Source organism: Gorilla gorilla, chromosome 3 (assembly GCF_029281585.2).
Source record: "Gorilla gorilla gorilla isolate KB3781 chromosome 3, NHGRI_mGorGor1-v2.1_pri, whole genome shotgun sequence".
Lineage (NCBI taxonomy): Eukaryota > Metazoa > Chordata > Mammalia > Primates > Hominidae > Gorilla > Gorilla gorilla.
The window spans coordinates 63,312,508-63,456,686 of NC_073227.2; the positions used below are offsets into that span (position 1 = coordinate 63,312,508).

At 35.9% G+C, this 144,179-nt stretch overlaps 1 long non-coding RNA gene across 1 annotated transcript; it reads left to right on the forward strand.

Annotated features, from left to right (window-relative positions):
* The first annotated feature begins 3,715 nt into the window (after positions 1 to 3,715).
* On the forward strand, positions 3,716 to 104,892 carry LOC134758246 (uncharacterized). The gene is made up of 3 exons (XR_010133225.1): positions 3,716 to 3,852; positions 12,415 to 12,514; positions 104,777 to 104,892. It is a non-coding gene; the product is annotated as an uncharacterized lncRNA (long non-coding RNA).
* The last annotated feature ends 39,287 nt before the right edge of the window (positions 104,893 to 144,179 follow it).

Below are 144,179 nucleotides of genomic sequence, written 5' to 3' on the forward strand. Positions count from 1 at the left end.
CATGTGCCATGGTGTTTTGCCCCACCTATCAAGCCACCATCTAGGTTTTAAGCCCCACATGCATTAGATATTTGTCCTAATGCTCTCCCTCCCCTTGCACCCCACCCTCCAACAGGCCCTGGTGTGTGATGTGATGTTCACCTCCTTGTGTCCATATGTTCTCATTGTTCAAATCCCCCTTATGAGTGAGAACACACGGTGTTTGGTTTTTTGATCCTGTGCAGGTTTGCTGAGAATGATGGCTTTCAGCTTCCTCCATGTCCTTGCATAAGACATGAACTCATTCTTTTTTATGGCTGCATAGTATTCCATGGTGTATATGTGACACATATACACCAGTCTGTCATTGGTGGGCATTTGGATTGGTTCCAAGTCTTTGCGATTGTAAATAGTGCCACCATAAACATACATGTGCATGTGCTATTCTCATCAAGCTACCAGGGACTTTCTATGTTTGTCTTTATAGATTAAATGATTTCTTGCAGGGAGCATATAGTTTAGTCTTCCTATTTTATCAATTCAGACACTGTTTTTTGATTGGATCATTTTGCCCATTTCCATTCAATATTATTGATAGGTAAGGACTTACTCCTGCCGTCTTGTTAATTGTTTTCTCGTTTTGTTGGTCCTCTCTTCCTTTCTTTCTTCTGGTCTTTTTTTGTGTAGAAATAATTTTCCTTGGTAGTATGTTTTAATTTTTTGCTTTTTATTGCTTATCTATTATAGTTTTTTGTCAAAGGAAAAAATCAAAACAAAATACTCTACACATTAACTCAGTTCAAACCCTTAGATTTTTATTGCCTCTATTTATATATTTTCATATTGTCTACTAAAAATTTGTTATTTTTAAGATTTTGGATAAGTTTGTCTTTTAGCATTTCTACCAAAATTATGATTGGCTTAGAAATCACAGTTACAGTGTTAAGGTTTTCTGTATTTGTGTGTATTTTTACCTGTAAGTTTTATAAACTTCAGATGATTTCTTGTTGCTTGTTAAAATCCTTTTCTTTTAGACTGAAGAAGTCTCTTCAGTGCTTCTTGTAAGACACGTCTGATTTGTAAGACACGTCTGATAAAGGTATTTGACAACCCTGCACTGAGCCAGCTTTTTTTCTCAACAGTGTGTGCTCACATTGTATCTCTGCATCACATCTTGGTGAATCAAAATGTCTCGAACATTTTTTATTATTGTGATATTTATTATGGTGGTCTATAATCAGTGATCTTTGATGTTCTTGTAAGAACATCAGTGCTTCTTGTAAGACACGTCTGATGGTGACAAAATCTCTCGGGTTTGTTTGTCTTGTGTATTAGTTCATTTGTACCCTGCTGATGAAGACATACCTAAGACTGGGTAATTTATACAGAAAAAAGGGTTTAATAGACTTACTGTTCCATGTGGCTGGGGAAGCCTTACAATCATGGTGGAAGGCAAGGAGGAGCATCTCACCTCTTACATGGATGGCAGCAGTCAGAGAGCCTGTGCAGGAAAACTCCGCCTTATAAAGCCATCAGATCTCATGAGACTTATTCACCATCATGAGAACAGCATGGGAAAGACCTGCCCTCATGATTTAATTATCTCCCACCGGGTCCCTCCCACAACATGTGGGTATTCAAGATGAGATTTTTGTGGGAACACAGCCTAACCATAACATCTTGTAAAGTCTTTATTTCTTCTTTTACATTTAGTGGTAATTTTGCTGGCTATAATATTTGGAATCATATGTATTTTTTAAATATGTTGTTCACTTCCTTAAGGCCAGTCTGGTTTCCCTAAAGTCTGTTGCTAGAAATAATGGTTCCTTTATATGTTATTTGCTTCTTTTCTCTTACTGCTTTTAGGATCCTCCCCACTCCCTCCCTCCTCACAACTTTTTTTTTTTTTTTTTTTTTTTTCGCTCTGTCTCCCAGGCTGGAGTGCAGTGGCTCAATCTTGGCTCAATGCAACCTCTGCCTCCTAGGTTCAAGTAACTCTGAACTCTGACTCATCCTCCAGAGTAGCTGGGATTACAGGCACCAGGCACCATGGCTGGTTAATTTTTGTATTTTTAGTAGAAATGGGGTTTCACCATCTGGGCCAGGCTGGTCTTGAACCCATGACCTCGTGAACCACCCGCCTTGACCTCCCAAAGTGATGGGATTACAGGTGTGAGCCACCGTGCCTGGCCAGGATCCCCTTGTAATACTTGACCTTTGAGAGTTTGATTTTTATAAGCTTTGAGGTATTCTTATTTGGGTTGAATCTTCAAGGTGGTCTTTGACCTTTTTGTATTTGAATACTCATTTTGTTCTCCGGGTTTGTAAAGTTCTTTGTTATTATTTCTTTGAATAAATTTTATATCCCAGTTTCTCTCTCTCTACATTTTGCAGAAGGCAAATAACTCTTAGATTTGCCTTTTCAGGGTATTTTATAGATTTTTGTGGCATGCTTTCTTCCTCTTTATTTTTTTTCTCTGCTTGGCTGTGTATTTTCATATTGCCTGTCTTTGAACTCACTAATTGTTTCCTCTTCTTTACCAATTATTTTGTTGAGAAACTCTAATATATTTTTCAGTTTGTCAACTAAATTTTTCAGCATCAAAATTTTTGCTTGTTTTTTATTAGTGTCATCTCTTTATTAAAGGTATCTGATAGAATTCTGAATTCCTTCTCTGTGCTATCTTAAAGTCTGTTGCACTTCCTCAAGACAGCTATTTTGAATTCTCTGTTGTGAGCAGCCACAAATCTCTGTCACTCCAGGATGGTCAATGGTGAGGTCATATTTTCCAAGAAGTTCTTGATGCATGTAAATATTCATCGATGTCTGGGCATTGAAGACTTCAGTATTTATTCCATCTTCTCAGCCCAGGCTTATTTGTACATGTCATTCATGAGAAGACTTTCCAAGAATTCAAAGAGTTATTAGTGTTGTGACCTAAGCCTGTGGTCACTGAAGCCATTTCAGCACTAGCACGTGTTCTATCCCAGGAACTCTTGAAGACTCCCACATACGCAGCCTTGGTGGCCTTGGGGAAGATAAGGCAGAATTCTCTGGGTTTCCAGACAAAGACTTTCACTCTCTTCTCTTTCTCCTACTCAGAAGGAGTCTTTCTCCAAGTTGGGCTTCCTGGAGTTGGGAGAGGGGTGATTCAGGCACTGCCATGGCCACCACAACTGGCACTATGCTGGGTCTCACCTGAATCTGATGGCATTCCAGACCAAGAGGGTGTTCTAGAGACACTGTCCAGAAGGAAAAGCCTAAAATTGGCAGCTTCAGGAAGCTTCTTGGTGCTTATTTTACTGTGGCTGAGCTAGTACCCAATTTGCAAGATAAAGTTCTTACTCTTCCTTTTCTTTTTCCCAAGTTAAAGGAGTCTGTCCCTGAGCTGTATTGTCTACATTTGGAGAAGGGTTTATAGAGGCACTCCCATGGCCTCCATAGCTGCTGTCACACTAGGGTGAATGCCAAGTCCACTGCCTCTGGGACCAGCACAGCGCTAAGGCTTGTCCAAAACCTGTTTCTCACATTTATTTGTGACTCTAGGCCACTTTAATCAGCCAGTGGTGAAGCTGGCTTGGACTAATTTCCTTCCAGTGGGATATAGGATTCTATTCTGGCTCAAGGCTTGTCTAAATGCTCCCTTTATGGGAGCCAGTAGAATTCTTCACTGTGAGGTGTTCCATTGTGACAGGGCAGTACAGAGTTCCAGTGTAAAGGCCCAAACTCATTTTGTTCTTCTTCCCCCATGAACACAGTTTCTCTCTCTGTGCTGTGCTAACTGAAGTTGAAGGAAGGGAGGTCTAGGCAAAACAAGACTGTCTTTCCTACCCTCTTCGATATCTCTGTCCTCGTTACTACATTATAAACAGGTACTGTGATAGATGATCTTATTTTTGTGTTTATAAAGATATTTTTTGTAGATAGTTGTTAAGTTTGGTGTTCCTGTGGGAGAATGATAACTGGAGGGTTCTATTTGGCTTTCTTGGTCAGCTTTTTAACCCCATCCTATTGTCGTATTTTAGAAAATTGCCACAGCTATCCCAACGTTCAGAAACTATCACCATGATCAGTCAGTAGCCATCAACACTGAGGCAAAATGCTATATCAGCGAAAAGATCAGTCTTGCTGAAGACTCGGATGACTCTTGGACCTTTGTAGCAATAACGTATTTTTATTTAAGTTATATAATGGTTTATTTTAGGCACAGTACTGTTGCACACTTAATATATCACACTGAACTAACTTTTATATGAACTAGGAAACCAAAAAAAATGTTACTCACTTTATTGCAATATTACCTTTATCGAAGTGGTCAGAAACTGAACCTTAGGTATCTCTCAGTTATACCTGTAGAGTAAGAAAAACAGCATCCTGAAGTCTATTATAGCACAACAAAGTTGGACCATGCCCCCCAACTCTCCTAATTATATGCTTAAGTAAGAGAATAAGAGTGATACTCAGAAAGCTTCAGCCTTTCCAGGACTTTGTTTACCTCTTCACCTGTTATATTTTTTGTTTGAAGGGAAGGTGAGGGTTAAAGAAGGACACACACACAGAAAGAAGGTGGCTGGACAGCAAATGCAGGCTTTATGTCCAGAATAAAACCTACAGAAGTGGGGGACCAGCCTATTGCCAGTGCCCACTGCTGCTTACAAGCTGGGGGTACCTATAAGTATGGACAGGAGGGGTCTAAGCAGTATGGCTTGTTGCCTGGCAGGTTATTGATAAGATGTTCCCATAATGAAGGGGTTCTGGCCCTTGTTCCATTGGAATGTGGTATTCCTTGCACTTTCTCCCAGCAGAATATGATAGGGATGTTTTTTTAGTTAGGTCTTTGCCCAGCAGGATGTGACAGGGATGTTTCTTTAGTTGGGCCTTAGCCTTTCTTTGTCTGCCTTGTGGTCAGGTGGTTAGGCAGGATGTTTCTCATGGTGAACCTTCCTGAAATATTTCACTTTGACCCAGGTCTGCAAAGTAGTGGGGAGCTTACAAAATGGTGCATGTGGACTAACATTTTTGCCTCTATTTATTTGAAACATCCTGAGAGACTCAAGGAACAACATTTCATTTTCATATTGTGTAGCTGTGCCAGTTGATATTTCCCTTCTCATTATTTCATGTATATTAAATAGTAGATGTATTGTAAAACACTAGAGGCATAAACTATAACTGTATTTTTACTTAAAATTCATAAATCTGACAGGTACCTTTTTCATGGGTAAGTGTGTCAATGTCTGTATTTCTTATGCAGTAGAGACGTTTGCAAAGTTTGAGTCAGAATTAGTTATTCACTAATATTATGTGGCTACATTGTCAACTCAGAAGACAGACTTTAAAAATCCTTACCATTTTACTAGTTTTTATTTTGTATTTGTTTTTTTCTGCTAAAGACAATTGAGATAATTAGCTAAAATAGTTTAGACTATATACATGTATACACACATATATGTGTGCATATGTGCATATATATATATACCCATGTATTTACATGTAGACTATTAATATGTATAGGACAGTTATATATAATACATGAGTCTAAAATATATAGCAAAGTGATTAAATAATTATTTATTGATTTTGCATGGTAAATTGTCTTATTGTCAAAATATTTCCTAATGTTCCCTACCTCTCCCCATTCCTTATCAGACTTATCCCAGAAGGAAGGTTATACTTTTAGCTACACTATATAATTTGCCTTGGCCAATAAAGCATGCATGTAAATTTTCATGAATGAAGTTTAGGAGCCCTTGAGTAGTTTCTACATTTGTCTTCTTGCTCAGCTCTAAGATCTGCATGCCTCAGATATAGGCTGCTTCTAGGTCCTTGGTTTGAAAGTGTAGAAACCCCATGATGGACATTATTGTGGTTGTAAGGTACTAAGACCGAGGGTCATTTCTTATCATAGTGTAAATTGACCTGAGCTCACTGAGTGTGTAATTCTGTATAAGATCATACCTCACATCACACATTTTGAACAAATTGTATATTCTAATTTTTACAACAACCTGTTGATATATTATTATCTGCACTTGAGCATGAGAAAAATAAGACTCAGACAAGTTGAGACTACAAAGCTAACTCAGTGACTAAGCTGCCTCATTTTCAAAATATATACTTTTAATTACTACTCTAAATCTCATCCATTTATTATAAAAATAAATCACATGACTCATCAAAGGCATATATATGTCCAAAATAAAACAACTACAACTGCAGCATGGTTATCATAATTTCAGGTCTTGTTCTCCATTCAATGCATGAATATCTTACATAATAATCCGAGTAACAAAACTGTTCTTCCTCATACGGAATTTTGTTTCACCTCAGTGCTGACATTTCTATATAATAGATGTTAAAACACTAAAAGTTATTTTATTTTATTCATTCTTTGAATTATTTATGTAATTTGAAAATCAAAAGAGTATTAAATGAAAATTTCTCCTCACAAAAAAAGAAACTTGAATCTGAAAGAAACCAGTTTCATTAGCTATTTCTGTATTTTCCCAGACATAGTATATGCATATACAAGCAATACTCCATAACTTTTACTATTAAATATTAAATTCCACAGGTCATAACATAGGAGATAAAAACATATAAATCATAATATTAGGAGATTTCTCATTCTTTTAAAGCAGGATCGTGATTTGCTCTATGGATGCATGTACATGTGCATGTATAACTGTAGGAAAAACCTACCAGAAATACAGAGTTAAGCCAATTTATAATTTTGTACATATTGGCAAATCACACTCATGAGAGGTTTTACCAATTTACACTCCCACAAGTAATGCTAAAGAGATTTCCCACACATTTGTCTGTACAAATCCACTAGGAGAATATTTCAGTATGAGATGATTTGCATTTTTTTATATCTAAGGCTGAGAATTCATTTCATTTATTTAAGAATTGCTTGCATTGACTTTTCTGAGAACTCACTGCTCATATTATTTGCTCATTTTTGTTATGAGTTTTTGATATTTTACTTCATTATTTGAAAAAAGATACTAATAAATGCAAAAAGGTTTATCTTTGTCTATGTAATTTATAAATATTTTCCAATTGTTGGAATGTTCAGGTTTTGGTTGTTTTTAAATTTTATTTGTCGCCATGTAATTTTTTTTCACTTTTGTGATTTTTTTTGAAATCACTTTCTCTTATTGCTTCTAGGTTTAATGCTTAATTAGAGTATTACCAGTGATATTATAAAATAAATTCTCATATGATCAATTTTTTATTTCTTTGATAAACCTTATTTTAATCACTTGGAATTTCTTCTGATATATGCAGTGTAAACCCACATTTATTTCTGCAAGTATCTATTTAGTTTTTCAAGCAAATATACAAAAAATTGTATCCTGTTGTCACTGTTCTCATGCTTCCTATGGTAAATTATTATTTACGATTGTCACAATAACTCCATCCATCCTTCATGGGCTTCGTGCATTGAGACTTTGTCACTCCTTCTATCTGGTGGTGAAGTCTTCTTCTCCCTTTAAATTAGAATTGCTGCTTGGAATTGCTTTGGATAGATATGACAGAAGTACATTTCTGTAAACTTCGTTTATAGACTTTTGTGTGACCAAAGAGAGTTGCTGTGCTAGCATAACCACAGTTATTTTTTCCTGCCTTAGAGAAAAACTATGTTAGAGTAAACTAATAGTAAAAGGATGCACAAATGAGTCTCTTACATAAGCTATCAAAAATACTGAAAAGCAAGAAACTTTTTAATTGTTTTTAGTTTCAGCTTCTTTTTAAAGAAGTTCCACAGTTTAAAAACATTTTTTTCCTGAAGGAAATAAACTAGGATTATTTTCTTTATTTTATTTTATTATTATTATACTTTAAGTTTTAGGGTACATGTGCACAATGTTCAGGTTAGTTACGTATGTATACATGTGCCATGCTGGTGGGCTGCACCCATTAACTCGTCATTTAGCATTAGGTATATCTCCCAATGCTATCCCTCCCCCCTCCCCCCACCCCACAACAGACCCCAGAGTGTGATGTTCCCCTTCCTGTGTCCATGTGTTCTCATTGTTCAATTCCCACCTATAAGTGAGAATATGCGGTGTTGGGTTTTTTGTTCTTGCGATAGTTTACTGAGAATGGTGATTTCCAATTTCATCCATGTCCCTACAAAGGACATGAACTCATCATTTTTTATGGCTGCATAGTATTCCATGGTGTAAATGTGCCACATTTTCTTAATCCAGTCTATCATTGTTGGACATTTGGTTGGTTCCAAGTCTTTGCTATTGTGAATAATGCCACAATAAACATACGTGTGCATGTGTCTTTATAGCAGCATGATTTATAGTCCTTTGGGTATATACTCAGTAATGGGATGGATGGGTCAAATGGTATTTCTAGTTCTAGATCCCTGAGGAATCGCCACACTGACTTCTACAATGGTTGAACTAGTTTACAGTCCCACCAACAGTGTAAAAGTGTTCCTATTTCTCCACATCCTCTCCAGCACCTGTTGTTTCCTGACTTTTTAATGATTGCCATTCTAACTGGTGTGAGACGGTATCTCATTGTGGTTTTGATTTGCATTTCTCTGATGACCAGTGATGGTGAGCATTTTTTCATGTGTTTTTTGGCTGCATAAATGTCTTCTTTTGAGAAGTGTCTGTTCATGTCCTTTGCCCACTTTTTGATGAGGTTGTTTGTTTTTTTCTTGTAAATTTGTTTGAGTTCTTTGTAGATTCTGGATATTAGCCCTTTGTCAGATGAGTAGGTTGCAAAAATTTTCTCCCATTTTGTAGGTTGCCTGTTCACTCTGATGGTAGTTTCTTTTTCTGTGCAGAAGCTCTTTAGTTTAATTAGATCCCATTTGTCAATTTTGGCTTTTGTTGCCATTGCTTTTGGTGTTTTAGACATGAAGCCCTTGCCCGTGACTATGTCCTGAATGGTAATGCCTAGGGTTTCTTCTAGGGTTTTTATGGTTTTAGATCTAACGTTTAAGTCTTTAATCCATCTTGAATTAATTTTTGTATAAGGTGTAAGGAAGGGATCCAGTTTCAGCTTTCTACATAAGGCTAGCCAGTTTTCCCAGCATCATTTATTAAATAGGGAATCCTTTCCCCATTGCTTGTTTTCCTCAGATTTGTCAAAGATCAGAGAGTTGTAGATATGTGGCGTTATTTCTTAGGGCTCTGTTCTGTTCCATTGATTTATATCTCTGGTTTGGTACCAGTACCATGCTGTTTTGGTTACTGTAGCCTTGTAGAATAGTTTGAAGTCAGGTAGCGTGATGCCTCCAGCTTTGTTCTTTTGGCTTAGGATTGACTTGGAGATGCGGGCTCTTTTTTGGTTCCATATGAACTTTAAAGTAGTTTTTTCCAATTCTGTGAAGAAATTCATTGGTAGCTTGATGGGGATGGCATTGAATCTATAAATTACCTTGGGCAGTATGGCCATTTTCATGATATTGATTCTTCCTACCCATGAGCATGGAATGTTCTTCCATTTCTTTGTATCCTCTTTTATTTCATTGAGCAGTGGTTTGTAGTTCTCCTTGAAGAGGTCCTTCACATCCCTTGTAAGTTGGATTCCTAAGTAGTTTATTCTCTTTGAAGCAATTGTGAATGGGAGTTTACTCATGATTTGGTTCTCTGTTTGTCTGTTATTGGTGTATAAGAATGCCTGTGATTTTTGTACATTGATTTTGTATGCTGAGACTTTGCTGAAGTTGCTTATCAGCTTAAGGAGATTTTGGGCTGAGACAATGGGGTTTTCTAGATATACGATGATGTCATCTGCAAACAGGGACAATTTGACTTCCTCTTTTCCTAATTGAATACCCTTTATTTCCTTCTCTTGCCTAATTGCCCTGGCCAGAACTTCCAACACTACGTTGAATAGGAGTGGTGAGAGAGGGCATCCCTGTCTTGTGCCAGTTTTCAAAGGGAATGCTTCCAGTTCTTGCCCATTCAGTATGATATTGGCTGTGGGTTTGTCATAGATAGCTCTTATTATTTTGAGATACGTCCCATCAATACCTAATTTATTGAGAGTTTTTAGCATGAAGGGTTGTTGAATTTTGTCAAAGGCCTTTTCTGCATCTATTGAGATAATCATGTGCTTTTTGTCTTTGGTTCTGTTTATATGTTGGATTACATTTATTGATTTGCGTATATTGAACCAGCCTTGCATCCCAGGGATGAAGCCCACTTGATCATGGTGGATAAGCTTTTTGATGTGCTGCTGGATTCTTTTTGCCAGTATTTTACTGAGGATTTTTGCATCAATGTTCATCAAGGATATTGGTCTAAAATTCTCTTTTTTGGTTGTGTCTCTGCCTGGCTTTGATATCAGGATGATGCTGGCCTCATAAAATGAGTTAGGGAGGATTCCCTCTTTTTCTATTCACTGGAATAGTTTCAGAAGGAATGGTACCAGTTCCTCCTTGTACCTCTGGTAGAATTCGGCTATGAATCCATCTGGTCCTGGACTCTTTTTGGTTGGTAAGCTATTGATTATTGCCACAATTTCAGAGCCTGTTATTGGTCTCTTCAGAGATTCAAATTCTTCCTGGTTTAGTCTTGGGAGGGTGTATGTGTCGAGGAATGTATCCATTTCTTCTAGATTTTCTAGTTTATTTGTGTAGAGATGTTTGTAGTATTCTCTGATGGTAGTTTGTATTTCTGTGGGATCAGTGGTGATATCCCCTTTATCATGTTTTATTGTGTCTATTTGATTCTTCTCTCTTTTCTTCTTTATTAGTCTTTTTAGCAGCCTATCAATTTTGTTGATCCTTTCAAAACACCAGCTCCTGGATTCATTAATTTTTTGAAGGGTTTTTTGTGTCTCTATTTCCTTCAGTTGTGCTCTGATTTTAGTTATTTCTTGCCTTCTGCTAGCTTTTGAATGTGTTTGCTCTTGCTTTTCTAGTTCTTTTAATTGTGATGTGCTTTCTCTTGTGGGCATTTAGTGTTATAAATTTCCCTCTACACACTGCTTTGAAGGTGTCCCAGAGATTCTGGTACGTTGTGTCTTTGTTCTTGTTGGTTTCAAAGAACATCTTTATTTCTGCCTTCATTTCGTTACGTACCCAGTAGTCATTCAGGAGCAGGTTGTTCAGTTTCCACATAGTTGAGCAGTTTTGAGTGAGTTTCTTAATCCTGAGTTCTAGTTTGATTGCACTGTGGTCTGAGAGGCAGTTTGTTTTAATTTCTAATCTTTTACATTTGCTGAGGAGAGCTTTACTTCCAAGTATGTGGTCAATTTTGGAATAGGTGTGGTGTGGTGCTGAAAAAAATGTATATTCTGTTGATTTGGGGTGGAGAGTTTTGTAGATGTCTATTAGGTCTGCTTGGTGCAGAGCTGAGTTCAATTCCTGGGTATCCTTGTTAACTTTCTGTCTCTTTGATCTGTCTAATGTTGACAGTGAGGTGTTAAAGTCTCCCTTTATTATTGTGTGGGAGTCTAAATATCTTTGTAGGTCACTCAGGACTTGCATTATGAATCTGGGTGCTCCTGTATTGAGTGCATATATATTTAGGATAGTTAGCTCTTCTTGTTGAATTGATCCCTTTACCATTATGTAATGGCCTTCTTTGTCTCTTTTGATCTTCGTTGGTTTAAAGTCTGTTTTATCAGAGACTAGGACTGCAACCCCTGCCTTTTTTTGTTTTTCATTTGCTTGGTAGATCTTCCTCCATCTTTTTATTTTGAGCCTATGTGTGTCTCTGCACATGAGATGGGTTTCCTGAATATAGCACACTGATGGGTCTTGACCCTTTATCCAATTTGCCAGTCTGTGTCTTTTAATTGCAGCATTTAGTCCATTTACATTTAAGGTTAATATTGTTATGTGTGAATTTGATCCTGTCCTTATGATGTTAGCTGGTTATTTTCTCATTAGTTGATGCAGTTTCTTCCTAGCCTCAATGGTCTTTACAATTTGGCATGATTTTTGCAGCGGCTGGTACCGGTTATTTCTTTCCATGTTTAGTGCTTCCTTCAGGAGCTCTTTTAGGGCAGGCCTGGTGGTGACAAAATCTCTCAGCATTTGCTTGTCTGTAAAGTATTTTATTTCTCCTTCACTTATGAAGCTTAGTTTGGCTGGATATGAAATTCTGGTTTGAAAATTCTTTCCTTTAAGCATGTTGAATATTGGCCCCCACTCTCTTCTGGCTTGTAGAGTTTCTGCCGAGAGATCAGCTGTTAGTCTGATGGGCTTCCCTTTGTGGGTAACCCAACCTTTCTCTCTGGCTGCCCTTAACATTTTTTCCTTCATTTCAACTTGGTGAATCTGACAATTATGTGTCTTGGAGTTGCTCTTCTCAAGGAGTATCTTTGTGGCGTTCTCTGTATTTCCTGAATCTGAATGTTGGCCTGCCTTGCTAGATTGGGTAAGTTCTCCTGGATAATATCCTGCAGAGTGTTTTCCAACTTGGTTCCATTCTCTCCATCACTTTCAGGTACACCAGTCCCCAAGATGGCCGAATAGGAACAGCTCCGGTCTATAGCTCCCAGCATGAGCGACGCAGAAGACGGGTGATTTCTGCATTTCCATCTGAGGTACCAGCTTCATCTCACTAGGGAGTGCCAGACAGTGGCCGCAGGACAGTGGGTGCAGTGCACTGTGCGCAACCCGAAGCAGGGCAAGGCATTGCCTCACTCGGGAAGTGCAAGTGGTCAGGGAGTTCCCTTTCCTAGTCAAAGAAAGGAGTGACAGATGGCACCTGGAAAATCGGGTCACTCCCACCCTAATACTGTGCTTTTCAGACGGGCTTAAAAAACAGCGCACCAGGAGATTATATCCCGCACATGGCTTGGAGGGTCCTACGCCCACGGAGTCTTGCTGATTGCTAGCACAGCAGTCTGAGATCAAACTGCAAGGCAGCAGCGAGGCTGGGGGGGTGGGGGGCGCCCGCCATTGCCCAGGCTTGCTTAGGTAAACAAAGCAGCTGGGAAGCTCGAACTGGGTGGAGCCCACCACAGTTCAAGGAGGCCTGCCTGCATCTGTAGGCTCCACCTCTGGGGGCAGGGCACAGACAAACAAAAAGACAGCAGCAACCTCTGCAGACTTAAATGTCCTTGTCTGACAGTTTTGAAGAGAGCAGTGATTCTCCCAGCATGCAGCTGGAGATCTGAGAGTGGGCAGACTGTCTCCTCAACTGGGTCCCTGACCCCTGACCCCCGAGCAGCCTAACTGGGAGACACCCCCCAGTAGAGGCAGACAGACACCTCACACGGCCGGGTTCTCCCCTGAGACAAAACTTCCAGAGGAACGATCAGACAGCAGCATTCACGGTTCACAAAAATCCGCTGTTCTGCAGCCACCACTGCTCGTACCCAGGCAAACAGGGTCTGGAATGGACCTCTAGCAAACTCCAACAGACCTGCAACTGAGGGTCCTGTCTGTTAGAGGGAAAACTAACAAACAGAAAGGACATCCACACCAAAAACCCATCTGTACATCACCATCATCAAAGACCAAAAGTGGGTAAAACCACAAAGATGGGGAAAAAACAGAGCAGAAAAACTGGAAACTCTAAAAAGCAGAGCGCCTCTCCTCCTCCAAATGAACGCAGCTCCTCACCAGCAATGGAACAAAGCTGGACAGAGAATGACTTTGACGAGTTGAGAGAAGAAGGCTTCAGACGATCAAACTAGGATTATTTTCTTCCAATAAAAAAATAATGAAGAAAACCCAGGAAGTCAAAACCTGTGTGGAATAATTTTAAAAATGGAATTTTCAAAATTAATGCAACAAGAAAGGATAAATAAAATTTTGAAATGATATAAGAAAGATTTAATACTTTCCTCACCTTTCAAAAGCGTTGTGGCCAACATGCCTATAACTAAAGACAAGTTAAGAGAAAAGCATAGAAAATTTATTGCATCAAAGTTTTACATTACATGGGAGCCTTCAGAAATGAAGACACAAAGAACCAAGGAAAACTTTGTATTATTATGCTCCCAGAAGAATGAACAGTCATGGACCAAAAAATTGTATGATCTAATGGTAATAGATGGAGGGGGAATCTCAGCAAAGCCTATCCAGATTTGTCTTGGCCTTTCTGTGAAGCATTCCTGCCCTCTAGGTATAGGACATGACTCCTCTGTAATGAAGGTCTTATGACCTACTTTCAGGCAAGTAAGTCAGAGAATTTACTTATGGTCAGCTCTCACACAGAAATAGAAAAGTCAGAGTGGCTTTCTTGCTCCTGAGATCCTCCCAACATTTTTCAATTCAGTGTACTTTGGGGGTAGCATTTTCTGATCCCTGACAATGTTTATCTCTGACAATGATGGTTTATTTCATGTGTCAACTTAGCTAGACCATGGTATCAAGATATTTGGTCAAACATTGCTCTGAATTTTGTTGCAAAGGTATTTTTTAGACCAGATTAACATTTAAATCAGTACACTTTGAGTAAAGCAAATTACCCTTCGTAATTTAAATAGGTTTTATCCAATCAGCTGACTTCCCCAGAACAGGAGGGAATTCTGCCAGTAGAATGTGAACTTGAGCTGAAATATCAATTCTTCTTTGGGTCTACAGCTTGCTGGGCTACCCTGCAGATTTGCCAGCCTCAAAAATCATGTGAGCCAATTCCATAAAATAAATCTCTCTCTCTCTCTCTCTCTCTCTCACACACACACACACACACACACACACACACACACACACACCCTCTTGGTTCTGTTTCTCTGGAGAACCTCATTAATACAATATGGAAGCTAGGAAGAGAATCATTTATTCTTTCATAATAATTCAAATTATTCATTTTAAAAGTAAGATAGTTCAGAAGGCGCTTGCAAGTTTAACATGCAAGTGGCTTAGAGTCCTAGGTGGCATATACTGACAGAATGTCACTCTTCTCTCAACATCTAAGATGGCATTGGTAACTACTTTTGAATCATTAATTGAAGATAGACACATTAGTCCTGGTTATAGGTGGCTCTAATTTTTAAACCGATGTTATCTGTAAATGGATATCCATGAGGTTATTCATTAACTCAGTAAGTGGTTTTAATGGGTAGTGGCTAAGGAGTCTTCTCAGTGGATAGAATTTAATGTTTATAGCTGTTTGTTTTCAGTTTACTTTTCATTACTTTCCCTTCTAGAATACGATGGTGAATTTATCTCTCCTACTCAAGTCTGTATCTTTAAGGACTATATTAGTTTCTGGTATACATTATGTTCTCAGTAACTGTGTGTGAAACGAATAAATGAGTAAACCATATGAGATTTTTAAATAGAACATCTAGCAAGATTCATATGGAAACACTACTCTAAGCTTCTATAATTAAACCAAAACAAAAATAAATATAATTTAAGTGTTTTATTTGAAAAGAGGACTAGGCTTATCATAATACAACAATGTCTTTTAACATTTTCAGTACACACTACCATTGTGTTTGACTGCTGTAGCTAATCTTTGGTAATTCATATATGGTACACATCAAAGCCTATAATTATATATTTATTTCAGTGGTCATTTGATTATACTATCTAACTAGAAAATGAGTTTCAAAACTGATAAGACAATACTTTTTTTTCCCCCATAAATATATTTTTTTCCCCATAAATATACCCTTAGGGCTTAGCAGAGAGTCTGGCCCCAAACAGAAATCCAGCAGAAAACACTGAGTGACTGAATTAATTATGTCTGGACTCCCATGTTTATTGCAGCACTATTCACAATAGCCAAAATGTGCAATCAACCTAGAGCCTATCAACAGATGAATAGATTTTTACTAAATAACAACTTATATGAAATATAATTTTGGAAATATTTCATGCATATTTGATATATGTTTCTGATTGTAGTTTATTTCTAGATTTGTTATAGGCTTATTATTAAGAAATCATCACAAACAGGAAACCTATATTATTTACTATCTGAGAGGTTTTATTTCATTACACATTGAGAATGGAAAGATACTGATTGAGATATTATCCATGTCATAAATCAAATAAATATTTGACTCAAACAACTTAGTAAAATTGAACTTTAGAAAAAAATAAAATGATTTAAATTGAGAAAGACATAATTATCTCTTTTTGGAATAAGAAAGATCCAGAAATTATGGCCATTACAATGGAAAATGATAAATATGCTCATGTATATGAAAGTAAAATATCAAGTACAGTTTTTCTTTGCAGTCATCGCAAAAGTTTGAAGCTACTTTGATTTCTCCAGAATTTTAATGAGCAATATTTCAAGTGAAGTCACATTCAAGTAAATTCATAAAATAAAACAGAAAATATAATTGCAACTAAATTTTTTATTGAGGTGAAAAAAGCTAAGTAAAATTCTCAACTAGTTTCTAAATAAGTGATACACTCTCCAGTAAAATAATATTATAAATCTGTGAACACATTGAAAGCAATAGCATTTCTACTTATGAGGCAAAGATCAAATTCTCTAATTTCTGGTAAATTAGCTTATTTATTTTCATTCACAATTATACATATTTTCCTAAATAGCTTATAATGAAAATGTAAAACAAACCTAAAAATTTTTAGCATTTGGATATTTGTTTACCTCCTTAAGGCTTAAAATATAATTTAATTCTTATAGCTTTAAATAAGTGTATAAAGTACATCAATAAACAAGCATGTTTCAAAATAAAAAATTCTGATTTTTTCTAACCTTTTCAAAAACATTAAATGTAAGTTATTGCATTTCTTATTAAGTAGTAAATTGACTTTTTAACAATAATCTTATTTGAGTAACAGATAGGCCACCTCGATTAGTATCTAGCCTAAAAGATTAAGTCAAGTGGATTGCTTATCCAAGCATAAAGCCTGTAATTAGTTATAAGTTGTTTGGTTTTGTTGACTGATATACAACATTTCTATTTTACCAGTAATTTGCTGCCTCTCAAGGAGTATTTGCCCACTCTGTATTTCTAGTGAACCACTAAATAATGAAGCTGTTCAGGACCAACTTCTAGCCTCTTCTCTTCTTTCACTAAACTTACCCTCAAGTGATCTCATCTCTTGTTAGTATGAAGAATGATTTATCATCTATGGTATTTAAATATATATACCCAGGAAACATATACACTGAATTCAGAGTCATCTACTCAGTGATTTACTAGGTACTTCTACTAAGATGATACAGGAGTGTCTGAAACTTAACATGTACTGAACTTCTAATTGTCCCTCAAATCTTCTTTAACCCAAGTCTCATCGATTTTGGTGCATTTATAATCAATTTTCTCAGAACCAATATAGCAATGTAAATATTATTCTTTATTTCATAGTTGTTGTTGATTTATTTGTTTACTTACTTATTGTTTCTCCATATTCCATCTAGACCAGAATTTCTCATTCTTGGTACTATTGTCATTCTGGGGCATATACTTCTTTGTTGATGAGGACTGTCCTACGTATTGTAACACACCTCAGGCCTCCAACCCCTAAATAACAGTAGTATCTTTCCAAGTTGCAATAACTTGGGAAGATAAAAGAAAAATGTTTCTAGACATTGCTAAATGTTACTTGGGGGACAAAATTGCTTCTAGTTGAAAACTACTGCCTAGATTGTAAACTCCATGAATAATATAGAGATTTTCTTCTCCACTACATTTCCAAAACCTAGAAAAGCAATAAACATAAAAAAAAACTTAGAAATAGATTTGTTTACTTAATTTTCAAGTGTTATTGATATATTGTTGCCAAAACATTGTGCATAAAATATAAAACATATTTTGATGACCACCAAAAACAAAACAAACTTATTTTAATGCAGTACTAAGTGCTATTGATTCACTGTTTTCATGTCTGTTTGTAACAGTTGTTTGTATATCAAATACTTTTGGTATAAATATTGCCATGGTTGTAAGCTCTCTTCATTACTGACTTAGTATATTATTTAGTACACAGTATAATGTCCAGTGCACAGCTTACTATAGTATCTAGTACATAGCTTTCTTAACATTATAACTGTCGGTGTTCACCTGATGATTCAAGGGCAATCAGTGCACAGAATATTATTTGTGAAACACAATTCCAAGTTAACCTCTCTTCTGTTGCTTAACAAACACCTAAATAATAATATTCTTCCTGTTTCATTAGTTTTTTGAAACAGGGTCTCACTCTGCCACCCTGCCTGGAATGCAGTTGCATGCTCATAGCTTAATAAAGCCTCTGTCCCCTAGGCTGAAGCAAATCCTGCCACCTCAGCCTCTCCAGTGGCTGGGACTACAGGCATATGCCTCTACACCTGGCTAATATTTTGGATTTTTAGTAGTTTGAGGTCTCAGTATGTTGCCGAGGCTGGTCTCAAACTCCTGGCCTCAAGCAATCCTCCTACCTAGGCCTCCCCAGATGCTGGGATTATAGGTGTAAGCCACCACCCCCAGCCTTATTGTTAATTTTTGTTGTTGTTTCTGCTGACCACGTTTTGTAGATTGCAAAGTAGCATGCTCAGCCTGTCAGTATAAGGCATACATTTCTACAATATGACCAGATCTCAGTATTTACTTTGAAATATTGTCTGACATCAGTCTATAGTTTTAGTATGTATACTGTTTCATGCTATTTTTAACAATAATATCAACTATAATCATAAATGATTTCATCTATTGCATTTAGGAATTATGATTAAAGCTTATTCAGTCATCACTATGAGCCTATAAAGTAAGTTCTAGTGTTATGGACTGAATGTTTTCATCTTCCCCAAATTCAAATATTGAAATCTTAAACCCAATGTGATGGTATTAGGAGATGGGACATTTGGGGCAAAATTATGTCATGAAGGTGAAGTCTTCATGAGTAGGTGACGTGGTTAGGCTATATGTCCCCACCCAAATATCATGTTGAATTATAATCCCCATGTGTCAGGGGAGGGACCTGGTGGGAGGTGATTGAATCTTGGGGGCGGATCTTCCCCATGCTGTTCTTGTGATAGTGAGTTATCATGAGATCTAATGGTTTTAAAAGTGTGGCACTTCCCCTGCCTCTTTCTTTCTCCCTCTCTCCTGCCACCATGTAAGATGTGCCTTGCTTCCCCTTTGCCTTCTGCCATGATTGTAAATTTCCTGAGGCATCCTCAACCATGCAGAACTGTGAGTCAATTAAACCTCTTTTATTTATAAATTACCAGTCTCAGGTAGTTTTTTATAGTAGTGTGTAAACTGATGAATGTCATTTTCAAACTGCTATTCTATACCATAGGATAGGTGTCCTTATGAGAAGGAATAGTACAGCTGGCTTCCTTGCTCTCTGTTCCAATCATGTGAAAAAAGCACAATAGAGCTGTCTGCAAACCAGTGGGATACCAGATTAGACACCAGATCTGGCAGTACTGTGATCTAGAAGAGTAAGGAATAAATGTTGGTTGTTTAAGCCACCGGGACCATAGGATCTTATTACAGCAGCCTGAACTCACTAAGACAACTGGTATACCAAATTTAAAGATAAAGTAATCATAAGATTAAGTGATTGCTAAATTAGTAAATTATTGCTGAGCTTTTTAGTGAATGATAGAGCCCATATTCAATACAAATACTCCTTTATTTAAAATTCCATTATTTTACTCATTATCACTATACTGCTTCACATAAGTAGGCAAACTGACTTACGGTATTAGGGATACTAACTTGTCAAAATAGTTGGTCAAAAATTTAGAATGGGAGATGAGAATGCCCAACATCAAGGAGCCAATAAAAAGGACTAATTAAATATGATGATGATAAGAGACTGATGGGCAGGTAACAAGAGACTGCAATATTCTGTATATTCAAAAACAAAAATAGTTCCCCATTTCCCAAATTCATATTGGGATGGATGTGAAACCTACTGACCAGGAGACAACCCAATTAAAAATGGGCAAATAACACATGAAAGGATGCTCAATATCAATAGTCATTAATGAAATGCCAATCAAAACCACAATGAGATACTGCTTCACACTGACTAGGATAGTCACAGTATGAAAAAAAAAAACAGGTGTTTGAGAAAATGTGGAACAATTGTACCCTCTTACATTGGTGGTGAAAATGTAAAAATAGTACAGCCATTAGAAAAAACAGTTTAGAAGTTTCTCAACATTTAAATAGAATCACTACATGACTCAGCAATTCCACTCCTAGGTATATGCCCAAAATGCACATAACATGTATTCAAACAAATACCTGTGCATAAGTGTTTATAGCAGCACTATTCACAACATACCACAAGGTAGAAACATCCTAAATATTTATTAATCATTAATGGATAAACAAATGGTCATATGTACATACAACGGAATATTATTCAGCACAGAAGGAATGACATAATGATCCATGCTAAAATATGGAAGAACCTTGAAAACACTGTTCTAAATGAAAAAAGCCAGACATAAAGTCTCATATTGCAGGATTTCATTTATATGAAATATACAGAAGAAGTGAATTCACAGAAACAGAAGCAGATGGTTGGTTATGTAGAGATAGGAATAGATGGCAAAAATGGGCACAACTGCTTAATGGGCACAAGGTTTAACTTTTAGTGTGATGAAAATGTGTGACAGCTAGAGACAGGAGGTTGTTAAACAGTATTGTGAATGCATTAAATGCCACTCAATGTTTCACTTTAAAATTTATAACTTTGAGAATTTCAGCTCAATTAAAAAAATAGGGAGGAAATGTGACAACAATAAACCCCTGATATGTTACTAGGTACTGGGTGGAAATCTAATTATATCTGACCCAGAGCTACCTGAAAAGAGCAATATTTTATTTCATGCTGATTAATATTGACATGCATTTTGGCTATGTGTTTGCTTATTGCTTTTTTGTTCTCTGCGATGGTTAATTTTATGTCAACTTGACTGAATTAAGGGATATCCAGAGAGATGGCAAAATACTTGTTCTGTATGTCTGTGAGCTGATTACTGAAAGAGATTAGCATTTAAATTAGTAGAATGAGTAAAGATGATCCACCCTCACAAATATGGGGAGTAGATCATCCAATCTGCTGAGAGAGCAGAAAGAACAAAAAAGGCAAAGGAAGGGTAAATTCCCTCTCTCTTTGGCAGCTGGGTCATCCATCTTCTCCTGCCATTAAACATCAGAGATCCAGGTTCTCTGGCCTTTGGACTCTGAGATTTGCACTAGCAGCCCGTGACTTTCTCAGACAGAGTTACACCATCAGCTTCAACGGTTTCAGGGATAATAGAGGCACTAGTCACATGTTTGGGGTGGAGGAATGTTTTCATGAGGAAAGATAATCCAACTCCTAGTGAATCTAAAACTATGGACAGTTTCTTTTCTTCATCCCAGTAGACCAACCATCAAATAAAGGAGGGAGCATACTGGCAATGGTAATTGACCTTTATCTTCATGGGGTTGTTGCTCTACAATGGGGATATAGAGAAATACGTTAGCCACTCATGTGATCCTCCAGTATACCTCTTGCAACACTCATGCCCAGTTTTAAGTGTAAATACAACAACCATAGCTTGATAGGAGCATGACACTAAGGAACTTAAAGTCCTCAGAGATGAAGATCTGGGCAACCCACCTGACAAGCCACCTAAACTAATGGAAATAAAATTAAAAGTTGAGATTAAAAGTTATCTAGTATGAGTAGTGGAGAAGGGAAATGATGATTTTTTTTAAAGCATTGGAGAAAACTGGAGAGACAGAGCCTATAGTTTGTTCCATTAAGCCTCTTTAGTACATCATTAACCTAAAAGAAGGTTTGCCTCAGGTGTGTAACTTAGCCTGAGAAACAAATGTAACTATGTGGTACAGAAAGTGGATGTTGATGCCTCACCCAAATTTCTTTCACCTTTCCGCCAACCATCTTCCAGCTGCTGTGAGTGTTGGCTGATAAATAATCATAGCTGCTACCTTTTCTGGAGAATAGTAATTAGCCAAACTGGAAGCATTTTGCTTACAATGCTATACTCCACATACACACTGGGATATCCCTCAGCCTTGACTGACCGTGATACAAAAGGAGCCCTTCTGTTCTAAAAGTGAGCCTTACTCTTAGTGCTATTTGCACTCCAGGTTATTCCCATGGAACCAACCTCAATGTAGCCAAGGCCACATTCTTGCTTAGTTTCCTACACTACCTTCCTGTGCTTCCTTTATTCAACTTCTCCTGAGGGCACTCCCCCAAAAATCCTGATCTCAGGCTCTACTTCTGGGTAAAAAGACCTCACAAGGGGTTAAAAATGGGCTTATGAGTTTGGGAAAACTTTGGCATCCTTGTTTGCAGCACATTACATGCAAAATTTGTAGTTGGTTTAATATGGTGAATAGTGAGATATATTTTGAATTATGTTCATTAATGGACTATCTCTTCCTATGATCAGTGTTATACAATCTCTCTTTCTAAAGGAAAACTGTCAGTATGCTAAAAATAAAATAATAAATAAAATGGAGGTGAAATAAAAGTAAATAGCTTACTATGAATAGTCAGAGAATATTGTTAATTAAATATTGTCAAGGAACATCTTGGGATGATTCAGTTTGTAAATGAAATGGGTAAGCATAGAAATATATTTTGCTCATTATCTAGTGTAGGACCTACCAGAAATTGAAATATTTTTGTAAGTTTGGCTAAAATTAATTAAAAATATGCAGAAGGAAATAAAAGGAAAAATACACTTCCCTGGAATTTTACTTAGAGGAAATCTTAAATAAAAAAAGAAATCTCAGTACCTAAGTATTGGTAGAGAGTTGAGATATTCTAACTGCCAATGAGCATGCAACATAACCCCAAGTCAATTCATGTAATCTTTTTGACCTAAGTAATCATATCTATAAAATATCCGAGTAGTTTTCCTCTGTGATACTTTTGCACTAATTCTGTGAGAATAATTATCATTGCTTGCATGTTATTTTAAAAATTTACTTTAGTGTGCAGCAAAATAGAATGCTAACCAGACATAATTAAATATTTGTAGTTTCCTTATTCTCTAGAGTCAGAATCAGGAAATTAAATTTCATCACAAAGTAAATATGGTGTAAGATATTATGCTTGACACTATTTTTATAGGTCTTAACTTCCAGAAAGATGTACACAAATACCATTCAATTCTCTCAGCAATAGGGATATATATATATATATATATATAGAAGACATATACGTAATTACAAAATCTTAATACATTTATTAAGATATTCTTTTCTTTTGAATGTAATTTTGACTGTCAACATATAAACTGTGACAACCAGCACCAAAACAAATAATGAGAAGACAAGTTAAGCAAATTCAGTTTGGGAAACAAATTTAGTTATGTCAGTTACTCTCTACTTGTCACAACTGGCAATGCTTTACCAGAAAAGTTATCACTGTACTACACTAGTGTAATTAATAGTAATAAAAATTCAAAGAAGTCAAATAACATGAATGGATTTTCTACACAAAGAAAGAAAGCATGCTTTTAAAAATTCTAAAGATGAGTCAAGGCTTGTCAATGTTATAGCAATAATTATTTTACTGTGTTTTAAAATGTCTGTGTCAAAAGTTCAGACATGTACTCTTTAATTTTAGATAGAATTGGCTCTTAAGAGTAAGATCTGCTATTTAGGTGTAAAACAATAATATTGTGATATTAGAATAAGTAATTATCTGTTCAAAAGCTTCAGAAATGCCTTCCAGCTATTCTATCTGCCTGTGGCAACAATAGAAGACCACCAGGGAGATGTCTGAATTCTAAATCCTGTCCTTCTATTGTTTAAGAGTTATTTTGTCAAAGGTTATATCCTTATAGATTTTTAACCAATAAATTAGAGAGAATTTTTTTCTAAGATCTATGTAGATAACATTTTACCACCATCTTTTCCTCCAAGGTTTTAAAACAAAATTCCCCTTGCAACAGTAAGAAATGAATCACACAAACTGTTTAGGGAAAGAGTTTCCTGCTACCTCCTATTTTGAGAGATAAATAAGTCTATCTGGAGTCAAGGTGATAGAGAAGATTAGTGGAAATAATAATTGCATATACATTAACCTGAAGATTAATCTTGAGGTCTTTAGTTGATAAGTTATAAAGCTATCTTTTTCACCATGACACGATGACCACCCTCACATAAATTATGAAATAAAGTTTAGAAAGCAGTAATGGTGAAGACTCAAGCTACACACTAAAAAATCTAAGTGTATTTCAAGATACTTCAGTTTGAATATTAGATTGGGTATTATCTGGAGATCTATTTTCAGACAGAATTTGCAATCTTTTTATGGGATTATATATAATATGTGGAGTTCTTGTTTTAGTGGGTAGGTTATAAAGCCAAAACCTTAACCCCATTTCTTACTATGCAACTTTGGTTTTTTTCTCTTAACCACAGTGAACCTATTTCTTCTTTGGCAAATGTTATCTATTTCCCAGAGATGTCGTAAATGTAAAATAACATTTAATATAAAATATATTTGGTAAATATGACTCTGTGATGTAAAGTATAAAGCTGAAAGATTGGAACAGCTAATATTGTTAAGACGACAATACTACCCAAAATTTCTTAAAGATTCAATGCACTATCTACCAAAATTTCAACAGCATTTTTTTAAACAGGAAATTTTATCATGTAATATCTATGGAATCTCAGGGGACTTTGAGTAGTCAAAACAATCTTAAAAAGGAATTAAAACTTTTGAAAAAAGTTGGGGTGCTCACACTTCTTGATCTAAAAACTTACTACAGGGGATTTGGGACAAAATGTTTGACTAAACACATCCATTAAGAGCCTCACTCACTGAGTGAGACCAAAACTTAGAATAAATTAACATGCTTCAAACAGATCTTTTTGAGACAAAATACTGAAAGTCGATAGGCAACACAGACACCAAGGCTGAAGAGGGAGAAAGCTTGCAAGCCCTGCGTTGGATCGCCGACTGCCAAGATTCATTCCTGGCCCTGAATAGCTCCTAAGGAAGTGTTAAATGAAGTGATTGCTTCAACTATACTCAACTCACCTCACAGTCAAACTTCCAAGGGAATTAAAGAACATGAAAACCAAAAGCCCCACTCAAGCAACAGCAAATTCTAAATAATAAAGGAAAACCAGCCCTCTTAGATGAGTGCAATAACTACATCAATTTTAAAAATCAGAGTGTCTTCTTACTTTTAAATGGTTGTAGTAGCTCCCCAAAAGTGGTACTTAATCAAATTGAAGTGGCAGACATGACAGACAGAATTCAGAATCTGGATGGCAAGGGAGCTCAATGAGATCCAGGAAAAGCTGAAACCCAATCCAAGAAATCCAGGAGTTGAAAGACAATACAGTCATTTTAAGAAAGAACCAGGTTGGACATGGTGGCTCACACCTGTAATCCCAGCACTTTGGGAGGCTGAGGCAGGAAGATCGCTTAAGCCCAGGAGTTTGAGAGCAGCCTGGGAAACATAGTGAAACCCTGTCTCTACAAATATCAAAAAATAAAAAAATAAAATTAATAAAAAGAACCATATTCAAATTTCTAGAACTAAAAAATTCACTACAGAAAATTTGTAATACAATTGGAAGCATTAACAACAGAATATAACAAGCTGATGGAAGAATGTCAGAGCTCAAAGACTAGTCCTTTGAATCAATACAATAAGACAAACACAAAGGAAAAAGTATTTAAAAAAGCAAAACCTCCAAAAAATATAAGATTATGTAAAGAGAGCAAACCTGTGACTCACTGACATTCCTGAGGAAGAAGGGGAGTGAATAAGAAACTTGCATAATATAGTTGAGTATATAGCTCATGAAAAATTTCCCAGTCTCAAAAAAGAGGCCAACATGCAAATTCCAGAAATTCAGAGAACTCCTATGAGTTATACAAAATGATCATCACCAAGACACCTAGTCGTCAGATTCTCCAAAGTCAACGTGAAAGAAAACACTCATAAAGGGAGCTAGAGAGAAGCGCCAGGTGACTTACAAAGGGAGCCCCATGAAGCTAGTAGCTGGCATCTCAGTAGAAATGTTTAAAGCCAAGAGTCTGGGGCTTATTTTCAGCATGCTTAAAGAAAAGAAATTCCTACCAAGAATTTCATATTCCATCAAACTAAGCTTCATAAGCTTCATAACAGAATGAAATAACTAACATGGAAATAAAAGAAGGATACTTGCCACCACAAAAATATGCTTAAGGGTATAGCACAGAGACAATAAATAGCAATTACACAATAAAGTAAAAAAAAAACAGCTATTAACAAGATGACAGGATCAAAGTCTCATATTAATATTAATCTTGAATGGCCTGTTTGCCCCATTTAAAAGGCATAGAGTGGAAAGTGGGATCAAAAAAAAAAAAAACAAAAAAAAACAAGACCAAACTGCCTGCTGTCTTAAAGAGACCCATCTCACATGTAACAATACTCCCAGGCTCAAAGTAAAGGGATAAAGATCTACTGTGCAAACAGAAAAAAAAAATAGATTGCTATGCTTATATCAGACAAAACAGACTTAATACCAACAATAGTCAAAAAGGACAAAGAAGAGCATAACATAATAATAAACATTTTAATCAACAAGATTTAACTATCCTAAATACACACACACTCAAAACAGAAACAGCCAGATTCATAAAGCAAGTTCTTCTAGAGCTACAAAATGATGTAGGAAGCTATACAATAATAATAGGAGACTTCCACACCCCACCAACAGCGTTAAACAGATAATCAAGGCAGAAAGCTAACAAAGAAATCCTGGGCATAAACTCAACACTTGATCAAGTGGACCTAATAGGCATCTATAGAATATTCCACCCAACGACACCAAAATATACATTCTTCTCATCTGCACATAGAACATATTCCCAGTTCAACCATGCTCCAACATAAAGCAAGTCTCAATAAATTCAAAAAAGTGAAAATTATATGAAGCACACTATCAGACTACAGTGCAGTAAAAATATAAATCAATAACAATAAGATCTCTCAAAACCACACAGTTACATGGAAATAAAACAAATTGGTCTTAGATTACTTCTGCATAAAATGAAATTAAGGTAGAAATCAAAAATTTATTTTCAATAAATGGAAAGGAACACAACATATCAAAACCTTTGGGGTGCTGCTAAAGCAGCATTAAAAGGAAATTTCATAATACTAAATAACTACATCAAGGTGTTAGAAAGATCTCAACAATCTAATCTATTATTGCATCTAGAGGAACTAGAAAAACAAGATCTAACCAACCTACAATCTACCTGAAGAAAAGAAATAACCAAAATCAGAGGAGAACTTAATAAAATTGACATGCAAAAATCCATACAAAAGGCCAATGAAATCAAAAGTTGGTTTTTTTGAAAGGACAAACAAAATTGTAGACCACAAGCTAGATTAGCAAAGAAAAAAAGAGAGAATATCCAAATACGCACAATCAAAAATGACAAAGATTACATTGCAACTGATCCCACAAAAACCCAATATATCCTCAAAGAATATCATGTACACTTCTGTGCACACAAATTAGGGGAACTAGAGGAAATGAATAAATTCCTGGAGACACACCACCTCCCAAGTTTGAACCTAGGAAGAAACTGAAACCTGAACAGACCAATAATAAGTTCTGAAATGGAATAAGTAACTAAAAATCTACCAACCAAAAAGAGCATTGAACCAGATGGATTTACAGTGAAACTCTACCAGGCAAACAAAGAATAACTTGTACCAACTGCACTAAAAACATTTTTAAAAATAGAGGAGTAGTTCCTCCCTCACTCATTCTATGAAGCCAGCATCATCCTGATACCAAAAGCTTGTAGAGACACAATGAAAAAAGAAAACTTCAGGCCAATGCAAAGATCCCCCCCAAAATACTAGCAAACCAAATCCAGCAACACATCAAAGAAGTAATTCAAGTAGGCTGTATTCCTGCAATGCAAGGTTGATTCAAAATATGGAAATCAATAAATGGGCTTCACCACATATACAGAATTGAAAACAAAAAGCATATGATAAACTCAAAAGTCACAGAAAAGGCTTTTGATAAAACCCAGCATTGCTTCTGTGATGGCTGATATTAGTTGTCAATTTGACTAGATTGAGGAATGCCTAAATGATTGGTAAAATATTGTTTCTGAGTGTGTCTGTGATGGTGTTGCCATAGGAGATTTACATTTGAGTCTGTGGACTGAGAAAGAAAGACTCCCCTCAATGTGAGTGAGCACAATCCAATTGGCTGCCAGTGCATCAAGAACAAAGTAGGCAGAAAAGGGGAGTTTTCTGGCTCCTTCTTTCTTCGTGTCGGACATTTGCTTCTTCTCCTACCGTTGGACATCAGACTTCAAATTCCTCAGACTTTGAACTCTGGGACTTACACCAGTGGCCTCCTGGGGGCTCTTGGACTTTTGGCTACAGATTGAAGGCTGTGCTGTTGGTTTTGAGGCATTCAGACTTGAACTGGGTCACTACCCGCTTCTCTCTTTCCGCAGCTTGCAGGTAGTCTATCATGGGAATTTACCATGTAATTATGTGAGCCAAATCTCCTTAATAAACTCTCTCTTATATATAAATATATCCTATTGATTCTGTCCCTCTGGAGAATCCTGACTAAAACACCTCCATGATAAAAATCCTCAACAAATTATGTATCACAGGGATATACCTCAAAATCATAAGATCCATCTATGACAAATCTAAAGCCAATATCATACTGAATGGGCAAAAACCACACCTCTTGAGAACAAGAATAAGACCAAGTTGCCCATTCTTACCAGTACTATTCAACATAGGACTGCAAGTCCTAGCCAGAGTAATCAGGCAAGATAAAGAAATAAAAGACACCCATGTTACATGTAATAAGATACTATAGAACACTAAAACTTAATTCTCTTATCTAGCTATAGTTTTGTATTCATTAATAAACCTCTTACTAACTCCTCCTCCCCTCAACCTTCCCAGTCTATAGTAACCATATTCTCTCTACTTTTATTAAATCAACTTTTTAAACCTCTACATATGAGTGAAAGCATGCAATATTTGTCTTTCTGTACCTGGCTTATTTTACTTGATATATTGAAGGCTCATCTATATTGCCACTAATGACAAAATTTCATTCCTTTTTATGGCCCAACAGTATTCCATTGTGTATGTACATCACATTTCTATTATTATTTTATCTGCTGATGGTCACTTAGGTTGATTTCATAGCTTGGCTATTGTAAATAGTGCTGCAGTAAACATGGGGGTGCAGACAGCTCTTTGGTATACTAACTCCCTTTCATATATATATATATTTCTCCTTTAGTGAGATTGTATATCATAGGGTAGTTCTATTTTTAGTTTATTAAAAAACCTTCATACTGTTTTCCATAATGGCTGCACTAATTTACATTAGTAACAACAGTGTACAACAGAAAAAGTTCCTTTTTTTCCGCATCTTTGACAGCATTTTTTTTTATCCTTTTCATAAAAGCCTGTAACTGGGGTGAGATAATATCTCATTGTGGATTTAATTTGCATTTGCCTGATGATTAGTGATATTGAGCCTTTTGTCATATAACTGTTGGGCATTTGTATGTCTTCTTTGAGAGATCTCTAGCCATTTACCATTTTCTAACCGTATTTTTTTTTTTTTTTTTGCTGTTGAGTTGTTTGGATGTTTTGTGTATTGCAAATATTCACCCCTTGTCAGGTAAATAATTTTCGAATAGTTTCTTTCACTCTGGAGATGAGGGCAGGGCTCAATGGTGACTGGAAAGGGTAGATGGAGCAGCTATACAAAGGCACCATTCCCTGGGAGGAAATGTGTAATATTTGCTTGAGGTCCCAAGGGGCAACCACAGCAGTGACTGGGAGAAGTATATGGAATGACTCTGACAGGCAGTTTCCATGTGAAAGAGTGCACAGATCCAGCTCAGGTGCATAGTGGCAGGGTACAGTAGCAACTGGGAGGAGTAAATGGCACCGTTCCTTCAAGGCACTGTTTCTTCAGAAGGAAATGTGTAACTTCAGCTCTGGCCTAAAGGGGTAAGTTTCATCCACAAGTGAGTGGATTAGGTGGGGCATCTCCACCACCACTTGGCCACATGGGGAAGAGTGTAACAGCTGCCTGCAGCTTGGCTTGGGGATATCATGCTACCAGGCAGGGGTGGTTCAGCAACACTTTACCCTCAGGGAGGAAAGGGTGCCATGAACACTCAGTCCCAGAGCAAAACACACTCCATTAGTAGTTTCAGTTCCAAGATGACATAGCTCGGTAGCCACAGGGTCCAGAGGGGGTAGGACACAGTGTTGGCTTTTTCTGTGGGGAAACACAGCTGTGTGGACTCAAGGAATCTCCCACAGCTAAGCTTAGCGCCTGTGAGAATGGCGGGAGTTCCAAATAATAAAAATTATATGTGTCCAAGGTGTTGATGGAGGCTGCTGGATTCCTCTTGCTTACCTTTTCTCCACCAGAGGAAGCTTATTCTGCTTCCCAGCTTATCTTAGCTAGAGTATGGGGCTAGGGTATGGGATGGCAGATGCCAAGTAGAACCTTCTCTTTTCTATATGTCTGTATTAGTCTGTTTTCGCACTGCTGAGAAAGACATACCCAACAGTGGGTAATTTATAAAGAAAAAAGGTTTCATGAACTCACAGATCCATGTGGCTTTAGAGGTCTCACAATCATGGTGGAAGGTGAAAGGCACGTCTTACATGGTGGTAGGCAAGAGAACCAAGTGAGAGGGTTTTCCCCTTATAAAATCATCAGATCTTGTGAGATTTATTCACTATCCCAAAAACAGCATGGGGAAAACTGCCCCCATGATTCACTTATCTTCCACCAGTTTCTTCCCACATGTGTTAATTATAGGAGCTACAATTCAAGGTAAGATTTTGTTGGGGATACAGCCAAACCACATCAATGACTATCTAGAGTTTCTGTGCTCATCAGGGTTTCTGTTACTCCTTTGATAAACTTTGGTGCTTTCCTTTGGTCATTTTTGTCAAAATGTAGTTGTTTATTTGTTAATTTTGCTGTTTTTGTCAGGGGACAAGTGCTAGGAGCTTCTAGTCATCCATCTTGCTGACATCAGAATCCCCCTTTAGGTTTCTTATATAGTTTGTGTTGATTTATGGCTTTCCTCTACATGGGCCATGCTTTTCTGTTTTGAGATTTTTTGTTGTTGAAAACTGAATATTTGAGCTTCTGAGGTAACACTGGATATCAGATTCTCCCCTTTTCCAAGGATTTGCTGATTTTTGAATTGTTTTTGTTTCTTACTGTTTACACTATTATTGGCCATCTCTGTGAAAAGAATCACCCTGAGGTGTTAACTTAAGGCATTTTCAGTTCTTTCCTCAGTCTGCATCTTTCCCTGGGCATTCAAGATCACTTTCTAGTTTTCCCCATATATGCAGTTGTTTTTGAATGTTCTAGTCTTTAATTAGTGGCTACAAAAGAGAAAAAAAAATCAATTGAGGGGAAGGGCACTAGCCCAATAAATACCCTGGAAATAACTTCAACCAGAGGAGGAAGGGCTTGCAACAATAAGTGCAGGGGCATCAACAATGGCCACCTGCCTGTTTGTCTGCATCTCTGTGATCAGAAGCAGCAATCAGTGATTAGAACATAGATCTCCAATATTTGGAGGACAGGGCTTTTTTCAGGGACCTTTTTGCCCACTCTAGTGTCTGCAAGCTGTGTGCAGATGTCTCTGGGAACAAGCACACAGTTGCTTGCCACTAGGCTGGCGTTAGAGGATGGGTAGCTGCTACTGTACTAAGAGCTGAAACTTACTGAAATTAACTGGAATTTACTTTCCAAGCCTTCCCCTGGAATTTGCAAGCTTTCCATACACTACAGAATTCCAAAATGCTTTCATCAGATTTTGTTAGTGCAATTGTATTGGTGGGGAGACAGACACCTTTTTCTTCCTAGTCTGCCTTCTTCACAGAATTCTCTTTTCTACCAATATATTTTAAGACAAATAATTTTCTTTAAAATAGCTTTTCTATATGACTTAAAATCTGGGTGTACCATGGCATAAATATTGAGAGTTAAAGTCTAACACTTATATTGACCAGATCACTTACATCACTTACATTTAAGTCTCAAAACCATAAAAATTAACTGTATTAAAAAAACAGGCAAAAATAAAATGGAAAGCCGCTAGTTTTCACAAACACATAAGAGACATCCTTTTACTTTTTAGGTTGAGACTATTTGATAGGTAATGTTTTGAATGATGCACTGTTTATAATGTGATGTGTGAGAATGCTAGAATTGTAGAGAAAATATATGACTCATTTCATATAGTGCCTTAAGCTTTTATATAAATTGTTGTAGTAACATTAACTTCAACATAAATTAATGAAATCAGAGAAAATATTTTATAGCATTTATTAGTCATTTTCATATTCAGAAGATTTCATATATCCGTACTATTTCTTGTGACTAATCCTGTTTATCACTGATAGAAGGAAAATTGAGTGTCAACATTGCCTAAGATTGCCTATATAAAGCATTTCTTGTGAGGTGACCCTCCTTTTTCGCCATAAATTTGCTCCTTAAATATTTATATCTACAAAATACGCTGGCACTATTTTACCTAGTAAATACAGCTGTGAACAACACTGAGACAAAATTCCAGTCTCATGAATTTATATTCTAGTTGCGGTATGTGGGACTCAGTAAAAGTTAGTCATGAGGCAAATCTATTACAGGCACTTTCTCTGGAGAGAATAACTTAATGTTAGCTTAATATGTTGTAAACAAAGATGTTGATAAAACAAGTTAATCTAGTCATTCTATTTGATGAATAATATTATGAATTTTCTATTTCTCATGAATTATGCTGTGTGGAGAGCATAGAAACACATGAGAAAAAGGAAAAGTCATAATCTAAAATTCAGTGTGAAAAGCACCTTATTGAAAATAAACAAGTAAGCATGAAATACTGTAGAATCACACAGAAAAGACTTTCTTTTTAGCATTAAGTAAAGGGAAATTTTCTTGGAAAAAGTAATATATAAGGTTAACAGATAAAGGAGAGTTATCCATAATCAAGCCAAGGTAATCACAACTCTTCCAAAGTATGCTTATTTTAGTTTTATATACTAATATGAAAGATGTTTTTCTCTTGACTTCTACATGATAAACATGATTGTTGCATTCTCGTTTGCCATTCTAAAAATATCCCTTCTGAAATGAAAAGCTGATATTTAAATCTCCCAGCCAATTATTATTTTGTAAAGTGATTCAAATTTTTTGACTGAAATTGTTTATATAAAATATCAATAATTAATGTTGTTTCTATAAGAATCTGAGCCAAGAAAAATTTTCATTCTAGAATAGGATACTAAGTAAGCTAATAGTATATTTTGCAGAATAAATCATTATAAATTGGATATGCACTGATGCCAAAAGAAAATGAACTTAATAGGAAATATAATGTTAAGGTTATGTTGGTCTTTTAAAATTAACAAAATCCAGTCCATACCAAGATGGCCAAATAGCAAAAACTCTGGTCTGCAGCTCCAAGCGTGATCAATGCAGAAGATGGGTGATTTCTACATTTCCAACTGAGGGACATGGTCCATCTCATTGGGACTGGTTGGAAAGTGGGTGCAGCCCTTGGAGGGTGAGCCGAAGCAGCGTGGGGCATCACCTCACCCAGGAAGTGCAAGAAGTTGGGGAATTTCCCTTTCCTAGCCAAGGGAAGCTGTGACAGACTGTACCAGGAAAATTGGGACACTGCCACCTAAACACTGCGCTTTTCCAATGGTCTTAGCAAATGGCATACCAGGAGATTATATCCCACACCTAGCTCAGTGGGTCCCATGCCCACGGAGCCTTGCTCACTGCTACTCCGAGATCGAACTGCGAGTCAGCAAGCCTGGCTGGGGAAGGGGCATCCACTATTGCTGAGGCTTGAGTAGGTAAACGAAGTGGCCAGGAAAGCTCGAACTGGGTGAAGCCCACTGCAGTTCAATGAGGCCCAGCTGCCTCTGTAGACTCAAGTGGGTCCCTGACCCCCATGTAGCCTAACTTGGAGACACCTCCCAGTAGGGGCCGACTGACACCTCATACAACCAGGTGCCCCTCTGAGATGAAGCTTCCAGAGGAAGGATCAGACACAATATTTACTGTTCTGCAATATTTGCTGTCCTGCAGCCTCCACTGGTGATACCCAGGCAAACAATGTCTGGAGTGGACCTCTAGCAAACTTCAACAGACTTGCAGCTGAGGGTCCTGACTGTTAGAAGGAAACAAATGGAAAGGAATAGCATCAACATCAACAAAAAGGACATCCACACCAAAACCCCATCTGTAGCTCACCATCATCAAAGACCAAATGTAGATAAAACCACAAAGATGGGGAGAAACCAGAGCAGAAAACCTGAAAATTATAAAAACCACAGCGCCCCTTAAAAGGATTGCAGCTCCTCACCAGCAATGGGACAAAACAGGACAGAGAATGACTTTGATGAGTTGACAGAAGTAGGCTTCAGAAAGATGGTAATAACAAACTTCTCCAAGCTAAAGGAGGATGTTCGAACCCATAGCAAGGAAGCTAAAAACCTTGAAGAAAGATTAGACAAATGGTAACTAGAATAAACAATGTAGAGAAGACCTTAAATGACCTGATGGAACTGAAAACTATGGCACAAGAACTACGTGACGCAAGCACAAGCTTCAATAGCTGATTCAATCAAGTGGAAGAAAGGGTATCAGTGATTGAAGATCAAATTAATGAAATGAACTGAGAAGAGAAGTTTAGAGAAAGAATAGTAAAAAGAAATTAACAAAGCCTCCAAGAAATATGAGACTATGTGAAAAGAATAAATCTATATTTGATTGGTGTACCTGAAAGTGACAGGGATAATGGAACCAAGCTGGAAGCACCACATTACCTGACTTTATACTATGAAATTACAGTAACCAAAATAGCATGGTACTGGTACAAAAACAGGCATATAGACCAGTGGAACAGAATAGAGATCCCAGAAATATGGCCACACATCTATGACCATCTGATCTTTGACACAGATGACAAAAACAAGCAACAGGGAAAAGATTCCTTAACAATAAATGGTGCTGGCTTAACTGGCTAGCCAGATACAGAAGATTGAAGCTGGGCCCCTTCCTTACACCATATACAAAACTCAATTCAAGATGGATTAAAGACTTAAATATAAAACTAAAAACTATAAAAACCCTGAAAGACAACCTAGGCAACACCATTCTGGACATAGGAATGGGCAAAAATTTCATGACAAAGCCAGCAAAAGCAATTGCAACAAAAGCAAAAATTGACAAGTGGGATAAAATTAAACTTAAGAGCTTCTGCATAGCAAAAGAAACTATCAACAGAGTAAACAGACAACCTACAGAATAGGAGAAAATATTTGTAAACTAGGCATATGAAAAAGGTCCAATATATAGCATCTATGAGAAATGTAAACAACTGTACAAGAGAAAAACAACCCCATTAAGACGTGGGCAAAGGGTATGATCAGACACTTCTCAAAAGAATACATACATGCAGCTAACAAGCATATGAAAAAAGTTCAATATCACTTATCGTTAGATAAATGCAAATCAGAACCACAATGAGATATCATCTTACACTAGTCAGAATGGCTATTATTAAAGGTAGCCTGGTTGTAGAGAAAAGGGAACACTTATACATCTTTGGCAGTAGTGTAAACTAGTTCAATCATTGTGGGAAACAGTATGGAAATTCCTCAAGAACTAAAAGAAGAACTATCACTCAACCCAGCAATTCCATTACTAGGTATATAGTCAAGGAAATACAAGCCATTCTACCATAAAGACATATGCTTGTGAATGTTCATTGCAGCACTATGCACAATAGCAAAGATATGGAATCAACCTAAATGCCCATCAATGATAGACAGGATAAAGAAAATGTGGTACATAAACACCATGTAATACTACGCAGCCATGAAAAGAAATAAGATCATGTCCTTTGCAGAAACGTGGATGGAGCTGGAGGCTATTAGCCTCAGCAAACTAACACAGGAACAGAAAACCAAATACCACGTGTTCCCACTTATAAGTTAGAGCTAAATGATGGGAATTTATGAACATAAGAATACAACAGACACTGGTGTCTACTTGAAGGTGGAGGGTGGGAGGAGAGAGCGAAACAGAAAAGATAACTATTGAGTACTGGGATTAATACCTGGGTGATGAAATGATATGTACAACAAACCCTTGTGACACGTGTTTGCCTATGAAACAAACCTTCACATGTACCTAAAATGTAAGTAAAACAACAACCATGACAACAACAAAAATAATACTTTGCCTATTAGGCATCTTTTGTGGTTCCATACAAATTTTAGAGTTATTTTTAAAATTTCTATTAAAAATCCCATGGGAATTTTATTGGGCATGGCATTGAATCTGTAGATAACTTTGTACAGTATGGATAGTTTAAAACTAACGGTTTTTCTAATTTATGAACACAGAATATCTTTTTATTTATTTGTGTCTTCCTCAATTACTTTCATCAATGTTTCCTAGTTTTTAGTGTACATATTTTCATCCCGTTGTATAAATTTATTTTTAATTATTTTATTCCTTTTAGTACTATTATAAATGAATTTTTTGTTTTATTTAGGTATTTCATTTTAAGTGTATAGGAATGCAGCTGACACTTTTATGTTGATTTTGTGTCCTGTAATTTCACTGAATTTGTTTATCAGTTCTAACTATTTTGGGGTGGAGTCTTTAGGGTTTTCCATATATCAGATAATGTCATCTGCAAAACAAAAATAAAATACAATTTAACTTCTCATTTTTTGACTTGAGTGCCTTTTATTTTTTTATGGCTTAATTTCCCAAGCTAGAACTTCTAGTACTATGTTGAATAGAAATGGTGGTAGTAGGTACTCTTATTTCTAATCTTAGGGGAACACTTTCAGCTTTTCACCATTGACTGTGTTTGCTATGGCCTTTGTATGATCTTTTATATGATCTTTATTACCTTGAGATACATTTCTTCCATTCCTAATTTGTTGAGAGTTTTTATCATGAAATGACATTGAATTTCGTTAAATGCCTATTCTGAATCCATTAAGATCGTCCTGTAATTTTAATCCTTCATTCTGTGAATGTAGTATATCACATTTATTTATTTGTTTATGTTGAACCATCCTTGCATCACAGGAATAAATCCCACTTGATTATGATGAATGATTTTTAAAGTGCTGTGGGGGCTGAACATGATGGTTCATGATTGTAATCCCAGAACTTTGGTAGGCTAAGGCAGGTGAATTGCTTGAGTCCAGGAGTTTGAGACCAACCTTGGCAACATCGTGAAACCACATCTCTACCAAAAATATGAAAATTAGCCAGTCTCATAGCCCAGTCTTAAAATTAATTAGATTAAAATTTAAAAATTAAATTAGAAAATAAACAAAAATTAACATTTGTTGTGGTATTCAGTTTACTAGTATTTTGTTGAGAATTTTGCATCTATATTCATCAAGGATATTGGCCTGTACTTTTCTTTTTTTTTTTTTTTCAGTTTTAACCACTTTAATGAGGTATGTTTGATGTTCAAAAACCTGCACATATTTGATGTATACAACTTGAGAAGTTTGGAAGTAGGTATACACTCGTGAAACCATCATCACAATCAATGTCATAAACACATCTATCACTTTCAAAAGTCTTCTCCCACCCTTTTTATTTGTTATTACTATTTTTTTCTGATAAAAACAGGTCTTACATATTGGCCTATAGTTTTCTTTTCTTGTAGTATCCTTATCTGGCTTTTGGTCTGAAGGTAATGTTCACCTTATAAAGTGAGTTTAGAATTATTCCCTTCTTTTCAATTTTTTTGGAAGAGTTTGGAAAAGTTTATATGAATGATTTAAATGCTTTGCAGTTTATTTAAACTGTGAAGCCCTCTGTTTCTGGGATTTTCTTTTGGGAAGATTTTCAGTTATTGATTCAATCTTTTTACTAGTTATGAGCCTATTCATAGTTTGTATTTCTTTATAGTTCAGTTTTGGTAGGTTTTATGTTTCTAAGAATTTATCTATTTTTTGTAATTTATCCAATTTGTTGTTCATAGTGGTCTCTTATTGATTTCTTGTATTTCTATGGTATCATTGTAATGGTCTTTTTTCACTTATAATTCTATTCATTTGAGTCCTCGCTCTCTTTTTCGTGGTTTGTATGACTAAAGAATTTCAATTTTGTTCATTTTTTCGAAATACCACAGTTGGTATGACTGCTACCTGGGAAATAACCTGCATTTTCAAAATGACCCTCCTCAGTGTTGAGCTTCACTATAGTTTTACAACCCTGATTATAAAGCTCCCACAAATACACTTTTGTCTGTGGAACACTGCCAAGTTACTGTTGCTGTGATAGAACATAAGTGAGGTTCTCTTATCCTGCCATTCTGCTGTCACTCTCTCTTCCAGATAAAAGTTAGAATTTAGAATCAGTATGTCAAGTTAGAGAAGAATATTATTAAGATATTGAATGTTATTACATTTTGCAGGTGACTTTCTATTCCAGAACACTTGTGTAGATTTCCTGCTTTATAGAAAGAACAAGGATAAGTGAATTAGAGCCCTGAGTCAAATTTCGTCTTCAGCCTGTTTTTGTATAGACCTCCAAGTAAAAATATATATTTTTAATTTTAAAGGGGTGTATAAAAAAAGAATTATCCAACAGATTATACATTATCCAACAGATAATGTATATGGCCTACAAAGCACATATATTTGCTGAATGGCCCTTTATTAAAAAACAGATAACTGACTGCTGTCCTATGATTAAATTGAATAATTCTCTGCATATTAGTTTTGAAATTTTCTAGTAGAATTATTTCAGCTATTTTGTTTATTCTTGAAAAACAATTTTAATTATCTGTTCTATTTTGTATTAATATTTAATTCATAATTGATATTGATATATTGGTATTAATGTGTATTTAATTTTATAATTTGATATTTTATTTAAGAATTTAAGCAATACTTGGATAGTCTAAATTCAAAATTATACCATCTAAAAAATGGCCACTCAATTTCCCTTCTGTGCTATTAATTGTGTGAATTAGATATTTTTATATCCTATTACTCTGACATTTTCTGGCAACATAGTAACTCAGATAGATTTCTCTTTCTAAGAAACATATAGAAATTCTAGACCAAAAATAGATAAATAAAAAAGATACTTACCCCTGCATGAAGAAAGCGAATCAGAGGCAATGTAGTTTTTAATTTTTTTTTATTATTATTTTTTTTACATAGTCTCACTCTGTCTCCCAGGCTGGAGAGCAGTGGTGCAATCTTGGCTCAGCGCAACCTCTGCCTCCAGTGTTCAAGCAATTCTCATACCTCAGCCTCCCTAGTAGCTGGGACTGCAGGTGCACGCTGCCACGCCCAGCTAATTTTTTGAATTTTTAGTAGAGACAGACAGGGTTTCACCATATTCAGGCTGGTCTTGAACTCCTGACCCCAGGTGATCTGCCCACCTTAGCCTCCCAAGGTGCTGGGATTACAGATGTGAGCCACCGCAGCACCCAGCCCAGTGAGTAGCCTTAAGCTAACATTTTTGTTTGCTTGTTTTCAGTGTTTTGCAAAATATGCCTGACCTAGAGTATAAGACAGAGCACAAGGTTTACATGTGGATAAAAATCATGATATTAACTTAAGTGGGGCTGAAAATTGGAATGATATTTAACCTGAAATCCCAAAATTCTGTCCCATTTATTTTTTTAAAAAATGGAGGAGTGACCAGAAAAACCTTCTACACAAGTTCTGAGATAGTTTGGGAAACATTCATCTCTGTGAATGTCATCATGAATGTCGTGGTCTGGTTAAAGTTCCAAGTTCCAATTCCAAGTTATTATATCGTTAAGAAATATCATATGACAATGTGCCAAACTAAAGTGGGAAATATTATGAACTGGTTGTTTTAGGCTTTTTAGCAGGGAATAAGTGTATTGCCAAATTTAAATACTTAAGAAATAGACAAAGCTATATATCCATTTAATGTTGAGCTAAGTTTTGAGTAAATTAGTGATCATTTTCACTCTCAGCCAATAGTCGAGGACTGCATACTTTGTATATATAAGCACTATTCCAATTTTTCTATTTTATATCTTTTAAGATTTTCAATATTACACCTGCTAGACAAAATCAAAATTTCTGACTGAAAGGCTATTAAACTTTTTTTTACATTGTTTTTAAAAGGGATGGGGGTCTTGCTATGTTGCCCAGTCTAGACTAGAACTTCAGGGCTCAAGTGATTCTTTCACTTCAGCTTCTCAAGCGGCTTGGGACTACAGGTGTGAGCCACCATACATAATTGAATTAATTTTTTGATAAATATAATTAAATCCAGTTATTAATTGAACAAAGATACTGAGATACTGGTAAGTTCTAGGTTCTGTTCTAGTAATGAATTAAACAAATTATAAAGAACAGCAGCAAAATCTGAGTTCCATGGAATTTTTAAATTTTTACTTTAATAGAAATTCAGATTTGCTTCTTACCAACGTATGTTCAAAATTTCTATGTCAGAAAAAATAAAAACAGATATATTGACAAATGCATTGTTTACTAAGGCCAAGTGCACAAACTTGTTTTTATGCATATTTTTATCTCTTTATCCTGTCAACAATAAATAATGTGAAGAGAAATGGGAAAGAAAAAATACCCTTCTAGAAATAAGTAATTAGAAACTCAAATTATTTGATTTAATGTTGGTGAAAATCATAGTTGAATTCATAACCAGGAATTTCAATAGCAGGTAACCAGAGAACTTAAAAGAATGTGAGGTTATTGACACAAGTAATTGGACAAAGTCAAACTATTAAAACTATGTTTAAAAATACATAAATTTAGCCAGTATTTTCCATTTTGTTGCAATGGACTTTTAAATTTTTATTATAGTGTTAAGTTTGTAATAACATTTCAATATCATATATACAAAAATCATTTAAAAATAATACTGTTTCTCTCTAATGCATTAAATTATACCATTAGATAATTTTTACCTTATTGCAATAGCATTTAATAATCAAAGCTCTTTATTCTGTTAATAATCAGTGGTTCATTTAACTTTTATTAGAACCATAACATTTTAATTTTAACACTTTTAAATTTCACATATAATTGCATTTATAAAAATGTTATTTGGGGTTTTTTAGAGCATTGTGTAATCCAAGTAGTAAAGCTTACTTCTAATACAGATTTTTCAATAATTTTGTTTTTAGAGCAATTTTTGTGTTCACAGTAAAATTGAGCAGAAATTGGGGTGTCCACATACTTACTGTATCCTCCCTATAGACAGCCTTTTCCAACATCAACTGGTTGCACCAGAATCACACATTTGTTACAATGTACGTTCATATACTGACACATCATTATCACCCCAAGTCCATAGTTTACACTAGGGTTCTCTGGTGATGTTGTACATTCTATGAGTTGTGACAAATATTTAATGATGTATACCACTCATTATAATAACATATAGAAAAGGTTCGCAATGCTAAGAATCCAGTGTGTTCTGATTATTCACCCTTACTTCCCCACCAATCACTAGTACCAATTATTTTTACTGTGTCCATAGTTTTGTCTTTTCCAGAATGCCATAAAATTGAAAGCATACAGCATGTACACTTTCAAATGGGTTTCTTTCACTTCGTAATATGCATTTAAAATGTATCCATGTCTTTTTGTGACATAATGGCTTATTTCTTTTTAACACTAAATAATAATCCATTGTCTGGATGTATCACAGTTTATCCCTTCATCTACTGAAGATGTATCAGATTCTTTCAAGTTTTGGTCACTATGAATAAAGCTGCTTTAAACATCAGTGTCCACTTTTTTGTATGGCAGAAGTTTTAAGCTCCCTTGGGTAGATACCAAGGAGAATTATCGCTGTATCATACGGTAAGAGTATGTTTAGATTTGTCAGAAACAACCCAGCTGTCTTCCAAAGTGGCCATATTGTTTTGCATTTCCACCAAAAATTAATGAGAGATCCTGTTCCTCCTCATCATCACCAATGTTTAGTGTTTTCAGTGTTCTAAATCGCGGTCATTCTAACAGGTGTATAGAAAACAACATAGAGGTAACTCGATGTTTTTCTCATTTGTGCTTCCCTGATGGAATATATAATTTTTAGAATTTGTGTGTATGCTTACTGTCATCTATACATTTTTTTGACGAGCTGTTTTTTTCAGATCTCTTACTCATTTTTAATAGGGTTATTTGTCTTTATTGTTTAATTTTAAAAGTTCTTTGTACCTTTTTATGAGTCCGTTGTCAGACATGTCTTTACAATTACTTTTTGCAGGCCTGTGACATATTTTCTCATTCTTTTGATGAACAGAAATTTTTAAGCTTAATGAAGTACAGCTTATCAATTATTTCTTTCGTGGAGAATGCATTTGATGTATCTAAAAAGTTATCATCAATAACCCAAGATCATCTAGGTTTCATCATATGTTATCTTCTAGGAGTTTTATATCTTTGTGTTTTACATTTAGATTTGTGACCTATTTTGAGTTAATATTTGTGGATATATGTGGTCTGTGTCTAGATTTATTATATATATATATGTTTTGCATGCATATGTGAAGGTGTTTTAGCACCATTTGATGAAAAGACGATCTTTGCTCAATTGTATTGCCTTTGCTCTTTAATCAAAGGTCAGTTGGCAACATTTGTATAAGGTTATTTCTGAGTTTTCTATTCTGTTCCATTGATCTTTTTGTTTGTTTTTATCATCAGTACCACACTGTTTTAATTGCTACAGCTTTATGGTGAGTCTTGATACTGGTTAGTGTGAGTCCTCAAACTTCATTATTCTCTCTGAATGTTGTGTCTGCTATTTTGGGTCATTAGCTTCTCCATATAAACTTTAGTTAGTCTGTGAATATTCATAAAATAACTTGCTGATATTCTGACTGGGATTGCATATAATGTATACATCAAGTTGGGAAAAAATGACATCTTGTCAATATTTAGTCTTCCTATTCATAAATATTGAATATCTCTCAACTTATTTAGATCATTTATATTTATTGTTAGGTTTATACCTAAATATTTAGTGTTTTGGAGTGTTAATATAAATAGCATTGTGTTTTAAATTTTAAATTCCACTTGCTTATTGCTGGTATATAGGAAAGTCATTGACTTTCATTATTGATCTTATATCTACAACTGTGCTATACTCGTTTGTTAGTTCCAGTAGGTTTTTGTTATTGTTGATGATGTCTTTAGAATTTCTACATAGCCAGTCATGTCATCTGTGGGCAATAACAAATTTATTTATTCCTTTAGAATATATACATTTTTTATATTGTTTTCCCATCTTATTTCATTAACTAAGACTTTCAGGATAGCGTTGAAAAAAGAGTGGTAAGAGGTAATGGCATTGTCTGGTTCTTGATCTTTTTGGAAAAGCTCTTAGTTTCTCAGCATTAAATATGATGTTAGTTATAGATGTTTTGTAGATGTTATTTATCAAATTGAGACTTTTCCCCTTATTGTTTGTTGGGTTGTTTCCTTTTTCATCATAAATGGGTGATGTTGGCAAATGCTTTTTCTGCATCTCTTGATAGTACCTTTTTTGTTAGTCTATTTATGAGATGAATTACCTTTATTCATTCCCCTTTTTTTCAAATTTATTTCAGATTTAGGGGGTCCATGTGTAGGTTTGTTAACTGGGCATATTGTGTGAAAACGATGTTTGGGGTATAAATGATTCTCTTACCCAGGTATTGAGTATAGCATCCACCAGTTTTTCAGTCATTGTTCTCTTCCTCCTCCCATATAGCATTCCTGTGTTTCTATTATTCCCATCTTTATGAGAACCCAAAGATTAGCTCCCACGTACAAATGAGAACATAATGTATTTAATTTTCTGTTCCTGTGTTAATTAACTTAGGATAATGGCCTCCAACTGCATCCATATTGCTGCAAAGAACATGATTTTATTCTTTTTTATGGCTGCATGGTATCCTATGGTGTATATACACCATATATGTTTTATCCCATTTAATATCGGGGCACCTGGGTTAATTTCATGTCTTTGGTATTGTGAACAGTGCTGCAGTAAACATGAAAGAGCATGTGTTTTTTGGTACAAAGAACTATTTTCTTTTGGATCTATACCCAGTAATGAAATTGCTGGTAAAATGGTAGTTCTATTTTAAGTTCTTTGTGTGGGAAATGCTAGCCAGAACAATTTGACAAGATAAAGAAACAAAATACATCCAAAGAGGAAAAAAGAATTCAAACTATCTCTCTTGACATAAAATGTGATCCTATACCTAGAAAACCTAAAGACTTTGCCAAAAGACTTCTAGAACTCATAAAAAAGTAAAGTTTCAGAATACAAAATCAATGTACAAATATCAGTAGTGTTTCTTTACACCAAAAACGTTCAAGCTGACAACCAAATGAAGAATGCACTTTAATTTATAATAGCCACTCAAATAAAATATCTAGAAATACATCTAACCAAGGAGGTAAAAGATCTCTAAAGGAAAACTATTAAACACTGCTGAAAAAAATCAGAGGTGACACAAAGAAATGGAATAACATTTCATGTTCATGGACCGGATGAATCAATGTTGTTAAAATGGCCATAATCCTCAAAGCAATATACAGATTCAACACTATTCCTGTCAAACTACTAATGTCATTTTTCACAGAATTAGAAAAAAACTATTCAAAAATTCATATGTAGCCAAAAAGGAGCCCAAATAGCTAAAACAATCCTAAGCAAAAAGAACAAAGTTGGAGGCATTACATTACCAGACTTCAAAGTAAACAATAATGCTACAGTAACCAAAACATTATGGTCCTGGTTCAAAAACAGATAGACCAATGGAACAGAATACACAACCCAGAAATAACATCACAAACCTCCATCCATCTGACATTCAACAAAGTTGACAAAAATATGCAATAGGGAAAAGGACTCCCTACTCAATGAATGGTGCTGGAATAGCTGGCTTGCCCTATGCAGAAGAATGAAATTGGACCCCTACCTTTCACCATACACAAAAATTAACTCAAGTTGGATTAAAGATTTAAATGTAAGTCCTCGAAATACAATAATCCTAGGAGAAAAGCTAGGAAACACAATTCTGAGCACCAGCCTTGGGAAAGAATTTATGACTAAGATCCCAAAGGCAATTACAACAAAAACCAAAATTGACAAGTAGAACCTAATTAAACTAAAGACCTTCTGCACAGCAAAAGAAACTATGAGCAGAGTAAACAGACACCCTACAGAATGGGAGAAATATTCATAAAGTATACATCCAACAAAGGTCTAATATCCAGAATCAGTAAGGAACTTAAATAATTGAACAAGCAAAAAACAAATAACTCCGTTAAAAAATGGAAAAAAGTCATAAAGAGGCACTTCTGAAAAGGAGATATACAAGCAGCCAAAATATACCAATTGATTAGTATATGTTGAACCAGGCTTGTCTACTTAGAATTAATCCCACTTGATCGTGACATAGTAATTATCTTTATACATTGTTGGATTTGATTTTTGATTTGCTAATATTTTGTTGATGATTTTTGTATTAGTATTCATGAGCGATATTAGTCTGTAGTTTACTTTTTACAGAAGTCTTTAGGTTGATATTACAATAATGCTGGCATCATAGAATGAATAAAGAACTATTCTTTCTGCTTCTGTCTTCTGGAAAAGACAGTAGAAAATTGGTATTTTTTTTTAATGTTTTGTAGATTCATCGGTGAATTTATCTGGATTTGTTATATAATGTTAATCACTGTTTATGGTTATGACTTTACTACTTTTATTGTAAATAACTAAGCCCATATATGAGCTCATATGCATTTGCATTCTCAAGTTAGAAATATTAATTGAAAAACTTTCTCTAAAATAAAGGTTTCTCAAGTGAAAATTGTACAAACATTATCTGTAAGATAAACAATGAGACACAACACAAAATGCCGTTGTTATATGTGTTATAACATAAAAGAAAAGTACAAGAATATTAGCATATACCTTTGGATATATTCTAAATATGTTACCTTGTATGATGTCATCATAGTTACAATGGTAAATTATCATTTCTGTTGCAGAAGTTTTATTCAGCAACTCAAGTTAATTAGTAAATAAAAATGCTTAACATTAATATGCACATTTATGATCTTATAAAATGTTAGAATTAAAAATACTTTACTTTTTTCAATTAAGAATCTACTAGCTCCTAAAAATACAATGTTAAATAAGAAAAATATTCTTACCATTATATAATGTTCCTTCCAGTGAGGGAAACATAACATAAACAAGTACACATAAATATCTTGTAATTTCAGAGGTGTGATATAAACAATAAAAGACTAAGATAAGAGTGAGTTCTAAGGCAAGTTTGACAAGAAAGGCATCTCTAAGGAAGTGATGTTCCTCTGTATATTTACAGAACGAAAATGTGTAGATTATGTAAATGTAACTTAAAAGTTATAAATGAAATTTAACTTCTCTAGGCAAAACTTATTAATAGGACAGGGGTAATTTTTACACATCCATCCTCCAATTATAAGCTCAATCTTTCTTTACCCTCATAGGTAGCTCTTTACTTATTGCTTCTAGAATGCTAAAATTTATAGCAAAATTGGTTCTCTATTGAAAATGCTACATATGACAAAAATGTCATTAGCCATATATGACATTAAAATTCAAAATTTAAGTTCAATTATTGCACATTTTTTGCTTAAATACCATAAAAGTAATTCAATTTTGCAGCATTATATTCATCTTTTAAGTATTCAAAGTGAATCTAAGACAGGAATGTATGGAATGCAGCATTTTTCAGAAGTGGTTTGACTAAGGAATTTCATGCTGTGGGACAAAAAAAACGGATTTTCTATAGAAATGTCGAATAACAAAAACTTTCTAAGAGATATCTGTACATTCATGTTTATTACAGCATGATTCACAATAGCCAAAAGGTGGAAGCAACCCAAATGTCTATCAACACAAGAATGGATTTTTTAAAAGGTGGTATATACATACAACAAAATATTATTTAGTATTAAAAAGGAAGGAAATTCAGACATAGGCTATGTCATGGATTAACCTTGAAGATATTACACTGAGTGAAATAAGCCAACCATAGAAAAGCAAATACTGTATGGTTCAACTTACATAAGGTATAAGGTATTTACAGAATAAAAATGGGTAAATGAAGTACATATAGCTTTAAAGTTACAAATGAAATTTATAGAGTAGTTAATTCATAAAAACAGAAAGTAGAATAGTGGTTACCAGGGAATGGGCAGGAGGACTAGGGAGCTGTTGTTTAATGGTTATGGAATTTCACTTTTGCAAATGGAAAAGAGTTATTTGTATTGATTACCAAACGATGTGAACATACTTAACACTACTGAAGTATACGTTTAAAAATGGTTAAGATGATGCATTTTATATTGTGTATCTTACCGTAATTTTTAAAACTGTGTATTCACCCATCACTTATTTCTATGATAGAAAATTCATAACATATAAAAAATAATTATTATAAAAACATCACTAGTGTTTAAAATACATTGTAAAAGCTTTAGAAAGGCTCATGTAACTAACATTCTAAATAGAGCTCTATAATTAGGCCAGGCATGGTGGCTCATGCCTGTAATCCTAGCACTCTGGGAGGCCCAGGCAGGTGGATCACTTGAGGCTGGGAATTTGACAGCAGCCTAGCCAACATGGCGAGACCCTGTCTCTACTAAAAATACAAAAATTAGCCTGGTGTGGTGCTGCATGCCTGTAATCCCAGCTACTTGGGACGCTGAGGCCCAGGAATTGCTTGAACCCAGGAGGTGGAAGTTGTAGTAAGCCAAGATTGCACCACTGCACTCCAGCCTGGATGACAGAGTTAGATTCTGTTTCAAAAAAAAAATTTATATATACGTATATATATACACACACATATATACACACACATATATATGTATATGGCTCCAAAATTAAAGCCCTGTTTCTCCACCTAGCCATAAATTAACTTTATTATTTATTTATTTATTTATTTGAGACTGAGTCTTGCTTTGTCACCCAGGCTGCAGTCCTGTGGCGGGATCTTGGCTCCCTTACTGCAAGCTCCGCCTCCTAGGTTCATGCCTTTCTCCTGCCTCAGCCTCCCAAGTAGCTGGGACTACAGGTGGCTGCCACTATGCCCAGCTAATTTTTTATATTTTTAGTAGAGATGAGTTTCACCATGTTAGCCAGTGTGTACAGAATTCATTCCTTCTGGTGGGTTCTTGGTCTCGCTGACTTCAAGAATGAAGCTGCGGACCCTCGCGGTGAGTGTTACAGTTCTTGAAGATGATGTGTCCAAAGTTTGTTCCTTCAGATGTTCAGATGTGTCTGGAGTTTCTTCCTTCTGGTGGGTTTTTGGTCTTCCTGACTTCAGGAGTGAAGCTGCAGACCTTCACAGTGAGTGTTACAGCTCTTAAATGTGGCGCATCCAGAGTTGTTCATTCCTCCTGGTGAGTTCTTGATCTCACTGACTTCAGGAGTGAAGCTGCAGACCTTCACAGTGAGTGTTACAGCTCTTAAAGGTGGTGCATCTGGAGTTGTTTTTTCCTCCCAGTGGGTTTGTGGTCTTTCTGACTTCAGGAATGAAGCTGCAGACCTTTGCAGTGAGTGTTACAGCTCTTAAAGGTGGCACGTCCAGAGTTGTTTGTTCCTCCCAGTGAGTTCGTGGTCTTGCTGGCTTCAGGAGGGAAGCTGCAGACCTTCGTGGTGAGTGTTACAGCTCATAAAGGTAGTGCAGACCCAAAGAGTGAGTAGCAGCAAGATTTATTGCAAAGAGCGAAAAAACAAAGCTTCCACAGCATGGAAGGGGACCCGAGCAGGTTGCTGCTGCTGGCTCAGGTGGCCAGCTTTTATTCCCTTATTTGGCCCCACCCACATCTTGCTGATTGGCTCACTTTACAGAGAGCTGATTGGTCCATTTTACAGAGTGCTGAGCTGATTGGCCCATTTTTACAGAGTGCTGATTGGTGCGTTTACAAACCTTTAGCTAGACACAGAGTGCTGATTGGTCCATTTTTACGGAGTGCTGATTGGTGTGTTTACAAAACTTTAGCTAGACACAGAGTGCTGATTGGTGCATTTACAATCCTTCAGCTAGACAGAAAAGTTCTCCAAATCCCCACCTGACCCAGAAGCCCAGCCTGCATCACTTCTCAATCCCCCCTCTAAACAGGACACCCCAACTACTGTTTGGAATTTGGCCAAAGACTGCTCTAGCTACTTCCTGCTGGATAGGGGTGAAGAAGGGGCCCTGCAGTTGTAGTGTCCTCCAGAGGGGAACTCTTTAGGCCAGTGGAAGGACCAGCAGGTGTGTCCAGGGGTCCTCAGTAGAATTTGTTAGTTGAACTCATTTGGGGATTCCATTTGTAAGACCATCTGTAGCTTGATGGCCTTGATCCTGGAGGAAACAAATTTGACAAGTAGGTTAAAAATGCAAGGCCCAAAGGCAAGTCATAGCAAGATGGCTGCCACAGGACCTAGAAAAGGGAGAAGCCATGTTGCCCAACTCCAGAGGTTGGTATAAGAATTTGAAAGTCATTGTCTGATTTCAGAAGACTTTTCCTGTAAATGCCAGGCAGCATCTCATACTATCCCTGACTGGTTAGTGTAAAAACAACACTCTTCCCCTAAGAAGGTGCAGAGTCCTCCTTTCTCATCAGTGAGGAGGTCTAGGTCTTGGTGGTTTTGGAGAGTCACTGCTGCCAAAGAGTCTATTTGGGATTGTAGAGTAAGGATAGATTTCCTTATTTCTTGCAAACTGTCTGAGAAATCCTTTGAGAGTGTGTGGTAGTAGGATAATGAAGTAGATAAACTGGCCATTCCATTTCCTGTAGCAGTAGCCATTCCTAACTCTATAAGTAGGGGTATTAGTTGTATGGCTACACTGATGGACTTGAGCTTTGACAGGTACTGATAGGGTCTGATTTTCTGTGGCAATGTTAATGTTGGGACTTAGAAAGACTAAGGTGCAGGTGCCTGTTCAGTTAGTGAGGAGGCAGACATATGTCGATGTTCCACATAAGAAGAATATACTTTGGCTGGGTAGACAGAACTAGTTGTGTATGTTAAAAAGGTGTGTGAGTTTGTTGTTTTCATTTTCCCATACTCCTAGAGTACTTGCCAAGGTAGCTCCAGTAAGTGGCTGGAGAGGGGTGTTGGGACCAAACCGAGTGGTTCCCTGTGTTCTATTTTCCCACTGGAGAAAAGAACCATTTTGTATCTACTAGGAACAATTTGAGAGAGTGATTGAAAGAGGGGATGAGAAGGCATTCACCAGTGGTGGGGGCGCTGCTACAGGGAGTCCAGGGGTGAATGGTCATGCAGGGAGTATGTTTTCCATTAAAAACCTGGACTGTTTGTTAAGCATGGAGGAGGTGATAATTTTTGGGGGCCCTAAGAAGCAGACAAACCATCTGAATGGAGCTGTTTGGGTGACCTGGAAGTTACTATGATCAGCTGGGGCTTGAAGTTGTAGGGTGTAATTACACTGATGGGGTAGTAGGTGCCCCAGGGGCAGGCCTGATAACAGGTTGCATTGGATGCATAAAGGGGCTTGGAAAGTTAAGATGGTATTTGCAGTTACAGGGCCATGCTGGGCTTTTCATTGCTTGTGTAATAGGTGAGGTTGGAAATGTAAGAACGTAAAAGTTGGATTGCACATCCTGTTAGGGTATCCTTGGTCCTATCAGAGATGGAGAAGTCAGCTAATGATTGCATATTTAGAAGTCAGAAAAGCTCTTTTCCTTCATAATGAGGGTGGTAGGTTAAGTTGGTAAAGACCCAGTTTTTTGTGGGAATGGGAGTGGCAACATAAGCAAAGGTTGATAGAGAGATGAAAAGACAACAGTCAGTTGCCAGGGAAGGATTGGACTGGTTTAACAGAGAGTGGGTTAAGTTGAGAGTCATGTAGAGGTAATTAGGAGCTAGTGGAAGGGGAGGGGTGATTGTATGGAGTATCCAAGGAAGCAGGAGAGATAGATAGGCAAAGAATAAATAGGAAGGTAAAGAGGGTGCTTTGGAAGATGTGATCATCTTATCTGGGCTGAGTTAAAGGTAGGAGTAAATTGCTGTCAGAAGGAAGGAAGACAAAAAGAAGGTTGATGTGATTAGGATTTTTGTCCCAGCAGGAGCTACAGTGTATAGCCCTATTGCAAAGAGTATGGTTAGCATGCTGCTTAATAATATGATGAAATAGTAAAATGATTCCATTAAAGGGGCAAGGAGAGGTGTTAGAGATTAAGATTATATAGGTTTTCAGTTATCTTTTTTAAGGAGGAAGGGGTTTTTCTTCAGGATCAGTGGTAGGAGCCTTTTTAGTCTGGGATGTCTCCTTCCAAAATAGGAGGTGTAAGTCCTCCAACCGTTCTCAAGTGTATTGAGGTTGGTCTGGCTGATCTTGGGACTCCTGAGCTGACGGTCCTGCAGGTTCCTCGGGGGATGTCCAAAATTTAACTCTGGTATGGTGAATCCAAGATTCCACTCCTGCCACCTTAACTGTAGTGAGGGTAGAGAGGATTACCAAGTATGGTCCTTCCCACAAACAGTCCATAGATAGGGACATAGAGGGGAGAGATTTGACCAACACTGGATCTCCTGGTTGAAACAACGCTGTTCCCTTTTCTCTGTGACATCCTTCAGGTAGGTTTTTAAGGTTTTGTTGATATTTTGCCAAAGAAGTTATATCTTTGACCAAGTTGGCTGTTTCTTGATCAAGTAGGAGGACATTTGTGAGAAAAGGTCGTCCATAAAGCATTTCATATGGACTGAGCCCCATTTTGTGAGATTTTTGGATTCTCAACAAGGCCATGGGCAAAAGAGTAGGCCATAGGAGATGAGTTTCTTGTGTTAGTTTCATTAAGTGCCTCCTGAGTGTTTCATCTCAACCTTCCCTGAGGATTGTGGCCTCCAGGTGAAGTGAAGGTAATACTGTATCCCTAGCACCCTGGAAATTCCCTGATTTATCGTGGCTTTAAAAGTCGGACCATTGTCACTCTGTAAGCTTTGGGGAAGCCCAAATCTAGGAATTATTTCATGAATTAGGACTTTCATCACTTCCTGAGCTTTCCCTGTCTTGCAGGGAAAAGTTTCTATCCAATTTGTAAAGGTATCAACACAGACCGACAAGTATTGAAATCCCTTTGACTTAGGCATATGGGTGAAGTCTAACTGCCAGTCCTCTCCAGGATAATGACCTATTCTTTGTTCCCCCAAAGGGGCCTTACAATGAACCAAGGGATTATTCCTTTGGCAGACCTCACAGGTGTTGACTACCTCTTGGATAGTCCAGAGGAGATTTGACCCTGTAAATAGGCATTTGGCCATTTGTTGAGTGTTTTCAATACCCATATGAAAAGTTTGGTAGAGGGTTTTAAGTATTTTCCACTGGCTGGCTTCAGGTATAAGTACCTTTCCATCTTCTGTTGTTAACCACCCCGAGATGAGAAAACTATCCACCCATTAAGGTCCTCATTCTGTTTCAGTCGGGGAATACTGGGGCTTAATCTCTTGCAGGGTGTTGCTCCATACCAAGGGTCCTTCCCCAGGTATTTCTAATGGGAGGTTCTGCCTGGAAGCAATTTTCGCCTCAGCCTCTACCCGAAGGTTTCCATCTGCTTTTTCTCCTTCACCTTGCTGATGGCTTTGGCAGTATAAGACTGCCACCTCCTTGGGTTTTTTCACTGCATGCAATAACTCTATAATTTCCATGTGGTTTTTAATGGGGGTTCCCCTGGAGGTTAGGAACTCCGTTTCTTTCCATGTTGTAGCATGGGCATGTAGGGTTAGATAAGCATACTTGCTATCTGTATATACATTTATTCTTTTTCCCTTTCCCAGTTCTAAGGCTTGGGTAAGTGCCACTAGTTCTGCTACCTGGGTGCTGGCCTCTGGGGGAAGAGGCTTACTTTCAAGTACAGTTACATCTGTAACTATGGCATAACCTGTCCTTCGTATCCCATTCTCTACAAATGAACTTCCATCATTATATAGGTTAAAGTCATGATTAGCTAAGGGGACTTTTAAGAGATCATCTCAGGTGGCATAAATCTGGACTATAATTTATTTGCAGTCATGCTCGATTGGTTCCCCATCCTCTGGGAGAAGAGTGGCAGGATTGAGGGCTACTCACATAAGTATTTGAAGCACCAGTCCCTCAAGGAGTAGTGCCTGGTATCTAAGTAGGCAGCTGTCTGATAGCCATAAACTTCCTTTAGCACCTAGTATTCCATTTACATCACAAGTAGCCCAGACAGTGAGATCCTTTCCTTGTATTATTTTGATAGCCTCTGACACTAAGAACGCCACTGCTGCAACTACCTGTAAACAGTGAGGCCAGCCTTTTGCTACTACATCAATTTCCTTACTTAGGTATGCCACTGGTTGTGGGGTTGTCCCATGAGTCTGAGTAAGAACTCCAAGAGCTATTCCTGCTCTCTCTGTGATGTATAAGGAGAAGTTTTCTCCTGTGGGAAGGCTTAAAGCTGGAGCTTTTACTAGGCCCTGCTTTAAGGTTTTGAAGGCTGTTCCTACCTCTGGTTCCCATTCTATTAGGTAAGTATTTGCCCTCTGGGTCTCCTTGATTAGAGTACAGAGGGGCCTGGCTATCTCACTGTATCCAGGGATCCATAGTAGGCAAAAGCCGGTGATTCCAAGGAATGCCCACAACTGTTTTAATGTCTTAGGAAAAGGAGAGGCCAGTATAGGCTGTATGTGTTCCTTGCTGAGGGCTCTGGTCCCTATGGCTACAATTAGGCCTAGATATTTGACCTGCTGTAGGCAAAGCTGGGCCTTTGACCTAGAAGCCTTGTACGCTTGATTAGCTAGAAATTTCAAGAGATATGGAGTAGCCTGCTGACATGAGTCATCTGAACTGGTAGCCCAAAGTAAATCATCCACATTCTGAAGGACCAGAGTGCCTGGACTTGAGAAGTGGCCTAGATCTTGGGCCATGCCTGACCAAACAGGTGAGGGTTATCCTTAAACCCTTGGGACAAGACCATCCACATAAGTTGGGATGTGTGGTCTGTGGGATCCTCAAAGGCAAAGAGAAACTGGGAGTCAGAGTGCAGGGGAATATAGAAGAAGGCATCCTTGAGGTCCAGAACAGTGAACCATTCTGCTTCCTCTGGTATTTGAGAGATCAGGGTATAGGTGTTGGGTAGAACTGGATACAGAGGAATTACTGCCTCATTGATGAGTCTAAGATCTTGCACTAGTCTCCACTGACCATTTGGTTTTGGTACCCTAGAATTGGGGTATTGAAGGGACTGCTATATTTCCTTACCAAGCCTTGAACTTTTAAATGCTTAACAATATCCTGTAATCCTTTATGAGCTTCAGCCTTAAGGGATATTGCCTTTGATAAGGAAAAGTGGTGGGGTCTTTTAGCCTGATTTGGACTGGGTGGACATTTTTTACCCTTCCAAATTGTCCTTCCAATGCCCAGACTTCAGGGTTGATTCCCTCCTCAAGTAGGGGACAATAAATGGGTAACTTTTTCCCCATATTCATGTAGATAATAGCTCCAGTTTTGGCTAATCTATTCCTCCCTAACAAGGGTGTGGGACTTTCAGGCATAACAAGAAAGGCATGTGAAAAGAGCAAAGTCTCCCAGTTACAACTGAGGAGGTGGGAGAAATACCTGGTTACAGGCTGTTCCAGGATTCCTCAGATGGTAATGGACTTTAAGTACAGTCATCCAGGACAGGAGGTTAACACTGAGAAGGCCACACCAGTGTCCAGGAGGAAGTCAATTTCCTGGCCTTCAATAGTTACACATACCCAGGGCTCAGTGAGGGTGATGACATGAGCTGGCGATTGCCCTGTGCACCCTTGGTCCTGTTATTGGATCATCTGGTTGGGGGCTTCTGTCCCAGACAACCATTGCACTCTGGGGCAGTGCACCTTCCAGTGATTGCCTCGGCATAGTGGACATGGACAAGGGGGTGGCTTGTTTCTCATTGGACAATCTTTTTTAAAGTCTACTTGTAAACCACACTGATTGCAAGCCCTACCAGGTGATTGGCCTGCTCCATTTTCTGTCCTTTCTGAACCACCAAGGTTTGTTTGTCTGAGGGCCATGACTAAGGCTGCAGCCTTTCTCTGATCTCACTTTTCCTTTTGGGCCCATTCCTCTGGGTCCCTATTATTGAACGCTGAGGTTGCCAGGTTTAATAATGCCTCCAGATTTTGTTCAGGGCCAAGGGCTCACTTTTGGAGCTTTCTCCTGATATATGTGGCTGATTGGGTAATAAACTTATCTTTTAGAATCAACTGACCTTCCAGTGAGTCAGGTGACAGGCAAGTATATTTTCTTAAGGCCTCCTGTAGCCTCTTGAGGAAGGCAGAATGATTTTCCTCATTTCCCTGAGTTATGGTAGACATCATTGAATAATTCATGGGCGTTTTCCTAATTCTCCATTGTCCTTCTAAAACACAGGTCAACAGAGGTTTACGACTCCAGTCCCCATGATCTGAGTCGAGGTCCCAGTGGGGATCCATATGGGGATGGCTTGCTGACTGGTAGGGAATTTTTCCCTTTCTTCAGCTGTCATTCTATCATTTACTTGACTTAAATACCAGGTATTTCCAAACTCTTAGGCTACAGCTAAAGCTGCATTCTTTTCATTAAAGGCCAGGGTTTGATCTAACAATAGCATGAGATTTCTCCAAGTGAGATCAAAGGTTTGCCCTAGACCCTGTAGAACATCTGTGTACCTATCAGGATCATCTGAGAACTTCCCCAGGTCTGCCTTGATCTGCTTTAAATCAGAGAGGGAGAAAGAGACTTGTACCCAGGTTGGGCCAAATTCCCCTCCCTCTACAGCTTGAAGGGGACATAGCTGATAGCCCAGGGGTTTTTGTGGCCCTTTGGAGATTTCCTTGCTTATTTCCTTCTGGGCAGGGGAGATTAGAGGAGGCTTATCATTAATAGGAAGGGGAGCTATTGGGAGGCTAGGATATGGGGGTAAGCTGAAAGGTCCTCCTGTGGCATGTAAATTGCAAGCTTTGCATAGTTGTGTATTCTTCTTCAGTGAAAAGAAAACTTGGGCATAAGGTATTGCACTCCATTTGCCTTCCTTCCTACAGAACATGTCAAGATGCAGAATAGTGTTGTAATTTATACTTCCCTCAGGTGGCCATTTTTCCCCATCAGAGAGAGAATATTGGGGCCAGGCCATAGTGCAGGAAAAAAAAGAGCTGCCTCTTTTTCAGGGTGTGTGGGTCAAATTGGTCCCAATGGCTTAGGATGCATTTCAAGGGTGAGCCTGTTGATGCCTGAGTGTTTCCCATCTGAAAGACAAAACTGTGCATGGTTTCAGTTTGTTTGTTTCTCCCCCTGCCCAAGAACCCACAACGGTCCCTGGACCCTGCTGATCAGAATAGTTGCACTCACCAATGCAGCAGCAGAAACGCCTTGCCCAAGAATCCACAATGGTCCCTGGACCCTGCTGATCGGAATAGTTGTGCTTACTAATGGAGCAGCAGAAACACTAGTTTTCCTCCTAGACCACAAGGAGGACCAAGGAACATGAGATTTAGTGGCCCTTACCAACACATTCTCAAAAACCTGCACCCTTGCCTGTCCTCCTAGACCACAAAGAAGACCAAGAGAAATCAGATTTAGCGGCCCTTACTGACACATTCTTAAAAACCTGTTAGAGTCCTAAACGTTCTCCTGTTAGTATTGGGACCTTGCCCATGTCCTATAAAGATGTTATGCCCCAAAATGAAGTGGAGGGCCATACCTTGAGGGAGGGGAGGGATCTCCAGATTTGGAAGAGTGATGCCTTTTGTCCTCAGTTGAATAGGAAGGATATTATTTCTGAGGCTCCCCATATCCTAGCTTCAGGAATAGCTTTTTTTAGTCCTGCTTGTCTGAGGACAGATCTTAAAATTCCAGATAGTGCCCCCTACGATGGGGCTTTGGGCAAAAATTATGTTTTTCTGATTGGTGAGCCCAGGTGCCTAAAGAAGGTAATGGAGTCCTGAAGTTTATATTAGAAATCATTCTTACAGGAGAAACTGGAAAAGCAACAGAGACAGGGAGTGGTTTTTAGAAGTGGGACTAGCCTCAGAGAAGAGAGGTGAGAGGAAGTTTGTCTGACAGGCAGTAGGACTCAGGAGGCAAGGGTCAGGATAGATAGAATAGATTGGTGAGTCTCGTTTGGGCAACATGATTTTGAGAGTTCTGCTTATGGCCGCAGGGTCCACGAACTTGTTATCGGGACCCTGGAGCTGAATGGCTTTCCTCTCTGTCGACCCTCGGCTCAGCCCAGAAGTACAGGTAAAGTGGAAGCTGGTTCCAGGCAAACCAACGCTCCCAACTCCAAAGACTCGGCAGTTGTTAGACAGACCTTTCCCAGAAAGCCTAACACCCATGTCTTTAGACTGGCAGCCATGCTAGTTGCTTTTAACTGGCTGACAGCTGCCTGGTATTTAGTCCCCAAATTCTAAGGAAAAATAGGACAGAATAGCAAGTGAAAGGGGTCCGAAAGTGCTCACTGCTCAGCGACAGTAGATGTCCCTTCATCGTCACCAAAATATGTCTGGAATTCATTATTTCTGGTGGGTTCTTGGTCTCGCTGACTTCAAGAATGAAGCCGCAGACACTCATGGTGAGTGTTAAAGTTCTTAAAGATGGTGTGTCTGGAGATTTTTCCTTCAGATGTTCAGATGTGTCTGGAGTTTCTTTCTTCTGGTGGGTTCGTGGTCTTATTGACTTCAGGAGTGAAGCCGCAGACCTTCGCAGTGAGTTTTACAGCTCTTAAAGGTGGCGTTTCCAGAGTTGTTCATTCTTCCCAGTGGGTTTGTGGTCTCACTGACTTCAGGAATGAACCCACAGACCTTCACAGTGAGTGTTACAATTCTTAAAGTTGGGATGTCCAGAGTTGTTTGTTCCTCCCAGTGGGTTTGTGGTCTTGCTGGCTTCAGAAGTGAACCTGCAGACCTTTGCAGTGAGTGTTACAGTTCATAAAGGTAGTGCGGACCCAAAGAGTGAGCAGCAGCAAGATTTATTGCAAAGAGTGAAAGAATAAAGCTTCCACAGCACGGAAGGGGACCCGAGGGGGTTGTCCCTGCTGGCTTGGGTGGCCAACTTTTATTCTTTTATTTGGCCCCACCCACATCCTGCTGATTGGTGCATTTTACAGAGGGCTGATTGGTCCATTTTTACAGAGTGCTGATTGGTGCATTTACAAACCTTTAGCTAGACACAGCACTGATTGGTGCATTTACAATCCTTTAGCTAGACAGAAAAGTTCTCCAAGTCTGCACCCGATTAGCTAAACACAGAGTGCTGATTGTTGTGTTTACAAACCTTTAGCTAGACACAGAGTGCTGATTGGTACATTTACAATCCTTTAGCTAGACAGAAAATTTCTCCAAGTCCCCACCCAACCCAGAAGCCCAGCCAGCTTCACCTCTCACCAGGATGGTCTCCATCTCCTGACCTCGTGATCTGCCCTCCTCAGCCTCCGAAAGTGCTGGGATTACAGGAGTGAGCCACCGCACCTGGCCAAATTATTTTTAAGCCATGCATTCTTATTAGGTTACTCTTTCATGTAATTTTTTTTTTCTGGAAGGCCAAAAAAGCCCTTCTAATAACAAAAAAAAATAATTTTCTGAAGTTTTTATTTAAATCATAGGAGAAGTGGTAAATCCATTGAAATCAGAATTATAATATGCTTCTAAATATTTATCACAGAAACAAGAATAATAAGTGTTTTATTTAAAATAAAACTTTAATTTTCATTATTGAAAAGATTACAGGACTTCCAGTCTTTAACATTTGAAAAGCATTGAAGTCATCATTCCCCAATCCTATAAAAAGAAAAAAGCTTAAAATGAAAGACTATTCACAGGCACATCAGAGAATTTAACTCATAGGAAAACAACCATCTCAAATCTGTAGAAGTAGGCAGACACAGGGAATCACAACCTACATCAGATTAATTAGAGCAGAAAGGCACTGGTGTCATAAACCAGTAGAAACAGGTGAATTGTAATTGTGATGAACGATTGTGGATTAGCAAGAGAGTGAGAAACTCCTGGGTGCTGCAGCCTTCGGGGACCCCACACTTTACCTCCAGAAACATCAAATTCTTACCATAAAGTGTCAAGAAAAATCTCCTAACACCTCTGCTGAAGGAAAGAGAAAAAAGTAACCATTTTAAAATAACCTCAGGGAATTATTCCTAAGAAAATCCTACTCCCCAGAGGAAAATATTTTAATAAAGACTTACCTCACCTAGAGGAAAAAGAAATTTCACAGATCCAGTCCTATATAGTCTATGTCTCACTAAGATGGGAAAAAAGCTAAGAAATGCACATTAAGGTCCCATACCGGGACAAGTACACATTTAGCTAAAATTTGCTTTAGCTAAAAGCAAAAATTAAACATATCTCAACTCTTATCCAGATTAAAAAAACTTCACATTTAATGCTTATTTATGTCTGTTCTATTACCAAATACTTTTTTTTTTTTTTTTGAGGCAGATTTTCACTCTTGTTGCCCAGGCTAGAGCGTAACAGCATGATCTTGGCTCACTGCAATCTCAGCTCACTGCAACCTCTGCCTCCTGGGTTCAAGTAATTCTCCTGCCTCAGCCTCCTGAGTAGCTGGGGTTATGGTATCTGCCACATCGCCCGGCTAATTTTGTATTTTTAGTAGAGATGGGGTTCCACCATGTTGGTCAGGCTGGCTTCAAACTCCTGACCACAGGTGACCTGCCCACGTTGGCTTCCCAAAGTGTTGGGATTACAGGTGTGAGCCACCGCACTCAGCCTATTAGCCAATATTTACCTCCAGCTTTCAAAAAAAAATTACAAAGTCATGCTGAAAGGCAAGAAAAAAGACAAAGCAAGCATCAGAACCAGTCTCAGAGATGACACAGATTTGGAATCATCAGACAAGGCATTTCAAATAACTAATATGCTAAGGTCTGTAAGGCAAAAAGTAGAAAATATGCAAAAACAGGTGGATATTGGAAGCACAGATACTGAAACTCCAAGAAACACTAGCAAATGCTAAAGTTGGAAACATTGTAACAAAAAGGAAAAATGTCTTTGATGAACTCACGAATAGATAGGATTTGACTGAGAAAAGAATCAGTGAGCTTGAAGGTGAAATTGCCTTTGTGAAAATTATAACAGTGAGAAAATTATGGCAGTAAAACAGGAACCTGAAGATATGGAATACCACAATTGTAGATTGGCCTTTCAAAATATCTCTTTAGGTTTTTTGCTTGCCAGACACCCATGGCTACACCTGGACCCAATAGCTCCACGTGGACCAGCCTATGCCCATAGACTGGTCCTGTGGTCCCACCCAGAAGTGATTCAGTGGGCAGAAGAATCATTTTCAACCCCCCATAATTGCACCTCCAACCAATCAGCAGCAAGCCTAGCAACCACCACTCCTTTCCCCAAACTGCCTTTGAAAACCCTTACCTAAAGGCCTTGGGTGAGATTGGTTTGAGTACTAACTGTCTCCCATGTGGCATGGCCAGCCTCAGGTCTATTAAATTATTTTTGGTCTTTACTTGTGTAGCAGACAGAAAGAACTCCTCAGACAGTTACAAAAGTACGTTAAAGTAAATTTCCCAAATTAAAATGTAAAAAAAAAAAAAGACATAATAAAGAACAGAATATTCAAAAAGCATGAGACAATTTCAAAAATTATGTCAACTTCTTTCCTATTCCTCATGAAAGGAGACTGGAGTCTCCATTCTAACAAGTAAAGGGCTGAACAGACTGAAATATCAACAACTGTTGGATTCATCAGCTATAACTGATGAATTGCTGGAGGCTTGGTGTGGATGAATCTGAGACTTAAAAATGCTAAAGGGCCTAGTTATATGGGATTCCCACTGTCTTGTGAGTTTTACTTCCAGGAATCTGAACAGTTTCTCATGGGAAATATCAGAGAACAATCCTCTTGTGCTTCTGGGAGGGGCTGGGGGCAGGGATGACCAATTTTGAAATAGCCAGAGGACTCTGTTCTTCTTAACAAGACTTGCCCTGAGGAGAAACGATTTAACCACAGCCTACCCTGCTGTGGTTTTAGCAGAGCCTAACTGGCCTGAGGGGAGAGAAAGACCTAACTGTAGCCACCTCTAGACATCCAAATGGGAGAGAAGAAATACTCAACAGCAGCCCACTCTAGCCTTCCTGTCTCACCTAAAGGAGGTGGCGAGGACGGAATTGAAAAGACCCAGGGGAGTTCACAGTCCAGACACATAAGCTAACTACAAACTGAGACCTAATTATAGGACTGTAGCATGCTTTCTTTCCCTCACATTTTACCACCACATTACTAAAAGACTATTAACAACAGCTCCTTTTGCCTAGTATATCACGTCTGGCTATTTCTTGTAGAAAAAAAAAATGCAAGAAATACTAAAGGCTAAGAACACAATTTGACGAGAGAGACAGTGGGTATCAGAACCAGACATGGCAGGAATGTTGAAAGGATCAGAGTGGGAATTTAAAACAACAATGATTAATATGCTAAGGGCTGTAATGGATAAAGCAGACAGCATGCAAGGACAGATGGGCAGTGGAGGCAAAAAGGTTGAAATCTTAAGAACCAAAAATAAAAATGCTAAAGATTAAGAACACTAATAAGAATGAAGAATGCCTCTGGTGGGATTATTAGTAGACTGGGCATAGCTGAAGAATCTCTGAGCTTGAGATATAGCAATAGAAACACCCAAAAGTAAAAAGTAAAAAGAACACAGACTACAAAATTAGAACTATGGGACAACTATGAAAACTGTAACATACAGAGTGAAAATATCATAAGGAGAAGAAAAACAGAAAGAAACAAAGTAGTATTTGGAAGAATAATGACAGAATTTTTCCAGATTAATAGCAGACACCAAACCACAGATAAAGGAAGCTCAGAAAACATCAAGCAGGACAAATGCCAAAAATACATACTTGGGCATATTAATTTGAAAGTATAGAAAATCAAAGACAAAGAAAAAATTCTGAAAGAAGCCAGAGGGGGGTGGGGAAAAAACACTTTACCTAAGGATAACAAAGAAGAATTATAGCCAACTTCTCCACAGAAACCATGCAAGCAAGAAAAGAGTGAAGAAAATATTTAAAGTGTTGAAAGAAAAAAACACACCAGCATAAAATTCTGTATTGTGTGAAATCATTCTTCAAATGTAAAGGAGAAATAGAGACTTTCTCAGGCAAACAAAAGTTTAGAATATTCATTGCCAGTGGACCTGCCTTGAAAAAATGATAAAAAATCTTTAGAGAAAAGAGAAGTAATATAGGATAGAAATTTCAGTTTACATAAAGAAATGACAAGCATCAAAGAAGGAATAAAAAGCAAATTAAAACTTTTATTTTTCTTATTCTGAGTTCATCTATATATGTATATACACATATATATATATACATACATATATACTCACATAGATACCCATAAGTATAAATATATACTTAAGTATATATACACATAAATAAGTATTTTTATGTATAAATTTGTGTTTACATATATGCACACACACTTATGTATTCTTACATATAATAGAAATGAATGACAGCGATGATACAAGGGATGGGAGCTATAAATTAGGATTACTTTGTTATTATGAGGTACTTAGAGTACCCATAAAATGGCATAGTGTTATTTGAAAGTAGATTTGGATTTGTTATAAGTGTATATTACAAACCTTAGGGCAACCTTAAAAATATAAAATGAAGTATAATTGATATTCTAAGGGTAGAAAATGAAATCATATAAAATGTATCAATTGAATTTTAGAGATTGTGAGCCCAGCTATGGCTCAGGTGTGCCCAGCTGTAGCTTGAACCACTGCTCTGGAGGGTGCAAGTGGTGGGCCTTGGTGGTGTCCACTTGGTGCTAACTATGTAGGTGTTCAGAGAATGAGAGCTGTGGGGTCATGGCGGCCTCCACTTAGATTTCAAAGGATGCCTCATAGATCCTTTGGAACCAGGAAGCAATCCACCACAGAGACAGAGCCATCACAGGAAACCCCAACTAGGGCAATGCTTAGTGGACTGTGGAGGCAGTGCCAAACCCCTGAGACCTCAGAAATGTAGAGCCACCAGTGTCTAGCACCAGCCTGGAAAAACCACAGTCATGCAACTTCAATGTGTAAGTGCTGAAATGTGGGCTTATACCCAGCAAAGCCACTAAGGCAGGGCTGCCTGAGGTCTTGGGGACCCAACCCCCTCCCCAGTGTGTTTGGAAGGTGGCACATGTAGTCAAAGAAAATTATCTTCAATACATAAGATTTAATGTTTTTCAGCCTGTTGTGTTATGGGCTTACTTGGAATCTGTTACTCCTTTCTTCTATTTTATTGCTTTTTTTCCTAATGGAAATGTCTATCCTATTCCTGTCCCACCATTGTATTCTGGAAAAATGTAACTTGTTTGATTTCACAGGTTTACAGCTGAAAAGAAATTTGCCTAGGGATGAATGGTGCCTTGAGTCTCTCTGATATCTGATTTAGATGAAACTTTGGATTTAGACTTTTAAGTTAATGCTGCAATGAGTTAAGACCTTTGGGTGTCACTAGAAGAAAAGTAGTATATTTTGTATGTGAGAAGGGTGTGAATTTTTTTTGGAGAGATTAGTGGTAAATTGATACAAATGCATGTGTTGAAACTTATGGCCTATATGATAGTGTTAATGGTTGGGACCTTTAAGAAGTGATTAGGGTCAAGAGGACTTCTCCCTCAAGAATGGAATTAGGCTGCCTTATAAAAAGACTTAACAGAGGAAGTTCATTCCCTTTTGCCTTTCTGCCTTCTCCCATTTGAAGACACGGTATTCGTCTTGTCTGGAGAATGTAGCATTCAAGACACGATCTTGGAAGTTGAGATCAGGACCTCACCAGATACTGAACCTGCCAGCACCTTGACCTTGGACTTTCCAGCCTCCAAAACTGTGAGAAATACATTTTTATTGTTTATACATTCTCAATCTCAGCTATTCTGTTATGGAAGCACAATCTAAGACAGCAGTAGTATGATACCTGTATATGTTCCTTACCAGCAACATTTCATGATGAGAAATGGGATATTGGGGCCAGGTGTGGTGGTTCATGACTGTAATCCCAGCACTTTGGGAGGCCGAGGCAGGCAGATCATCTGAGGTCAGAAGTTCGAGATCAGCCTGGCCAATATGGTGAAACCCTGTCTCTACTAAAAATACAAAAATTAGCCGGGCATTGTGGCGGGTGCCTGTAATCCCAGCTACTCGGGAGACTGAGGCAGGAGAATCACTTGAATGCAGGAGGCGGAGGTTGCAGTGAGCCGATATCCTGCCACTGCACTCTAGCCCGGAAGACAGAGCAAGACTCTGTGTAAAAAAAAAAAAAAAAAAAAAAAAGTGATATCGGGGAGCAGATACTTTCTCAAGTTCAGTCTCTTGGTAATACTATCTCAGTAAGTGATTAAGGGCTCCACTTGTACTTTCAGTTTTGTCTTGTTTTTCTTGGCTAGTTCAATTCTTTCCAGCTCAGCTGAACTCCTAACACTAATAGTAACAATGTATCAGGCAGTATAAAATATGGATAAATAAAAAGGATGGCAGAAATGGTATAAGGGACAGGTAGGAGGGATTGCAAAGACTCTAAGGTAGCACACTACTTGTGAAGCAGGAAAGTAAGTGTGATTTGAAAGTAGACTAAGATGAGTTATAATGTATGTTGCAAATTCTAAGGCAATTACAAAACATTTTAAGAAGTAAAATTCATATGCTAAAAGGGGAGTTAAGACTGCATTATATAAAATGCTCAATTAATACCAGAAAAAGTAGAAAGAGATGGGAAAAAAAAAGAAATAAACTAAGGGCAAGTCCATTAAATAGTAAATAGTTACAAATAAATAGATCTCAATTACTGCAACAATTATTTTTAATGTTAATTATCTACATAGCCTAATTAAAAGACTGTGGATAAAAAATAAAATAAGTCAACTAGATGATTTTTTTTTTTTTGAGATGGAATCTCACTGCGATGCTCAGGCTGGAGCGCAATGCAAAATCTCAGCTCACTGCAACCTCTGCCGCATTCAAATGATTCTCCTGCCTCAGCCTCCTGAGTAATTGAGATTACAGGCATGCACCATCATGCCCAACTAATTTTTGTATTTTTAGTAGAGACGGTGTTTCACCATATTGGTCAGGCTGGTCTCAGGCTCCTGACTTCAAGAGATCTGCCTGCCTCAGCCTCCCAAAGTGCTGGGATTACAGGCATGAGCCACCACGCCTGGTTGTCAACTATATGTTTTCTATAAGAAAACCACTTTAATATAAACATATCTATAAAGTAAAAGTAAAGAGATGAATGAAAATATGCCATGCTAACACTCATGAAATCAAAGCTGGAATATCTGTATTAATTTGAGAGAAACAAAGTTCAGACCAAAGAAGATTACTAGGGATAAAGAGAGACATTATATAAAGATAAAGGCATTAATTCTCAAAAAGGACATAATGATTAACAAATATACATCTAACAATAAAGCATCAAAAATCATTACAAAGTCTAGAAGTCGATGCTCATGCTTTTAATTCTAACATTTTGGGAGGCCAAGGAGGGTGGATGACTTGAGGTAAGGAGATTGAGACCAGCCTGACCAACATGGTGAAACACCATCTCTACTAAAAATACAAATATTAGCTGAGTGTTGTGGTGGGTGCCTGTAGTAGCAGTTACTCAGGAGGCTGAGGCAGGAGAATTGCTTGATCCCAGGAGGCAGAGGTTGAAGTGAGCTGATATCATGCCACAGCACTCCAGTCTGGGTGATAGAGTGAAACTCTGTCTCAAAAATAAATACATGAACAAATAAATAATTTAAAAATAATAAAATTGCATGAATAGATAAATTCACCAGTATAATTGAAGACTTCAGCACTCCTTTATCAGTAATTGTCAGATATAGTAGGCAGAAAATCAGTAAGAATACAGTTGAACTGAATAGCACCATTAATCATCTGAATCTAATTTATATTTATAGAATACTTTAACCAACAAGAGAAGAATACAAATTCCTCTCAACCTCACATATAACACTAACCAATATTGGCTATATTCTGGAAGAAAAAACACATCTTATCAAATGTAATATAATAAAAGTTATGCAAAACATACACTTAGAACACAATGGAATTATGGTATAAATCAATAACAGGAAAAGAGCTGAAAATTCATGTATTTGGAACATAAATAATACATTGCAAAAAAATTCATAATAAAAAAAGAGTCTCAAAAAAATCTAAAAATTCTTTGAACTAAATGAAAATTAAACTACAACTGATTAAAGTTTCAAGGAAAATTAATAGCTTTAAATCCATATATTAGAAAAAAGGAATGTTATATTTACTATTAATTAAATACGCTTCTGCCACAGGAAACTAAAAAAAGAAGAGGAACAGGAGCAGAAATCAATAAAATTGAAAGCTAATATAGTTTGAGTGTGTCCCCACCCAAATCTCATCTTGAATTGTAGTTCCCATAATTCCCACATGTCATGGGAGGGCGCTGGTGGGAAGTAATTGAATCATGGAGGTGGTTTCTCCCATGCTGTTCTTATGAGAGTAAGTGAGTTATGATGAAATCTAATGATTTTATAAATGTCTGGCATTTTCCCTGCTGGCACTCATTCTCTCTCTTGCTGGCCTGTGAAGAGGTACTTTCTGCCATGATTGTAAGTTATCTGAGGCTTCCCCAGCCATGCAGAACTGTAAGCCAATTCAACCTCTATTTTTAAAAATTACCCAGTCTCAGATATTTCTTTATAGCAGTGTGAGAATGGACTAATACAGTAAATTAGTACCAACGAGTGAGGCACTGCTACAAGGATACATGAAAATGTGGAAGCGACTATGGAACTGGGTAGCAGAGGCTGGAACAGTTTGGAGGGCTCAGAAGAAGACAAGGAAAGATGTGGGAAAAGGCTCAGAAGAAGACAAAGAAGAAATATGGGAAAGTTTGGAGCCTCCTAGATAGGTAGAGGGGACAGAAGACAGGAAGATTTGGGGTGTTTGGAACTCCCTAGGGACTTGTTGACAATAAATGCTTTTGTTTGTGGTACCCAGTTCATGCTACTTTGTTATGACATGCTCAGCAAACTATTTCAGATACAGAAAGCTTGAATATAATAGCCATCTTTCTGACTTGGGAAACTGTATGAATAATGGTGCCTTTCACTTAAAGGGGATATTGAGGGTGTGAAATAAGTTCGAGGGAGGTTAAGTGTTGAGTTTGATATGTCTGTTGGTAAATCAGTTGGAAATAACACTGTGCTTTTATATATATTGGAGAATTATCAGCATGTAGATATATACTGATTTCTTGGAAGTGACTAAGGAGAATGTATGGAATTAAAAGAGGAGAATATTCAGGATTGATTTCTCATCAACACCAAGGAACGTGTTAGGCATGTAAAATGAAGAGGATTATTCTGTGAATTCCAGACAAACAGAAGATTATAAAGGCATACATATAGGAAAATTAGACATTAAGGAAAACACTTTCAAATAAAGTTTTTAAAAATAGTTGAGGATATATATAAATACATAGTTTCAATAACATTAATAGCTATACATTAAACCTTTGACCCAATAATCTTCTATGAAGAAGATTTAGATAAGCCCTGTTTTTTTAACATCACAAACACACACACACACAAACAGGTGATAATATTGCAGACCTTTTTAAAGTTACAAAATAAATGTACAAAGAGAAACTATTTATAATCATAAATCTAAGACCTCAAATCATATTTTGGTATAATTTCACAGGATATATTCTATTAATAAAGCCAATATTTTTATAAAATTGGTAAAGCTCTCCATATACCGATTAATTCATAATTTTACTTTATAATTTGATTACTTTTCCTATTATTATATAAATTGGACATTATTATGATTTTTAGTTGTGTAATACTCCATTATTTGGATATTCAGAAGTTATATAATCATTCTGTGCTTAGAAGGTTGACTGCAGGTTTTACATTTTATAAAAAAAGTGATAAATATTTTTTATTACCATTAATATGCAATCCTTTTTATTAAAACAAAAGTTAAAAAAGGTTTTCAAGATCAAATAATTATGTAAGTCCTATTATATAAACACAGCAATCCACAGTCTCACCTCCCTGCACGTTTGTCCCATTCTACTGAATTAACCGGTCCCAAATATTTTTACTGTGTTTTTTTCCTTGTTTTCTTTTTAAGTGTAAGTTTAAACAACATAGTGACACTGCTCCATTTTGATCTTTCATCTTGATAAATCATCTAAATATTTCTAATTTTTTTCAGGGAAATATAACTTGTAATAAGCAATCTCAAAATCCCAATGGCTTAACAATATTTTAAAGATTATTTTCTGTGTTGTGCTAAGCAGGAGTTTCCAAAAATGATCCTTGGGGCTCACTGTTGATTGGTTAGACAAAGAACCAACTGGGATTTGGGGCTCTACTCTTCTTGTTGTAGAGTATTCAACTTCTTATGAGAAGGAACACTGGCTAATTTTCCATGGTAGAACAGGCTGCAAAATCCACAGGCCTCCAAGTCTTCCCAAAATGAAGCAGCTGGATAACAGCTTCAACTCCCAATAGGAGCCGGTGCCTTAACCCAGACAGCTTGGATTCACATGGTCTATTTGTAATGCCAAATGAATGCTGTGCTCCTATACTTTTTCATAAAGAAGCTAGAGCAAAAACCAAAAAAAATGGAAAAAGTGAGGGAACAGGCAAAGACCCTTCACTTACCAAACATCATTCAGGTTGCCAAACCATTCTATTTCTGAGAGGCATCTTCAGCTCTAGCACACCTCTTTGTAAAATGATATGGGTTGGGGAACTCACATCTCTTCTTGTTGACCCTTGCTTGATATATACTCGTCACCACCAAAAACAAACAAACAATAATGTATTCTTTAACCCATAACATCCAAAATCTTGCAGCATACCACCTGGAGACACACATAATCATACTCATGCATAATCCAATCATATAATCCCAGTTGAATAGGTCTCAAGATTGATTCTCTACTGAGATAGGATCTTAAGCAAAAGCTTATAATCTGTTGCTAGATTGTCTATAAAGGCTGGTTAATGAGGGAAGGGAAGTGAGAGAAAGGGCCTTAAAGCATGGAGTATTTGTAGGGACAAGGTTGACAGATGTTATTTATCACTCCAGGCCATGCTCTGATACACAGTAATAATCAAAGGACCCACTTGTACGTATAAAAATAGTATACAACTGTTGTTTAGCTATTTCCCAGAAAGTAAATGCTTGAAGATCTAGCCAGCTTCTGCCAACCACATTTGAAAAGACTGAGCACATTTTTCAGTCTCTGCATATATGCACACAGATGTCAGTCACCCGCATTTTCCAGTATTTCTTGTAACAAAATAATGTCAGTGATTACATCATAGTTATAAGTGATATTCACAAATGGAATAAATAAGGATATGTATTTGTCTCCCAGGGCCCGTAATAAACTATCATACATTTGTTGGCTTAAAACAACAGAAAATGTATTCTCTCTCTATTTAGGGAGTCAGTATTCTGAGTTCAAGATGTCAGCAGGGGGCCGGGTGCATTGGCTCACGTCTGTAATCCCAGAGTTTTGGGAGGCTGAGGCGGGCGGATCACAATGTCAGGAGATCGAGACCATCCTGGCTAACACAGTGAAACCCCGTCTCTACTAAAAATACAAAAATTAGCCAGGCGTGTTGGTGGGTGCCTGTAGTCCCAGCTACTCGGGAGGCTGAGGCAGGAGAATGGCGTGAACCCGGGAGGTGGAGCTTGCAGTGAGCCGAGATCGCGCCACTGCACTCCAGCCTGGGCGACAAAGCAAGACTCCGTCTCAAAAAAAAAAAAAAAAAAAAAAAAAAAAAAAAAGATGTCAGCAGGGTTGCTTTCTTCTGGAGGCTTTGAGGAAGAACCACTCCATGACTCAACCAACTTCTAGAAATTTTTGGCAATCCTTGACATTCCTTGGCTTGTAAATGTATCTCTCCAATTTCTGCCTTCATATTCACATCACATTCTTCTCTGTGCCTCTCTGTGTGCTGTGCGTCCCTTTGTCTCCTATAAAGACATTTCCTTTGGAATTAGGGCCCAGTCTAATCCAGTGTGATCTCATCTTAATCCTTAACTACATTTGCAAAGAGCTTATTTCCAAATACATTTTCTGAGGTTCTGAGTGGACATACATTTTTAAGGGACAATATTTAACCCATTATAGAGATATTATTAAATTTATTTTATTATACAACTTTAATTTCTCTGAAGATAATACTGCTTTATGTATTTCCTCTTAACTTTCTATGCACTCAGTAATTTAGTATACAATTTTCCAGTGGTTTCTAAAAGACTTCTCGATACAGTAAAACACATGAGGACAAAAGATCTGTTTTATATTTAGCTCCCTTTTAGAGCATCCATATCTCCGATCCAATCTGGAGTGTACTTTAATCATATTGTAAAGCCACATTTCTAGAACTCTTTTCACTATATTCTAGAGAAATATTCTTTTGATTATCTATCACTCTCTTCTCGACTTTCATTTTGCAAATGTGTGTCTGGGAGCAAGTATTTTTAGAATTTGAATATCTTTAAATTCCTTTATTTACCTTCATACTTGATTGATACTCTGGCTTAATAGGGGCTTCTAGGATGAAAATCACTTTCATTTAGATTATTTAAAACTTTGATATTAAGGTACTAACTTTCAGTGTTGGTGTTGAATTTCTGTGATTCTAGCTCCTCATTTCTTCTCTCTCTCTCTCTCTCTCTATATATATATATTAATTTCTGGAAGCTTGAAATGCAAAACTCTGGCAGTGTAATTGGATTCAAATTAGATCATTGAATGTAAATTATCATCCATTTCTGGAATTACTTATATAAACTACATTTTCATTTGTGTAATTACTGGGCAGATTCTCACTCACAATTCTTGATACCTTATTGCCACGGTACTTTTGTGAAAGACTGTAATAATACTGAAGCTATGAAGACCACTAATCACCATGAACATTGTAACATTGAGTTATACTGTTTATTTAAATATTTACTCATTCAACATGCCTAAAATTGTGTATAAGTTTCTTTCACTTTCTCGTTGATAGCTGATTATCATTAAAGCTGAAAATTCTTTTGTGTATTCACCTTGTCGTATTTCCATGTCTGTAGACATGGAGATTTCTTCTATTGGGTGCCAATTTGTAGAGATTTTTGGTTATTTACATTGGGTATTTGTAAATTTCATAACAAATGTCTTTCATTTATTGTCGCTTCTTAATTTTTAAAATTGTTAATTGCTATTATGTGCAAAGGTGTTTTGTTTTTGTTTTGTGTGAAGTTTTCTATTTCTGCATTACCTCATATAATGGGCTTGTTGCATCTCTTCCTTCTGTTTTGAGTCCTGCTCCTCCTCTGTGCTGAAGGGTGGCTTTTATCTCTGAGTGCTTTCTCCTAGAAAACCAGCTAGAGTCAAATGCTAGAGTCAATACTTCTAATTTGACCAGTTCCTCTACTGTGCTCTGTCAATTACTGACTATCCAAATGTTTTGATTATGAGTTCTTTAGATGGGCTTTTTTAAAGATAATCAGAAGAGAAAGTTATTTTGCTTTGAGAGGGTATCTTTCTCATAAACACTACCATCTGTTATTCAAATTTACCATATTTTATGAGTGCCTATGTTGACTACCCTTGTTAGATGAACAAGTGTTCCATATGATCCTTTCTACATTTAACTCAGTGTAACAGTTAGATTGAACTTGACATCATTTTCAAATTAGTTGTCCATGCAAGGCGATTTGAATAACTGACACATGGTGAGACTGAAAAATTGCTGCTGTTATTACCTTTAACTAAATTATATGGTCACCTTTGACAATATCTTGCCATATCTATGAGATGAGGAATGATGAAGCATCGTATTTAGAATAAAAGATATTGGAGTTTGGGTTTTATAATACTAGTTTTAGATGTGGGTTCTCTGTCACTTAAGAGATATAAACATGAACAAAAACTTACCTCATTACTGAAGTAAATATGGTGATATAAATCTCATAGTATTGTTTAATTAACTAATTTACCCATCCATTAATTCACAGATATTTATTAAATATTTACTGTATGGCAGGCACCACATTAAATAAAGATTTTACAGCAGATACCTCTCTATCTTGATGAGTTCAATTGCTTTAATTTTTAGTTCCCACAAATGAGTGAGAACATGTGAAGCTTATCTTTCTGTACCTGACTTATTTTACTTAACATAATGATATCCAGTTTTTTTCCATGTTGTTACAAATGACTGGATCTCATTCCTTTTCATGGCTGAACAGTACTCCATCATGCATATGTACCACATTTTCTTTATCCATTAATCTGTGATGGACACTTAGGTTGCTTTCAAATCTTAGCTATGTGCATTGTGCTGCAATAAACATGGGAGTGCAGATATCTCTTTGAAATACTGATTACCTTTCTTTTGGGTATATACGTATCATTTTTATTATTTTATTTATTTAGAGACAGGGTCTTGCTCTGTCGCCCAGGCTATAATGCAAGAGGCATGATCATAGCTCACTGCAGCCTTGAATGTATCAATAGGATTGCTGGATCATACGGTAGCTCTATTTTGAGTTTTTTGAGAAACTGCTATCCTGAGCAGAACAAAAATTAATTGAATACTGAGAAGATACTTTGCCAGATTTGGAAACAGTTCTCCATAGTGATTGTATTAATTTATATGCCCACCAACATTGTACATAGGTTCCGTTTTCTTCACATTGTCACCAGAATTTGTTATTGCCTGTCTTGTGGATATAAGCCATTTTAATTGGAGTGAGATGATATGTCATTGCATCTTTGACTTGAGTTTTGTTGATGATAAATGATGCTGAGCATCTTTTCATATACCTGATTGCCATTTGTATGTCTTCCTTTCAGAAATTTCTATTCAGAACTTTTGCCCATTTTTAATTGGATCATTAGATGTTTTTTCTATTGAGTTGAGAGCTTTATATATCCTTGTTATCAATCCGTTGTCAGATGGATAGTTTGCAGATATTTCTCTCATTCTGTGCATTGTCTCTTCACTTCGTTTGTTGTTTCCTTTGCTGTGCAGAAACCATTTAGATTGATGTGATCCCATCTGTCCATTTTTTGCTTTAGTTTCCTGTGCTTGCGGTGTATTACTCAAGAAACATTTACCCAGATCAATGTTCTACAGAGTTTACCAAATAATTTCCTATAGTAGTTATATAGTTTGAGGTTTTATATTTAATTCTTTATTCAATTTTGATATGATCTTTGTTTATGATGAGGGATAGAAGTCTAGTTTCATTATTCTGCATATGAATATTCAGTTTTCCCAGTAGAATGTACTGAACAGTACAATTTACAAACTGTCCTTTCCCCAATGTAAGTTCTAGGCACCTTAGTCAAAATGAGTCTATTATAGACATATGGATTTACTTTTGAGTTTTCTATGCTGCTACTGTTCTATGTGTCTGTTTTTATGCCAGCACCGTGCTGTTTTGGCTACTATAGCTCTGTAGTATAATTTGAAGTTAAGTAATAAGATTCCTCCAGTTTTGTTCCTTTTGTTTAGGATAGCTTTGGCTATTCAGGGTCTTTGGTGGTTCCATACAAATTTTAAAATTGTTTTTTCTATTTCTGTGAAAAATATCATTGGCATTTTGATAGAAATGATATTGACTCTGTAGATGGCTATGGACATCTTAACAATATTGATTCTTCCAATATATGAATATAAAATATATTTTATTTTCTTGTGTCTTCTTCAATTTCTTGATTCCATATTTTATAGTTTTCATTGTTTATATATTTCATAGAAATCTTTCACTTTATTGGTTAAGTTTATTTCCAGATATTTTGTTTCACTTGTAGCTATTTAAAATGGGATTACATTGAATTCTTTTTCAGATTGTTCACTGCTGACATATAAAATTGCTACTAATTTTTGTATGTTGCTTTTGTATCCTGCAACTTTACTGAATTTATCAATTCTATTAGTTTTTTGGTGGAGTTTTTAGGTTTTTCCAAATATAATATTATATCGTCTGCAAACAAGGATAATTTTATTTAATCATTTCCAGTTTAGATTCCTTTTATTTGCTTATCTTTCCTAATTGCTGTAACTAGAACTTCCAGTACTATGTTAAATAGTAGTGGTAAAAGTGTTCATCCCTGTCTTGTTTTGGATTTCAGAGGAAAGGTTTTCAGTTATTTTCCACTGTGGGTCTATCATATATGGCTTTTGTTGTATTGAGGTATGTTCCTTCTATACCCTTTTTTTTTTGAAGTGTTTACCAAGAAGGGATATTGAATTTTATCAAATGCAATGGGATCTAAACTAAAGAGCTTCTGCACAGTAAAATAAACTATCAACAGAGTAAACAGAAAACCTACAGAATGGGAGAAAATTTTTGCAAACTACACAGCTTACAAAGATCTAATATCCAGCACCTATAAGGAACTTAAACAAATGTACATGAAAAAAAAGCTCCATTGAAAAGTAGGCAAAGGACATGAACAGACACTCAAAGAAGATTTATGGAAAAAAAAAAAGGAAACTGCTATACAGAAAATGGAAGTGAGGTACACAAACAGCCAGATTGGTTACAGCTTGGTGTGCTTGGTGTTTGCCTTATTTGAACATGGTTTGAAAAGTTGGACACTTTTGATTGGCCAAAACTTGGTGATTGGCACAAAAGTAGACTACAGTCTGTATAGAACTCTGTTCAGATTATATCCCACTATGTAAAGAAAAACCTTTAGGCTAAAGTTATAATATGTGAGGAGACAGCTTTAGGCTAAACTTGATTTAACAATTCCCGCAGTTTGGTCATCCTCTCAATTTTGAGAGATTGACCAAAACTTTAGTCATTGATGTCACTATCACCATTGTAAATGCACTCATTTGATCTTGAAATCCATTGGGAAGTAGCAGAATAGTGTTTTTTTTTTGGTAATGTGGGAACAATGACTTCAGGTTGTTATTGTTATTTCTTTTTGTAAGTGTTAGAGCAGAGAGTACTTCCTTATGCAGGAAAGTCCTGCTTACAGGAGAAAAAACAAATCTGATCTGGTCCAGGATCTATGTGTTTCCTTAATGTCTTTGTTTGATTACGTCACATTCAGCACAACTGACTCCATTTTAATTTGCTGTGGTTTGTTGGGGCCTAGTGCATGAGTTCAGCCCTAAAACAATGACCTCTCATAACTTTGTTTAAAAATTTCCCCGTTTTGGCCAGGCTCTCACTTAGGTGAAAGCATGACCAAAGCTTAGGGCTTTAGTGCCACTCTTAGTTACCATGATTTTGGGTTTCCAATCTCAGCACGTCATTCATAGGTTGTGGTGCCCTCATGATCACACATTTCTTTCAGTTCTTCTCATTCCAGTTGAAAAGAGACCATTGGAGAATTCTAGAGATGGCTACATGCCAAAATTTAAAACTTTTAAAAGAATACAGTGCAATAGGGAGATTACTATTATAACTATCAGGAAGATAATACCAAGAGTTTGGAGTATGCTGCTTAGCCAGGGTCCCCACAAACCAAACCAACTAAAATAAAATAGATCAAAGAATGAGCTAGATGAAGAGTCTACTCACCTTAAGAAGTCTCTTTGTTAGTTCCCTAAAACTGAATATCTCTAATACCTGATGTGATGTATTTCTCCATGGGCAGCAAGTACCAGTTGCTGCACAGATACTTCTCTGTTTAGCCAGTAAGTAATGTAGAGCAATTATGTTATTTCACCTAACTTCCAAAAGAAATTTAAGTCTTTTGTCTAACAATAGTCTTTATAGTAGAATCTGCAATAGAGCCTATTATGAGGGATAAATTTCTAATTATTGCTTTATTTACTCCAAACAATGAACAAAAGGACCTAACACATTATGTTCTTCTAGAAGAGCTTAGATCTTCTGACTACATTCTCTTTAACCCATGATGTATGTTAAGAGGAGTGAACCAATGTTCTGTTTCTGACTGATTATGAGGCAACATATACACCATTAAAATTTCTCACCTATGTTGGGCCTTTATCTTCCATCTATCAAGGCATCCTTATCCATGTATAAGGCTGGCTTCAAAACCCTTTAAAAATAAAAGTATATTCCATGAGTGCACACAGCAGACAACCTTTTCACTTCTATTGTTCATAGAGGCATAAACAAGGTAAAAAATCAAAGATAAGAGTCTCCTGATAGTAGAGAAGTTTTGATCTGTGATTTTGGATAAAAAAGCTGTCCACATCAAGGATGCTATCTCTTTTTGGGGATAAAGTTCCCTGGTTAGCTTTATCTTAAGGTTCCTTATGGGTGTACAGTTCCAAGAGTGTAGAGGAACCCTTCTGATTTGTGAGATTATGAACCCAAAGTTCAAACTTGAAGTTTTGCTGCAGTGTGGATGGCAAGGTAGTCTTTCTCTGATGTTCTCGGAAGATCTGATCTTCCAGTTCTAGACTGTGAAGCGGCTGCTTGTCCTCAGTCAGTAAATCATGAAAAGCTTTCTTTACCTGGCGAAAATGCACTATGGCATAATGAGCTACTTTAATAATATCAGCCCTTTCGCATGGGGAAGCATTTATAAAACCAGAAAACATTCATTGAAAATGACAATTGAATGAAATCCCTCTATAAATATTTAAATGGCCCATCAGCTAGCAGAAGTTACCTGAAGTTCTTATTGTCTTCCCAAGAATATGAGTTTGACAAAGCAAACATTAGCCACAAACTATTTTAGCAACTTAGAAGCACCACAAGAATATATATACTTAATTTGGATAACTTTTAATAACAAAAGCTTTAAGGACTCAGGAAGGACAAGGTGGCCTTCCTGGTTCTCCATGAATCCCCGCTAAATGTTAGACTAATGTCCTCTTGAATACCAATTGTTTCCCCAATGTAGAGGCATAGCATTGATAGCTGATGGGTTATGATAGGTAGTTTGACATAGATCATAGAGTTCATTTAAATTGTAAATCTAAAAAATCTCAATATTGGCTGATTTAGCATGAAAATCTGGCAAAGTATCCTCTCAGTATTCAATTAATTTTTGTTCTGCTCAGGTTAGCAGTTTTATACACCCTGTATACAGAATTGCTTCTCTCAACTTCAGTAGTTTTCAACTCTTAGTAACCCTAATTTCTAGTGAAAAGCCTAGAAAGTGATTTTGAAGTATATATGTCAGTATTTGTAGACAAAACCATTTTATAATTTTTAGAAAAGTAGTCTTTTAAATTATTTGTTAACAGGTCTAAATATATTTGGCTTTTCTATACCATATGAAAATAACATGTTAAGATATAGAGACAAACTCATGTTTAATAATTAATATCTTAGTGTCTTAACTGTAGATGACTTGGGCATTTCATGATTACTTATTACTTTATTTAACATAACATGACTCTAAGATTTTGAATTGCTAAAAATAATTTTGAAACCATGACCCACGTAGCTTCCTTAATATCTTTTCCCCGTAATCCTAGGTCACAAATAGCCACGCAGCACCCAGGAGGACTGTGAAGGTCAGGGTCTTTCTCACTGCATCAGGGCAGAAGACAGAGCTTTGAACACTCCACCTGGAGGACCTAACCGCTCCCAAAATAGCCAGGAGGCAAAACAGGGAAGGCAGAGGAAGAAGAGGCCATATTGAGCTTGATTCTGGTTTGTAGTCTTTGGTCTAGGCACTAAAAACATGTCTCCAGACCTCATCATGATCACTGATCTAGAACCTTGAATCCGGATAGTCTAAATAAAAGATATAATCTCAGGCAATTCAAGCGTGTGTCTAATTATATTTAACTGATAATTTCGAAACCATTTCTGTTTTACCAGCAATTTCTAAACTAGCTTTATTTACCAAATATCACGTACACACACATATAGACAAACAAACACATAGAAGCAAATCTGATAGCTCTCATAAAGGATTTTCATTTGCTGCCTTCTAAATAGTTTTTCTTTTCCCCTTTCAGTCTATCAATCTTCCAATTACTGGTTTCATTGCCCCAAGCAATTGTTAACTAGGCAATTTGCATTTCCTAAAGGAACAACTCTTAGGTAGAACAAAAAATATATATATTTCATGAGCACAGAACTAAAATATTAGGTCTAAATATTATATCCTTATTCTTTCATCATTTGCTCAAACCAAGGGGGAAAAAACTGCTGAAATAAAAGTTCACTTAAGGCAAGATGGCCAGAAAAGCACCTTAAACAAGAGGTATGACTTATTATGTAAGTTTAAAAGAACGATAAGCATTTCTAATGTACATAGGTGGATACCCTTAAAAATGGAGATTCCCTTTATATGTGATTTTTTTTACAAAAGGTGGTCAATATAGCCAATTGAATTTCAGAAAGGTGCATTTTAGTTCAATAGAGTGTTCTTTTTAACTTAGCTACTGTTTCTAAGCTAAAATTGCTAAATTCAGGGTAATGGGAGGAGTCCATTAAGGAACGAGCAAGAAAGCATTGTATGCCGAGACTCAGCATGGATAGATCTGAAAAACAAGCAAGCCTCTTTTACCTGAGAGCCTATCTTTTATAAACATCTTATCTAAGATAACTTTCCACTTTTTGGATGGGATAGTAACTAAGCCAAAAGGTTAGCAGATTTAATTTTCTTTTAATCAGTTAGTCACTTAAGCTTTTTACTTGCCTTTCATAAAGTCTGCAAATAAAAATATTGAAATATTTTTAGAAGCTTCTTCAGTGTTTTTAATTTAGAATGTTCTACTCTAACTCTAATCTTTAGTAAGATTTTGCAATTTCTGTAAGACTTTGCTGCTTCCAGAGCCTAATATTTATGCATGTATAAACCAGAAGGAGCTCAGTTCTTCACAAATTAAGGATCCCATTTTACTTCACATGTTGGCTTTGGCTCTTAGGTTCCCTTGATCAATTTAGCCAATGATTTGTTTTCTATACCTAAGTCTGCAAGAAAAATGAAACAAAGGGGGTAGAATACAAAAATCCTTGCAAATTTCCAAAAGCCAAATTTTACACCCTTTGCAATATTGCCATTTATTACTGGTTCTTTCTCACCCAGTCAGATGTAAGAGGCCTCTAACTGAATCCAAGCCAGTAAATTATCAGATCCAATCCAATCCTGTACCTAGTCCAGTTTTGGTCATGGCTTCCAAACCCAGTTTGGATCAGAAATGTTCAGAGAGCTCAAAACCCAAATCTGTGGAGCTTCAGAATATTAGAGAGAACTTACCACAGTCCCTAGCTGCTCCTAGAGACAATGGGCACAATGGATCCAGCAGGTACCTGACTTGGTCCCTCAGCGCTCCTGGGGGTCGCTGGAAGCTCTACTTCAGATCTCATTTCTAATGCCATCTTTAAAAAAAAATAGCCAAATTAAATTTAAATGAGTTTAGTTGAGCAAAGAGTAATTCAAAAATTCATTAATAATGAGCTAGAGTCATCTCAGAGACTCCAGTACAGCCACATGGTGGAAGATTTATGGACAGAAAAAGGAAAGTGTCAAACAGAAAGTGGCAATGAGGCATAGAATCAGCTGGATTGGTTATAGCTTGGTGTTTGCCTTATTTGAAGAAGGTTTGAACAGTTGGCCACCTTTGATTGCCCAAACCTTGGTGATTGGCCCAAGAATAGACTATAGTCCTTAGGCTATAGTACAGAGAAACCTTTAGGCCAAACATGAAATATATGAGTACGCAGCTTTAGGCTAAACTTGATTCAACAATACTTACTGGTTTCTACTGAAGAATCTAGAACTATATCTGTAAGAAACAATTATCACGTTTCAAGAAAGACAAGATATGACTTAGGTAAAAAAATAATGTGCAGTATGTTGCTTTTAATATGCATTTTTATTATATATGTATATGTGTTTGTGTGGATTTTTATAAATAATTTCTCAAGTATTTTTAGACAAAGAATTATCATAAAAAATTCCTATTTTATTGAGCTAAAATCTTTGAAATTAACATTGAATAACCTTTTCTTTCACTCTGGATACCTAATTCATCAGAAAAGTCTATTGTGCCTGTCATAGGAAAGTTAAAACTTTTTCTCTGAAGGTTGAGTGTAAGTCTGTTGAAATGAATTCCAAAAAGACAAATTAAGTGGAAAAAAGGTATATAAATTCGTTAATGTGTACATGAACATAAGAGTCCCATAAATATGAGATTCAAAGGAAAGTCAGATGACTGAAGTGTTTATATTGTACAGAAGAGAAGAGAGGTGTGGAAGATGAAGACAGGTTAGGGACAGGGGAAATGAAGAAAGGTGGGGTGAGAAAATGCTGCCTTGTTATGCAGATAAAATCTCCCAGGTAATCTTCAAGGTGCCCTGAGGAAAAAAAAAATAGATGGTAGCCGGTAATAAAAATGTCTTTGTCATAACTTTAAAAGTGTCAGACTTTCAGTCTCTTTTTGCTGTGAGTTAATCTTTCCTAGATTCACATAAGGCAGATACGGGAAACTCAGAGAAAGACTATTGTATCTGCTATTTACCTTACTAATGTAAATTTTCTCTACAGATGCAGATCTTCCTTACAAATGAAAGCTTTTCAGAGCTATTCTTGTGGTCTACAGCTCCTCTAAATTCCCATATCAAAATATGCCAAGGAAGTATATTTCTGGGGTGAAATATCCTGATTTTCATTACTATCTTCAAAATCTATCCTAAATCTGAAACTTTCTCAGCAACTCCACTTCTCCCACCATCATCTCTCACCTTGATCATTCCAACTATGTCCTGCTAAAACAGTTATCACTCACAGACTATTATCCATAAAGTAGCCAAAATGAACATTTTAAATATAAATCTGATTTATGACAACCTTCTCATTCTTAACAGGCTTAGTGTGTTGTATATAATCTGGTTTCTGCCTACATATCCAAACTCACCTCCTAGGATTTTCCTCCAGCTTTCAAACTGGCTTCTTTGCCTTGAACACATAAGCATATTGCTTGGGAGTAGAGAACATTAAAGGTTTTTCTTTTTTCCAAAGTCATTTTCACTGGGATAGCTACATGACTATTTCATTTATTCAATGGTGGTCTTTGTTCAAATATTATTTCCTCTGAGAAAACAGCATTAAGCAGACTCCTTGTCATTTTTCAGCCCCTCACTATAGTTTTTCTTTGTCTTTGTTTTATTTCATTGACAGTACATGTTCCTGCCTCATTTACATAGCTAAGTTCGTCAATCTACCTACATTATTGCAGTTTTTCTTAGTTGCCTTTCTTGTCCAGTGGAACACCAATTCACGAAAATGGGAAGTTTATCTCTTCTGTTTATTGTTATATCTCTAGTGCCTGGAATGAAGCTTGACACACAGCCACTAATCAGTTTATATTTCTTGGATGAATAAGAAAATAAGTACAAATTGTAAATGTCTACTCAAACTTCAAACAGATATCAGAGATACACATTACAACTCCATCATAATGATTAAAAGTTACCCTAAAACTTGTGCCATTTACATTCAGGACAGTAACAGAAGGGTCGTATTCATAAAGTGTGACAATATATGGAACTTATTTTAGATAGAATAAAAATAGAAATATGAATAACGGGCTTTCTAGCATTTATATATAGTGCTACTGTTAGATTATTCATTATTTCCTAACTCCTAGTTTTATATACAGTTTTCTTTTGATACTGCACTTTCTGTTTGCACACAGCATGCACTCTTGGGATTCACGTTACATGCAGTGTTTTGCCTGAAGAGCTGAGGTTGTGGAAAAACATTCAACTTTTCTCTCCTCTGATAAGCTGTATATTCCCTGTAACCTCTGTGATCCTCATTCATCAATGAACAGATAGATCTGAAGCACTGCAGGATTCAGTGCTACAGCATTGGAGCTGAGAAAACATTACCTGCATTTCCAAAAAAGGACCACTTTGTTAAGGAGTGCTTTAGGAAAACAAAAAGCATGCCCCAAACTATCAACAGATTTGTGGTATTAATGACCTAATAAAATACTTTTAAAATATAACATACCCTGTTTTGAAACATAACTATATCTTTAAAAAAATCAACAGTACAAGGAAGTATAATTTAGTGCCATTTTAAATTTATTTATTGAGTGCTTGCTGGAGGCATTGTTCTATATGCTATATATTCTGGCCTTATACTGGATTAGTTAAAAATGTGAATTGCCATTTTTACATATTTCTGGTATCTTATATTATTAAGTATCTCCAAGCAAAGTTGGTACGGATAAATTTTATATTACGATTCATTAGATATATTTTTTAGTTTAATAATAGGTACTTTTTCTTATGTTTGACACCTTGCTGTAACTATATTATTAAAAAATAGGGAAAATAAATATTTAGATGACATGGTAATTTAATTTATTTAAAATGTACTAACTAAACACTTAAAATATGGAAGAGACTATACTAGTTGTATAAGATAAAATGAAAAGCATGAAACAAGATTCCTCTCATGAAGTTTGCAGTTTAAAAGAATGATAGATACTAATTAAATAATCCATAACAAGATAAATCTAAATAAAAATAAGTGCAATGAGGAAGCTTGCACTACAAATAGATTAATAGGCATCTTGCCTTAAATTGCAGCATGTGGAATGAATTGTGAATGACACAAATGTTGTTTTTAAATATGAAGGCTAATTAGAAATTAATTACATGAAAAAATTGAGGGAGATGGACACAGTTTCAGATACTAAGAGAGCACTTGGAAAGCCTAAGATTTTGGAATAAGTGCTGACATTTAAAAAGTTCAAATATTGTTCTTATTGCATTATTAATGGAACATAGAGTGTTCCATAGAGAGAGGCACAGAGTGAACTGAAATAGGTCTGGAGTGATAGGCACATGCTGAGATGTGGAAGATTATACTACCTAGGCTAATCTTATTGAGAGCCCTTGTTAAGTACTCTGGTGTTTTTATCTTAAAGAAGTAGAAAGACATTAAAAGACTTCTAGGAGAAAAATGACATAATCATTTCTAAAAGATCATTTTGAACCTAATGTGAAAAATGTCTTTGAGTAGAAAATTGTTAATATAGTGAGGGCATTTAAAAGGCTATTTCAGTAGTTTAGACAATCAATAACCTCACAAATTTTATGTAATATAATTATTAAAACTCAGAAATGAAGAAGGCATAGAGAATTTGTACGTATATAGTCCTATTTTGACTTAACATTAGACATAAGAAGGAAAATGTGGCAGAACTGATCAATAAAGTAAAACCATTGAACAAACCATAAGACTTTCAGATCATTTAGTGAAAATAAAAGACTTGCAATTTGTTTTAAGAGTCAAGATGATGGATACAATTTCATAGATCTCTTTCATATATTTCACTAATAAAATGGAGACACTAAGTTCTAATAATTTCATAAGGATATTGGATTTCTAAATCAACTTTATATTACTAAATTATGACAGGCATTTGTAGCCATAATATAATGAATACTTTGGAATCTAGAATCAAGGAACTGACAAAAAAATTGATTGATTAATTCTTTTTTTTTGAGACGGAGTCCACTCTGTCGTCCAGGCTGGAGTGCAGTGGCACGATCTTGGCTCCCTGTAGCCTCTAACTCTGGTGTTCAGGCAATTCTCCTGCCTCAGCCCCACGGGTAGCTGGGATTACAGGTGGGTGTCACCATGCCTGGCTAATTTTTGTATTTTTAGTAGAGATTGGGTTTCACCATGTTGTCCAGGCTGGCCTTGAACTTCTGACCTCAGGTGATCTGCCCACCTCGGCCTTCCAAACTTCTGGGATTACAGGTGTAAGCAACCATGCCCACTTGATTGATTATCTTACTGTAAAATAAAAAGTCTCCGTAGTTTTTAAATAATTATTTTTGTTGAATGATACCTATAGTAGAAAACTAAACCAAATGCTGAAATAATTAAAGATACTTTCAATGAGAAAAATAACTGATTAATGATGTTTTGACAGTAGGCTACAAAAAATGGAATATATATTAAAGAGTGGTAAACTGTATTTTGGAAGAATTATGAAAATATTTTTATACATATAATAATATTCTGCTGAGAAAAGTATATGGTCATTCTAAAGCAAAATATTAAGAGATGAGAAACATATAAAATGAAAAAAATATTTAAATTCATTGGGGTTTACACACATTATGAAAAAGTGTTTGAAAAATTCTTGTTCTGAACAAGATAGACATTCTAATTATAAAATATTTGAATAGCAATGAGCAAAAATCATCATTCTCCACAGCCCATTTCTAAAATTTATCTATTGTATGTCAAGATCAATGAGGCCGACTGTCTGCACCTACATGCATGCATACACAACTGCATGAATTAAGATTTTGCACTACATGTGCAAAGAATGTAAAGATAAGTTGGTGATTTCTAATCAGGTTTTCTTTTAAAAAAAATTGGCCAGCTGTGCAGACTGTTTGATAATTTATCACAACAGATATAAGCATACTAAGCACATTACTAGGCAAACAAGAAATTTAATTACATTGTGAATGAATATAAGTTAAGTAGAAGAATATATCAGAATCCATATGTTGTAAAACTTAGAATTAAAAATTGTTTTGTCCCTTTTTCCTTTTGTTCTATTTCATGGTAAGTGCTCATTCTGGAAAATAACTACTTACAGAGAATTTAAGGACTTGCTATCTAATATTTACAGTTCCGTGTAAGAATGTCTATTGACTCCATTCTTCCTTATCCTTCCCAATTAAAGGAGCATTTTATTTCACCTGCTGTCAGAAGCTATACCCAAGAACAGGTCCTGACAGTTCTCAAAAGTACCCTCTGCATCTCCATTTGTTGCTTCATTTCTGTTGATTCTTCAGTACAAGCTACTATCAACTGTTAGCTAGATTGCTACTAGAGTTTCCGAGTTTTGTTTCTCTATAATCCAATTTCCATTTAGCATCAATAATGAAATTTTATGAGGGTATGTTGAGATATAACACTCTATGTTGCACAAATATTAAGAATAAAGCTGTCATTTGGTCAATATACAGAACATGGATAGCCACCCAAAGGGCTTTCATTGGTCATATCCTTGTCCAGCACTCCCAGAAGTAACCACAACACTGATTTCTATCACCATAGGTAAATATTCCTTGTTCTTAAAATCTATATAAATAGAATTATGTGTCACATGTCCCTTTTGCATTTTGTTTCATTTGCCCAATATTAGGTATATAAAGTCTACCTATGTTTTGTGTAGTTTTTAGCTCTGATTACAGTATAGTCTTCCAATAAATATGCCACAATTAATTTATCTATTCTATTTTAAAGGAACATTTGAGTTTTTTCCAGTTCAGGACTATTATGAGTAAAGATGCTAGATCATTCTTTAACATATTTGTTGGTGGCTTGAAAGTCACTCATTTTGTGGAGTTCATATCTAGGAGAAGAATTGCTAAATGACAGAATAGGGATAGGTTTGACTGTAGTGGATAACACCAAACACTTTTCCAAAATTGTTCATTTATATTCCCACTAGCAAAGTAAGACAGTTCTGATTGCTTTGCACTTTTACCAGTGCTTTGATATATCTAACGATATTAATTTTGCTTATTTTATTAATTTCAGTATTAAATTCAATGATTGGTACCTTATTGTGGTTTCATTTACACACTATAATAACTCGATGTTGAACACCTTTTCATATGCTTATTGGCTATTGGTAAAAATGTTACTCTGAAGTGATTGCCTGAGATTTTTCCCCATTTTTTCTGTCTTCTTATCGATCAATAGACACTCTTTATGTATTCTGAATAGAATTCATTTGTTGATGTAGACAGTTAGAAAATATATACACACAAATGTATCTACATACATATATGTATAGCAAATACATACATCTGTATATTAATATATTTGGCAAATATGTGTTCTCAGTGTATACCTTGAATTATCATTCTTATTATGTTTCTTTTGTGAAAAAAATTTCATTAAAAAATTCAATTTTTATAGTTAATTGAAAACATAATTTATATCCTAATATTTTCTTTTTTCTTCTGGGAGTTTATTGTCATTCACATGTTGGGCTATGAAGCTTTTTGATTGAATTTGAGGTTTTAGTGTGGAGTTTATGATTCATTCTTTTTTCATTAGACAATTATTTGAACTAGCTTCATTGGTTAAACAAAAATCACAATTTTCCCATTGAGATAAAAAGACTTTTTAAAATTAATCATGTGGCCCATAGAAGTGCAAGTCTGTTTCCAGACTATGTATTATGTTTCAATGGTCTCTCTGTTTATCCTTGTGTATGCATTTTACTTGTCTAGGACATCAAGTAAAATACTTAAAAGTGCTGATATTACAATCTTGTCTACTTCTGATATATTAAATATGATATTAACTGAAAGATTTTCTAAGATACCCTTTAAGAGATTCCAGATTCTCTCTTCTATTTCTAATTAACTGAACATTTTATTTTTTATGAGAAAAGGGTATTGGATGTTATCAAATGTTTTCTTGTGTTATCAGTTAAGATAATCATATAGTTTACCTTATTTAAATGTTAATGAACAAAATTACATTAAGTGATTTTCAAACATTAATCCAAACTTGCATTGCCAAAATAAAACCCACAATGTTATTAATTCATTTAAATTTCTAGATTTACTTTGTACATGTTTGTTTAGAATTTTTGCATCTGTTATGGTAAAAGAGACATTTAATATTCCCTTCTTATGACTTGGTCCAGTGGTGCTGTGCTTACACTGACCTCGTAAAATGAGTCAAAAACTATTTTCTAGTTTTTGACAGATTTGATTTTTTTGTTTAATATTGGATAGAATGTATTAGTAAAACTACCAGGATAAAGATATTTCTTTCTTATTTTTAATTTTTTTAATTTTTAATTGACAAAAATAATTTTATAGATTTATGGGATACAATGCTATGTTTTATGTATGCTTATATCGTTGAATAATTACATCAACAGATTAACTTATTCAGCACCTCCCATATTTAATCTATTTTTTTGACGAGAACATTTAAAACTTAATCTTTCAGCAATTTTGAGGTATACACTGGATTATTATTAATTATAGTCAGCGATTTTGAGGTATACACTGGATTATTATTAATTATAGTCAATATTCTGTGCAATAAATCACTAAAACTTAATCTTCCTGTCTAGCTGAAATTTTTTACCCCTTGATCAAAATCTCTCATTTTCCCATTCACCCTTCTCCCTCAGTCTTGGGTAACCATCATTTTAGTCTTCACTTTTATGAGTTCAACTTTTTTAGATTCCCCATATAAGTAAGATCATGCAGTATTTGTTTCTTTGCCTGGTTTATGTCATGTTATATAATGTCCTCCAAGTTCATCCATGTTGCAAATGACAGAATTTCCTTTTCTTTCAAAGCTAAATTGTATAGCTCAGTGTGTGTGTGTGTGTTTGTGTGTGTGTAAGTGTGTATGTGTGTGTTGATAGGTTGATTCCATATCTTGGCTATTGTGAATAGTTCTGCAATGTACATGGAAGTGCAGCCATCCTTTTAACATACTGATATCAAATCCTTTGTATCTATACCCCAAAGTGGGATTCCTAGATCATATGGTAGCTCTATTTTTAATTGTTTGAGAAACTTTTATATTGTTTTTCATAATTGATGTACTAATTTGCATTCCCATCAATGGTGCACAAGGGATCCCCTTTCTCCACATCTTTGCCAACATTTATCATTTATCTTTTTTAATAAAAACAATTCTAACATGTGTGAGGTGATATTGTTTTAATATAAATTTATTTAAATGTTTTAATTTACATTTTCCTAATGATTAGTGGTATTGAACATCTTTTCAGGTATCTGTTGCACATTTGCATGTCTTCTTTTGAGAAAAGTCTGTTCAATATCTTTGCCTATGTTTTATTAGGTTGCTTTATTTCTATAGAATTGAGTTGATTATGCATTTTGGAAATTAGCCCCTGATCAGATATATGATTTGCAAATATTGTCTCCCAATTCCTGAGTTTTCCGTTCACTTTATTATTGTTTCCTTTGCTGTGCTAAAGTTTTTTTTTAGTTTGATGTAATCTTATTTGTTTATTTTTGTTTTTGTTTTCTATAATTTCGAGATCATATTAAAGAAATACTTTCCCAGAACAATATTGTGGAGCTTTCCCCTGTGTTTTCTTGCAGTAATTTTATATTTTGAGGTCCTATGCTAAGTCTTCATATATTTTGAGTAGATTTTTGTATATGCTTTGAGGTAAGGGTTCCATTGGTTAATGTATCCTATTTTTATGCCAGTATCATGTTGTTTCTTTTACTATAGCTTTGTAATAGATTTTGAAATCAGGTAGTGTGATGTCTTCAGCTTTATTCTTTTTGTTCATTATTTCTTTGGTTATTCAGGGTGTTTTGTGGATCTATATGAATTTCAGGAGCGTATTTTCTATTTTTTGAAAAATTACATTGGGATTTTTGTAGGTGTTACATTGACTTTGTAGGTCACTTCGGGTTTTAAGGAAGTTTTAACAGTATTAATTCTTCCAGTATGTGAACACAGGATATCATTACACTTGTTTACATGATCTTCATTTTTATCAATATTGTATAGTTTTCAGTATAAAAGCCTTTCATTTCCTTGATTAAATTTATTTTTAAGTATTTTAATGCCATTATAAATGGGATTAATTTCTCAATTTTTTTCTGAGAGTTTATTCTCATTGTAAAGAAACATTACTGATTTTTGTGTGTTGACTTTGTATTGGAAATGGTTAAGAGTGAGCAACCTTGTTTTGTTCCTAATCCTACAGGAAAAGCTTTCCAAGTTTTCACTTTTGGGTATGAGGTTAGTTGTAGGTTTTTTAATACATGTTCTTCATTGTGTTGAGGTACGTTTCCCCTAGGCCTAATGCATTTAGTAGTTTTTTTCATGAAAAGAGATTAAATTTTGTTAAAGTCTTTTTCTGCATCTTTTGAGATGATCATCTGCTTTGTGGTTTATCACATTTTTTGGTTTGCATATGTGGAAGCTTTCTTGCATTCCAGGGCTAAATCCCCATTGATCACGGTAAATGATATTTTCAGTGCGCTGTTAAATTTAATTTGCTAGTATTTTGTTAAGCATTTTTGTATCTATGTTTATTAGGAATATTGGCTAGATTTTCTTTTTTAGAGGAATTGTCTGACTTTTGTATCATAGTAATGCTTGCATCGTAAAATTAGTTTGGAAGTATTTTCTTTAATTTTTTAGAAGAGTTTGAGGATGATTGGTATTAGTTCTTTAAATCTTTGCTACATTTCTGCTGTGAAGCCATCAGTTCCTGGGCTCTTCTAAGATAGGAGATTTTTAATTATTAATTCAACCTCCTTACTCAGTATTGCTCTGCTTAGATTCTCTGTTTCTTTATGATTTCATCTTGGCAGGTAAGTTTTCAGAAATTTATCCATTTCTTCCAGGTTATCCAATTTGTTTGTGTACATAGTTGTCTTTCATGATTCTATATATTTCTGTAGCATCAATTGCAATATCTCCTCTTTCATTTCCTATTTTATTTGAATCTTCTTTCTCTCTCTCTTTTTTAGTCTGGTTAAAGATTTGTTGATTTCAATTACATTTTCAAAGAACAAACTATTTTTCTTTTGATCTTTTTTATTGTCTTTCTAGTATTTATTCCATTTAGTTCTGTTTCTCTTTTAATTATTATTTCTTTCCTTCTACTGATACTCAACTTGGTTTGTTCTTCTTTTTCTAGTTTCTTGGAGGGTAGTGTTAGATTGCTTATTTGAATTTTCTTATATATAGGCATTTATTGCCATAAACCTAGCTCTTAGAACTACTTTTGCTACATCCTTTAAGTTTTGACATGTTGTGGGTTTTTTTCGTTTATCTCCAGATATTTTTCAATTTCCCTTTTAATTTTCTCTTCGACCGATAAGCTGGTCAACAGCACATTAATTTTCAAACATCTGTGATTTTTCCAAAATTCTTCTTGCTATTGATATTCAGATTTATTCCGTTGTGGTTAAAAAAAGATACTTTATATGATTTCAACCTTCTTAAATTTGTTCAGACTTGTTTTGTGGCCTAATACATAATTTATCCTAAAGAATTTTTCCTGTGCACTTAAGAATGTGCATTATGCTGCTGTTTGATTAAATGCTTTGTAAATGTCTGCTAGGTCCATTTGCAATGTCTTACTAATTATCTGTCTAGATAATTTGCCTATTGTTGAAAGTGGAGTATTTAAATATCCTGTTATTGTATTGCAGTCTATCTTGCTCTTCAGATCTATTAAGATTTGCTGTATATAGTTAGTTGCTCCAGTGTTGGATGTATATAAATTTAAAATGTTATATCCTCTTGATATATGTAACCCTTTATCATTATATAATGAGGTTATTTGTTACTTTTTAGTTTGTTACTAAAGTCCATTTTTTATATAAGTATTTATGGGGGTTTTCCCTTATTTTCTTGATCAGTGTTTTAGTTTTTTAGTTTTATTTATTCTTCTAAAAATAACTAAAATTTTACTTTGTTGACCTAAACTTGCTTTCTAGTTTACTAATTTCAGTTCTTATTTTCATTTTTCCCTGTTTTCTACTTTCTTTGGATTCCCCTGGGTATATGTTGAAGATTTTTGAAAAAATTTAGATATTTGATGTTTAGATGTTAAACATTTTTATTTCTCTAATATATTCATTAAAAATATGCATTTTCTGTAAGCACTACTTTAGTTTAGTTCTGCTATATTTTTAGGTCATACTTTAATTTTTATTCATTTCAATGTTTGCTTTTCTAATTGCTATTACTATTTTTATTTTTCTTCCTGGATGATTTACAACAATATTGCTTAATTTTTAAATATTTGTGGATTTAAAAATTATATTTATATCATTAATATTTAGTTTATTTCATATATAATCTGGATATTTATTGTTCATTTAAACTTGTTTTATGGCTAGCATATGACAGACTATAACAAATAGTGCTCCTTTGGATAATTATTTTGCATTTTTAAGGTTTAGGATTATGAAATGTCAGGTTGATTTGGTTGATATGGTTATTCCAATCTTCATATACATACCATTTTTTTGGTGGTGGGGCATCTGCTTGTTTTCTGTCAAAATCTTTATGTCTATGGATTTGCTTTTAGTTTTAGTTCTGCTTTTTTTTCTGTGTATAACTTAAAACTATGTCATACAAGTTTAAAATTTCCATTGGGGTAGACTTTTTGCATTACAAATTTTTCTTTTGACATTTAATAATACATGTTGCCTAAGAATCTATTTTGATATTAATATGTTCACTCCAACTATTTTGTTTTTTAGTAGTGACTGGGTGGTATGTTCTTTTCGAGGAAGGAGAATGACTTTGGGTGACTCAGCTCTTGAATCTGAAGCAATCTCTGAAATGCTGAAAGCTGAAGCCTGTGGCCCAGTGGCACTCAGCAGTTGAAGCAATAAAGATTTCAGTTAGGGATAGAAATTATCTGTTCCAAATATATCAAACTCACCCTAAAACTCTAAGGGCCTAGAGCATCTTATTGAGATATTTGGATGAGGGGGATTTTGATAACTTTCCATTTTTAGTTGGTGTAAGTCTCATTAGGTATATATCTTCTTTGAAAATTGGCATTTTATTCTTTTAAGTAAATCTATCTATAGAGTTTTTAATGTATAGGTAAATAAATTTACTTTAAGTGGAAAATCTCTACACTCCAAAGAAATTTTTGAAAAGCAAAAAATAATAGAATTCTTCTCACAATATCTTTATTTCCTATCAGGGAGTATAAGAAAAAAAAACGCTGGGCTCCTGCCCCTCTGTAAACTGTGAAGAACTGGGAAGGGTCTTTTCCTTCCTTTCTTCCTTCCTTCCTTCCTTCCTTCCTTCCTTTCTTCCTTCCTTCTTCTCTTCCTTCCTTCCCTCCTTCCTTCCTTTCCTTTCTTTCTTTCTTCCTCTATTCCTTCCTTCCTTTCTCTCTCTCCCTTCCTTCCTTCCTTCTTCCCTCCTCCCTCCCTCCCTTAATTTCTTCTTCCTTTTATTCCTTCCTCTCTTGCCTATTTTCTTCCTTTCCTCTTTCCATCCTTTCATCCTTTCCTCTTTTTGTTGTTTCTGCATTCCCTTTTTTTTCTTGCTCTAAAATTATGAATGAAGACATTTAATATAAAGAAGTTTCTTTCAGATATTTTTGCTTTCCTCAACAAACTAGAGATCACGGAACACAAGAAAATAGACATTTCTTCTTCAGAAAAAAGTACACTATATTTTATTTGTGATTTTATACTTTAAATTTATTTGCTTACAGAGCATTACCCCATAATATAGATAAAACCCTTCAACCAGAGTATATAAAAATAATTATAGCTCCCCATCAAGCTACCAATGACTTTCTTCACAGAATTGGAAAAAAACTACTTTAAAGTTCATATGGAACCAAAAAAGAGCCCACATGGCCAAGTCAATCTTAAGCCAAAAGAACAAAGCTGGAGGCATTACGCTACCTGACTTCAAACTGTACTACAAGGCTACAGTAACCAAAACAGCATGGTGCTGGTACCAAAACAGAGATATAGACCAATGGAACAGAACAGAGCCCTCAGAAACAATGCCACATATATACAACCATCTGATCTTTGACAAACCTGACAAAAACAAGAAATGGGGAAATAATTCCTTATTTAATAAATGGTGCTGGGAAAACTGGCTAGCCATATGTAGAAAGCGGAAACTGGATCCCTTCCTTACACCTTATACAAAAATTAATTCAATATGGATTAAAGACTTAAATGTTAGACCTAAAACCATAAAAACCCTAGAAGAAAACCTAGGCAATACCATTCAGGACTTAGGCATGGCAAGGGCTTCATGTCTAAAACACCAAAAGCAATGGCAACAAAAGCCAAAATTGACAAATGGGATCTAATTAAACTGAAGAGCTTCTGCACAGCAAAAGAAACTACCATCAGAGTGAACAGGCAACCTACAGAATGGGAGAAAATTTTTGCAATCTACTCATCTGACAAAGGGCTAATATCCAGAATCTACAAAGAACTCAAACAAATTTGCAAGAAAAAAACAAACAACCCCATCGAAAAGTGGGCAAAGGATATGAACAGACACTTCTCAAAAGAAGACATTTATGCAGCCAAAAGACACATGAAAAAATGTTCATCATCACTGGCCATCAGAGAAATGCAAATCAAAACGACAATGAGATACCATCTCACTCACACCAGTTAGAATGGCGATCATTGAGAAGTCAGGAAACTACAGGTGCTGGAGAGGATGTGGAGAAATAGGAACACTTTTACACTGTTGGTGGGACTGTAAACTAGTTCAACCATTGTGGAAGTCAGTGTGGCGATTCCTCAGGGATCTAGAACTAGAAATACCATTCAACCCAGCCATCCCATTACTGGGTATATACCCAAAGGATTATAAATCATGCTGCTATAAAGGCACATGCACACGTATGTTTATTGCAGCACTATTCACAATAGCAAAGACTTGGAACCAACCCAAATATCCAACAATGATAGACTGGATTAAGAAAATGCGGCACACATACACCATGGAATACTATGCAGCCATAAAAAATGATGAGTTCATGTCCTTTGTAGGGACATGGATGAAGCTGGAAACCATCATTCTCAGCAAACTATCGCAAGGACAAAAAACCAAACACCGCATGTTCTCACTCATAGGTGGGAACTGAACAATGAGAACACATGGACACAGGAAGGGGAACATCACACACCAGGGCCTGTTGTGGAGTGGGGGGAGGGGGGAGGGATAGCATTAGGAGATATACCTAATGTTAAATGACGAGTTAATGGGTGCAGCACACCAACATGGCACATGTATACATATGTAACTAACCTGCATGTTGTGCACATGTACCCTAAAACTTAAAGTAAAAAAAAATTATAAAAAATTTAATTTTGATATAAAATACTTTTTCAAAATTGTATGAGTACATATTAATGAAGATTGAGATGTGTTTTTCTATGTTATTTTCACTGCAATAATTGAAGAAACTTGCATATTTATAGGTAATTGATTGCTATCTTAAGCCAGCGATAAAATAATCATGAACCTTATGTAAGTTCACAGTTGTACCAAAATTACTGTACTTTTTGCATATTCCAATGTCACTGATTAAAAATTATTTTCTAGTGTAATTATTACAGAAACAATGGGTAACTTCAGTGCCTTTGAATACGTACTGGGCTTATAACATTTCACTTTTGTCGTTTAAAGTGAAGAGGTTTACTGTTAGTAAATAACAATAGTTAGACATTTGACAAATATACAGGTATTTTTGAGGAAGAATGTTATTTTGAAAATCAATACTATGATATTTTAAAACACAAATGGCCACAGTATTTCTGAAGAACTTTTTGCAATTTATCAAAATGTACTTATTGTTATTTCTGCAATGCTTTATCAAGCAATTTATGTTTTGCATACTTTTGTAGTGTTTAAATTCTGGAAATAGAAGATACTTTCAAGAACTCTGCTGAATACTTTGATAACATTTAATCATTACTGAATTTTAAGGCATTGTCTTTAATCTGGATAAATATTTATACATTATACTAGCTTTTAAAAATATGCACACTTACAGTAAGTATACCTATGATTAACTCTTACTTCATTAAACTTTTCCGCAAACTTCTTTGTTAAATACAACACTTTTTATTCGTTGAATTACTCTTAACAGTAATCAAAAGCACATGAGGATACTAAGCAGTTGGCTTTATTTAACATTGTATATTAAGGGAATATCTTTTTAATTGGGACTTTGTAGATATTTTAAGCTGATAGTATTTTCTTTAGGAAGTAAAGACACATGTTTACATATAGAGAAACATGAATTTTAATATTCATGTGATTCCTGATATTGTTTTGCAACTTATCCTTGAAGGAAATAACATTGTATCCACTTTTTAGAAATGTGCCTGATATTTAAGAAAAGCTCTTTTCCAGCATATTAGAGTCACACATTGGTGAAAAACTAGTATTTCAATTATGAAACATAGAATATTTACTCATCCGTAAATTTAATTTTATATATAAAGGTCACTTTTATAGTATTTGCTAAATGTAACTGTCAAAAAATATATAGTTCAGTTCCAAGCTCTTGCCCTTCAAGAATCTACAGGAGTTGTAGGCAAATAAAGAAAGACGGACGGCCGGGTGCGGTGACTCAAACCTGTAATCCCAGCACTTTGCCAGGCCTAGGCAGGCAAATCATGAGGTCAGGAGTTCAAGACCAGCCTGGACAACATGGTGAAACCTCATCTCTACTAAAAATACAAAAATTAGTCCGGGGTGGTGACAGCACGCGCCTGTAACCCCATTTACTCGGGAGGCTGAGGAAAGAGAATTGCTTGAACCCGGGAGGCAGAAGTTGCAGTGAGCCAAGATGGTGCCACTGCACTCCAGCCTGGGTGACAGAGTGAGACTCCATCACAAAAAGAAATAAAAAAAGAAAGGCCTCAGATAGCTCTCCTGGAAGAGAAAAGTAGCAGACATGAGGTGGAAGTATGAGACAGTCATCTTCATTTCTGGAAGCTGACGCACATTAAAAACTCACTAGCATTTAATAATTGAGTTTATAAAGTTTAAATATAATAAAGTATTATAGGTATGATAGTCAAAGAATGCATTTAGTACAGTTGATACCTAAGATTAAGTTAAATACTATTAAAATGACTATTATTATTAATTAGCTATTATATCTCCATTTGACAATAATTAGCTATTATAGTTGCAGTTGATAAAGTAGACTCACATATCCAGGTTATTTCAAACACATTTAAATGTTTTCTAATTACTGGATAAAATAGGTATAAAAGCTTAAGTTTAAATTAACTAAAATAAATAAAATTGCAAATTCAGTTTTGCCACTGTTCCAGCCACACTAAGAGCTAGTCATATGGTTACATGGTTAGTAACTACCATGTAAGACAGTGTAGGTTTAGAGAATATCCAGGAAAAAAAAATGTTTAAAAGAATACAGCTCCATGGCTTACTTTTGTAGAAATTATTTCCATCTCACACTAAATGACAACATAACTCTAACTTACTATTGTTAAGATAGCAATACTCTCCAGATTGATCTACAGATTCAAGACATTTCTATCAATATTACAGATGGCTTTTTGCAGAAATTGACAATTGCATACTAAATTTATGTGGAAATGCAGGGGACTCAGAATAGCCAAAGAATCTTAAAAAAGAGTTACAAAATTGGAGAAGTCGCATCTCCTCATTTCAAACCCTAGTATAAAACTAAATATTCAAGACAATGTAGTACTGACATAAGAATAGATATACAGATCAATAAGACATAATTTGGAGTTCAGAATTAAGCCCTTACATTTATGGTTAATTGATTTTTAGTAAGCATGTCAAGACAATTCAATGGGGAAAAAATCATCTTTTTAACATATGGTACTGAGGCAAATAGATACATGCAAAGGAATAGTTTGACTTTTACCTTACACAGTACATACAAATTACTCAAAATAGATCACAGACCAAAATATAAGAGATTAAAATTATAATACTCTTAGGAGAAAAGTTACAATAATTTTCTGTGACCTTGAGTTAGACACTGAATTCTGAAATAAGACACCAGAAGCACAAAAGACAAAAGAGAAAATGAAATAGGTAAAATGAATTAGTTGATATAATAAAAACAAATTTTGTGCTGTAAACAATACCATCACAAAAGTGAAAAAGCAACCAACAGAATGAGAGAGAATATTTGCAAATCCTATATCTGATAGGGGACTTGTATCCAGAATATATAAAATACTCATAATTCAGTAATAAAAATAATACAAACATGGACAAATTATATGAACAGCCATTCATCCAAAGGAGGTAAACAAATGATCAACAACTACTTGAAAGAATGCTGAGCAATATTAGTTAATAAGAAAACCTAAATATAAGTTATGGTGGGTGATCTTCACACCCACTAGAATAGCTAAATAATAATACATAAACTTTGAAAAAATTACAGTAAGTGAAAGAAGCTAGTCACAAAACACCACATATTGTATGATTCCATTTCATTTATATGAAATGTCCAGAACAGGTAGATTTTTAGAGATACAAAGTTAATAAGTGGTGGCTTGAAGATGGGAATAGGGAATATTGAGGGGAGGGAATGTAATAGATGTAAGTTTCCGTTTAGAGAGCACGAAATTATGTCAAATCAGATTGTGCCATCATTTTCAGAACTTGCAGACATACTACAATACATTGAATTAATACTTTAAATCAGTGAATTGTATGGCATATGAATTATATCTCAGTAAAGCTGCTCAAAACAACAAAAGCACAGAACTTGCACATAACATGGTTTTCTTTAAGTCATCTTACATAACCACAGCATTGCATTAAAGCTAAGAAATTAACCTTAGTCTGATATTTTTAACAAGTTTTCAAAAGGTATTTGAATTTCCAAGTTTTTGCGCTAATGCTTTTCTCTCTCACTCTCTTCCCGGAGTTCCCACTGAGTCTAATTTTCTTCCAGTCTGTGACAATTCCCCAATATGTTCTTGTCCTTTATAACTTTGACAATTTTAAAGAGTACCACTGAGTTATTTTATAGAATGCTTTCTATTTGGGTTTGTCTAATGTTTTCCTATGACTGGATGAAGTTATTGATTATGAGGAAGGATATCACTTGGATGATGTGCCCTTCTCAGTTCATTATACTAAGTGGCACATTATATCAACTTGCCTGGTTATGTTCACTTTTATCACCTGGCTAATGTGGGTCTGCCTGTATTACACAAGACAAAATTATCACTTTGCCACTTGTAAATATCAAATATTTGGGGGAAGAGAAGTCTTTGATAAATGTAAATATCCTATTTCTGTTTCAACTTTTTCCCAGTAATCTCAGGATCCTAGAAGAATTTTGCTTGTGAAAATTATTATTTTAACTTAGTTGTGAAATTATATTTCCCTTAATTCTTCCATATGTATTAATTGGTTTTTTTGTAAGAAAAAGTTGACACTTTCTCCTTTAACCTATGTATTCACTTATGTATATACATGTGGACTAAGGGTTACTTATTTTTGTGGGGATTATAATCCAATATTGAATTTATTTAGTTAGTTCAAGTTATTCTAACTTTGGCTGCTGGGGGAATGTTCAGGTGGATTATATGCCCTTTTGATATGCTCTCTTTATTTATTTTCTATTTTTATTTTGTGCTCTCTGTTAATTTCTGGCACTAATGATACCCCAAGTTCATCTTTTAATTCCCCTATTTCAGTCCATCACTCAACAAGTTATCCAAGGAGCCTGGCTTTTTTATACTGGAGAATTTTGATATTGATTTCTGCAACTATCTTCCAACATCATACTTTTTATTCTAGTTATCTCTTTTCCTTATAACTCACCTTCATTTTTCAACAGTGAGAAATCTGGCTTTCACTGTCTACAATATGGGATTTATTATTTATTCAACTCTGTAATATGATTAGTTTTTAATTTCTAACTCATGCTCTGTAAAAACAAATTGACAATAAACTAGGTTGCAAGATATATGAATAGTTCTTTTTGCTTTTAATTTTACAATATTCAACTAAAATGCAATTTTACAAAGTCATGTAGATCAGCTCTTACATTTCTCTTCCTTTTTATTTGAAACACAGATTCATTTGTAACAATCTGAATTCCTTCTCTCCCCTTATACACAGCTGATATTTTTAGACATGTACATCGAGTAAAATCCAGGTAGTTTGTGATGTACTCTTCCATGGGTCATAAAGAATGCACCGAATTGTGTAGCTACCACCACAATTTCTTTCAGTTCCATCACATCCAGTGATCTTTTCATTATATCCTTTTATAGACAACCTCTCTCTTACTCCCAGTAAATCACATATTTTTAAATTTTTTATTAATTAATGATCAATTAGGCTGTTATGAATAAAGTTGCTTGATATTTCTATACACTTCTTTGTAAAGCTATTAATTTTTCATCTAATAGCTGTGGTATTAAATATGTGTAATTATTTAATTACATAGGTGTAGAATCTATGAGTCTATGGTAGATGGATGTTTATCTCTGTAAGAAAAGTGTAAAACTATTTTCCAAAGTTGTTGTTCCATCTTATGAGAATTCCTATTGTTCTTCATTCTCATGGGCACTTGATAGTAACCTTTTTAACATTTTAATATGTGTGAAGTCAAACGTTTTTGTGTTTTTAATTCAAATTTTCATAAAGATTAATAATGCTCAATATATACCCATATGTTTATTTGCCATTTCTTTATCTTCTTTGGTGAAATAGCTATTCAGATCCTTTGTTCATTTTAATTGGGTACGAATGAATCTTAATTTTCTTCTTCTAAAGGACAGAAGTAAACCACTGTGTGAGAAGTAAACTCACATGTTACTATCAGGAGTGCAGAAAATATATTCTCTAAAATGAGATCTAGCATATTTTTAAAAAGTATATATGCATTTAACCTTTGAAACACTGATCTCTTTTCTAGAAATTAACTGGTAATACATTCTGCCAATACATACACACACACACACACACACACACACACACAAAAGTACAAACACACAAACTTAGTGCAAAGTAACCAATGAAAGTGTTATCTGTAATAATATAATACTGTATTAGTAATACAGTAATTACACTAGTAGTAATATAAATAATACTCTTTTTTAGATGGAATCTCACTCTGTCACCCAGGTTGGAGTGCAGTGGTACAACCTCAGCTCACTGCAACCTCCATCTCCCAGGTTCAAGTGATTCTCCTGCCTCAGCCTCCCAAGTAGCTGAGACTATAGGCATGTGCCATCATGCCTGGCTATTTTTAAAAAAAAATTTTTAGTAGAGACAGGGTTTCACTATGTTAGCCAAGCTGGTCTTGAACTCTGCCCTCCTCAGCCTCCAAAAGTGCTGGGATTACAGGTGTAAGCCACCACACCTGGCCATAAATAATACTTTCAATACTCATCTTAATACTCACAATACCCCAATACTCACAATACTCTTAATACTCATCTATATGATGGTGGTGGGAGGCAGACAGATTCCTAGGTGGGAAGGGGCAGGCAACCAGTAAGGCCCAACTTTCAAGTCAAGGATGGCCTGAAGCCTGGGGGAAGGGCTGCCAGTTCTGGGTGCAGTCCACCACTGGAGTGGGAACTTCCTTGATTCATTTTGGTCAGTTGGGCAGTGCTTTTTCTGGGCCCTCCCATAGACCAATCAGCATGTACTTCCTCCATTCTGAGCTCATAAAAACCCCAGACTCCGCTGGACTCAGACAAAGGTTAGGACTATCTGTCTGCAGCTAGGACCTATCCACTTTGTTTCTCGTCTACACTGATAGCTGTTCTGCCACTAAATAAAACTCTTCTTCATCTTGCTTATCCTCCAGTTGTCTGTGTAACATCATTCTTCCTGGATGCAGGACAAGAACTCAAGACCCGCCAAACCACAAGCATGAAAAGGACTGTAATACTTTTCTGGCTGGCTTGCCTAGCTGTGGACAGTGACATGCTTCCATTCACTGAACTACGGAAGTGAAGAGCCATGGCTCTTCTGGGGGCCCAGACCTTGAGATTCCCCAAGCCAGAGCTATAACACTATAGCCCTCACGCCCTCTGCCAGAGTCAGGCAGCTGCCACACATGACAGGAAGCAATGGTAGGGCCAGGCCAGCTCACAAGTGAGGCTGGGGGACTGAATGAACTGTAACACAAAGGGGTTGAAACAGTCCCCAACATATTTGCTGTGCTGTGGGCAGTGGGAAGGAGACAGCGGTAACACACCTGCCACTCCCACCCCTTGGGGCTCTGCAGTTGCTGGCATCTTCAAGGTTTTGGGCACCACCATGTTCCTCTTGTCCAGATGCTGGCACTCACAGCAGAAGACCCTTGTGGTGTGCTTGGTCGAATAGCAGCCAGCACCTGTGATGTTGCCTGGAGCTGTCTGCCCCAACACAGCAGCCAATGCACCTGGTTATGTGCAGTGGCCAGACCCTGTGCTCTCTCACTGACACACTCTCACCACTCTGCCTGGTTTGCCCTTGGAGAGCATGGGATCCAGGCTGGTAACATGAGCCAAGCACAGCCTACTAGGCCGAGTGTTCAGAACAAGTACAGCCCATGTGAGCAAAACTCAAGCAGAAGTGCCACCAGCCACAGAGGTTTCTGGCTGGCAAAGCAGCATGTAAAGGATCCTGTGACACATAGAATGCTTGTTAATTAAACCATGGAACATCTACACAATGGAGAAACATGCAGCTATAACAAAGAATGAGAAATATTGGTTAAGTGTATATAGATTAGGCAGCACAGAACCTTTTGTTTAATAACGTAGAAGAAATATCATGCCTGTAATCCCAGTACTTTGGGAGGCTGAGGCAGGCAGATCACAAGGTCAAGAGATCGAGACCATCCTGATCAACACAGTGAAACCCCATCTCTACTAAAAACATACAAATTAGCTGGGCCTGGTGGTGCACACGTGTAGTCCCGGTTACTTGGGAGGCTGAGGTATGAGAATCATTTGAGCCCAGGAGGCAGAGGTTGAAGTGAGCCGAGATTGCGTCACTGTACTCCAGCCTGGTGACAGAGCGAGACTCTGCCTCAAAAAATAAAAAAGGTATAAGAAATAATATATTTGCATGTTTTGAAGAGTAAACTTAGGAAAGATAAATCAGAAACAAACAGAAATACTGAGCCATAAAGAATGATAGGGAATGGACAGGCATGATAGAGATATCTATAATTTTAATGTGATTTACACTTTTATGTAGTTTTTTCTTGAATATAATAGAATTACACAAAAATCATCACAAACAACTCTAAAATTGTATTCAACAGTAAAAAATATATATTTATATTAAATTGATAATATAACCACACATACATGCACACACATGCACTTCCTGAAAAAAAACAATATAAATCAAGTAAAATTTGAACCCAGCCAACATATCCTATATGTGAATCTATCCTAATGAAAAAAAAAGGCAACATATCTTGAATGTTATTTTTTTTTCTTTTGGACATGCCATTGCTGTACTGATTTTGAAATTATTTTGTGTGTATTATAGGATGAAGCAGATGAGTAAATATACTAATATTGGGGGGAAACAGTGTTCTTACTCTAAGAAAATAAAATTACAGCAATGGGAGTGGGAAGAAAGGGGAAAATGCTATGATTTATTTATATGAATTGGAAGTAGAGGTACAAATTAATCATATTTTAGAAATACATGTCATCTTTGTACTCTGAAAGGATTTAAAAGCTACACTACTCCAGTAGCAAACCTCTCATATTACCTCTATATTTGCTATCTATAAGTCTTGACTAAAAGAAATCAAGGCTTTTTGAATAAGTTGAAAATTTTAGGTCAGCGACAGGGAAAACAAGGTAAGTCTTGAATACTTTATTTTGCCAGAAAACAGGGACAAGTTAGAAGACTAAGAAAAACATGTGAACAGGACACAGGGCTCCCTTGAACTGCTTGGCCTGGCCCTTGAATTTGAAAGTATTTCAACAACCAGAAAACAGAAAAAGTGAAATGTAAATCATATCAAGTTTTTAAAATGCACATATTCTATTGACATTTGAAAAGTAGGAAAAGGGAAGGCCCTTCATAGAAGAATGTTAGCTACTAAACATAAAAGAACAGTAAACCTAGAAAATCATTATTGTAAATTCTTAAAATTATTACCCCTTGAATTACTTATAAATAATAAAAGAAAATAAAAATAAGGTGCCCTTACAAGAGAGAGCTCTGGTGAATACTCATTTAATCAAGGGATCAAATTTAGCCTCACCAATAAGATGAAATGACAGTGTGTCTTCTAGTGTGATGCAATGGAAAGTAAATAATATTTACTTATTATAATATAATAATAATATATTATCCATTACTTCAGTAGTATTGTTAGAAAAAATGTTTAACTGGAATCTAATAATGAGCAAAGACCCACTCAGATTCAGATTGTGACTTTCTATAAAACAGCCTCAACTCTTCAAATAGTCATGTTAAACACAGACATACACACACACATGTACACATACACATAGTGAGACAATGCAGACTAATCTGTATCGAAGGGTATGAAGGAGAAGTAAAAATTAAACAAGTAGTTATTTAGGTGGATACTGGATGTGAAAAAAAACAAGCACATTGATATTTTAGAATAATTAAACTTAAATGAATTATAATATATAGGACAATTAAAGACAATTTAATAGGGCTGGGTGCAGTGGCTCCTTGCCTATAAACCCGGCACCTTGGGAGGCCTAAGTGGGCAGATCACCTCAGGTCAGGAGTTCAAGACCAGCCTGGCCAACATGGTGAAAATCCATCTCTACTAAAAATAGAAGAATTAGCTGGGCATGGTGGCGGGCACCTATAATCTCAGCTACTCGGGAGGCTGAGGCAAGAGAATCTCTTGAACTTGTGAGGTGGAGGTTGGGCGGAGGTTGCAGTGAGCCAAGACCGTGCCACTGCACTCCAGCCTGGGCAATACAGTGAGACTCCATCTCAAAAAATAATAATAATAATTAAATAAAGATGTGCTATGCCAGAGATTATGCCATACAAGTGTAATATAAATTAGTCTAAAATATCTAATTCAAAGTATTTTTTAATCAAGCAGATGATGATGTATGTTTCTAAAAGATTTCAGGAGTTTGGTCTGTTGATTTCTATGTTTGTCTCCTTTTAGCATATGTCTATTGGAAATGAAATAAAATTATTTTATTGAAGTTTTCATAACTGGTTGCATTTGTTTCTAAATTGCTTGTGAGTGCTTTTGAAATTTAATAACGTAATAACTAGATTTATATGTATTTTCATGAACTAGTCAAGATATGGAAATTTTTAGACTCATTCCCTTGTAGGAAAAATAAAAATGAAAATGTGTGCTCTAAAGGGAAACAAACAGAAATCAGAGAAGACAATTGCAATTCACTTGATTATATTGGAAAGTGAGAATATTGTCTACAAAAGAAAGACCTTTTTCCCTCTTAAATGCGTATATTTAAATATAAAAAATTCAGTGTCTTCATCTTGAGTAATATTACACTCTATAATCGTTACAGAATAACAAAGCAAATGATCATGTGCCAGGTATTGGCAACAAAATTAAAAGATTTATCAATGTTACTTTACATTAATAAAATAAAATGACATTTTCAGAATTAATGTAATATTCATTGCTTTCTATTGCAAAATGTATGTTAGAAATAAAGAGAAAAACTCAGGGCTGTATATAGAAAGAGGAAGTTAAAATGGGATATTGGCTATGTTGAAATACATACAAATAAAACTAAATAAGATAGAAAAGCTTTTATTTTCAAATATGCCATATTTTATTTCTCAAAAACTTCTATTTAATGTTAAATAGTGCCAAGAGAAGCATAAATAAATATTGAATCTAATATTCAAAATGCGAATTTAGATGCAATATAGTATGCTACTGGTGATTGAGGATTTTAAATCCACTGCAGCTCAAAATAAAATATAATTTTCACTTGGAATAAGAGAAACAGATTTTCAAATATATTTATTATTAAATAAGAATATATGAAAGTATTTGCATGTGTATCTGTGTAATTTTATGGCACCTCATTTTCAAGTGGCCTGAGCTATGCCAAGTGCTAGGAATATCTCTCTAAAAATGTTTATTTCTTTTTGTCTGTCTGGAGAGTTGCAACTCACTCATATGGCTCTAATATCTGCTTCTCTCTAATGTCTTTTGTGGTTCATTTAGAAAAAAAATGATTATGCTCACTCTTGAAATCTCATAATATTTTGAACGTATTTTTATTATATCATTTAATACTGTATTATAATCATTGCTTGTTTCAGCTAAGTGACCAGAGAAGTAATCTATGCATTTTCAGTGAACAATGACAATTTACTGAAAAGATGAACATGTTTTGTGAGGTGACATTTGCAAATCATCATAGGCCAAGAACTCCCGCACCTGGACATATCATTAATGTGGATCCTCAATACAGTGAGTCAAACACATCGTCTTTGGGGTTCTAGTCAATGTATTTTCTGGAGGTACAAATGCCTTTGATTAGCCAAGTACAGGCCAGTAACTTCGAAATGCAATATTCTTCTAAGCAGAGCAAATTATTTATTGCATACCTGAAAGACATTATAAAGTATTGCTTTCAGTTCAACATTGCTTTCTATTCCTCCCGTACTAAGAGTTACTAAAAAGTTCTCAGTCAGATATCCACAGCAGCTCTTAGGGGACCCCAGTGAATCAACAAGGACGTATGTGGATGGAGATTCTTGCTGTCCAAACTTAGTATTTGACTATAGCATAGAAGTGCAGTAGATCTGTATGTACATGTGGTCTGTTTGTATGCACATGCTTGTATGCACATCTGTTAAGCATTAAGGAGGGCTTTGACAAAAATCAGTGACATTATAATATATACTTTTCTTCCCAATTATTCCATGAAAGTTTTGAAAAGTAGAAACCACAGATTCTCCATTTTATATCCATTTATATCCATATATATATTTTTTATTGCACCTAATAGTGATAAGTATAACAATTTAGTGAATGAATGAATATTTTTCAGGCTCACTAACATTCTAGGTAGGTGAGAATATTAAAAAGGAGTAAAGTGGTTCTAGAGAGAGATGGCTCAACTAATACTGTGATATATTTCACGAAAGAGAGATACATCTGAATATGTTAATTATTTCTTCTAAACTCTCCTCTAAAATTTGGCTATCTAATAAATGTTTATGGCCAAAAAGACACTAGAGATAATTAACATTAAAACCAATACCTAAATGTATTCAACTTGATTATACTAAGACCCATAATATTTAAAAATGTTTAAAGATATATGGGTTAAAAATTGTCAAATTGGATTTGTCACATAGATCTTTTTTTGCTGCAATCCTTTAAGCTCAAGAAAGAGCATATTCAGACCATAGCTGGTTAAAATTAATGCATTAGAAAATAACTGATAAAAGTAGCTACACTATTGATAGGTATAAAAGTTAATTGCTAAGGCTAACAAATGAACAACATCAACCATTACAGAATTAAAAGTTAAGTTTATATAGTGGAGACAAAAGCATAAATACACAAGGGCTACATTAAAATAAGGCATGATTAATTCATACAGTATATTCTTTAAGAAGAAGAAAAATTATTCAATGATGACATTTTCAATTATGAAAATGAAAGAAGGTTCTCTTAAGAATTATGCAGGGACAACAAGCATAAACCAATACTATATCAGAGATAGGTCAACCAGGACATATGTTTACTCTAATAACAAACACATAATTTCTTTATAATTTAGAGATGCATACGTTTTACACATAAATATCTTTGTATTTCAGATAAATCAGAAATAGGCTGATTTTTTTTTCTTAATTAGATGTTTGTTTTTAAGTTAAATAATTTTAGTTTTTGTTGACAAAAAGATAAGCATCATCCTTGGTAGAATAATTCTTTTGTTTAAAATAACATATTTCAGTAAATTATTAGTTATACAAAAAAAAGCCAAAATTTTATCCCTAAATATAAAATTTGATATATTGAAAAATTCCTCTTTGTGCTACAGTATAAGACTTTTCATATTGCAAACTTTCATATTTTAAACTTATTTTTTGCAGAGATTATTAGGTTGATTTACTGCTTGGTTACCAGTCCTAAGGCTTTTGATTAGTAATAGTTGCTGCTATATTTTAAGTACTATTCACTGGTCTCCAGAAACAAATGTATTGAGAATTCAGTAAAGATGACATATATGTATGCATATTATTTCTATGCTATACTTCCTACTATCTTCACCAAATGCTTTCATTGCCAAAAGAAAAATCCCTTTCTAAGGAATCTACACATAGGAATGAACAAGGCCGCTTACAACTAAAAAAAAGAGACTGAAAATGTTCTGTGTTTAGTTTCTAAATGATCTGCTCTTTGTAGAGACAGACCAAAAAAAATTAGATTTAAAAAGCATTTTATTTTTCTTCCCAGCAACGAGATACATGACTGAAGCCTTGGGAAGGTGTTAAAATTACTGAGGGATAATGAGTCCTGGAGAGCTTCAGACAGAAAATTTGGACCTGCCAATGACATCAAAGTATCCTGTGAAAACTGCCCATTGCGGGCGTTTGGGGGCAGTTACTCTTTATGGGTCAAAATGTTTACAGCTCTTCGTCAGCCTATGTGAACAAATCCTGTCTAAAGAAATAGAATACCAGAAATCTTGGACCCTAGAAAAAATCATGAAAGATTGGTCTTTTTGCTTTACCTTGTTAAAACACTTGAATAACTTATAGGGAGATTCTGTGCAGCGATATTTTGGCTTCTTAACCTAGATGAAACTGTAAGGTATTTCACAGAAATTGTAAACTCACTAAGCCAATGGAGTGTTGAAGTGCTTCACAGAATGGCAGAGGAATCGAGCATATATTAGTGTCATTGTTTTTAATTTATAAACTTAAATGAATGCATAGAACAGAATGCGTACATACTATTAATATTTTCAAGTAGAAGAGAGTATCATGGAAGAAATTTAAATTTCTATGAGATTTGCGGACATGGAATGATGATTATAGATTGTAAAATCAGGGGATGATTAACTTTGGAGAAAACTTTATTTGAATTTAAATGATGGATAAGAAATGAAATTATAGTTGTGTGGGGCAGGGTGGGAATATTGCATGAATCATCATCTATTGAACAGACATTCTTTCCTCCTTTTTTTTTTTTTTTTTTCTTTTCGAGAAGGAGTCTTGCTCTGTAGCCCAGGCTGGAGTGCGATGGTGCAATCTCGGCTCACTGCAAGCTCTGCCTCCCAGGTTCAAGCGATTCTCCTGCCTCAGCCTCCTGAGTAGCTGGGATTACAAGCACGCGACACCATGCTTGGCTAATTTTTGTATTTTTAGTAGATCTCTTAATAAGAGATCCATTTTTTTTTCTTTGTCAGTGGGTGGTGGCAGCAGTGGACATTTAAATAGGTACCACCTAAATGTCTTTGAGAGGAGGTGCCAGCTGGGTTTCTTGGGTCGAGTAGGGGCTCAGAAAGCTGTGAAACTCACTCATTTCCTGCATCAGGACTTAATTCAGTCCTGGATGAATATAATATTGAAGATATACGCTTAAAATATTCCTAACTTCAGGATCTGTGCATGTATTTTTTTCCCCAAGAAAGCTATAAACAACAAAAATTTTGCTCTAAGTTTCCCTGTGTCCTCTCTCCCTTCCCCCTCCCCGGAAACTAAAGTTAAAGGAATGTTAACTGCCTGTTTTTCTGTGAACAGCAGACCTTGTCCATACTCCCAATTCCAATTCTTTGTAAATATACTTTGTAAAGTCCTATAAGATCCTTTCTCCTTTGCCATGCCCCGCAAGGTAACAAAGTAGATAAAACCTAAGTTGCAATTCTGATTTTCCTCAAAATGTAAAACATATCACAAAATAATTTACTGCCTTTGTTTCTCGCTCTGGTAACATCTTCCCGCCTCATGTATTTCCCACCTTAAAGAGCTTAAAAGGCAGTCATCCAAAACCAGCAATGGCAACCTGTTTGGGACCCCTTCCATGCTGTGGAAGCTTTGTACCCTTGCTCTCCTCAATAAAACCTACTGCTCACTCTCTCTCAGTCCAAGTCTCTGTCACTCCCTGCAGTCAGCCCCTGCACCAATTCTTCGGCGTGGCTAGGCCTTAGGTGTTATATCTTTACACCAAGCGTTGCATATAGGAACTAACTCTGAATGGACTTCTGGGAATTCTCCTGAATAGGAGTTCTGGGAAATTTATTACGTTTTTCATAAAAGACACAAACACAACTAATTTGTCTATTTCTCTGTGTTTTTTTTCCTAGAGTGAGATACGATTGATGGAGGCACCACCTTCCAAACTTGAGAATAGTAACCATCAGTCAAGAATACAGAGTGAATTGTGGGAGAATTAAAGAGCAGGATCTCGGATCAGGCATGGTGGCTCATGCCGGTAATCCCAGCACTTTGGGATGCCAAGGCGGGTGGATCACTAGGTCAGGAGTTTGAGACTAGCCTGGCTAACACAGTGAAACCCCGTCTCTACTAAAAATTAAGAAAAATTAGCCAGGCATGGTGGTGGCTGCCTGTAATCCCAGCTACTCAGGAGGCTGAGGAAGGAGGATTGCTTGAACCCAGGAGACGGAGGTTGCAGTGAGCCGATACAGTGCCACTGAACTCCAGCCTGGGTGACAGAGTGTGACTCCATCTCAAAAAAAAACGCAGATCTCTGTTGACTTTCTTAAGCACTAATACAAGCCCAATGCTATTACCCTTAAAACATCTTGTTAAATGAGTAAAATGAAACTTCTATTGTTGTTAAGACTGTAGTCAAATACCTAGTACCGGCTGTTTGAACCCATTCTTAACAAACACAGGGCACAAGTTAGGATATTCCAAGAAAGGAAAGAGCATGAAAAATCTATGATGGAAATTAGAATTACATAACACATACATTAATGGGGAAGTGTTTTAGTAAATGATATGTAAACAAAGAGTATGCAAAATCACTTTGTAACATTATATTTTGAGATTACAACTGAGTCCTAAAATTCCATAGGTTTACATTTTATTCTGTAGGCCACTGGAGCTCTAGAATGATATGATCAGAGCTGTGTTATAGGAGGATAATCCTGCAGGATTTTCAAGGATAACTTCTTGATGAAAAAGACTGCTGAGATTACACTGAGATATTGAGAGCTGGGATTTTGGTACTGGCCAGGAGAAGGGACATGTAAGACATGATGCATAAAATATACGGGCGATAAGTTGGATGGAGTGTGAGGTGCACAGGCTGGGGAGGAAGAAAAACTAAGGTGTTAAGAACAACACTGGGAGTATTATCTTATTATGAAGGGAAACAGAGGTCAAAGGGTAAAACAAACTCGGAAATTAAGGTTAGCTCATTAGTTAAGGTTTGAACGTTTAAGTAATGAAACATCAACTGTGTTTTGAAATAGTAATAAATAACAGTCTATTTGATTAATAAAAATAAATTACATGCAATGCTAAGTTGACAAGATAATGTTACTGGCAGGTCTTTGCTCCCAGAGCTCCCAAGATGGCAGCAGCTGCTCCCAAGATGGCAGCAAGCCTTTGTTCTCTGACCTGGGGTTCTTGGCCTCACAGATTCCAAGGAATGGAACCTTGGGTCATGCAGTGAGTGTTATAGCTCTATTAGAAGCCATGGGTCATGGAAGAGAACCGTGGAATCCAGAGACTAGTGTTCAGCTCAATTAGGATAAACCAGGACACTTAGCCATGCAGGAACAAGGGTGAGCCTTTAGCCCAATCGGGAGTGGCAGTGGGCACCTTGCTGGATCAGAAGTGCGGTGGACACCCTGCTGGATCTGGAGGGGTGGAAGTCAGTGGCAGTCTGCGAAGGCAGCGATCAGCAGTGGTGGACAGCGAGCAAAAGCTCAGCTTGAGCTGGAACAAACAAGGACCAGAAGAGTGTGGAGTTGTAAGATTTACTAGAGTGAAAATGGAGCTCCCATACAATGGGAGGGGACCCTAAGGGGGCTGCCACTGCTGGCATGAATGTCTGGGTTTATATCCCGATAACTGTCCCTCCCCTGTGCTCTCAGGTGATAGATGATTGACTATTTCTTTACCTCCTGTTTTTAGCCTAATTGGTATTTTAGTGAGTTCTCTCTACTATCTGATTGGTTGGATGTGAGCTGAGTTACAAGCCCTGTGTTTAAAGGTGGGTGCTCTCACCTTCCCCAGCTCAGCTTAGGAATTCTTAGTCGGGCTAGGAAATCCAGCTAGTCCTGTCTCTCAGTGCCCCCTCTCAACAGGAAACCCCAAGTGCTGTTGGAGAGGTTGGCCGATAACTGCTCTAACTGCTTCCTGCTGAATTGAGGTGTAGTAGGGGTTGTGCAGTTGAGATTTCCTCTGGAGGGGTGCCTTCAATGTCATACACATTGGAGCATGGGCTAGCAGGCTGGTCCAGGGGTCCGTGGTAGATCTTACTCATAGGCTGCATCTGGGGCTCCATTTGAAGAACAATTTGTAGTTTTACAGCTTCGATTCTGGAAGAGACAAACTTAGCAAGAAGGTTAAAAATACAGGGATTGAAATGTATGGCCTGAAGTGCAGGAGGAGGCACATCCAACAGTTAGTAGGGTTTGGGACAAGGCTTCATGGAGCCCAGTGGGGGTGGTATTAAATAGGCTTACCAGGTGAGTATGGGTATGGAAGATCTTCAAAGGCAAACAAGAATTGAGAGTCAGGAAGTATAGGGATGCAGAAAAAGGCATCCTTATGGTCCAGGCTGTAAACCACTCTCCTTCCTCTGGTATTTGGGAAAGCAAAGTGTAAGGTTTAGGTACAGCTCAGTATAGAGGAACTATGGCCTTACTGATAATCCTGAGATCTTGCACTAACCTCCACTGTCTGTTGAGTTTCTGTACTCCTAAAATTGGAGTATTGTGGGGGCCATTGCATGGTTTTACTAGGCCTTGGGCTTTTAGGTCCTTAATAATGTTTTGGAGTCACTGTTGGGCCTCAGGTCTAAGGGGGTACTGTCTTTGGTAGGGAAAGGAGGCAGAATCCTTTAGTTTAACTTGAACGGGACGGGCATTCTTCACTCGTCCATCCATATTGTCCTTCTGTTGCCCAGACTTCAAGATTCATTTCTTCCTCAAGTAGGGGACAACAAACAGGTGTTCCTTCTCCTATGTTCAGGTGTGTAACGGCCCCTGCTTTTGCTAGGATGTCTCTCCCTAACAAAGGACTGGGGCTTTCAGTCATAATTAGAAAAGCATGTGAAAACAGTAAAGTTCCCCAGTCACAACTTAGTGGCTGGGAGAGGTATCTAGTGACTGCCTGTCCAAGGACCCCTCAGATAGTGACAGATCTGGAGGACAATTTTCCAGGACAAAAGAGTAAGACTGAGAAGGCCACACCAGTGTCCAGGAAACAGTTAACCTCCTGGCCCTCAATGGTCAAGCATACCTGGGGCTCTGTGAGGGTGATGGCATGGGCTGGCACTTGCCCTGGGAACCCTCAGTCCTGCTGCTGGATCCTCTGGTTAATGGCTTCTGACTCAGAGGACCTTCTTCTCCTGGGGCAGTGGGCCTTCCAGTAATTCCAGACATAAGGGACATGGATGAGGGGGCGGCTTATTTCTTTTAGGACAATCTTTTTTAAAGAAGTGTCCTTGTAGACCTCACTGGAAGCAAGCCGTATTAGGCATTCGATTTGCCCAGCCTTTCCCTTTTCCAGAGCCTCCAAAGTCCGTTTGCCTGAGGGCCATGACTAAAGCGGTGGCCTTTTTTTATCCCATTTGTCCCATTCCTCCTGCTCCTCCTGATCTCTATTATAAAAAACTGAGATTGCCAAGTTCAGTAGGGTTTCTAAGTTTTGCTCTGGGCCTAAGGCAGACTTTTGAAGTTTTTTTCTAATGTCTGCAGCTGACTGAGTGATAAACTTATCCTTTAAGATTAGTTGGCCTTCAGTAGAGTCAGTTGATAGAGAGGTATGCTTCCTCAATGCCTCCCTTAGTCTTTCCAGAAAGGCAGCAGGAATTTTTTCCTTTCCCTGTGTTATAGTGGACATCATTGAATAATTCATAGGCTTCTTCCTAGTTTTCCTTAGTCCTTCTAGCATGCAACTTAGAAATGTCTGTGGCACCAGTCTCCATGTTCTGATTCTGCATCCCAATAAGGGTCTACACTCTACTGCCTGCTGGCCTGTGGGGACTTGTTCTCTTTCTTCTGTTGTCATCCTATCATTGACCTGACTGAGATGCCAGAGATCACCAAATCCTCGAGCTGCAGTTATGGTGGCACTTCTCTCATTTGGGGTTACTGTCTGATCTAGCAGTAACATTATATCTCTCCAGAATACATCTTAGGGGTGTTTTTGCTTTGGGGGAAAGTTTTCCATCTGAAAAAGGAACATAGGGATGCCAGCACCCCTAGTCATTTTTCAATGAGCATTAGTCCTAGAGCATCCTCTTTGGCCCTAAAGATTATTCCTTTCCAGGGTGCATAACGACCCATGGACCTCTGCTTATCGGATTAGTTAGGCTCACCGATGTAGCAGTCCTGCACCTGTTTTGCCACCTTTCTTGACCACAAAGAAAGGGGTCAGGGCTGCTGGATTCTAGTGGTCTTTTACCAGTGTGCCCAACATTGCCTTTGCGCTCAGGGGTGAGTTCTAGAGCTGGGCTGGGTTCCTGAGTATTTCATAACAACCCAGTTGCCCCATCAGGATGCATTCCCATAAACAACAGTTCTTATGCAAATTCATTTCAGAGAGGGTGTAGGTAACCTTTCGAGTCAGGATTGAGATAAGAGTTTTTTTTTTGAAGATGATAACCATTTTTTCCAAAGTGAACTTCCTTTGTGTCTGTGGACTAGACCGTCTAAATGTAACGCCAAAGGTTCTTGACTGAGCCACGTGAAAGAATTAGGGTGGCAGCAGCCCATGGTGTGAGAGAGATATGGATTGGATCGAGAGAAAAAAAGAGCTGTAGGCTTTATCAAGCAGAGTGACAATACAAAGCTTCCACAGCGTGGAAGGGGTCCCCAGCGGGTAGCCAGTGTTGGATTTTTCTATCACCTTTTAAACTCTTTAAGGTGGGAAATACGTGCAGCAGGAAGATGTTACCAGAGTGAGAAACAAAGACAATTAAGATGTCTCAGATCTTGAGAAAAACCGGAATTGCAACTTAAGTTTTTTCTACTTTATGACTTTGTAGCAGCATGGCAAAGGAGACAGGATCTCACAGGATTTTACAAATTATGTTTACAAGGAATTGGTATTGGGAGCATAGATAAAGTCTGCTGGTCACAGAAAAATGAGCTTTTAACATTCATTTTAGTTTCAGGGGAGGGGGAAAAGAGAGAGGGAGAGAGGACACAGGGAACCTTACAGCAAAATTTTCGCTGTTTACAGCTTTCTTGGGGAAGAAAACACAGGCACAAATTATGATGTTAGGAATATTTTAAGCATGTATCTTCAATATGATTCATCCAAGACCAAAGTAAATCCTGATGCAGGAAACGAGTGAGTTTCACAGCTTTCTGAGCCCCTACTCGACCCAGGAAGCCCAGCTGGCACCTCCTCTCATAAGGCCACAAGATTAGAAGTTAGGATAATACAGGTTACACTGTTAACTTGGAGCTAACTTTACTTTTGTTGAAAACCTTGTAAGTTTGGGATTTCAATTATCCTTTGCTATTAATAAGACCTTGTTTAGTCCAAATTCACTTAGAATTGGTATAGATGGTTTTTTTGATTCTGCAAGTACTTTAAGGTTTGGCTTAGTGCAAACAGCTCACAAGTTTGAGCACACCAATTATTAGGCAATTTTCCTCTCTGCTTTTATAAGAGTTTCCCTATCACTTACTGAATACCCATTGTGGTTTTTTTTTTCTCAATCACCCAGGAGGAACCATCTATCTTCCTGTCCTGAAGGGGGTTCCTCCTAGGTCTGGTCGGACCTTTGTATGGTAATTAAGATTTAAATCCCCTGTTAGAAAATCTGCTGGGTTAAGGGAATTTTCCATAGTTAGTCTTAAATCATCTTTTTCTAACAGAATAGCCCCATACTTTAAGATTTTTGCATTAGTAAGCTACCTTTTTGCTTTTTTGACTTAGGATAGCTCTGAACTGGTAAGGTGTGCTCACAATGAAGTTTCCTCTAAAAGTTATTTTTCTACTTTCTTCACTAGCAAAGCAGTTGCTGCTACTGGGTTAAGGATTTTTGATAGGAAGGCTATGGGTTGTCAGTGGTCTCAGTGCTTTCGGGCTACCCCCTTGTTTGCACTGACAACAAGGTGGTATTGGAGTGTTATAGAGTCATGGAGAAGACCTTCTATTATCAATTACAGGTTTTAAATTTACTCTGGCTTTTAAAGGAATAGGGTACACTGTCTTTACTACTTCTATTTCTTTCTCTCTCTGACTTTCTCTTTCTTTCTCTCTTCCTCTCTCTCTTTTCTTTCTCTCTTTGCCTTTCTCTCTCTCTTCCCCTCTCTCTCTTTCCTCTCTCTCTCTGCCTCTTGGTATATGGATTTTGGGAACACAGCAGAAGGATGTTCACTTGTTACCCCCATTTGCCACTATAGGAATATGCACCTCCCTTTAATTTACTCAATTCGCTTTCATCCTGATCTATTATGTTGTCGTATACCCAGTTCCAGTCGTTAAAGTACTGGGTTGTCAGTTCTAAGGCCCTGGCAAAGGAACTGAGGCTTAGAGATTGTATTGCAGGGGGGTAATCTGGGTAGAAATTGGGGGAGGAGAGCATTTTACACAATGGGAGAGCAATCCTCCTAGCCATTTACAAACTTGGGGCCCTGGCAAGGGTGATACGGAATGGGTCCCACATAACTGCCCATGTTGAGAGCTGTATACCTAAATTGGGAGGGACACCAGGAGCAAGACTCCCTGGGTTCACAGCCTAGGTGCCTTAGGACACAGCATAGAGCTTCCTTAGATACCTTTGGAAATACAGCTTGCTCTAATACTTGCGAGAGGAAGTGAAAGTCTGCAGCATTGGTAATTAGGAGGCAGAGATCAGAGGAAGTAGATTTAGTGGTAAGGAGAATTTGGGGGCTACACTTTCAAGAAAATCATGGTCAGAACACAGGAGGTATGGGTCAGAAGGAGAGGTAGGGGTGCACGCATGGGAGACTGTTGAGTAGAGACTTCTGGCTGTGCCATGATCTTGACCGGCCAATGCTGGGAGTTTGGGATAACAGCTTTCTGCCTCTAGTTGGCCCTCAGCTTTCCCCAGGAATATTGTGAAAGCAGAAGCTGGTTCCAGGCAGACCAATGCTCTCAACCCAGAAGGGGTGAAGGTTGTTAGAAAGCCTTTTCCCAGAAAGCCTCACATCTGAGTCTTAAGTCCAGTGGCCACGCTAATTGTTTTTACCCAGCTGACAGGTGCCCGGTATTTTCCTCCAATTCTAAGGAAGGATAGGACAGAATAGCAAGCAAAAGTGGTCCGATATTACTCACCACTTTGGAGAATCCCTGTGCAGGCCACCAGGGATTACCGGCGGGTATTTGCTGCCAGAGCTCCCAAGATGTTGGTGGGCTGCTCCCAAGATGGCAGCAAGCCTTTTGTTCTCTGATCTGGGGTTCTTGGTCTCATGGCTTCCAAGGAATGGAAACTTGGGCCATGCAGTGTTATAGCTCTGTTAGAAGCTGTGGGTCATGGAAGAGAACTGTGGAACCCAGTGACTAGTGCTCAGCTCAATTAGTATGAACCCGGGCACTTAGCCGCACAGGAAAAATGTCGAGGTTTTAGTCCAATCGGGAGCAGCAATGGGTGCCTCGCTGCATCAGAAGCATAGCAGACACCCTGCCGGATCCGGAGGGCTGGAAGTCAATTGTGGTTCTGCGATGATGGTGATCACCAGTGATGGACAGTGAGTGAAAGCTCAGCTTGAGCCAGAACAAACACAGACCAGAAGAGTATGCAGCTGCAAGATTTAATAGAGTGAAAACAGAGCTCCCATACAACGGGAGGGGACCCAAAGGCGGCTGCCACTGCTGGCATGAATGCCTGGGTTTATATCCCAATCATTGTCCCTCCCCCTGTGCTCTCAGGTAATAGATGATTGACTATTTCTTTACCTCCTGCTTTTAGCCTAATTGGTATTTTAGTGAGTTCTCTTTACTACCTGATTGGTCGGGTGTAAGCTGAGTTACAAGCCCCGTGTTTAAAGGTGGGTGTGGTCACCTTCCCCATATAGGCTTAGGAATTATTAATCAGCCTGGAAAATCCAGCTAGTCCGGTCTCCCAATAAAAAGGTAGATGTAGTCACTGGATAACTGTTCATCATGGTTAAATATCCATTGTAGTGTTTCAGAATAGTAGATGGAGCAGATGAAGTCCTTAAAATGTAGAGTCCAACTTTAGTAAGGATAAAGTAAGTCAAATCTATTATTGAGGTCTTACTATTTCTTAGTATGATAACCCTGAAACATGTTTTGAGTTGTTCGTGTTTAAAAATGTGTATTTTAAAATTAAAAGTTAAAAGTTAAAATATTTTATTACTTTGAATCTTTCAAATGACGCTTATAATAATTAATTCCAACATGAAGTTTAAATTATTTTCCAATAAAACAATTAAATCTTCTAAGATTTCATAGTACATATACTGTTATTGGTCCTGCTCCAGTTGTTGAGAGTGTGGTGAGACTCAAGCAATTATTCAATTAAAGGAAAGAAGTATCAGTCCTTCATATTTGTCTCTCTATAGAAATGCAAACTTTTTTTTCATGCTTTTACAGCATTCTGGGAAAGAGTTTACTTTAATTCACTAGTCTGTAAATAACCTGAAGATCCTAAATAACCTCAAAGGGATGTTTGGAATATAAATGTTAAAGGCTCAAACTCAAAGTAACGTTAGTTTATAAACTTTTACAAGAATAGCCAACATAAAATTAAAAAGTTTTTCCTTGTCCAATACATCTTGTTGTCTATCACTATGCTGGATGCTGCTAAATGTTTAATAATTGTAAAAATGTCTATAATTAAATATAAATCCCTGTCCAATTACAGTTTATTCAATTCAAAAAATAAACCCAAATAATACATCAGAATTTTTATATTTTATAGCTTTTAATATTTCTTAATGTTTCAACTTAATACCATTTAGCTAATTTTCTTTTGATAGTAAAAAAAAACTTCACATTTTAACAAGAATTCACATTTATTCCATTGCTTTTCTACAGTCTTAATATTTTCCTAAATATAATTCATAAACAACATTAGTCAGACAAAGAAAAAGAGGCTAATTTTTAAAACTTTAATGGGATTATTTTTTGATACTTAAAATAACCGAATTAACTGTTTTATATTCAATGGCATTTTCCTGCAGTCACAGTTCCCTTTGCTTCACTGAGGCATTTAATGTCCATGCATGTTTTTTTTTTTTTTTTCTCGATAAACTCATCTTTTTCCCATTATATTTCCAGGCCCTCAGTTTTGCTTCATGTTTCTCCATGGTCCCTTTATGTCTCCTTTCATCAGACACCTCTGGTAAGGGACTACTCAAGTTTTCTATGTGTGTATACATACAATGTTCATATTGTCTGTTACTGAATATTTGAACACTTGAATATGTAACAAAATACCTACATTCCTATTTCTTATTTCTCTAATGAGTATCAAACATACAAGCAAATACATTTTATTTGTCCATCCAAATGTACCTAAAATCATCATGGCTAAAAGTGTTCTCTTTGTACTTTAACAATCATTATGTCTATTTGTCTACCAATTGATTCTCCAAAATGCAAAATCATCTTTCTATTTTCTTTTCCCCTATTCTACATTCATAGTCTTGCACTGAAATCTAAAAAAAAAAAAATCTTTTCTTTCAACATTACTTAAATTTATTACTTCCTTTCCAGTCTAACTCTGTTTTTAATCTCTTCATATCTGCATAACATAGTAGTGTTCTAAATGTTTTATCTGAGTCTATTCTAATTTATCACAAATGACACTCATAGATCAGTGTTCCCGAATATCACTTTTATTATAATTACTACCTATCTCAGTGTTATCAGTTTTCAGTTATCATGGACGATAAGATCAAATTATTTTCCATCATCTGGTACTTCAGACAACCCATAATCTTATCTCAAACTTTTAATCTCACTATTCACTTTATATCCATGTATTCTTGAACATGATTTTTCTAAAACTCCCTTTGTGCTACTTCTTTATTTCCTGAACATGTCTCATCTACTTGAATATTTACAAGTAGATTGCCATCTGAAAATTATCTGTGACAGTAAATGCTTTGTCACTTAAAAAATGTAATATCTATAGATTTACTTTATTAAGATCTAGATAACAAATACATTAAACTGATTTTACTGGTAGTATTTTGGATGTCTGGATTACACTTCATTTCTCTGAATAAATCCCAAACACATTAAAAAGTTGATCGTATTTACATTCTAAATATTTTGGAGTCTTCCTTTTGCATTCTGTTATTCTTCATTTGAGTCATATTTTGCATACATTCACCAATAATAATATTCTCATTTAAAGGAAGTCTTTTTCTTTACCTGCATGCACTGGATGGGTGTGAAAATTCCTTTTTCCCGTGTAAATCTCCTTTTACAAGTGATAATCCTATTCCTGGCTTCATCATGAATAAAACTTATTAAGATGCATGATCATGAATGTCCCTCACTTTCAGACATTATTCAATCCAAAACTCTCATAATTACTGAGTACTTCTTTAGCCCAGCAAAAACTAAAAGGTCTGTTGGAAGCTTGTGGTAGGCACAATTATTGCCCACTTGAAGATGTCCTCCTTCAAATTTCTGGCACCTATAAACATATCACCTTATACAGCAAAAGTGACTTTGCCAGTGTGATTAAATTAAGGATACAAACTGGAAAGATAACTTTGTATTATGCAGTGGACCTCGTATAATTACAAGAGTGTTTATATGTTTTAGAAAGATGCAAGCACATTCATGTCAAAGAAGAACACATGACAATGGATAGAGGTTAGAATGATATGATTTCTGACCTTGAAGAGAAATGGGTTACATGCTAATACACTCAGGTGACTTCTAGAAGCTGGAAAAGGCAAGTAAATGGAGGCTTTCCTAGAGACTTGAAAAAGAACACAGAACTTCCAATACCTAGATTTTAGCTTGATGAGCCATTTGGATTTCTAATCTCCAGAACTGTAAAATAGTACATTTGCACTGTTTTAAGTAAGAAGTTTGTGGTACTTCATTACAGCAGTAATAGAAAACTAGTAAAAGCCTCCTTCTTACTATTCTTTACCAAAATGCTCCCAGGTTTTGTTTTTTATTTGTTTTGGACAGTGTATCCTCCCTTACGGCAGCAAGATAAATAAATTAAATTTGTCTGAGTACAGGTATGTTTCTAGTGAACTTTCTTTGGTCAGCTTCATGAAAAAAATGGGTTACAGTGAATTTCGACCAAAATTCCCATGGTTATAGACCAGAACCATTGATGAGGGCTGATGGAACTTATTTTAAAAAGTGCACATATAAGTGGATCCAAACACTTCAAATGGTGTTATTCTAGGGTCAACTGTATATCTATGAGAAGAAGCTAATAGTGCAAGAAAGGTCACATATACATTAAATCTACCCTTAATGTGGCCCTAAGTCCTGAAGATTTCAAAAGGTCTTATCAGAGAGAAGTCATTGGAAAAGTTTGTTTTAGTCATGTTTTTCAAAACTATACAGACTTTTTTTCAATTTCGTCCTAGGGACTCTGAGAATTGTTTTATTTCATTCCATTTACTTGGAGACATGAGCCTGTCAGATTGCAGTTGATGATGGCTGGCCTTAGATCAGATTCAAAAAACAAATTTGCAAATAGTGTTCCCACTGATTGGTGTAGTTCTGAAGGTCAACTGAGTCTATGTCTATACCCCTCCAATCTGATCTTTTGCTTTTTTTATGTTCTTATACTATGGTTTTGTCACTTGTACATTTCTCCTTGCTTGTTGGACACAGCTTTAAAATTTTAGCATCTTTATAACGTGAAGGAGGTAAATATTTCCAAAATGGAACACAAGCCCATGCTATAAGAGAAAAATAATCATGCTTTACCAAATTTAAAAATTTCTCTACTTGAAAAGATTTGTTTTTTTTTTGAGACAAGATCTCACTTCTTGCCCAGGCTGGAGTTCAGTGGCACAATCACAGCTCATTGCAGCCTCCATCTCCCAGGCTTAAGTGATCCTCCCACCTTAGCCTGCTAGGTAGCTGGGACTATAGATTCAAGCCACCACATGCAGCTATGTATTTTTTATACATTTTATTTAAATATGAGGTTTATCCATGTTTCCCAGGCTGTGAAAAGTCTTAAGGAACTAAAAAGGCAAGTAAAAAGCTGAAATAATATATTTACAATTTGTACACATGATAGAGGACTAATAATCAAATTATAGTAAATTCTTGGAACTCAACAATGAAAAGGCAAAATGGTTTAAAAATTTTTTATAATTTAAATCTTCAAAAATAAAATGAATTGCCAATGTGCACATGCAAGGATTCACAACACCATTGTTATCAAAGAATTGTAAATGAAAACCACAATGACACACCACACATACCCACTAGAATATTTAAAATTAAAATGACCGCCAAAACTGAATGCTTGCAAGGTTTGGAGCCAGTGGAAACTCCACATATTGCTTGACATAATGTAAAAACATACAAACATTTTGGGAAATAGTTTGAGACTTTTTGATGCAGTTAACATTTTGGGAGATAGTTTCATACTTTTTGATGCATATCTGATGTGGTGCCCCAGAATTTCCCTCTTAAGTACTTACTCAAGATAAATTAAAACATATATCCATACAGAGCCTTATATATGCATACTGATCACAAATTTATTTATGATAGCCACATTTGGATTCAAATCAAATGTCCATTATTAGATAAATGAATAAACAATTGTGGTATTTTATAGAATGAAATACCATCCAATAACCAGTAAGGGAGTAACTACTGATACATCCCTAAGATGTTTTGGCTCTGTATCCCCACCCAAATCTCAGGTTGAATTTTAATCCCCAGTGTTGGAAAAGGGGCGTGGTGAGAGGTGATTGGTTAATGAGGGCAGACGTTCCCTTGTTGTTCTCATGATAGTGAGAGAGTTCTCACAAGACTGGTTGTTTAAAAGCATATAGCACTTCCCCCTTTGCTCTCTCTCTCGTTCCGCCATGTGAAGATGTGCCTGCTTCCTCTTTACCTTCCACTGAAATTTTAAGTCTCCTAAGGCCTCCCCAGCCCTGCTTTCTGTATAGCCTGTGGGACTATGAGTCAATTAAACCTCTTTTCTTCATAAACTACCCAGTCTCAAGTAGTTCTTTATAGCAATGCCATAATAGACTGATACATTCCCCAAACAAGAATGCCTGTCTGAAAACATTATGCTGGGTGAGAGACAACTATAAAAGCTTATACTCTAGATTTCATTTATATGAAACTCTAGAAATGACAAAGCTAAATTATAGGGTTAGAAAGCTGGCGAGTTTTCACTTGAAGTATTGTTTATTTGCTCAAGTGGAAGAAGTACTGACACACTTTCAAACGTTGGGTTTTATAATAAAAATAAAGGTAAGAATTTCTATGAATATATTCTTCCAACTCTATCTTTCTTATTTTGAGAGGTAAGAGCCCAAAGACCCTGTATCTCTGCCCTTGGACTCACTTCTGTGAAGGTATGGCCCAGACCACTGCCCCATCCTGAAGGAGACGTGTGGTGAGTTTCCCAGTTTATTGATTGGCATTTGAACAAAGGTTCTGTCTTATCTTTTAAATCTGGCATCTGCTGCTTGATGCATACGTGGAGGTGCAACCTTTCCTTGTATGAAGTAGAAATAAATTCAGTTTGTGTTGCATATTGAAAAAGAGAGAAATGTCTACCAGAAATCTCAGAGTCTTCTTAGAGAAAGGATATAACTAGGTCAAGACTATATTAAATATTATTATTTTCTCTTGTCACATTATTATATTAATAATAGCCTCTGGCAGTCTATTATAAGTTTTTATATAATACCTAGATATATTTTACATATTTATAATTATAAAAGTTTATTCTCAAACCAAGTTAAGAAGGAAAAAGGTCATTTGTGATACATTAATTCAGTTATAGAACAAAATAATTACATACACTGTAATTAGTTGGGTTTATATTTTATAACACTGTGACTTTTATTTTACTATACTTATATATTTTAGTTTCAAAAAAATCTCTAAATTAAAACCAAATTATTTAGTTGAAAGTTAAATGCCTATAACTTGTGAGAGTGTATATTTTTCTTCAAATGCATTGTATTATTACATAAATTGTATTATTATATAAATAATTGCATTATTACATTAATAAAAAAGAATACTCATCAGTAGAAGAGTAGATATGTGAGTCCAAGATCAGAATATCCTGTATATATTTTACTATAGTGAATTTACTTATGCCCCATTTTTGAATTGGACAAGACAGCTACTTTAAATAGATATCAGTAGCTAGCTACTGATAACAACTACTATTGATAGTTCTACCTCTGTATTTGCATATATTAAGATTTTTAATGAAAATATTATGTTTTGTTTATGATTATAATAAATCAGTGCTTAGCCAAAATTAATGAATTAATATGTATTTTCTTTGCTTTATTATTTTCCTTATGTTTACGAAGAAAAAAATTGTAAGTAAACATGAAGAAGAAAGCCACTTTAAATAAATATCAGTAGCTACTGATAACAACTACTATGGATAGTTCCACCTCTATACTTGTCTACAAGGACAAGGGGAGAAGCTCATCTCTGATGCAGACATGGCCCAGAAGAAGCAGCTTCGTAAGACAACACATTTCTTTTGTGGAGAAAGTAATCTATTTATTCTTGAACATGCATGCATCACAGTGTTTCTTTGCATTGTAGTGTTTCCTTTTCTTATTTTTCTGTTAAGATGACAGTTCTGGCTGTATATTTTGATTGGGAAATGATATGAGCAGCGTAAGAATGGTTTAGCTATAAATATCACACACTATGTTAATACTTAATTTTTCAAATGAATAAGTTCATTTTATCAAAATTTGAAAGCAAATGATTGTATTTATATGGTAATGCTGTTTTTCTTAAGATATATACATTGTCTTATACTGCTTGAGACTGAAATTATCTCATGTTTATTTTTTCATTCTCTGAATGAAATACAAGTTTTTTCTTGTCCATCTATTTCCTAAGTATGGGTCTTAGACTATCCGTTCTTTAATTTCAGCCCCTATTTTATCATCACGGACTGTATTAAAGATTATTATCCTCACTGATTGCACTAATCGATCTATCACTGTGTCAAATATAGCCATAAACTGATTGTTACGTATATTGATTCTGACTATCTAGGACTAACGTGGCATATGAGAGACATCACAGTACTTGAAGTGGAAGGAAGACCTAGGTTTATATATTTTATACCTTTATTGTCACATTCTAGAAATATTACCTGGGCATGTCATTGGAGCTCCTAAGCCCAGAGGAATTAACAGGTAGTAATGCTCAGCTCACTGGGTTAGTGTGAATATTATAACAGACAAGATATGTCTAAAAACTTAGCATAGTGTCAAACTTAGTGAATTTTTTATTTACTGCATAAATTATTGTGGCTTATATTGGGGAGTGCTATTTACTTAAGCTCCCTCCCACACATACATAATTTTGGAAGGCAAATAACAAAACCAGCTTTTCTCTGTAGCATAATATATTGAATGGAAGCTAAAAAAAGTTTATCTCATAGAGGTGGAGAGTAGAATACTGGTTACTAAAGGATGGGAAGAGTAGACGGGACAGGAATATAGGGATAGGTTGGTTCACAGGTACAAAATTATAGGTAATTATGAGGAATAACTTCTAGTGTTCTTTAGCATTGTAGTGTTACTTATTTTCAAATAGCAAGAAGAGCTTTTGAATGTTTCCAACACAAATGAATGATAAATGTTTGAAGAAATCTTTGAGGATGTGCTAATTATGCAGATTTAATTATAGCCTGTATACATGTATTGAAATATCACTTTAAATATCACCATAAATATGCACAATTTTAATGTGTCAATAATTTTAAAAACTAAAAAGATATATATGTTTTGTTTTTAGAGTGGTAAATATCCTTACTTTGGTCCCTGATACATTTAACATATTTCTCTTACACACAAAAAATATATAATTAATACAGAACAGTTATCTGTAGAATATTACATAATATGGTAACTTAAGTCCCTAAATATTTTTCTATAATTAATTATATATCATAGAGATGAGTGTTAAATTTACAATCAGAAACATTGTTAGACTCTGCCTTTTAGAATTGAATTTGTTGATGAAGCTTTCTCATTTTCTATTTACTTATTTTAAAATAAGGATTGTATTGGTAGCTTCCTCAAATATGACTGTTAAATAACATTCTTATATCCAGTAACTCTTAGAGCACAAAAATGCTTCCCTTTCATAGTTTTCCATCAAAAATTTTTTTAAAAATAAATGTCTCAATTGTTCAAGTTTAATGAAATTACCATAAAATTATAATATAAAATAATTTAAAATAATGAGATTATTTATTGATATATTATTAATACCTATTAATAAAATAATAAATTTTAGTAATATTTATATTGTCATGAAATTAAAATAATTTTGTGGATTTTTTGTTTCAAATTTAGCTATCTCCCTCTTTTTCCTTTGTATTTTCTTTTATTTCACAATATAATCTTAGATACTTTTTTCTGATTAATTCTTTATCATATATTTTATGGAAGGGATGTTATTATTATGTAGAAAGTTTAGTATTAGTATTCTAGGTCAGAAGAGAGTTTGTTCTAACGTTGTCAGACGTTCTTTTGGTGTGTGTATATGTAATTTACCAAATCTTAACAGCTGAGATCAGGAGTAAACAAATCTGAATCATAAATGTTAAAAAAATTCGAAGGCAAATTGAAGTTAATAAGTATATTCTGACCAAAAATAAATAACAATAATAATTAAAATTCTTTAACATTATACAAAAAGTTTGAAAAGTTTAGGAACTGCTTTTAGTCCCAGTATTCTAGGTGGTACATGACAGTTACCATGATGAACCCAATAGCACATAGCTCATTTTCCAAGTTTTCACTTTGAAAAAAAAAAAAAAAGGCATAGTTAAATATTCAAAAGTAATTCAAACCGAGCATAATTTTTTACAAAAGGCATTTAGTTTATGGTTCCATTTTAGCACTTTGCCAAACTGAGGCAGGATATGTAGTCAAAGAAGTAACCACGTCCTCATCAACACAGTAAGCCTCAGCATTCACGTCATAATCAAGCTCATTAAAGCAAAGCTACCTCCAGTATGGAGTTTCCCCTGTAGTCAGCTTGCACATTTTGATTTTACCTATCTTCAAACTCACCCTTTGCTCATAATAATAGTAAAAAACACACCCCAGGGGGAGATTTAAAATGCAAATAAGACATGTGATGTATGAACAAACATGCATAGCTACTGTGCATATGCACTCAGAGGACCACCCAAAACATGCTTACTGGTAGCACGTCTTCCCAGCTCCTTATGAATAATCATGTAAGATTACCATAAAGGGAGTTTTCCCAGTAATTGAACACTGTCTCATCCTTACAAGAAACCCATTCTGAATTGTCTCTCGGGGTATATTGTCTATTCTGCACCTAACTTTCAGAATATTCTTTCTTCTTTGCAATGTGTTACTCCATGCTGCATCTCCTGTGCTGTGTGTCTCTTATTTAAATTGTTTTAAACCAAGAAGACAAAAACCAAGATTTCATAGCAGCCATTAACAAAACTACTTATATTTACCAGTTGTCCTAACATAGAGCTGTTGAGATGATAGTCTCCATAACCCAAGCTACCTTCCATAGGCCTCAGTCGACAAGACAGGCACCAATCCAATTTTGGTAGTCTTTCGTTATACCGGTTGAAATAATCTTTCCTCCATTAAAGAAGAATTTTTCTTCTTTAAAGGCACGGCAAATGTGAAGAATAGCAATATTTTTAAAATTTTCAATTAAAACAGTTATCTAGTTAGTGGACAGGCACAGAGTGAAGTTTTCATCTCAAACAGGTATGTAAAAAAATAGTTTTTGCATGAAATATTTTGAGACATTTTGAGAAAGAACATTCTTCTTAGAAAATTACTGATGAGAAAAGGCTAACAAGTGGTATTGAAAACTTTGGTCATCTCAAAACATTGTTATAACTCTTGCCTTCTCTAAATATCTCAACTTAAAACCGACAAATGTCATTAGGCAAGCACTTTTCACACTGAACCTGTAGTTACAAATTACTGCGACAACTTTGAATGTGTACAAAATCTTTACAATGTGAATAGAAGATAAAATTTTATAATTTTACCATCATTTTATTTTCTTATTTCACAGATGATTTTATCGCACCTTCTTTTCTCACCAACAGCCTTCCTCTAATAACCTGCCTCCTGCTTGGATGATCAATGAAGAATTGGAACAGTATGAAAACAGCTTTCATATTTCCACACTAACAAAGCTACTAACCTCCCTAGATTGGTTCCATGTATGCTAACTTGCCTTCTGTCACAGTAGATAACCTTTGCACCTTTCTCAGACCAATCCCTCTACTTGTGCACATGAGGATAACATTGCTCATGCCCACTCAAGTGCCATACATACAATGTTCCCCTCTTTAATCTGCATTCTCAATTTTTTCACATTCTATTTGATCATACCCATCAAACAAATATAATATAATGTTTCCCTTTAAAAAAATTATTCCATTGTCCATCATTCCTTTTCCAAGTACCTCCCCAATATCCTGTTGTCTTTCACAGAAAAAATGTCTTCAAATTTTGCACCAACTCACTGTCTCTCTATGTTCGTTTCTTCGTTGCCTATTGACCTCCCCCAATACTCCATCTACAATTTCACTAAAAGTGCTTTTGTGTAGCTCAACAACAACCTTCACAAGCCTATACCCATAGTTATGTTTAAACTCAATGTCAGCAGCATTTTAACACACTTGATCTAACATCATCTTCACTTGGCTTAGGAAGTGCACTCACTTTCTCCTTAACCTACTTGTCTGGTCCTTTTCATTCTTCTTTGTTGGAGCCTATCCATTTTTCTGCCTGTTAAATGTGAAATAGTCTAAGGCTCAGATTTCAGACACGTTCCATTTATTTATCAACAACCATTCTCTAGGTCATTGCTTCTCAACCTGACTGCATGTTGGAATAACCTTGATAAATTGAAAAATATGTGATTTTTATTTTATTGGCTTAGAGAATAACCCGGACATAAATATTACACAATTCCCGCAGCAGATTCTAATTCCCAGCCAAGACTTAGAACCACAGCTCTAAGTAAAATCATACAAACCCTTCATTTTAAATGGCATTTATACTAGCTCCACATTAGAATCATATGGGTTATTTAAATATACCCACCTACAAACACGTACACACTAATGCACACAGCACCTTTTTTCAATTCTGAATAAATTGTTCTACCCTGAGATCCAGACACATATGTATATAAACATATCACCCAGTAATTCTAGTAATCAGCCAAGGTTGGAAGCCACAAATAAATATAATGGTCACTCCAAGTTTAAATCCATAATTTGACCTCTTCCTTGAATCCAGTCTTATATATAGGGCTTCCTTCTCAATTTCTGTATTTAGATATATCAATGGTATTTCAGACTTCCATTTTGAAAACTTAATTATTTCTTCCCACCTCAAATATACCCCATTCATTCATCAGTTCATTCATTTATTGAGCATTTGTGTGCCATGTTCATTCTAGGCTCTGAAGACTCAGCAATTAAGAAAATAAAAATTCATATCTTCTTGGCTCTACATTTTAGTGGCAGATACAAACCATTAATAGACACACACACACACACACAAACACACACTTTCCAGGCCAAATCTATAAGCCTAAGAGTGTTTTCTTTTACTGACAGCATTTTTTTCAATATGTCAGATAATCTAGTATTTTCTACATGCAAAATATCTATTCAGAATCTGAGAACTTCTCACTATCTCCAATAGTTATGACCCTGATTGGAATGCTGTCTTACTGAATTTTAGTAGTATCCACCTATGTGGTATTTTATTTTAACTTTTGTGTCACCGATGCAATCCCTATTCTACACACACTGTGAGAGTGATCTTTGTAAAACATGAATCTAATCATTTCACTTTCTAGCCCAAATGCCTCTGAGGCTATCCTCCTTTACCAAATTAAAATCCGAAGTCTTACATTGGCCTTGAAAGCCATTTACAATCTGCTTCTCCATCGCGATCCTCACCCATACCTTCATTTCCTATTACTTTCCCCCTTTCTCTTTTTATTACAATTAATCTGGCCTTGCTTTTCTGAAAACACACCAGTAATGTTCTGATCCTTACCTTTGTATATACTGTTTCACCTTCCACACAAATTCATGACTCTTCTTTCATTCAGGTGCAAAATAATACCTTTTTATAGAAATATTTTCTTATCATATTTAAAGATTACATTTCTTATATTTGTTATATAGGTAAACACGTGCCATGGTGGTTTGATGCATAGATCAACCCATACCTAGGTATTAAGCCCAGCATGCATTAGCAATTCTTTCTGATGCTCTCCCTCCACCCCACCCTACTTTCAGGCTCCAATGTATGTTGTTCCACCTCCCTCCCCCACAACCTGTATCCACATGTTCTCATGGTTCAGCTCCCATTTACAAGTGAGACCTTGTGGTGTTTGGGTTTCTGTTCCTGTGTTAGTTTGCTGAGAATAATGGCTTCCAGCTCTATCCGTGTCCCTGCAAATAACATGATCTCATTCCTTTTTATGGCTGCATCATACTCCATTGTGTATATGTAACACATTTTCTTTATCCAATCTATCACTGATGGTCATTTGGGTTGATTCAACATCTTTGCTATTGTGGATAGTGCTGCAGTGAAACTACATGTGCATGTATCTTTATAATAGAACAATTTATATTCCTCTGGGTATATACCGAGTAATGGAATTGCAGGGTCAAATGGTATTTCTGCTTCTAGAACTTTGAGGATTGCCACACTGTCTTCCACAATGGTTGAACTAATTTACATTCCCACCAACAGTGTGAAAGTGTTCCTGTTTCTTTGCAACCTCAACAGCATCTGTTGTTTCCTGACTTTTCAACAATTGCCATTCTGACTGGTGATAGATGAAATGTCATTGTGGTTTTATTTGCATTTCTCTAATGATCAGTGATGTTGAACTTTTGGTCATATGTTTTTTGGCCACACAAATGTCTTCTTTTGAGAAGTGTCTGTCCATGCCTTTTGACCACTTTTTGATGAAGTTGTGTTTTTCTTGTAATTTTTTTTAAGTTCCTTGTAGACTTTAGATATTAGACCTTTGTCAGATGGACAGATTGAAAAATTTTTCTCGTATTCTGTAGGTTGTCTGTTCACTTTGATGATAGTTGTCTTTTCTGTGCAGAAACATTTTAGTTTAATTAGATCCCATTTGTCAATTTTTCCTTTTGTTGCAATTGCTTTTGGCATTTTCATCATGAAATTTTTGCCCATGCCTATGTCTTTAATGTTATTCAGACATTTTCTTCTAGGGTTTCTACAGTTTCGGGTTTTACATTTAAGTCTATGATTCATCTTGAGCTAATTTTTGTATAAGGTGTAATGAAGGGCTCCAGTTTCAATTTATGCATATGGCTAGCCAGTTTTCCCAGCACTATTTATTAAATAGGGAATCCTTTCCCCATTGACAGTTTTTATCAGATATGTCAGAGATCAGATGGTTGTAGGTGTGTGATCTTATTTCTGAGTTTTCTATTCTGTTCCATTGGTCTATGTGTCTGTTTTCTTACCAGTTTCATGCTGTTTTTGTTACTGTAGCTTTGTATTAAATAGTATAGTTTGAAATTGGGTAGTGTGATGCCTCCAGCTTTGTTATTTTTCATGAGGATTGTCTTGGCTATATGGGCTCTTTTAGGGTTTGATATGAATTTAAAAGTTTTTCTAACTCAGTGAAGAACGTCAGTGGTAGTTTAATGGGAATAGCACTGAATCTGTAATTTGCTTTGGGCAATATGGTCATTTTCATGATATTGATTCTTCCTATCCATAAGCATGGAATATTTTTGCATTTGTTTGTGTCCTCTCTTATTGCCTTGAGCAGTGGTTTCTAGCTCTCCTTGAGGAGGTCCTCAACTTCCGTTGTTAGCTGTATTCCTAGGTATTTTATTCTCTTTGTGGCAATTATGAGTAGGAATTCATTCATGATTTGGCTCTCTGCTTATCTGTTGTTGGTGTATAGGGATGCTTGTGATTTTTGCACATCGATTTTGTATCCTGAGAATTTGCTGAAATTATCAGCCTAAGAAGCTTTTGGGCTGAGATGATGGGGTTTTCTAAATATAGAATCATGTCATCTGCAAACAGAGACAACTTGGCTCCCTCTCTTCCTATTTGAATACCTTTGTTTCTTTCTCTTGCTTTATTGCCATGGCCAGAACTTCCAGAACTATGTTGAATAGGAGTGGTGGGAGAGGGCATCTTTGTCGTGTGTCAGTTTTCAAGGGGAATGTTGAAACACTTTCTATAGTTTTTTATCTTTATAGCACTATTTATAGATTGTTTTATTATTTATGTTTGTTTAATGTCTTTTTCCTTTACATATATATGTGTGTGTGTGTGTGTGTGTATACGTATATATGTATACATATACACACACACACACACACACATATATATATATACAGCACAATGTGTGGAAGTACATATATATATTTATATACCCACACACACAATACAATGAGAACAAGAATTTTCTTTTGTCTACTTTATTCCCAGTGATATGAACAGTTATAAGTACATGTTGGCTGGGTTCAATGGCTCACTCCTGTAATCCCAGAACTTTGGGAAGCCGAGACAAGAGGATTGCTTGAGCCCAGGAGTTCCAGATCTGCCTGGGCAAGACCCATCTCTAAAAAAAAATTTTAAAAATTAAAAATTAGCTCAGTGAAGTGGCCTCCAACTCTAGTCCTAGCTACTCAGGAGGCTGAGGCAGGAGGATCCCCTGAGCCTAGGAGGTCAAGGCTGCAGTGAGCCATGATTTACACCATTGCACTATAACCTGGGTGATGGAATGGTATCCTGTCTCAAGAAGCAAACAGAGAAAATGTACGTGTTATCCACTCAATAAGTATTTGCTGGATATAAATTATCTAATATTATATTTAATATTTGCTTATCTTATCTATTCAGTTTAGCTCTTCTGTCTGATGTTAATCTCTTAGATAATCTATCTAAAGTTAGCCTTATGTATTTAAAAGAACAAGATAAAATTGGAAAGTAACAAATAAAATATTTAATAAGGTTTCCCTGGTTTGTAACACTGTGTATGACAATATTTTCTTTACTGTATTTTTTCTACAAATAGTTGCTCTTCTATATAAACATACATATGTGTATATACATATTATGAAAAGTTCCACTTTCGCTATGAATATTAATTTTGTTGAAATAAATGATATTTTCTGAAAAATGACAGTTGCAGTAGATAATTGTTGTACCTTTTATTTGTAAACCTTTGCTTTGTAATGTGCTTAAAGCTTATACATATATATACAAACACATATATATATCTCCATCTACCGTTTATATATGTAACTTCATAATTATTTTGACAACAGTTCATTTACACTTTAAGATTTTAAATAGGATTTATTTTGCCCTACCCTTGGTAACATACATTTAATTCAGTTTGTAAATTTTGGGATTTTTGCCAATGCTGAGAACAATTAGGTTACTTAAACTAAGTGACAATTTTCTAGTTAATTCAAATAAATACTCGTTTAAGTGTATTTGGCTTGGGGGAGGATAACGCTAAAACTCTGTAGCTGGACTTGTAAACTGGCTGTGCGCCTAGAAACACTGAACTGTGATATTAAGTAGTCATGAGTAACTGGGAACAAATAGTAAGAAAAATTAAGCTATTGTGTCTCAGAGAAAAGAGCTTACATGCTGAGTGTAAAAGAGTTATAAATTTGTCTTTAACTCACAGTTGTTTAAAAGTGTAATCGATCCGCGAATACTAAGACATGAGAATCAACATTTGAAATGTTTATTCTAGAATGGAATATGTTGTAGATCAGGTTTCCTGAAAGTCAACTTTGAAGCAGATTTGCAGGTAGGGTGTGTATTGGGGCTAGCTCTTAAGGTCGACACCTGTGAGGAAGGGAAGGCAGCATGATTGGGCAAAGGTAGGAGTGGACCTGTCATGACCCTCCACAGTTGCCTTGCACTGAAGCTGTGAGTCTAGATTTTTATATCTCCTTACCAACCAGTTATAGGTAGAGACTATTTTGGCCTAGAGCATTTCCTGGAAATTGACTCAGCTGGGCACTAACAATATCCAAGATTTCCAGCATCTGGGGGAATTATTGCTTCAGTTTTGAAAGGTATACATGCATGGGAATCTATTAGGTATGCAATTTCTGAATATACATTTATAAAAGCCTGTAGAAGATATAGATAGGGCACGGTGATACTGTTAACAGTTACTTGTATTTTATTTATTTATTTGTACACATTTATGGGGTACCTGAGAAATTTTGTTACATGTATATAATGCACGGTGATCAAGGCATAGACAACAGAAGACATTATTTTCTTTTGAGTCATTAATCTAAGAATTTGATACACGAATAACAAATGTTACCAAAATCCCAGTAGCTTAGAACAAAAAGAGTTTATTCCCACTCACATTATTGAGATGCCATTACAGTATGTCTGTGGCTCTACTTTATGATACCATTTTGGGAATCTAGCAGACAAAGCAGCCCCATTTCAAATCTTACTCACATGTTTAGGCCAAAGAAAATCACTTGACCACATCTATTTTAAAAAGAAAGGAATATATTTTTCTCCCCTGGAGACGAGTACTTCACACCAATTATGTTGTGTAGCAACAATGTATAATACAGTTCCTATTCTCACTAACACTTGATAAGGTCCAATTAGTTAATGTGTGTCTACCTAGATGCAATGAAATAGTTCCATACTGTAGTAATATTTTGCATTAGCCTAATGACTAATAAATGTAAGAATATTTTTAAGATTGATTTACCTTTTTTATTTTCTTTGTGGTTAAATGCCAATTTCTATATTTTCTCTAATTTTATTACATTTTATATTTGTTCATAAATTCTTTCTTTACTATTATTTTTTATTATGTACTTTTGATACCAATTTTTTCAGTTACACAGGTTTTGTAAATATCTACTTTCTAACATTTACTTTATATGTATTTTATTATTAAAGTTATTCATTTGAATTCATTTTATTTTATTGTTTATTTTCATGGCTTGTAAATTTGTGTCCATTTTGCAGTATCTTTCTTTAATTTGAATTTAGATTTTAGTGACTTGTTTGAAAAAAAACTTTGCAATTATTTCTCTTCCTGTATCCAGGCACTTGCAATGTGATTTTGTAACTGCTCTTAACAAGAGACTGAATGTATATGTCTGCTTCTGAAATCCGAAACCATGCCTTGCTTTGTCACTTTGACAAGTGACGTTGTGTCAGTTCCATGCCTAGGCATTGGAACTTTGTGTTATTTCAGTCATTCTCTTGGAAACCTGCCTTTCACCATGTGCAGGACATCTCATATTAACTGATGGACATTGTGAAACATATGATCCAATTATCTCCACTTACCCCAATCCACAACCCTAACCAAGTCCTAAAAGCAGAACCATCTAGGTGAGCACTGACTGACTATAGATGCATGAGTTAGGTGAACTAAATTAAGGAGAAAAAAACCATGTGTTCCTAGCCCAAATTTCTGACAAAGAGAATCATAAACCAAATATGCAATTGTTGTTTTAAGCCACTAAGTTTGTCTGTGGTTTGTTATATAGCAAAAGCTAGCTGACATTATTTTTAAAGACATTATTCTATAGGTTTACATTAAAATGTTATAGATTGGCCTTTTTCACTTAAGTTTTAATTTAATGCACTGAAAACAAAATTTTACAGAAAGAATTATATAGAGATCTGCTTTTCTTTCCACATTCCCTGAAACCTACCATTAAATAATCAGGTGTACCCTACTGTAGTAAAATATTTGTCACATAACAAGCATTCTTATATCCTTCAGCCTGTTTTAGAGTTCTCTCTAATTTTTCATTAATTAATGTTTCTATCCTGCATCCCTCCCGTAGTTGTAATTATTATGATTATGAAAATATTTGAAATCTGGTAGAATACTTGCTAATTCTATCTTTCTTCTTCTTCATGAGTATTTAGACTATTATCATTAGTCTTCAATTTTGCCGATTTCCTGAAAAAAATGATATTAATTTGTTTCAATTGTATTAAATCAATAAATTAATATAGGGAGAATTGTTATCTTCATGATATTTAGGGAGAACTGAAATTTTTAAATATTATATCCTCACAATGATGAACATGATATATTTTTCAAAATATTTATTTGTTTCTTAAAAATAATATATAAACTTTCCATACAGGTTCTACAAGTATATTGCTATATTTATTACTGAGGGACTTACTCCTCATTGCTTTTCTAAAGAGTATTTTCCCATAAATGTTATTTCCTAAGTTTATGTAGAAACAAAACCATTTTTATTTTTCACTTTTATGTAGTAGAGTTATTAAGGTCTTTCATTAAATATAAGAATTTTGTTGAGTATTTTTTTTAAATTTCCTGTTTGCACAATCATAACACTTGAAAATAATTACACATTTATTTATTACAATGTTCAAAACTTATAAAATTGTCTTTCTGAACTAACACTAACTGTACATTTAATAATGGGAATATTCACCTTATTTACAATAGAAAAAAGATTTTCAAATATGATATTTGATTTAATTATTTATATATATATTTGCCACATTAAAGGGGCTCCTTTCCATTCCCAATTGTGAAAGTTTTCATTTTTTGTCACAAGTACATATTTACTATGTTATTAATATACTATTATCATGTAAATTTTCTTAATCTATGAATAACTTACATTGATTGTTTTAACGGTAACTTAATTTAACATAATCTGGAATAATCTGAAACATATCATGATACAGTATATTTTTCATACAATAAGTGTCTCATTTTAATATTTCATTTAGAATTTTAATTTGTACTTGTGAGTAAAATTGGCTACTAATTTTTTTCATTTTTTTGTAAAAAAAAAATTAGCATTAAAGTTACCTGAAATAACTCAAAGTAAATCAAAAAGAAAAAAACAGACTTTTCAAATAGAAATAATGACACAAATGAACTTAAGTGTATATTAAATGAATGAGATAGCTACACAAGTAAACAAATTACTTTCTAGAGAAATTTAAAGTATACTTTTTTTAAGAGACAAGGTATTGCTCTGTTATTGATGCTGAAATGCATAAAATATACTTTCAAATGGATTTGAAAAAGTTTTAAGACTTATGATACATGCAAAATACTTGCAAATGCATCTTTGCTAAATTTTGGTGTAATAATAATTTTAATAATCACATTATTATTAAAACTATGACAGTTGAGAGAAGATAAAATATAATTGGATAACTTACTTGGAAATTTTGGATCTTAAATTGGAATTGCACATATTAGTATAAACTTCTAAATGCTGTGCTCTTACTGGTATACCCAGTTTCTCAATCTTTCCATTATTCCAGAATATTAAGCAGTGTCTCCAGTCTAGCTCCTAGACTACAGCCTCTAAATATCATTGGAAAACAAAAACAAAAGCAGGGATTTTTAAAATTTCAACTTATATTTTAGATACAGGGGAACATGTACAGATTTGTTGCATGTGCGTATCACATGATGCTGAGGTCTGGAGTACGGATCCCATCACCCAGGTAGTAAGCATAGTACCCAGTAAGTAGTTTATCAACTTTTGCACTTCTCCCTTCCTCCCTCCCACATCTAATAGTCCGCAGTGTCTATTGTTCTCAAGTTTATGTCCATGTGCGCTCAGTTTAGCCCCAATTATGAGTGAGAACATGCAGTATTTGCTTTTCTGTTCCTCCATCAATTCACTTAGGATAATGACCTCCAGCTACATCTGTGTTGCTGCAAAGGACCTGATTTCATTCTTTTTGATAGCTATGTAGTATTATTCCATGGTGCACGTGTACCACATTTTCTTCATCCAATTTACCATCCATGGTCTTCTGAGTTGATCCTATGTTCTCAAGAAATAAATCAATCCATATCTGTCTGGGAACATGCCTCTCTATGTTCCCCATAGGCATTTTCTGGGCTAGAAAGCAACAAGAAAATTAAAAATTTTCATCTCCAAAGACCACAGGAAACGTCACAAAAACTATGCTTATGAACCAAGTGGAGAATAACATGAGAAAGTACAATTGATTTTTATAAATTCCAAAATTCATAATGATATTAATAGGCAATGCATTGTTCTGAAAATTGGTAATGTAAGAATAGAAACAAGCATTTATCTCATCTACCTTTATGGATTTTAATTTAGCATAACACAATGAAGAGGGAGAATTCTTTAGAGAAGAATTTTATCTAATAAATTCAAAAGGAAAGGGGAATTGGAATATTAACATTTTGTAACATATAATGGAACAATCAATCTAAGCAATAATCAAAATGATTTTAAATGATTAGTTGAAAATGTGGTGAAGAATTTTTATAGTAGAGTGATTAGACTGACAGCACTTTACTCATTTGGGCATTTGGGTTGGCTCCATGTCTTTGCTCTGGTAAATAGTGCTGGAATAAACGTATGTGTGCATGTGTCTTTATAGTAGAATGATTTATATTCCTTTGGGTATATACCCAGTAATGGGATTGTTGGATCAAATGGTATTTCTTGTTCTAGATCCTTGAGGAATCGCCATACTGTATTCTACAATGGCTGAACTAATTAACACTCCCACCAACAGTGTAAAGGCTTTCCTATTTCTCCACAGCCTTGCCAGCATCTATTGTCTCCTGACTTTCTAATAACTGCCACCCTGTCTGGTGTGAGATGGTATCTCATTGTGGTTTTGATTTGCATTTCTCTGATGATCAGTGATGTTGAGCTTTTTTTCATATATTTGCTGGCAGCATAAATGTCTTCTTTTAAGAAGTGTCAGTTCATATCCTTTCTTCACTTTTGGATGGGACTGGTTTTTTTTCTTGTAAATTTGTTTAAATTCCTTGTAAATTCTGGATATTATTCCTTTGTCAAAAGGGTGGATTGCAAAATTCTTCTCCCATTCTATAGATCGTCTGTACACTCTGATGATAGCTTCTTTCTCTGTGCAGAAGAATTTTAGTTTAATTAGATCCCATTTGTCAATTTTGGCTTATCCACCATAATCAAGTTAGCATCATCCCTGGGATGCAAGGCTGATTCAACAAACACAAATCAATACATGTAATTTATCACATAAACAGAACCAAAAACCAAAACCACATTACTATCTCAATGGATGCAGAAAAGGCCTTCGATAAAATTTAACATCCCTTCATGTTAAAAACTCTCAATAAACTAAGTATTGATGGAACATATCTCAGAATAATAAGAGCTATTTATGACAAACCCACAGATGATATCATATCAAATGGGCAAAAGCTGGAAGCATTTCCATTGAAAACCTGTACAAGACAAGGATGCCTTCTCTTACCACTCCTGTTCAACGTAGTATTGGAAGTTCTGGCCACAGCAATCAGTCAAGATAAGGAAATAAAGAGTATTTGAATAGAAAGAGAGGAAGTCAAATTATCTTTGTTTGCAGACGTCATGATTTTATATTTAGAAAACCCCATCATCTCAGTCCAAAATCTCCTTAAACTGATAAGCAACTTCAGCAATGTCTCAGGATATGAAATCAATGTGCAAGAATCAAAAGCATTTTTTACACAAACAATAGACAAGCAGAGACTCAAATAATTATGAATGAATTTCCATTCACAATCACTACAAAAAGAATAAAATACCTAGGAATACAGCTAACAAGGTATGTGAAGGACCTCTTCAAGGAGAACTACAAACTACTGCTCAAGGAAGTAAGAGAGGACACAAACAAATGGAAAAGCACTCCCTCCTCATGGATAGGAAGAATCAATATTGTGAAAATGGCCACAATGCCCTAAGAAATTTACAGATTCAATGTTATTCCCATTGAACTGACATTGACATTCTTCACAGAATTAGAAACAACTATTTTAAATTTCATATGGAATCAAAGAAGATGCTGTATAGCCAAGACAATCCTAAGCAAAAAGGACAAAGCTGGAAGCATCATGCTACCTGACTTCATACTATACTACAAGGCTATAGTAACCAAAGGAGCATGGACCTGGCACCAAAACAGACATATAGACCATTAGAGCAGAACAGAGGCCTCAGAAATAACACCACACATCTACAACCATCTGATCTTTGCCAAATCTGACAAAAATAAGCAATGGGGAAAGGATCTCCTATTCAGTAAATGGTGCTGGGAAAACTGGCTAGCCATATGCAGAAAACTGAAACTGGAACCCTTCCTTAAACCTTATACAAAAAAATTAACTCAAGATGTATTAAAGACTTAAATGTAAAACCCAAAACCATAAAAACCCTAAAAGAAAACCGAGGCAATACCATTGAGGACATAGTCATGGGCAAAGACATCATGACAAAAACTCCAAAAGCAATTGCAAAAGGAGCTGGCATTCTCAAGAAACTGAACCGCTTTTCAAAAAAGGAAGCTGAACTGAAGCCCAGACTCAGTCGCAATAACTCAGGCTACAATGTTCTGATTGGCTTGGGATATGATAAAATGACCTTATTTTGGAGAAAGACCCCAGATTTTATATATAATTAGAAAAACAGAGAGAGGAGAGAGAGCAAAAGAGAAGAAGGAGGAAGAAAAGGAGAAGAAAAAAAGTGTTAAAAGAAAGAAATTATTTTATTGTGGTATCTAAGGCCAGAATTCTGCAGAATCAGAAAATTTAAGGCCACAGTTCTGAAAATTCAGAGAGTAAAACCATGCCTTTATCTCTGAAGAACAGACTCATTTGAAACCTATTTCTTTGTTAAACTAACAACTGAGACCAGAGTCTGGATTATAAATTTTTTTAGTCAAAAAAGAATATGGCATAAAATTGGGATTAGAAACTAAGACACTTCCCAATAAATTTCAACAAATGCAGCTGAACAAAATATATCTCATGTTTTTCCTGGATTTAAGGAGGTTTTAATCATAGATGTGGATGAGTTTGAGGTGGCTAAGTGTTAGAATTCTAGTTAGTTTGGAAAGTATGAGAGAAAGCCAAGCACATTAGGGAGTACTTCAAAAGAAATGCAAAGATTGAAATGTTCTTTTAATATCCTTTTCTATAAGATTTGCACTAATCATAAATGCTAATATATATTGAGGTTTATGTACAAGGCATTATTCTGATATTTATTTGCATTAATTCATTTCATCTTCATTTTTCATGTAGTAGGTATTGTAATAATCCATATTTCAGTGAAAATAAAATTGAGGTCCGGTTAAGTGACTTATCAAAGTCATATATGCAATAATTATGAAGCTGGAATTCAAACCCGGACAAGCTGGCTCAAAAGTCTGTGTTCTTCATCACTTTACTGAATTCCATCTGCTATGATGGCACAAAAATGGATTGAAAGATTAATTATATTTAGAGAAGCGGGAGAATCTAATACAGGAATACAGCATAAGGACAAAGAAAGACCTACTACTCTTCCTGACCTGGATGGCTTATGGGAAGAAGAGACAGAGAGAGTTGTGAGAAGATATCACATCAGCCTGTTCTGTCTTCCTCACTTCAAATTCCAAAAAGATACACAGGAAGCCCAACAATATTGGGAGGGAGGAGGGAGGAAGCTAAAAGTGCACAGTTCTAAGAATCTTGTGGATATGCCAGGCTTTCTGGACATGTCCTCAAGGAAACAACCAACTTGAAGAGGTGATAATTGTGTCAGAATGGTGAGGGGAGATGGATGGATAAAATAGACTGAGTCAGGAATTCTGTTTCCCCAAAGGACTATGTAAACTAAGAAGAGGATTCAGAAATCTCTGATGCCCTGGTGACAATGTAATAAGGTCCTATCAGAGTCAAGTTCCAGTAAATGTCTTGAGTCACAATGCACAATGAATGTGTTACTTGTAGGGAATTCAAGATAAAGGCAATGGTCAAGGCCAGGGATTCCAATGGCAGGGTTACTACAACACTCTAAAAGACAAGTTTGGATGAGTCACAATTCAGAGATCACTAGGTCAAAGGGAAGATCATATCAGTCTTTTTTTTTTAACCAAAGGCTTGAATGGTTTAGAAGGTACTGCAAGGATTTTTGGTCTTTGTCTTCCTCAACTGCCAGATGTCACACAAACCTGACTTCTCCTTTAAAAAAATACCATCATGGAGAGAAACAAAGGACTGAATTTAAGAAACAGTGCTTTGACATAAAAGAGAGGAATCCATGAAAAAGAAGCTATTGAGACTGGGAGGCACTAAAATCCTATATATTTCAAAGTTTGACTGATTGTATTTGTTTGTCTGATAAATAGCCAGGTGCTGGCCTATGAGTAATCAACATAGCTATGAGAATTTAAAAAAAGTGATATTTATTTTATATACCTCAGTATAGCATGAATAAGAGTTGTAGCATGGCTGTGTGTATTTCAGCAATTTTAAATTTTAGGAAATACCATTCTGGACATTGGCAATAGGCTAACAGTCAAAAAATATATATGGCTTAAGACCCCAAAACAATTGCAACAAACACAAAAATTGACAAGCAAAACCCAATTAAACTAAAGAGCTTCTGTGCAGAAAAAAAAAAAACTTTCAAAAGTGTAAAGAACAAATAGACACCATACAGAATGAAAGAAAATATTAGCAAACTATGCATACAACAGAGGTCTGATATCCAGAATCTATAAGGAACTTACACAAAATAACAAGCAAAAAACAAAAATAACCTCATTAAAAAGTAGGCAAAGGACAGACACTTCTCAAAACAAGACATACAGGTTACCAACAAACATTTTAAAATGCTCAACATTACGTTTCACTAAAGAAATGCAAATCAAAACCACAATGAGATAGATACCATCTCATGTCAGTCAGAATGGCTACTATTAAAAGTCAAAAAATAACAGATGCCATCAAGGCTGCAGAGAAAAGGGAACATTTATAAATGTTTGTTGGGATGTAAACTTATTCAGCTCCTGTGGAAAGCCATGCGGAGAATTCTCAAATAACTTAAAACAGAACTACCCTTTGACCCAGAAAGCCCATTGCTGAGTACACCCAAAGGAAAATAAATTGTTCTACCAAAAAGACACACAAGCTTGTATGTTTATTGTGCCACTATTCACAATAGTAAAGACATTGAATCAACCTAGGTGCCCATTAAAATGGTGGATTTGATAAAGTAATGGTGGTACATGTATACAATGGAATACTTCACAGCCAGGAAAAAGGGCAAAATTGTGTCTTTTGCAGCAACAAGTTTGCAGCTGAAGGTTGTTATCCTAAGTGAATTACTGCAGGAAGAGAAAACCAAATACTTTGTGTTCTAACTTATAAGTGGGAACTAAACATTTGGTACATATGGACCCAAAGATGGAAACAATAGACATTGGAGACTACTAGAGGGTAAAAGGAGGAGGAGGGGTATGAGCTGAAAAAAACTACCTATCAGGTACTGTGCTCACTACCTGGGTGATAAGAGTAATCATACCACAAACCTTAGCTCATGTGATATACCCATGTAACAAGCCTGCACATGTACCCCCTGAACCTAAAAGTTGAAAAAAATAATTATCTAAATAAATAACTTTGGGAAGATATGCTCAGCAAGTTAAAACAACTCTTTTCCTCAGTGCCTCAAAAGCTGATCTAGGCAGGGTGTGGTGGCTCAAGCCTGTAATCCCAGCACTTTGGGAGGCTGAGGCGGGCGGATCACAAGGTCAGGAGATCGAGACCATCCTGGCTAACACAGTGAAACCCCGTCACTACTAAAAATACAAAAAAAAAATTAGCTGGGCATGGTGGCAGGTGCCTGTAGTCCCAGCTACTCAGGAGGCTGAGGCAGGAGAATGGCATGGACCTGGGAGGCAGAGCTTTCAGTGAGCTGAGATCGTGCCACTGCCCTCCAGCCTGGGCAACAGAGCAAAACTCCATCTCAAAAAAAAAAAAAAAAGTTGATCTAAGCATACATTATTACCATTAGACTTCAAATTTTGAAGTTTAAAATTCCTTACTGTAGGAAATTAATGAAAATTATTTCATATCTTCATACTAGGATTATCAGCAACCCTGAAAAATAATAGACTTGGTATCACATTCAGGCACAATCTGAAAAGTGCTAGTCTTTATGCTATGCATGATTGGTTAAAAAAAAATATGTTCCTCATATTTGCCAAAAGCAAGTAAAAAGGACTTCTGGTACCTTATGTTTAAATGTTCATTCATTTCATCACATAACAAATATAAAAGCACTGTTAAATTAAGCATAATATCACAGTAAACTTCAATCTATTATGTCAATATCTCTATAATGATCATGTATCTATTAAATATAAATTGAGGAAGCAAACAGCACCTCAACCTTTAGTGTAAGCACAGAGCAAGCTTTCTATAAAAAGCAGTGCTTAGGTAAGATGAGACATAATGTCAGGTGAGGTTTCATAATCCCATAGAGAAGCATTCAGGAGCCAGGACACACTTGGACTCATCATGGGTTATATTGCAAGAGAAGAACTCCATATCTCACAATTCCACCTAAAGAACAAACATTAAGTGCAACAAATTAGGAAGGAGTTACATATTTGCCACAGACTGCCTGGAGACATTGCAGGCAATTGGGAGTGTAGGCAGACCCTCCCTAGTAGAGAAGGAAGAGTGACCTGCCACTCTGAAGAAGAAAAAATAAATTTGTGGAATTTCTCTTCTTCACAAGTATCAGTCTAATTTTTATCTTCCTCAACACTATGATCATCTTGTATTTCTTACCTTAGATATAGACATGAAAACTTGTCTGCATTGCAACAATGATTAGAAATATAAATAGTAAATTCCATTCAGATAATGGAAAAGGTTTTTATATCAGTTTTCCTAACTAAGACAAAAACATAATCTCTCTAAAATTACATTGTAGTTGAGTATCAACAATCCATTGTCACTAAAACCTATCCTGAGGAACTAACTTGATTTATATACTACAATCATGGGCTTTGAAATCAGACAGACCCAGGAACAAATCTCTTCCTTTATTATTAATGATTGTTTAGGCATCATTTTGACCACCTACAAATTGAAGGCAATCGTTGTATTAGTCTGTTCTCACACTGCTGATAAAGACATACCCGAGTCTGGGCAATTTACAAAAGAAAGAGGGTTTAATGGACTTACAGGTCCACATGGCTGGGAAGACCTCACAATCATGGCGGAAAGCAAGGAGGAGTAAGTCACATCTTACATGGATGGAAGGAGGCAAAGAGAGAGCTTCTACAAGGAAAGTCCCATTTTTAAAACCATCAGATCTTGTGAGACTCATTATCATGAGAACAGCACAGGAACAACTTGCCCTCACAATTCAATCATATCCCGACAAGTTCCTCCCATGACATGTGGGAACTGTGGAGGTTACAATTCAAGATGAGATTTGTATGGGGACACAGCCAAACCATAT